This window comes from Osmerus eperlanus, chromosome 17, assembly GCF_963692335.1.
Source record: "Osmerus eperlanus chromosome 17, fOsmEpe2.1, whole genome shotgun sequence".
Classification (NCBI taxonomy): domain Eukaryota; kingdom Metazoa; phylum Chordata; class Actinopteri; order Osmeriformes; family Osmeridae; genus Osmerus; species Osmerus eperlanus.
The window spans coordinates 6,291,287-6,434,987 of record NC_085034.1 but is presented as its reverse complement, the minus strand read 5'-3'; the positions used below and the strand labels follow the sequence as shown (position 1 = coordinate 6,434,987).

Genomic DNA, 143,701 nt, shown 5'->3' with positions numbered 1-143,701 from the left:
ATCCTGGAGTGACGAGGCGAACCTCCACAAGCTGCCAAGTCATCACGCAGGGCCGGCCTATGAGCTCCTCCCTCCATCTTCCTGTCAGTCTGGGAACGTGTGGGAGATCAAAGGACTAACAGTGGAGGGTGTTGCCATGACAGACTGTGGAGCCGAGGGGCTGTGTCCCTGTGTGTGACAACACAGGCCTCCTGGGCCAACGTCAAGGCCCCACTATTAAACTCACAGGAGCTGTCAGCCAGCAGATGACAAGCCCACAAGGGACCTGTGTGTGTGTGTGTGTGTGTGTGTGTGTGTGTGTGTGTGTGTGTGTGTGTGTGTGTGTGTGTGTGTGAGAGAGCACAAGCAATAAGGCAAGAGATCATGCAGATATGCACGAGTGAGTCTGTTTCTGAGTGAGTGTGTATATTCAAACGCAAGCCTCTATTTACCAATGTGTGGTTAAGAGCCAGAGTGGGAGGGAGGGAGAGTCAGACGGCACAGGAGAAACCTGACCCCAGGCATGGCATCCCAAGCAGCCAGGGCTAAGTAAACAGTTAGTGTGATGGCAGCTTGGTGGGAGGAAGGGCCAGACCAGGCAGATGGGTCGCTAGCTGTCCTCCTCACATACACAGCCTGCTACTCTGGTGTCAATAATCATCTCACAGCTACCTTGAACCCAAGTCTTGTCCCGTTTGTGGGCATTAACCCAAGTCTAATGAAAGGTGGGTATTAACTAGGGGTGGAACAATATATCATGGAACAATATATGGCAATACAACATTTTTACAATATGTATCGTCGAGTTATGGCAATATAGAAACTCAAATTCTGAGTGGAGCTTGTTTAATTCTGCAAGAGACCAGACTGAAAACAGAGGTGTCTCCTTCGGCTCTACTACCTAACCCTTCCTCTAGAGACTACCTCCACATCGCAGCTGCATAGTGTTGCCTGGAGGCTCCTGGGCAACTGGTGCAGACAGTGCCTACCCCAAGGGGATTCAACTACATTTACTCAGCATGTAAAACACTCCAAGTACACTAGCCATCTGGTCACGCGTTATAGTTGTAGCCAGTGCAGTGTTCACACTGTTCCACATACGAGCAATTTACATGTCCTAGAAAGTGTGGCTGCAACAGGGGGATCAGCAGTTATGATGAGCAAGCCCAACTACCAATAGAAAGCGTGGGTGGTGTCAGACAATTCTATAGGATGACAGGGTAGAGCCAAAACCAGGATAGTTTGCTAAAAACACTTTAGCAAAATGGACACTTAAGCAACAAGGCTCTGTGTTGCACAGTAGCAAATCGAGTGCAGAAGAACTTACTTGTCAATGTCTGCCATTGTAGCCGAGTCTTGAGTGATGCTGTGGAGAAAGGAGGGAGAACGTTTGAGTGCATGGTTAAACAAAGTGGTTTAATTCAAGGGAAAAGGCAAGAAGAAGGAAAGTTTGGGAAAAGTTAACACTTTTGATAGTTAACTTATGCCATTTCAAGATACAAAATTGTCAGATGTGTCAGCTGATTTCATCACAGTAGCATAGAAGAAAGCTTTTCCAAAACTCAGAGTATTAACTGAAGTGCGGTTTAAAATCTGATTCTCATCACTCAGTTTACCAACATCAAAATGGCCTCTTGACTGTAATCCTACCCCTGACTGTTGAACATGCAGAGCAAGCAGGTTTGGCACCATGTCAAAACTAAAATCACTCCAAAAGAACTGAAATACAAAGTTCACAGATGGCCATTTTCGCAGAAGTTAAAACGGAAAGTTTTTCCTTATGAGCCATCTGCTCATTCAGCTCTCAGATCTGCCACCATCTTCTCTGGCCTATTACAGTTACCACACACGCGTCCACACTGATGTGTGCTCGGAGCCCCAGGCTACAGCTTTGGTTGCTGGTGAGATGACGTGATGGGTCACTGCACCTGACGACCCCACAGGACGACCCACAGGGGCCCGGGGAGTCTTTTACAGCACTGACTAAGACTCGGGTAGGGACTGGGGCTGGTGGTGGGGATAGGGGTGGACAGGGTCGACAGTGGCTGGGGATGAAGGGGACTGATGACCAGACTGGCTTCTCACAGCGCTGAGCACAAGCAATCATAAGGCAAACGTCCCAGCCACAACTGTGACCAATGCTTGGAAGCTTATATGGCAGTTCTAGTTATTGCACTTAATCTTTTACATTTAGTCATTTTTAATATTAACTATTAAAAACAGGCCTTGTGTAGATGTCCAGGACAGGTGCCAACATAGGCAACCTATAGTCTGGTCCTCCAATGATAAGACAGGTGAGGAAGCCCCACCATCACATCATCCATCTGTTCCTCACATGTCTCGTCCTGCTCTCATCCATCACCCAGCTAGCCGGCCACTCCCACACAGCCGCATTTGCATTCACAATGTTGTGAACCTGTGTAGCTCACCTGTGATTTCATCCACCGCTAGTAGAAAAGAAACGCAACCAAAATGAAACCAAATCGTTCGAGAAACACAAGGTGACAAATTGTCTGGGCCAGGTAATTCCAGCTGGAGGGATTTTTGACAAAGCAAGCACTCAAAATCCATGTACCTTTTCTTATTTGGCCAACTACCACCCCTGAACTTCAATCTTCATCCAACCTGAGGGAGAGAGAGAGGACCTTCCCTGCCCAGCAAAGAAGAGGAAGGTGATATGTGCCAGAGCACATAGCATTAAAAAAAGGTTCCAAAATTTGGGCCTCATTATTGGAGTAAGGAACACACAAAAAGGGCACCGGTCAAGCAATTTATAATACAGCGTCAGGTCAAGAAACTTACCTGCCGAGTATACTCTTTGCTATACCAAATTATTCATGCCAGAGGCTGAGCACAAGGCTGTAAAAAGCCCTTCCCAGCACAACGATTCTGAAAACCAAAAGAACCAACCTAAAAACAAAACACCAGCAAGTCATCTAAAGCCTGGGACAATATCCTAGCTTCAACTTGGCCAAGGCACCAGGGCTAGACATCAGTAGTGCTATGCCCAGTTGTCATTCGTTAAGTTCCTGACATGCCTGTAAACTCGCATGTCAAAGCATTTCCACACCAATGCTTTAATGAGCGTTTGAGCCTACTCAATTCATAGCGAACATAGCTTGCATAGGCTAGGATTGTTCTGCAATGTATGCTTTGATCAACCACTAAAACTGATGAAACCAGTGAAACTACGTTTTATGAAAACGAATACTTCAAATGTATGGTCCCACACCACACCAAAACATTCAATTGGCACGTGGAAATGCCTATGGATTGACTGATCTCAGAAACGCGCCCTTTACTAGTCGTCTGGGACCACGTGTTGAATGCACCGCTCATGCCAATGGTTGACAAAGAAATGGTGGATGGCTGGCTAGCAAGCTAGCTGCAAGTCAAGCATGCACGGCCTAGCGAACTCTTAAAGAACTGTCAGAATGTGCATCAGGCACGTACTTGGGCTGCCTGATCAGCAGCCATGTGACATAAAACAATGTTCCGGGTGATGTTAATAAGCTAGCTGATGCTAGTGAGACACTTGTTTTTGTCCCCTCTCCATTACTCAACCCTAGTGTACATGCTTAATTGGTTGACCATCACTTGCTTGTGTTGCGAGCTACGCACTTGGCCGCTGCGTTGACAGGTATATGACAGGTCATGCCTCAACAGTAAACTGGGAGCAGTCTTTGGTAGAAGTACATTTAGTTGGGAACGACACAATAAGCCAGCTTTAGCATGTCTCTTCTCTCGCTCGCGCTGCGATTAGACACCAAAAAACTTGGGGCACCCACATCTCCCTCCCTCCACATGCCCCCCTCCCTGAAGGCTTATCGAGAAATAAGGTCAAGTCTAACTGAAAAGACAATAGCAAACAAAATCATAATGGTTAAACACTTCTGGAACCACGACTCAAATTTCAATTTATTTCAAGGAACGCTTCATAGCCGGGCTGAACATGAAGGATTTCATCGTGCATGGATCACATCATGGTGGAAGCCTTGTGTCTCAATGGCTGCTGCTGCTGTCTGATTTGGCGAGCTAACACGTTAGCTAGCTGGTAAGCTACAGCTCCATTTTACATCACTGTCTGCCTAAATAATTCAACGGATACAACTTTAACACATCCATATCGAAAGCTGCCAAAGAGCGAAAATGGGAAACACTGTTGGTGTAGATAAAGTCCGCAGATAGAAATGTTCATGTCATTCGCTTACCTTTCGCTGGCGGCTTGACTAGGTTGTGCTGCGCAGTGAAGCGGTCCCAGAGAAAAAGACTCCGCTCTGATGGCGGTAAAAGGGAGAGAGATCCCGCCGCTTGCGCTCATATACATCCAGCGTCATCACGTAAACCGGGTTGTCACCGGGACAACGTTGTACCAATGGGAGGGGCAGGACTTTGGAAATGTTGGAGAACGTGCCTCCTCGTTATCCCCATGTTGATGGTTTGTTCCAACAATATCAAACACTGTTACCGTTACACAGCAAAAACATGGGTCAATAGTGAACGTTTACATCTTAGACCAGATCAAACTGACGCTGTGCGGATGATTTCTTCTGTTCTATAATTAAGAAATATAGACTTCATTATAGTTGCTCGGAGATCTGTGCTGCATGATCAATGAAACCCTGTATCCCATTACTGTAATTACAGCTCATAACAACTTTTGTGTGATAACAGGCAGACCGTGAGAGCTGTAAACAAACGCGCTGGCTCATCTGCCCCTGACTTAGACTCTTGCTGTGGGCAGAAATGGGAGGATGAAAGTATGAATCATTGCCTATATCAACCAGCAGACTTGACTGTTTGCCTGTTCCACATGTAAGCACCAGATACCGACTCCAGACTGAGCAATCGTTTTGGGCACGGGGCCAAGGTTAGTGTGATACAAACCTTCAAGTACGTTTCCCAAGCATGTGTGGGTGAGATTACATCACTTTCCGATTTTAGTCTAAACAGGGAAGCGAACCTTTTAAAAAAAAGTTATTAAATGCAATAGGCAGTATGCATAAATAAAAACAAAAGATAGTTTTGAACAAAGTTATCATGTATTGCTGCTTGGTCCTAGAGCAGGTGTTTCTAAGTAGTTTAGGTTAGTATAAATAGAGAATCAAGCATTTTTATGCTTTGTGTTTCGAAAATACAATATGCAGCATTGTACTAAAAACCTTATATATTACAAAGTTGTCCTGAATTGCTGCTTGCTCTTGGTGTAGGAGTCAGATGGCTGAGTGGTGAGGGAGTCGGGCTAGTAATCTGAAGGTTGCTAGTTCGATTCCCAGCCGTGCCAAATGACGTTGTGTCCTTGGGCAAGGCACTTCACCCTACTTGCTTCGGGGGAAATGTCCCTGCACTTACTGTAAGTCGCTCTGGATAAGAGCGTCTGCTAAATGATTAAATGTAAATGTGTAGGTGTTTCAACCCACAGAAAGCCACTTCACTGTAACAATGTCATTTGTATGTTGAAAGGGCGGTATTGTCAAGTGAGGCTTCTTTCTGTCACAAAGACCACAGCTCACCACAGAGTATTTATAGAACTCACCTCAGATCCGACTTTGTACTCAGATGTTTATTTTTAATGTTGATCCCACTTGGTGGCATGACTCATTAGAAACGCTTTGTTTAAAGCCCCTGGCAAGATACACGCACACCCAACACATGACAAGTGATGATGCAAATCTTTGTTGATACAATTCTGCCAGCAACAATGAGGAAAGAGCTGTTAATATGCTGTGGCAACCGGGAATCATTAAATGTATTATAGACAACTTGTCAATTATTTTGTATGTTTAATGAGTGTAGTAGTATTAATGCATGTTGTAATGTAGTGAACTACCTTTGCGTCTGTTAATAGAGACAAGGACGAGTGTTCTATTAGTGGGCCTCTGTTCCTGCCTGTAATCTGGGAGTCTTTAAACAGGCTAGAAGGAAATTAGGTACAAGCCTGCCATTTAAACAGCAGGACACAACAATCCCTCAAAATGTCAAGGTGAGTTTGTGTTTGAGGTTGGCTGAAGTTTCAGCCAGTAATCTCACTTCTTTCATGCATTTGATATAATTTATCATGGTTTTTTTCAACATTGCCTGAACTGATTTACTCCCCTGGCCAACTGTGGACTATAAATACGTTAGTCAAGTGTCACATTTTGTATTCTCTCCTTCAAAGCTTTAATAATAATGTTTGTAGAGTAAATGACAAAATAGATGTTTTAAACGTTGCAATATGCATCTTAAAATCTCAGAGCATGCAGATGAGATCCATGGAGCTTTATTGCTGCAATGTTCTCAACAAAGGGCTTTGCAGACAAAATAAACAGGAGATGAAAGGGAAGTCATGTGCATCCAGGAACCAATTGTTTTCAAGCAATTAGAAAACAAATTCAGATTCTGTCGACGGAGCGAACGTTGCTCTCACACATATCAATGAGGCAAGTATTCCAAATGTTATCCTAAATGTCACTGCCGTCTAAGCTTAGCTTAGTATTTCAGCCAACACATCCATACAAGCACTGTCCTGAAGTAGCATACATGGATATAACACCAGCTATCAAGTTTGAAGTGTAAATAGTCTGTCTTTGTTCTCCACACTGCAACAGTGACCTGGATGGGAGGGTTAGGAAACACACACCAGATAGTTGGCTCAGAAGCATTCAATTTGAAAATTAAAGTTTCACCAAGGCTATGCATTATTAACAAAGGAGGCACACAAGTCTCGAGAGATAAGCCTGCAAGTTTTTTTTTGCAACCGATGATGTATTTCCTCGGATAACAGCCCCCCACACCTGTATTACGGAAAAACACCTGCGTAGTTGACAACGTGATTTGCATACTTCTGGTGTAAATGTGTCGGTTTACCTAAATTCACTCATTCATTTGTTTCTCAACATTTATAGAAAGGCAGTGTTCAGCTAAATAGGGTGACCTGTGACATAACCTGTGAACTTCGGTGAGCTTTTGGTGAACTTTTACTCAAGCCCTGACAACGGTCATTGTTGGTCACCTATACGCTGTAGGAAATGGTGACCTGTAAAGAAATGAGTGAACGCTTGATTGACCTCCGCGCCTCACCTTGGAGAATGGGGAGCTCTAACAAGGTGGCCCACATATGAAGGTGACAAGCTCTCTTTATTTTGGGTAACAACTCCCCTCTCACTGCCAAGGTTCTAGAATCACCTGAGGTATGCAGTGTTGCATATGCTTAGGAAAGCAGAATACGTTCTTGAGCCTTGATTATTCCTGATTTAGAGGATGATGGTGATGGCAAGCCTGATTAGAGGACATGAGATGGATTAGAGGATGTAATTAGTAGGCTCAAACACACTGTATATTTGAAGAAGAGATATCCCCACTTAATTCCCCCCGAAATAATTCCTACATCAGTCTACATTTTCTTTATTGCTTATAGTTTATAAAAATATTAGCTCACATAAGATAGGATTAGGATAATATATGTAAAAATGAAGATGTAAGACCATACTGGATTTAGGTTAGACACTTGGGAAACAGTTGAGAGGTGCTCTGTTGACCAAGAATTCCAATGTACCTGTACAAAAATTTCTCCCTGGCCCTTTCCTAAGGTATGTCAGCTCTAATCAGAAGTGACATAGGTGAGCACCCCCCACCCCCCTACAAAAGAGTACTCAGAATATTCCACCAGGAGGGACGTGCCTCTAGACTGGAGACAGGCCTTGAGGACAACTGGCTGCACTTGCACTGTGCGGGGGACAGCCCTGACAGCTATCAGATGGAAAATAGGTGTACAGAGTTTCACAGACTCGACTTATTACTGACTCACCTTAATGGGACCCTTAAACATGACAATAATATGGAAATGAGGTAGGGCTTCAGATTAGTTGGCTCTGAGGCATCTGAGTCAGAGTCAAGAAATTATTCTAGAAGCGAGACTCAGCTTTTAAAAAAGGAAAACTGCTTTAAAAATTGATATAAAAATATAATTTGGGCTCTCAAATGACCTCCCGAGAGAGAAGCAAAGGGTGATATTATTGCTCATGTTTAATCACCTGCATTAACAGTGCTGACAGATGCTACCCTCATGGCAACAAGGTCCCTTGCCATCCAGATATTAGCCAATAAGAGCTCTTCGGCGGAGCACCAGAAGAGACTCGTTCACTGGTGCAGTCGAGTAAAATGATCATTTTCACTTTTCAGCTGCCAGCTGTCTCTGTCGTCAGCCAGAATAAAGCCAAATTGAGACAGACTCATAAGTTAAACTTTCTTTACAATATGGGGAATAATTCAAGAGCAGCTTCAATTGACTGATCTAGACAAGACTGGCACGACCAAAGCATTTGCAATAGACCTGTACTGTATACGGAAGGTTGCGCTATCTGTGGTGTTGCATGAGACAATGCCTGTGCCTTGACAGTACAAAAGTCCCTGTGAGCCGGGGTGGGAACACACTTACATATACGCATAGATTGGTCTCCGACAAGCCACAATCTGTACCACTAAATAGATCCCTGCCGCTCTGCTTCGGTGGTCTGCTGTTACTATACCCACACCACCCTCAGCTGAAGAGACCTCAAACTCATGACTGAACAACGTACAGACGGCAGTAAGAAGAGATGACATATAGACAGAGGAAAGGCTTAAATATTGATGACAGCCAGAAGCTCCTCTTAACCCTTTGCAGGTGCTCCTGCATTCTACTTTCCCTCAGCTCCCCTCGGCTGAGGGGCGAGTGTGATGACACGTCTCTTTGTCGGGTGAGCGAGCACAGCAAGAGGAACGGGAGGAAGGAGAGAGGCGAGGGATCTGATTGGGTTTCATCGCCTGCAAACTGCATTAGCTCTGGAGGTTACACCGTCAATTCAACAGACACAGAGAAGAGAGGACAGAAAGATAGTGTTTTGTGCTTTTTATCTCCCTGGTAACACAAGAGCAGGGAATTTGTTGTTGTTTTGTTTTATTTCAGAAAAGAATCTGCTTAATATTTCATTGTAATGTATAATTAACAGTTTGGCACAAGATTACACACAGACCCTTTCTTTCCTTTATCAATTACATAAAATGATCTCCCATAAACGTTAAACCTTATAATTGTTTGGACTTAATAGGGATTCTTATGACATTAGAGTACATCTGAAGGACAAAAATAGCAAAAATAACAACAATAGTCTGTAGTACAACAACATAGATTGAGTTGTGTAGTTGAATGCTGTTGTCTCTGTTGCGACATGGCTTTGTTGACAATCTGTGAAGAACATAATCCAGGGCTCACAGAGGATTTGAGGCATGTGTTTTTTTATTTGCTGTGCTTGGCAGAGATATGAAGGAGAATTGGTCACTTTACAATGTGGCATATAAACACACTTCCCAAATCTGACCACCAAAGTACAGTATTTGAATCCACGTTTCCGGTCCTTGAACGTCTGTTGTACTTTCTATGTGGACAGTTAGTACATTGCTTTGGATAAAAGCAACTGCTTGATGAACAAAATGTTAATGCAATTGTATGTCACACGAGCCTATGTGTATGGGAGACTGCTATCTGTTATGGAATCTAATATGTCACAGTTAACAGACACCAAGACAAGTAATCGGTTTGTTTTTATAATCTCCCCATATGGCCACTCCTTCTTGTTCCTTCTGTGGGGGAGCTGGGTACCGGGGAAAGCTGCAAAGAACGTTTTAGTGGGGTACTGTACCAGTTAGCTCAGAACGTTCTTAGAACCATCACAGCGGACAGCCTTTCATTCAGGTGAGACACAAATACACACATACACAAACACACACACATAAAAACCCACACAGACATCCATACAAAAGTAATGGGACTTGCACACAGCAGTCACATAGTGTGTGTCTGTCCAGGGGAGAGACCGCTGTGCTGGCAGAATGGGTCGTGACATCTGGGTATAATGTGCATGCAGACATGTACTGGAAGAAGAACAAAGGGAGGCTTGAAAGAGGAGAGGAGGAGAGAATAGGTGAGGAGAGAAGAGGAGAGGAGGAGGGGAGGCGAGGAGTGGAGAGGAGAGAAGAGGAGGGGAGGGAAGAGAGAACAGAAGAAGAGAGGAGGAGAGGGGAGGTGAGGAGAGAAGAGGAGAGGGGAGGGGAGGAGAAGAGAGAACAGAAGAGAAGAGGAGAGGAGGAGAGGGGAGGTGAGGAGAGAAGAGGAGGGGAGGGGAGGAGAGTCCTGAGTAGAAGAAACTGGCATCATGGAGCCTGTTCTTCCCTGCTTTGAAAGGCTTGATAAATACTTAACTAGGCTGCAGCACATGACTTAAACCCATTACATAAGCCTATGTGGAAAAGGGTTTGGGAAGGCAGACATGCTTGTGACATGAGGATCTGGAGGGGACACAGAGGGGAGCAGATGTGGAGGAATATTGATACACGCACACATACACAATTACATCATCCCCGAAAACACAGATTGTAATGTTCCATCTGGTAACAGAATAGCTCACCAAGATTCCCTCCGCAGCTTATCTGCTTTTGACTGAGAGATCAGAAGACAGATAAAGAGGAAGATAGTGGAAGAAACAGAGACACAGAAAGATAGAGACAGAAAGAGAGACAGACAGAGAGAGACGCGAGACAGAAAGAGAGAGACAGAGAGACAGAAAAAGAGAGAAAGCGACAGTGTAATCTTAGTAAGAATAGGACATCCTCGACATTAAAAGTAATCCTCTGCCAGTTTTGACAGCTTTTTAAAATAGAAACGTAACAGCTGCTGATGAAAAAGGTTGCTGTTCTATAGTTCCTTTTATAGTGACAGTTCTGGCATGATGCTTCATGCTGTGAAAAGAAATAGACATGTTTGTCCACTCCCCGGTGTCAACCCACAAACCAGCTTCAAATCCAATTAAATGAAACCACAAAACAGAAACTTAAAAGAATAATCTTTTTTAGATGAAACGTACAACATGTCAAAAAAAAGCAGAGGCAAATGATGCATGGCTGCCCAGCTGGATGACGATTTCTGGTAAAGTCTACTGAATGAGATGCATCCATCTGGAACCTTCTGCAGGGTGTGCTCTCTCTTCTCCTCTCATCTCCCTTCCTCTCCTTCTACCCTCCCCCCCACCCCCACCCCAGACACTCAGCCTCATCCATCACACCTCTGCCCGCTTCCTGTCAGAACACCTATGGTTCACTATTAACCATACTGGATACATGCCTGAGCTGTGTCGATGTGTTGCCATGTACAGGGATCCTCTCCTGGCTCCTTATCTTGGGGTTCCCTTGCTGATATGGTGGAACAACCAGAAACACACACACAGTATGCTAAGATGGGATAAGATGCTTAAGAGAGAGCACATGCAGCATAACAAAAACGTCATGTAATACGAATGTAAAATGAAACAGTGAGATTGATTTAGATGAGAAGATAATTAGAGGCTTCAAACATACAGTTAGGTCCATAAATATTTGGACATTGACACAATTTTCATCATTTTGGCTCTGTATACCACCACAATGGATTTGAAATGAAACAATCAAGATATGCTTTAAGTGCAGACTTTCAGCTTTAATTTCAGGGTATTTACATCCAAATCAGGTGAACGGTGTAGGAATTACAACACATTTTATATGTGGCCCCCCCCTTTTTAAGGGACCAAAAATAATTGGACAAACTAACATAATCATAAATCTAATTGTCACTTTTAATACTTGGTTGCAAATCCTTTGCAGTCAATGACAGCCTGAAGTCTGGAACCCATAGACATCACCAGACGCTGGGTTTCGTCCCTGGTGATGCTCTGCCAGGCCTCTACTGCAACTGTCTTCAGTTCCTGCTTGTTCTTGGGGCATTTTCCCTTCAGTTTTGTCTTTAGCAAGTGAAATGCATGCTCAATTGGATTTAGGTCAGGTGATTGACTTGGCCATTGCAGAACATTCCACTTCTTTGCCTTAACCCTCGTGCTGCCTTCGGGTCACATGACCCAAAGGTTCATAACGAACCATCATTGTGTTTACCCAATTTTACCCAATACAAAACCAAATAAAAATACTTTTCTTTTAACCTTCGCAATGTGGGGGGTCTGAGACAGCCCGACGGTTAAAAGAAAATGCTTCACTTTGTTTTTGTATGCGGTAAAGTTGTCGCAATACGACGGTGGGTCACAATGACTGATGGGTCAGAACGACCCGAGGAGAACACAAGGGTTAAAAAACTCTTTGGTCGCTTTCGCAGTATGCTTCGGGTCATTGTCCATCTGCACTGTGAAGCGCCGTCCTATGATTTCTTAAGCATTTGGCTGAATCTGAGCAGATAATATTGCCAGAAACACTTCAGAATTCATCCTACTGCTTTTGTCAGCAGTCACATCATCGATAAATACAAGGGAACCAGTTCCATTGGCAGCCATACATGCCCACGCCATAACACTACCTCCACCATGCTTCACTGATGAGGTGGTATGCTTTGGATCATGAGCAGTTCCTTCCCTTCTCCATACTCTTCTCTTCCCATCATTCTGGTACAAGTTGATCTTGGTCTCATCTGTCCATAGGATGTTGTTCCAGAACTGTACAGGGTCTTTTAGATGTTTTTTGGCAAACTCTAATCTGGTCTTCCTGTTTTTGAGACTCACCAATGGTTCACATCTTGTGGTGAACCCTCTGTATTTACTCTGGTGAAGTCTTCTCTTAATTTTTGACTTTGACACAGATACGCCTACCTCCTGGAGAGTGTTCTTGATCTGGCCAACTGTTGTGAAGGGGTTTTTCTTCACCAGGGAAAGAATTCTTCTGTCATCCACCACAGTTGTTTTCCGTGGTCTTCCGGGTCTTTTGGTGTTGCTGAGCTCACCAGTGCGTTCTTTCTTTTTAAGAATGTACCAAACAGTTGATTTGGCCACACCTAATGTTTTTGCTATCTCTCTGATAGGTTTGTTTTGATTTTTCAGCCTAACGATGGCTTGCTTCACTGATGGTGACAGCTCTTTGGACTTCATATTGAGAGTTGACAGCAACATATTCCAAACACAAATACCATACTTGAAATGAACTCTAGACCTTTTATCTGCTCCTTGTCAATGAAATAACGAACTCCCATGAGGGAATAACATACACCTGGCCATGGAACAGCTGAGCAGCCAATTGTCCAATTACTTTTGGTCCCTTAAAAAGGGGGGGGCCACATATAAAATGTATTGTAATTCCTACACCGTTCACCTGATTTGGATGTAAATACCCTGAAATTAAAGCTGAAAGTCTACACTTAAAGCACATCTTGATTGTTTCATTTCAAATCCATTGTGGTGGTATACAGAGCCAAAATGATGAAAATTGTGTCAATGTCCTAATATTTATGATTGATTGTTTCATTTCAAATCCATTGTGGTGGTATACAGAGCCAAAATGATGAAAATTGTGTCTATGTCCAAATATTTATGGACCTAACTGTATGTAGCCTCTCTACACATCAGCACATCAAGATACAGTCACCGAATACAATTATGAGAGCTCTTTGTATTCTCAGTATGGCTGAGAATACATTTAAATTCAGAAGCAATAGAAGCTTTTTAAGGACTGAAAAGAAAAGCAATCAAGATCATTAGAGATGAACACAGATTGGAGTCTCTAAGTGGTAATGAACTCAAATGTCCTTTTAATGAGTCATGTAAGATAATAGATTACCCTTCTCTGGTGTTTCTACTCAGGGGACAAGTTAGAGAGGAGGAAGAGGAGAGGTGGAGGAGGAAAGGAGGAGAAGAGAGGAGGAGGAGAAGTACTGTACAGAGAGGAGAGGAGGAGGAGGAGGAGTACTGTAGAGAGAGGAGAGGAGGAGGAGGAGAAGGAGAGGAAGAGGGGAGAAGGAGAAGGAAGGGGGAAAGAATAAATGCTAACATGCTAGATAATCTGAGGGGTTGAATAAAAAACAGCCACATTGAAGTGGAGGCTGAGCGAGGTCACTGAAGTATGCCAGCCACAGACAGGGAGACACACTACTGACCATACAGCATGCCTCCAAGTGTGTGTTGCTTCAGTATACGTGTGAAATATAACCGTTGTTGTGTCATCTTGTGCAACTGCATACTGTTTCCCAGTACCTATTATTGACCTAACATAGTTGCTGATCTTAAAACCCATTCGAAAGGGAAGTTCCCTTTTTTTAAATTTATTGAGATGACCAGAAAACAGAAAACAGGTTGTGGAGAATAAATGTCAGCCCTGCTCTGAAGGCCACTGTTGTTAAGCTGTCATCAGTGTGTCAGTCTGAGCCACCAGCCCTCGAAGGCAGAGAAGCATCTAGAGAATTCTGCTTCTGTACTGAGCTACTCTAGTGAAACACTGCAGCATAGTGAAGAGCTGCAGTATAGAGCTACTCTTGTGAAGAGCTGCAGTATAGAGCCACTCTAGTTAAGAGCTGCAGTATAGAGCTACTCTAGTGAAGAGCTGCATAGAAGACTGAGCAAGAAAAAGATAGGTTGAGAGACAGAGAAAGACTGAGAGAGAGAGATACATGTAGAGGAAATCCGTGAAACGTGAAAGCTGGGGTTATCGCTGCATCACCAGGTGGGTGATAGATTATCTCGTCACATGTTGCCAGTTAACCTTTCAGGACCTGAGGGACACACCAGATCGATGGTGGAGGGGGGGACCAGGCTGGGGGGAGACTGTCACAGAGTGGGGATGGTCAGGAAATCAATGGCTGGATCAAACCATGCACAGAGTCAGTGAAGTTGAACCTTCAGTGATCTTAGGTCAATTTCAGGTTTGTAAATAGGATTTGAGGAGACTAAGATGTGTTAAATCTTCAACTGAAGGTCGATTTAGAATGGAATATTTATTCCTTTCATTGTGTGTGCGACACAAAGCTAGAATAAAAATATTTCACCCGGGGCGATCACACGGCCTTGTGAATCCATCTTACCCCAGAATGAGAACTCGCCGAGATGTGCTGCAGTGGCAGAAACCGATCCGCCATTCTGGATCTATTGATTTTCCTGGACTCTCACACTCGCACCATCTCCCTCACTCTTGGTTGTGTTTGTAGAGATGAGCTAGTACATGATAGAACCTGAGGATGGACACCAAAGTCTAGTAACATGATAATAAATGCTTGCATGGTTTAATATTGGGAACAAATGCTCGTCTTGCCTTGATAAAGATTATTAGCATTGCATAATAAACATTGTTCAAGCACAGTTGCAGACCTGAAACTGACAGTTAGCTGTCCAGTATTCCATTTGTATCAGTTCCCGTAACTGACATAGAGGAGAGGAGTGTGTGAGAGATGGAGAGTGCAAGTGAGGGAGAGATGGAGAGAGCAGGTGAGGGAGAGATGGAGAGAATGAGTGAGGGAGAGATGGAGAGAATGAGTGAGGGAGAGATGGAGAGAATGAGCGAGGGAGAGATGGAGAGAATGAGCGAGGGAGAGATGGAGAGAATGAGTGAGGGAGAGAGGAACTGCCGGGAAGAGCCGAAGGGGTATCCACCGGTCTTCCCCCAAAGCCATGCTAAAAATAGCAGAACCCAGCTTTTTAATTAAGCTCTGACAAAACGTGCCAGCCTCCAGACGAGGAATTACTCCCAAAACTGTAGACAGAGAAGGATGGAGGCAAATGAAAGGAAGAGGTAGAGAAACAGAAAGACAGACGAAGAAAGAGAAAAGTAGAGAGAGAGACAGACAGACATAGTCAGAGAGAAAAAGGAGAAGGAGATTCACTGATTTGTCAGAGCCAGATGTTGTAGGGCCCAAAAGGTATAGAGGAAAGAAACAAGAGAGTGATGGAGCCAGAATGGGATATATGAAGAAATGCAGTGACTGTATAGTGATTGTGTAGACGGCCCCAGCCTCAGCTCCAACATCAGCCTCACCCTCAGCCCCAGCCCCAGCCCTAACCCCCTAGCCCCATCCCCAGCCTCAGTCCTAGCCCCACCCCAAGCCCCAACACCTCAGAGACTTGGCCTCGTCCCCTGGTCCGGTGCATTGAGTGCTCGGTGCATGTGTGTGAGTGGTGAGCAGGACGAGGCAGGGCAGAGAGAATAGGAGGGTAATGCCCTGCTAATCCTGCTCTGAATGAGAGCCTTGCTGCAGCAATTCTTTTATGCGCCGGTGATTCCACAGGGGGATAAATACACTGCTGAGCCAGCTCCCTCCTCCCCCCTCCACCCAACCCCTCCACACCTCCGACACCAGCACTACCACGCTAGCTGCAAACGCTGCGGATTACCCCACTGTTTTATGTTGGCTAAGGGCATTCCTCTGTCCCCCTCGCTCCCCTCCATCCGGGGGAGGGAGACACCCCTCCCGTCAAATGAGCATTTTTTCGGGATCAGATAAAAGGCGAAGCCCGTGTGAGGGGGAAAATGGGGGTGCGCTGTCATTTGACCGATAGCATTTTCAAATCAGATAAAGAAAGGGGGTCTGTGTGTGTATGCTGTATATATCTGTGTGTGTGTGTGTGTGTGTGTGTGTGTGTGTGTGAGACAGCGATGCCGCATGCCAATGTGCAGTCCTAGAACACAGCACTGTCTCATGCTCCCTTCTGTTGAAAAGCAAGCATTCGCTGATGCCCACATCTGGAAGGGCACAGAGCGAGGCATCTGCGCGAGGCACAGAGCGAGGCAGGGCACAGAGCGAGGCATCAGAGCGAGGCAGGGCACAGAGCGAGGCATCAGAGCGAGGCAGGGCACAGAGTGAGGCATCAGAGCGAGGCAGGGCACAGAGTGAGGCATCAGAGCGAGGCAGGGCACAGAGTGAGGCATCAGAGCGAGGCAGGGCACAGAGTGAGGCATCAGAGCCAGGCAGGGCACAGAGTGAGGCATCAGAGCGAGGCAGGGCACAGAGTGAGGCATCAGAGCGAGGCAGGGCACAGAGTGAGGCATCAGAGCGAGGCAGGGCACAGAGTGAGGCATCAGCTGCGGCTGCCTGCAGAGAGCCAGGATGCTGGCGAGGAGGGTGTGATGCTGAGAACAGGAGGAGGGAGGAGGAGAGGAGAGGGGGATGGAGGGAGGGAGGGAGAGGATGGGGAGAGAGGAGGAGAGGAGAGGGAGAGGGAGAGAGAGAAGATGGGGAGAGAGGAGGAGAGGGGGAGGGGGAAAGAGAGAAGATGTGGAGGGAGGAGGGGAGAAGAGGGGTGTGGAAAAAAAGAGATGAGGGGGGAGGAAGAGACAAGAGGGGCGGGAGGGAGGAGCGAAGGAGAACAGAGTATATTACATAATAAGCATGGCATCACAAGGTGTTTCCCTTATCCTTCACATGCTCTACTTTGCTCATGCTGCCCCCTATTCCTTCATCCTTCCCTTCCCCTGTGTTTCTACACTCCATGTAGTTCAAATGGAAAAAGCCGGCACCCATTACATCTGTAATGTATTGCATGTGGGGTAAGGAGTATGGCATTGTAATAAGAAGACAGACAGACCGACAGGCAAGCAAAGACACAGAAAGACAGACAGACAACCAGGCAAACAGACAGGCAAGCAGATAAACACAGGCAGACAGACAGACAGGCAGACAGGCAGGCAGGCAGGCAGGCAGGCAGGCAGGCAGGCAGGCAGGCAGGCAGGGATGGGTAGCTTAGCAACAGTGACAGGGCTGGCCAGGACAGAGACGATATCCCTAATATGGACATTTGGATGGTGAAGGCGGAAGAGGAGAGCTGATAATGAATCAACATCTACCCACTGATGTGTTGGGACAAAGGGGATGCTGAGACAATGAGAAAGCTTGTTCTATCATGCAAAACCTCCAGTATGTGGCACAGACAGTTTGGGAACCTTAGAGTGCACCATCTTTAGCACTGTGGCTACAACAACATATGAAATATCGATTTGCTTAGTCAGAGTTCTGTTTACAAACCAATGACTGAGAATGAAGACTTAGGTTAGCATTATTTAAATTAAAAGAACAGGTACAGCCTTTTAAAGTTTCAGATTCTATTCCATTCCATTCTATTCTATCCTACTCTTTATGCATGACACAAGCTCAGCTACACCACTTTTTGAATCCTGATCACACTTTCCATAGTGTCTCCCAGGGGAAGGAGGTAGAGTAAGAGCAGACAATTAAAATGCCTTCTTGTCTTCTTTCATCTTGGGTCTGGGGGAGACGAAGGGGACGGTTGAGGGTGGGAGGCTGGTGTGTGTGTGTGTGTGTGTGTGGGGGGGGGGGGGGGAGTTCACACAAGCCCAGCTCTGGATCAAAGACAGAGAGATTGTAACCCACATGATTATTCACACTTTACATCTTGATCATCATAATGGGATTGGAACTGTCAGCTTTGAGTCTTTGATATAGCTGTATGCTTATAAGACTCAATACACTGACTACTGAAACTTGTTTGGTTTTAAACTTGTAACGAACCAAAGAACCTGTGATGAGATGCAGAATCCTCTGAGCCACAGTAAAGGTATATGGTAGTATTTGTACTGTGACATCACTTCCTGTGATGTAATTTGGTGGTCACTTTTGAACCCAAACAGGACGTCTTGATGAGCTGATGAGGCACGTCGCATAGCCCTGAGCAGTCTGTTGTCAGGTGACTGTTGCCTTGGTGACTAACAGGTTGAGGCTGACAGCTGAGTCTCTGTGGGGTTCCATGAGAGGAAGGAAAGGAGAAAGGGAGGGTGCTCCAAACTCTAAGTATTGTAATACCACTCCATTTGTCTTCTCCGCTTGTGCATGGAAGACTGTGTATGTGTGTGTGTGTGAGCGACAGGTGGCAGAGAAGAGTGCTGAGCCCTCCGGAGTGAGGGGTGCTGCCGTCCCAGCATGCACCAGCAGACAGAAGGATTAAGTCATAATAAACAACTCCAGCTGTTCTGTACTCAGCAAAAACACCACATCATCACCACCACGGACAGACGGGCAGTCTGAACCAGCCAGCCAGCCAGCTATCCAGCCAGACATCCTACTAGCCTTCAGCCAGCCAGCCAGGCATCCTACCAGCTAGCCAGCCAGCCAACCAGGCATCCTACCAGCCAGCCAGCCAGACAGACATCCTACCAGCCAGCCAGACAGACATCCTACCAGCCAGCCAGCCAGACAGACATCCTACCAGCCAGCCAGCCAGCTATCCAGACAGACATCCTACCAGCCAGCCAGCCAGCTATTCAGCCAGACATCCTATCAGCCAGCAAGCCAGCCATACAATCATCCAGCCAGCCAGCACGCCAGTGTACCAGTCTTCATCTCAGCCTCTCCCCTTTGCTCTCACAGTCAGCCTACATAATAACAATCAAGAAATTCTCCCAAAGCATTTGTGACTGCATACAGCACGAATGTGAAAATGTTTCTGTGCGATTGAGATTCAATAACACAGTCTGAACGTAGTGTGATACACAGTGTTAATCTTGGCGTTCCCATACCAGCGACTACGTCAAACGGGGCAGCATAAGAGCTGAGCCACTGTGATTGGAGCGTGGTGCAGCTGCTCTGAGTGGCAGCATGGGGCTGCCAGCATGGGGCTGCCTCACAGTCCTCACATCCCCACATCTGGCCCATCCGGCACGTCCTCCACTGTCCGGGTTCCAGAACAAAGCATCAGCCTAGCAGCCAATCATGTAAAAGCCAAGATAGAGTGTGTCTTTGTTTATGTAAATAATCTATTTACAGTACTATCCAACACCCATGCATGATAACCCCCACCCCCTCCCAAAAGATAAACAGAGACAAAGGCCATTGTGTCTTACATGGAAAATGATGGCCTTAGCATTTACATGAATGACCGCAGCAGTGTGGTAGAGATGTGAACGAGGTCAAATGGCTACACTCCCCACTTCAGACACATTCAGCAGGGAGGGTTGAACTAATAACAGACCCTGCTGTTTAGGAAGGCCGTGGTAGAAGGCACTCTACACTTTCACCAGAAAGCTGCCTTTACACAGCCTGGCACAGCCCAGCTTCTCCTAACATAGGAGTTCTAGCCAGAATGAATTAACCATCCAGTATACACTTTATGGCCTAATGTATGTGGACACCCTCCACTAAGGAGAAGGCCCTTTTCCTGTCCCAGCATGACTGTGCCCCTGTGCACAAAGCGGGGTTGATGTGGAGGAATGTAAGAGGCCTGCACAGAGCCCTGACCTCAACCCCACTTAACACCTTTGGGATGGATCAGAACGACATTTGCAAGCCAAGCCTTCCCATCAAACACCAGTGCCTGACATCACAAACGCTCTTAAGGTTGAATAGCCACCGATTCCCACAGACACACCCCAACAGGACAGCCATCACAGAAGATAGATACTTCCCCACAGGAAGTATCTATATGGGGAAACATCACAGTCACCAAAACATCCGCTTCCCTGTCACACCTTGCGACAGAGTAGGTGGGCCAGACCAGCTGGACATCCTGTTGAGTATTATTTGCATTACTTGTTTAATAATGTAATGCCTTGTGGGACAAATTAAAATATTGATCTATTTTTAGTGAATGGACGGGAGGTAATAATGTCGCCCAGATGGCAGCATTTCAAATGAAGAGACCAGGGAGGGGCTCCTGTCACCCACAGTGTTGTTTGCCTTATTCATCATTCTGTCTCTGGGCATGCATTCCATGCTTGGTACCGTAATCCTAAACAGTTTTCTGGCTGTTATCGTTCTTCTATAAACAGTTTGCTGGCTGTTGTTACCGTTCTTCTATAAACAGTTTGCTGGCTGTTACCGTTCTTCTATAAACAGTTTGCTGGCTGTTACCGTTCTTCTATAAACAGTTTGCTAGCTGTTGTTATCGTTCTTCTATAAACAGTTTGCTGGCTGTTACCGTTCTTCTATAAACAGTTTGCTGGCTGTTGTTATCGTTCTTCTATAAACAGTTTGCTGGCTGTTGTTACCGTTCTTCTATAAACAGTTTGCTGGCTGTTGTTTCCGTTCTTCTATAAACAGTTTGCTGGCTGTTGTTACCGTTCTTCTATAAACTGTTTGCTGGCTGTTATCGTTTTTGAACCATCTTTTTTTGTACCTCTGTAGCATTTGGAACAAACCGATGATGCCGGAGGTCAAACGACCTTCGATAAAAACATCTTAAAGCATTTAAAGAATGAGAGTGGTGCCTGTCATGTCCAACAAGCTCACGTAGGTGCGCTGGTCAGCTGTCCACATACTTTCGGTCATGAAGTGTAGTCATATTGCAGCACTGAGATGTGGGTTATCAAGGCTGCGACACCTGTAACGATTAGTGGAAGACGAGCTAACCCCCCACCCCAGTCACCTCACCCCGCATCGACCGGCTGCTTCAGAGGCATCAGGGCCGGGTTTCAGCCGTTCGAATCCGTGGGTGCATTTTCCAACTTAGCCTGCAACAGTCTACGTTGGCCCTGTCACTTTACAGTTTGCACTACTGTTGTTAGATGGCCGCCACACACACACACACACATCCCTGAGAAAGCTCACAGATGACCAACACTGATTCGGAGGGAGTGTAAAGTCCTCCGTGTCAATACGAAAGACAAAGGATTGCAGAGCGAGCAGAGGATTTGATATCAGGGGCTTTTGTGTCATATGAGAGGGACTGGATCGTTCTGTTCCGTGTCCTTGACCCGACTCCCTGCCTCCTCCCCCCTAAGTGCCCTTGGCCATGTAAAAGGAGCCAGCGGACGGGTTCCAACAGTGTTGGTTTGCCTTCTATCCTTGTCACCTTTTATAGGCCGAGGTAAAAGGCTAAATCAACATCGTGATGACATGAATACACCTCTCTGGTCGCGATGGACAGAAGATGAGAGACGGGAAAGAAGACAATGTAGTCAGAGGTTACAGACCACGTCCACTAACCGAGGACAGGCTTTCCCTTCACCACACATTAGAGGTCACATGGTCGTGACAGACAGGTGTGTGTGCCTCAGGGCCTTGATGACAATCCTGGATAATGATGGTTTCAGGAAGTCAGAATGATGGTTCAATAATACAGTGCTGCAACTCTCCTATTTAGAGATGCTAGTCAATGCTGGTCTATGGAAAGGTTGCATGGCCCATGAGAGCCCTCTGGTGAGGACAGAGGCATAGTACAAGTCTGACTGCATGACTGAGGCAGAGCTGCCAACTCTCACGGTTTCGCCGTGTGATACACGCATTTCAACCATTTCTCACTCTCTCACGCCACACATTGTATATCTCACGCTGAAAAAGTAACGCCAAACAAGTAGCCAAGCTAACGTTGTAAACAGTAACGGACAAGGCGCAGGTTAACGGAGTGAAGCATCATTGATGCGCAAACAGCCGTGTAAACTCGCCTGGGGGAGCGAAGCTCGCGATAGCTGGCCCGGGGGGGGGGGAACCAAATCTCACGCCAAGGATTTGGGAAAAGTTGGCAGCCCTGCTGAGGTGAAATGTAAAGATAGTCATAGGCCAACACAGAGCCAGCAAAAGTATACCTGCTGCAGTTTCCTATGGTCCTCCAGGAGTTTAAAACACTTTCAATAATTAGATCTCCCAGACATGACAAGAGGGAATGTAATTTGTTTTATTTGGTGATATGTTACATGTAACAACAAAACTTCCATCGGGAAGTCATTTTCTGTCATACAAATAAATACCTGCGGTACAAGAAGAGTGAGAAGGGAGTTTGATATGAAAACCAGGTCAAGGAAAATCCTTCCTGTGCAACCGCAATAACAACAGGGAACAGAATTGCTACAGCATAATAATCTGTGTGTATCTGTATTGAAAAAAAAAAGGAAAACAACAAAAAAAACGAAACAATGAGTTATTCTAGAAGCAAAATTGTGCCACATAGAAAACATAAAATACAATTAATTTTCTGTATATTACAGCAACATGACGACAATAAGCGGATACACGGGTTGTTCCCTTGGTTTTAGTGCCTCGGTGAAGAGAGTGAGAGAGAGGAAGTGAGAAAGAGAACAGAGTGAGAGAAAGAGAAAGAAAGAGAAGGATGAATCGGAGGGAGAGAGAAAAGAAAGCCTCCTCTCTCTCCTCAGTGGCAGGAGTCAGCTTCCGGAAAACTTGCAGCGACAACGCTCACGGGGGGAGGGGCCGGGGAGGGTGGGGAGGGGAGCCAATCAGGACACTTCTCTAAGGCGTCATATGGCACGTCCACTCCAAACACTGATTATGCCCCCTCTCCCCCCCTCCCCTTACACACCTACCCCATCCCACCAACCCCCCCCCCCCCCCCCCCCACCCAGCAACGCCCCCGCTCCAACCCTAGACCCCCCCCCCAGCCCCACTCAGAAAGGCACTGTTGTATTTCATGACCACATTCTAACGTCTGTCTTTTTTATTTTCTGCTAAGATGAGAGTGACGAGGCGGTGATGATGATGCACACGTACGCACGCTCTCACGTACGCACGCTCTCACGCACTCACGCAGCCGACATACAGAAGACACACAGGTCAATGGGTGTTTGAGACTGGCTAGCACGCACAGCAGTGTAAGTGTGTGGGTGTCTCGTGGAATAAGACACAACTTCTAGCAGTGAAACAGTCCCATTGCTATTTACACTGGGCAAGGACTGCCGTTCTACTCTACACACCGTGTTTGGCCGGCCTAACTTCTGGATGTCTAACTAATATTCTGCATTGTCGACAATGGTGAGAATAGCAACTATAAAAGTACATGTCCTCCTCACTCCCACCATACTACTAAGTGTTCGACTAGTTTTCATAATAACGTTAAGACAGCAGAGGGTAATAGTCAACAGAACGTTCCTTGTACCTTACATGCTAATCAGAGATATACTTCATGTCAAGCATCTATGTTTTTACATTGTCCTTGTATGCAAAATGAGAGGAATATTTCCTTTGATTTGAACAGCAAATTAAGAATGAAGAATTCAGGAAATTATTCTCTTAACCTTCTTTTTTTTGTTACAGTTTGCCTTCCTTTATTTTTTTCCGGTCTCGTTTTGCCGTCAAATTGAGAAATTCGAGCCATTTTGAAAATAATTCAGAAAAGTCACATATATTTGGACCACTTCAACGTGTTTTTTCCCCTGCTCCCTTTTTCCAAGTCAAAGCCTACTCACAAAAAGGACACACCAAACAAAAGGGGAAAAGAAAAACATCTTAAAAAATGATAATAAAATAAAACATGTTTTTCATGACTTCTCATGACTTCGGTGTAAATCATTCCCTGTGTGTGGGGAGCTGTCGGAGGCCGGGGGAGAACAGCCTTCTCAAAAGGTGAAATACCGGTCTGTTCTCAAATTGAAATGGCCTCCACCACACCAGCGCTCACGCCCAAGCTTTTCATATTCCATAGGATGGGAAAAAGTTTAAGACGATATGCCACACTCTCCCCTTTCAAGCCATGACCACCTCGCCCCAGTCTCCTTTGTGAAAAATATGGATCTTACAGTTGTCCGTGGTAACAGCGAGCAAGTAAAAAATAAATAGACTTTAAAAACAGTGTTCATGTGTCGTGTCTTCCTCAGGAGGGCTTGTGTTCCGGACGTGTGTGGTTGCGGCCCTTCGTTTAGGATGTTTATAAGAGAAGAGAGAGTTTTCAGGGGCGAGGGAGGGTCGGGGGTCATGTTTGGGGTTTTGGAGGCAGGTCAAGTCCCTGTTACTCCTTGGTCTGTAGACCCCCTGTAGAGTCCTGGAGTTGGACGAGCGTGTGTGTGTGTGACTCTCCATCTCTCTCCCTCTCCGAGGGCTATGGCTGCTGCTGCTACTTGAAGAGGAGGTTGATGAAGACCTGAACGAAGATGAGGAAGATGATGATGGCGTAGTCTCTCTGCTGGAGGAAGCCTCCCTCGGACGCCGTCTGCCCCGCAGCTCGGCTACGCAGCACACTGATACTCCTGAGGAAGGACACACACACACGGTTATTTAGTTCATTAACATTAATGTCATACACACACACACACACACGCTCCCACCCACCTGTTAATATCCTCCTGTGTTTTTTTGATAGAATCAATGGCACTTTGAAGTTCACTGAGGTCGGTTCCTTTCTTCCTTAAGCGGCTGGTGTGCTTGCTCTTATGTCCTGAAACGCAGGAGCAGCACCGGGTCAGCAGAGGCAGGACGTGTTGACCTCCCCACGCTCCTCACCTCTGAACCAGCCCAACACTGGCACACGCTAACACACGCTAACACACGCTAGCGGGGGGAGAGATTCTGCCTGCCTCGAGGTTGGTGTGCGGCTATATGATGTGAGCTAAGGAAGTGTACTACTGAAGTGTGTGTGTGAGATTGGTTACAATGCTGGGACCACTTTTGGCCATGGTGCTGATGCTGAGAAGTTTGCTAAAATGTAGACTGTGTGTGTGTGTCTGTATGTATGGATGTGTGTACTACCTATGCATAGTATGTATGTGTGTGTAAGTGTGTGTGTGTCTCACGTTCGCTGCCAGAGGAGTCTTGGCGGTCGGGCTCAGGAGAGGAGCAGCCGCTCTCAGGACTCTTCGGCTTGTCGCTCTGCTTGTGCTTTCTCTTTGGCCCCGTCACCTAGGCAACCAGACACACACACACACACGCACGCACGCATGAAGACGGAGCCAAAGACACCAGACACCAAATCAATGTGACACACACACACACACACACTATCATCACTCCATCTGGTGGAAAACTAATACGGCTTTAACAGAAATGACTTAATGTGTACATTTTAAAATCAGGTATGCTAACAAGTAAATTACAAAAAAATTAACACTTAAATCTAACTAACAAAGGCTGACAAAAATTTACACACACACACACACTATACAACATGCTAATCACTAATGCATTTGGTAGTGGTCAGCTGTGATGCCAAAGTGCTAATTGACCACATTCAGGTGGAACTTTCTAACACACCTTCATAAATGGTCATGTGTACACACACACACACACACACACACACACACACACAAACTGACATTGTGCAACTGAATACTGTACAGTTTATAGCATATAGAGCGCAGAGCAACTGAAAGACAAAATAGCCTTTATATATGAGGGAAAAACCAGCAACAAAAACATGACAAAGTGGTCCATGTGACCAGGCCGGAGAAACAGACGACATGGAGGGTGCAGCGGGGCGGCGCCCACACGGAAGCAGCCAATCACAGGCGATGGCGGTGTGTGTACTGTTTTGGTGAATGGTGGGAGCGCAGGCAGCAAACGGACGGGCAGTGATAAGAACTGAAGAAGCGGCAACGGGGAGAAAACCAAAAACGAAAAAAAAAGACAAAAAAAAGAACAGAAAAAGGTCTTTGGCGAACAGGGCCGTAGGCGTGAGGGTGAGGACGGGTCAGGTGGTCGACCTACCTGGCACTTGCAATTGTCCCTCCGCGGCCCCTGGTTACTGAGACTAATAACACTGGCAGAACGTACCATAGGGGTGCGGTGGCGAACCTTAGTCTGGATCCAGCCGTCTTTCTCAAACTGAATCATATCGTTCAGAGGATCCCACGGACGGGTGCTGCAAGATGGGGGGGGGGGGATGAAAAGAGAGAGGGGAGGGATGGAGAGAAATGGAAAGAGAGAGAGACAGAAAAAGAGATGGGGAATCAGGACACCAGTGGGTGATGTTGTGACCAAGTCCATCCACTAGAGGTCACAAGGCTCCAGTAGGCCATGCCGAGCTGCTGCACACAAGGCCAGGGGATGTCCACATTGGAACAGATGAAGTTCAGACACTCAGTTTGACCTGTCAACCCCAACCACCCAACACCCATCATCCACCCACACCTCACCCACACCCAGCAACATCTAACCCAGCCCCAGCCCTGGCCCAGGGCCCAGCCCCCAGCCCAGGGCCCATCCCCGGTCCATGGCCCAGCCCCAGCCCCGGTCCAGGGCCCAGCCTCAGCCCTGGTCCAGGGCCCAGCCCCAGCCCTGGTCCAGCCCCAGCATGCGACCCATAGAGGCCTCCAGAAGGGGACGACTCACTCGGCATAGCGGTAATGCCACTCCCCAGTGACGGAGTCCTGCTCGAACAGAGAGGGGACCCACTCCTCACACTTGGCCTTGCGCTCTCGGGCAGACTTCCTCTGGGCCTCCTCTAGGATGAACTTCTCGTTGGTGGCCTCGGTCTGGTCCTTGTTGTTGATGGCTCGAGTCACATGCTGCCACAGCCTGGCAGAGAGGGGGAGGAGGGGGGCAATCAGCCAACAGAAGTGACACTAAGGGACACAGTGGATGAACGGTACAAAATAACATGTTAAAGACAGAAAGAAGAGGTTGTTGTGAAAGAGGATGTTCATGAGCAGAATGACAGAGGCTGGTAGGTCTACAAGTGTAGAGAGCAGCAGATAGATATAGATATCTCTATGTACATGTGTGGTATCTCTCTGTAGACGTGTGGTATCTCTATTTAGACGTGTGGTGTCTCTGTAGACATGTGATATCTCTGTGGACGTGTGGTGTCTCTGTAGACGTGTGGTATCTCTATTTAGACGTGTGGTGTCTCTGTAGACATGTGATATCTCTGTAGACGTGTGGTGTCTCTGTAGACATGTGGTATCTCTATTTAGACGTGTGGTGTCTCTGTAGACATGTGATATCTCTGTAGACGTGTGGGGTGTGGTACCTCTCAGACTCGTACTCGCCCTGCTCCTCCGGGGGCACGGTGCAGCGAGTCAGCCGGCTCTGCCTCAGGTCAGGGGTGGGGTTCCAGAACGTGTCCACCACCCCTGTCTTCTTATCGTTGATGAAGATCTCACTGTCCTGGAAGCACACACCACTGTCGTTAGGCAGGGTACCACACACACAGAGACACACACACACAGGCAACACACAGCATTCTAATCAGTTTAGACTAAGGCCAAATCTTCCCTCTTCCAAACACATATCCACTAACTTAACACACCAATTTGTCAAGTCATTGTTCAGGTATTGAACAGGCAGTGCAGAACTGACAGCAAATGAGTAAAAGAGCTGTATCAGTATTGACCGGTCCAGGGATGCGGGCCTACACACACACACACACACCCACACAGACACACACACACACACACACACACACACACACACACACACACAGATTGTGATTCTGGTCACAGACCCCCAGAACCAAGCACATCCAGACTGAGAGGTAATTACCCAGAAGACCCTGGGATGGTATGAGACAGAATAATAATCCAGGAGATTGTTATGTGAGACACATACACACAAGAACACACACACAATTTAACACCGACACACACACACACAGTGTGCAGTGAGGCTTGGCTCGTGCTGGGAGAGAGGACACAGTGATAGCCGCACACTGCCAGACCCAAAATGAAACCCTGACACACTGTACCCACAGTCTGATCAAACCCCGGCAGACCTGGCCCGACCTCGTCCACGTAGACTCCTCAGTCCCACAGCTCGCCAGCCCACATCGACACAGCCTCGCCACGCAGAGGCTCGCCCCCAAAACCACATTCGACACGACCGACGAGACGCCGTCGACGGACGCCGCGCCCCGTGTGACCGGGCCCGCGAGGGCGTGTGTGTTCATGGGCGTGCGGTGGCCCTCTCTGCTCCCTGCGCTAACTCACCCAGTGTCCCTCCAGCGTGGCCAGGACTTCCTTCCCCAGTTTGATCTTCCCGGAGATCTGGTTCACGCTGTCACTGCTGCCCAGGAACGGCTGGAGGAGGTCAGCCAAACAGGTCGTGGGTGAGAGGAGGAACCAGCTCATGTAAGCAGCTCAATACAGGAAGGATACAGGGCGGGAAAACAACACTGACGGTAATGGAACAGCGACTGGCGGCTGCGGGCTGGATGTACCTTCAGTTTAAACTCCAGCTGGGCGCTGTAGCCTGTCTTCTCACAGGCGATGGTCACCTGACCTGCCAGCTCCAGGGTCATGGTGCCATACAGGATACCTGAGAGAGGGATGGAGGGAGGGAGGGAGGTAGGGAGAGGGAGGAGAAGGAGGGAGAGGAAAAAGGGAGAAGAAGGAACGGAGGGAGGGAGATAAGAGAAAGCTATCACTGTCTGGACCGCCAGCAGAACAGAGACAAGACCATCCCTCCAGCTCCAAACCACCCGAGCTGGATATCACACAGAGGAACACTACTGTTCTAGAACACCCACGCGGCCGCGTGGTGTAGCTCCCCCCAGCAGAAGAGCGCAGCAGGACAGCGGGGGGAGGGGAGGTGAGAGGGCGTACCTTTACAGTGGGCGTAGGGCATGTTCATCACGTAGTCCTCGCCCCTGTTGAGGAAGGACAGACGAGCCTCTCCGTCCAGTATGGCCGACAGGGAGTTCCCTGCAGACGCACACACACACACACACACGCGCACGAGGCACGCCTGTCAACATCCCCGACCTGGACACGTGAACAATCGGCTGAGCAGATCCCAGTGCTGCACCCGTGAAAGCACAGCGTGTTTACACACTGTGGGCCTGCGATGCCGTCATCACTAGAGAGACATGGTCCTGGTAAGGTAGCGTGAGGCTCTGTCCTGTGTGTGCGGGTGTGCGGCGCACCGTAGAACTTGGACTTGGCCAGGATGCTGCCGCTGAGACAGAAGCCGTCCTTCCTGTTGCTGACGTAGAAGGCCGACACCGGGGGGTGATGGGACACCTGGGTGGAGACGGCGACGGGAAGTCAGGAGACAGGAAGTCAGGTGACCGGAAGTCAGGAAGTCAGGTGACAGGAAGTCAGGTGACAGGAACAGGAAGTCAAGAGACATCCACCCATAGGTCCTGCAGAGGGCGTCGTCCCCGGGCGGCTCACCTGTTCAGAGATGTAGAAGGTCTTGCTGTTGGTCTTACTGTGGAGCCACATGCAGCGGAAAGTCTCGCCGATGATGGGGTTGTACGGCTTCTTTAGTCCCTGTGTTTGGGAGCAGGGAGAGGAAGTGTTCAGTGTTCCGGTTTACTGAGGGAGTGACACACTCACGCGTTTCACTCACAGACTCTCACGCCCTCTCATACAAACCCTCACCCACACACACACTCACACTAACAGCCTGGCCAAGTGTTCAGACATCTCTACTGAAGGAACAGACATGTTGTGGTGTTCCTGTTCACCTTTGGCTTTTTGTAGAACCCAGAGATGTACCACTTCACCACCTTCTTCATCCTGTTGTAGGCGTTCTCCTCAACTGCAGACCTGGAGAACAAAAAAAACACCCAGCGTAAGCAGCTGTGTCTTCGAACTACTCTTCATTTCATTTATTTGATGCGCAAATCCACAAGCTGTTCTGTCCTGTGATTGTACTGTCCTGGTAGCCGGTGCTGTACTCAGAGCCTATTCAGAGAGGAAATCAGCATAGAGCGTCACCAGGCAGGAAGTCCATACGTACTCTGACAGGAAGTCTGCGTGGAAGTAGTAGTCGGAGAGCTTGTCGAGGAAGGAGCGGGGCTCCAGGATGAAGGTGGGCAGCACCACCTTGGACAGGTCCATACCCGGTCGCACCTGCTTCAGCAGGGTCCAGATCAGAGACTTGTTCTCCTCCGACACCGTCTCCGTCTGGGACGCCTCGCCAGCCTGGGACACGCGCGCGCGCACACACACACACGCACGCGCACCTTTAGCCTCCACTACAAAACGAGCATCTCAATTCAGTCTATCTGAAAGTCTATCTTCTGTCGCCCCATCAGGTGATGATCTCGTTCAACGCGTCCTGACCTCAGGGAGTGAGGAAGTTAAATAAAGACATGCCAGACTGACACCATCTCACTCCGGCTCCAACACCCTACACCTCCGGAAAGCTCTCTGACACTGGGCCCTACCACGGCTATTTCTGGAGCCGGCAGAAAACGGTTCAATATTTCATGCAGATGAGTACATTATACAAGACCCTTTTTTGAAACCTCGGCCACTTCTAAACTACATGCATCTTAAACGTGTTCTCTTGCCGGCTTTCACGCTTGTGTTCACCCAGCGAGAGGATGTTCGACTTCGCAGTCGCATCTCCACTGCAGTGAGAATCCTGTCAAGGGCGAGCTAAGCAGTATGTGTGTGTGTGTGTGTGTGTGTGTGCGTGTGGAGACAGTTGTTGTTATGAAGCCGGGCTGGGTGGGGGCTGGGAGGGGAGGTATGCTCCGTCTTTGTGGATGTTGGGGTTGCGATGCTGCCTGAGGAGGGTGTGTGTGTGTGTGTGGAGGAGCTGTGTTGTGGGGATGAAAGAGGGGCTGTCAGAGGCTTCATTCTAATGGATGCTGCACATGGACTTGGGGAGTCACGAATACACCTCTCACACACACGCATGCATGCGCAGGCACACAAACACCTCTAACCCCCGACATTTCGATTCGAGATAATCCGATGCCCTTCACTTTTTCCAACTCGATTAAAACAAAGGTTCGCCTGGTATTTATACCGAGTGAGTTTGACCCATTCTCGTTCGATTATTCTACTCGTCACACGAGCCAATCAGAGCGGGCCTCTCCACGCCTCGCCCAAAGCTCCTCCTTCTAGCACAAAGCAGCCAATAGCAATCGCCGACACACGCAGCCTAGTGCTGTGAGCCAATCAGGGCGTGTCTCTCACCTCTCCCAGCTCCTCGTGAGACTGCTCCAGGTAGGGGGTCTCCCGCAGCGCCTCGTCCAGGTCGATGTACGAGTCGTCCTGGCGTTCCGACGTGTCGCTGTCGCTCTCCTCGCTCTTCTCCAGGCCCTCCGGGTCCGACTCCTCGTGGTCCGGCTCGTTCTCCCGGTCGGACTTGTCTGAGTACAGGTCCGGGTCTTTGAACTGGTCGCTGTCGTTGAACCTGGGGAGGGAGGAGGGCTCGGTGTTTACAGCCTGGCACTCGCACCAGGACCACATCACTGGGTAGTACACTACTGTGTATGGTACTTGTCTTTTCACTTTTCACTTGTCTTGGGAGTCACTTAGGTACAATTTGTGTATAACTTTTTTGATACACGGCTGTAATGCAGCAAATTATTTGAGGGGAAAGTACCTGTCAATCAATTCTAATTATCCATCTACCAATACTACCCATCTAGCTAAATCTACATCCCAGTAACACAGCATGACATCCAAACAGTACAGTACAACATGCAGGCATTAATCAGATCTGCAGTTGCCCCAGCCAGTCAATAACACCGGATCTCCTGGGTTATCTCCCCAGGACATAGTGGTAGAAGCAGCCTGAGAGCTCTCTGAGTGCCTGTACCCCAGAGCATCGCTCATCCACAACTCTCTCAACAAGTTCAAAGCCTAGAGAAGAAAGCCTGTTCTTATTCCACGAGGAGGGAGAACGTCCACACTCGACCAGTTACACTCTGCTACTCTGTATTCTCCTCACGCAGGCTGAGTACAGGAGGGGGGAGGCAGAGCTGAGGGGGGGAGGCAGACAGATGATGGGGTTGGTGGTGGGGGGGCAGACTCCACGGGGGGTGGGTTGGGGTGCCACTGACGGAGAGAGCAGGGGGTCAGGACTCACTGGAAGCCCTGCATGTTGTGGGCTCTCAGCAGGCTGTAGAAGTTGATGTGGGAGTGTTCCCCAGAGCTGGCCAGCTCCTCCTTGCCCTCCCGGATCATGGTCCGCTTCAGCAGGCTGGAGCACTTCAGAGCCAGCTCCAGAGCATCCATCCAGCACCGCCCTGGAACACAGGACACCACCTTAGACTTTCACTGATATGGATCATGAGATCCACGCACGCACGCACGCACACACACACACACACACACACACACACACACACACACACACACACACACACACACACACACACACACACACACACACACACACACACACACACACACACACACACACACACACACAGGGACAGGTGAGACACACACACCAGGAGACACACAGGGACATTCACACAGACACACAAACAAGGACACACAAGGACAAGCAGAAACAGAGGCTTCTACACCAGGGGAAGTTAAATGAGAACCCAGGAGAAGCTGCTTTAACGTTGTCTCTCACCGTCAGACTCGGAGGCAGCTCGGAAGATGAGGTGGCTGCTGGGTAATGGCTGCGTGATGGAGCCCACCGCTTCCCCTTTGGGACCCTGGTTACACACACACACACAGAGGTCAGACCACTCTCACTGATATGCAATATAGCATCAAGACAAGATAGTTCACCGCCAGGCCTGTACCTGAGGGAAAGGAGTGTGTGTGTGTGTGTGTGTTAACAAAGGTCAACACAGAGACAGAAAGAGTCGGATTAAAAGGAAGCTGCCAAACACAAACTTAAAGGTGAACAATTACAACCGGGGTTTATTCATGAGATGATCTTTACTCGTCCTCCATCAACACATTGCCACTAATACGAGTCTGTTCCTGTGTTGTCCCTCCCAGCTGTGAAGAGGCCCTTAGAGGAGAGGCTACAGCACAGGACACAAGCTGTAAAGAGGCCCTTAGAACCCTTTAAGACCCCTGGTTGTAAAATTACAACGTCACTTTTAGCTCTCTAATTGCTTATTTCTTTTTTTTGATCACATTTATCCAATGCCATTGCAAGGCAAGACAATAGGACCCATTGGTTATGTAAATGTGGTCTTTCCCCTCAAAATGTTTTGCTAATGTGTTTTTTGGAGAGCTAAAAGTGACGTAAAAGTGAATCACCTCCTCCTTATTGAAAATCCATGGAATGGATGGTTCTCAACCCTGTCCTCAGGGACCCCCTGTCCTGCATGTTTTAGATGTTTCCCTGCTCCAACACACCTGATTCAAATAAATGGCTTGTTATCTAGCTCTGTAGAAGCCTGGTAACGAACATGCATTTGAATCAGGTGTGTTGGAGCCAAGACATCTAAAACATGCAGGACAGGGGGGGTCCCTGAGGACCAGGGTTGAAGACCTCTGCATTAACCCATCACTTCCCCCCTCTTCATAGCTTCCCTCCCCGGTATAAAACCCCGTCAGGGAGGCCCGAGCGTAGCGGCCTTGCCGTCCTGTACCTTGACAGCCCAGATGGACTGCTCCAGGGGGTGGAAGAGCTTGAAGCAGAAGCCGTCCTTCTTGGAGGGCCTCTCGATGAGCTCGCAGGCGTTCAGCAGCACGGTGCCCACCCATTGGCCGTTCTTGTGGGTCTTGTAGATGAGGAGCACGCCGGGCTTCAGCACGCACCACAACTTGGTCCAGCTCTTCAGCGTGCCCCGGATCTACACGCACACACACACACACACATGTTGAAGTAACTGGTTTTATCTAATCGTCAAATCCCCTCACTGGAAGCGTCTCCAGACTAGCGAGGCGTGTTCTGAGTACAGGGGGACTTCCCCTGTTTGGATCTCCATGCTTCAGAACAAAACATGCCATCCAGGAACCCTAGCACCAAGCAGTTGTTGTCAAACTGACCTTGAGCCAGTCGGCCATGACGATGACGGAGGGGTCAGTGATGGTGCTGAGCAGCTCCTTGGTGGCTCTCTTCTTCTCCTCCCTGTAGTTCTTCTTCTGCACCTGTGGGCAGCGCACAGCTATGACGTTAGCTACTGTACCGTACCACTCACAACCTCCATCTCACTAAGAACCAAGACCCTGGTGGACAACCTATTTCCTTTACCTCACCAGACATCTTCCAGAACGTCAATGCCCGATGAACACACCATTATTTTAAAGATGACTTTAATATTGGATTTGGAACTTTTGTCACGCCGCAGGGCAGTTAACTGTAAGTCAGAGACCATATCTAAATGGGGAGGTGTTGAAAACGTCTCCCCAGCGGGGTGTGAGACGGAGCCTAACAAGCACATGGAGCAGGGCCTCCTCAGTACTCAGAGCAGGGCACCTAAGGATAGACCAGGCCACACAGCATTACACACGGCTGACTTTAAACAGGAACCATGGGCCAGAACACTAATTCTATTTGCTGTTCATTTCAGTCGCCATCTCTGAGTGTTGCGGCTAGCCATTTAGCAGTCGTGACTTTCCGGTTGATACATTGGATTGGTTATATTGATCGGGAGGAAACCTTCTCGGTTTAATGGAAAGGCATGATTTCCTTGGGCGGTCATCACAGCTGCTACTGTGAACTTTACAAATTGCCTTTGAAAATCCAATTGAAGTTGGAGAAACGGGTTGATTTGGTGTACCGTATTGTCTAGCTTCAAGACCTCGCGTTTGAAAAGCAAACAGAAGTTTGAAAGCAGTTGGATGGGTGTGTGCGGTCAGTACCTTGAGAGACTCCTTCTTGGTGAGCTTGCTCCCGGAAGCTGACACGTCCTTGTCAGAGCCATTGTACAGCTTGGTCTCCGACTGGGAGGACAGAGGAGAGAGACCTTCAGCATAACAATGACCACCTGATAACCAGGTACAGGACTCAAGCTAGACTGCTGGGAAACAGTAGAGGGGAAGGACCAGGAACTTACACCTACCAGTACTTTGTTTTTCAAACGGCAAGAAAACTTGAACATAAGTTTCATATAGTCATGTACAGCGTACGTGCTCTTTGAGAGTGAGATGTTCATCATCCCTCGGAGGACACAGCCACTGTAGAGGCCTAGGCTGTTAGTCTCATTGTCTGTGCTCCACATCCAACCCCTTCCATTATGACTTGTTCTAACCCATGACTCCTCGAGTCGGCGCCAGGGCTGAAGGTTCTCTTTCAGAGAGGCGTTGCAGACAGGAGCGTGAGCCCCAGGATGGAGGGCAGGTTAGGGGCTGGATCTCACCGGGGGAGGGACCAGAGCTCCAGAAGGAGAAGCTGGTATATCCACTAGCTAATGCAGAGAAAACAACCTCCATCCCTGTTTCCCTGTCCTTCACTGTGTGTGTGTGTGTGTGTGTGTGAATTGTGTGTGTGTGGGGGAGAGGCGTCAGTGACATTGCACTTCCTGTTTGAGATTGGTGCATTGATTTGGGAGGAGTGAAGGGAGGGCTGCGTGCCCATAGACAGTGGCAGTTGTTCAATGCCGTCAACTGCTTGTGGTGAAGACAGCTTTGCCTTCCCATTACCGAAACGTAAGCAGGGATATTTTAAAGTTATTTAAAAGCTCTTTGAGACGTCACTCAAAAGTTTGTAATGAAAATGTTTAAAGAAGACGTGTTTCTTTTTTCTTACCAAGGACAGTTTGAATATAGGGATTTAAAACGTATGCCGTTTGCCTCGATTTGTGTGATTCAAGTCTCTTTGAAGTAGGGACCTTTGAAATGTGGTGGTCGTCATCTTCTGCTCATCCAGACTGATTAAACATGGTGCTTGTGGAGCACGGGGGCGAATCAAAACCTCGACCCTCCCACTAACTCCACACGGTGTCAGCGGTGATGAAGGGAGGAAGGAAGGTTAGAGAGAGGAGGATGGCTCCGAGTGCGTCTGTTCCAATGACAAACTCTTAACGAGGATGCAATCAAAGTCCTGTCGGACTCAACCCACTTCAGCACGACTCGGAAGACCGCTCATGTCCATGTGAGCGGTCTTCCGAGTCGTGCAGGCTGGCTTAACAAGCTTCATGTAGGATTAAAAAGCCTGAGGGCATCTTTCATGTACTGCAGGCTGCTGCCGCAGTGAGAATTGAAGGGGTTCGCTACGCAGCTTGTGTTTATCTGAGAAATACATCTGTTCAATATGGATTTGTTGAGACGTGAACACCGCGTTTGCGGTAATTCCCCCGTGGTCTCATCAGAACCAGCTTCCACACGCTCGCATAAACACACACTCGGTTACAAAAGCACGGTGCCCTTTCGCCTCAGACCTCGCCTGCTTCTTCCTAATCAGTGACTGTGGTGAACCGTTAATGGGAGGCGATTACTAACACAGGGGGAGGGGTGATGTTCGTTTCAAACGTATTGATTGGTTTCTACTTCGGGGAGGACAGGGGAGTGCGATCCGTGAGGAGACGGGGTCTAGAAAAAGGAAGAGGGGAGGCTGGGCGGAGAAGTGGAAGCTTCCGGCGTGTTTGAAGACAGTACCTTGCTCTTCGATATAGAGTGGGATGAATCTTCTTTCAGCGGCAAGGGCAGGTCTTCTTTCCCCCTGTCGAAACCTGCAAAAAGCACACAGAAGGATCGGCACAGGGTCTGCAACACACACACACACACACACACACACACAAACGTGGAGCGTACGCCAACCCCCCCCCCACCACCACCCCCCCACCTCCCCGAAAAGCGATCAGACCGTCCAGAAGCTTCACCTGATGCTGGAGTGCTGGAGAGAGGAATGTCCAACAAGAGTGTGGAAACATGGAGGACAACCAACGTCGGCTCTTTAAACCACCCAGCGAGAAGACATAGCTTTGAATATTTCATGGCTGTTCACGAGCCATATTTAATGAGCTCTAATGAGTGATTGAAAGTGCAGATGGTTCATTCGCCTCTCTGCGAAAGAACAAGTCACACAGCTTAACAAGATTGACTGACGTTTGAAAAGAACACACTGTCGGTTTTGAAAGACGTCCCATCACACTGTTCGTCTGGCAGATTCAGACCTGCCGTCACCCCCACCAGCACAACTCATCCGTCACTGTCCCATCGCCACCCGAATCACATTTCCACACAATGTCTCATTAGCATCCAAGCAAAATGTGCATCGATATATCTTCAGCAAAACGAGGTTTGTTCTGTACTTTGGTACCTGGCACATCTCGCCGGTTATAGTGAGCCCAGTGTAGAGCGTGGCAGCGAGGCAGTGTGGTGAATTCTACATGACACATTTGAGATGGGTTGAGATGGACAACAGCACAGAGAATATGAACACCAGTTGGCGCCTGGTCTGAAGCTACACTGAAACTTCAGTCTGACGCAGAGGGAAAGCAGAATACCAGAGGACAGAAACACTACGAAGACAAGCGTGGTTGATTACTTCAAACAAAGAAAACGCTGATTTCACAAACAGCAGCAGCCTGAGAAAACATTTCCAGAGATCGTTTCACCAGGCCATTTCTTTGATACACTTCCGTGCCATATTTATTCGGAGGCAGCTTCAAGGTAACACTGCTGAAATAACACTTACGCAGAATAAATCAATATCAACCCCAGGCCGGATATTAACAGATTCTGACAGCTATAAACAGGGGTTTACAGCAGGGTCCTCCTGGTGCTAGACAGAGCAAGATAACTGGTTTATGAAGCACTCGGGGAGTGCTTGCTAAGTCGAAATATGTCCATTAGCGGGTGCTTTGGCTCTTAAAAACCACACTCCCTCATCAGTTCACACAGACAAGGATGGAAGGGCTCGGTATTGAGAAATGTAATGGTGGCTGAGAGCCTTCAAAAGCCAGGGTTAGCCAAATAAATCAGCCTGGTCCTAAATTACTCTACATTCAATTATTCAGACCGTAACGTTTACCATCAAACACAGCTATAAAACAAACATGACTCATCTATATCTATCCAGAATCCACTGGCTGTCTGATGCCAAATGTTCTGAATCGGACATTAATACTGCTTGACAATTGATGTAATAGAGAAAAGGATTATTCATAGTCATCCTATTAGTTGATGGAACAACATGACTTGTCAGGACATGGTTGGAATAGTCTAATGCATCGTCTGAAAAGCAGACTGCAATCATCTGCAACCCTTCCAATGGCATCTTTCAAGACTCACACACACACACACACACACACACACACACACAGCCGGATCAAGACCACCTCACTTATAAACACCAGACTGGAACTCATCTCAACATACATCCTTATCAGTAATCAGTAGAGAGAGATGGAAGGGAGATGAAATAAAGAAAGGGCTGGGCATGTCTTAAAACCCAGGGTGCTGACGGCAGCTTGTACATGAAGAGGACATGTGATGCAGTGAGCTAGTGACCCACAGGAAGAGCCAGGGAGGGAGTGTGACGCTAGGCCCAGGTGAGAGGCACCGGCCTGTCAGTCCATTGGCTGGACTGACATCAAACTGCCCTCAAATATGTTCAGATAAAGGCCTCGTCGTCCTAATCCTATTTATCACAACACAGACCTAAAAACAGACAGACATCTCCAGTATTTTATGTTGAGAAGCTGCACAGTCGGAACCGAATCCTCGCCGAATTATTGTATTGTATTATAATAATAATATATAATAATATTCATTAGAAGCCGCTCCACCGTGGTGGCCAGGAGAGGTCTTGTTCCTGGCTCTGAGTCGCTGGAGGCAGAATGTGGCCTTCAGCTCCGAGCAGGTCTGGACCAACGCACGCAGATGGTCTGGTCCATGTCCGTCCGTCCCCCCCCCTCTCCAAAATGTCACGGCAGCCCTGCTGCCACACGCCCGGCCGAGCTCCGTGAGGTCAGAACCCAGCATGGAGAGGGATTCATCATACAAGCGTCCAGAGCCTGTCATCTCCCACTCCGTCGTGACAATGCCATAGGTGGCTCTGTGGCTTCCTTCCCCCCCGAGGGGAGCGCAAAAGGAATTCAGCCGGCAGGTCGGTATTGTCAGTTGGATTTCTTTGAAAAGGTTAACGATGACTCATGTGGTGATTGGCTGACTGACTCAGTGACTTCCTCCTTTGCTTTAATACAAGGTGTCGTAATGAAACAGTCACAGATATTCACTGTCACGTTTTTGTAAAGGAAGCACCTGTGTGACATCTGTAGAAAAACGAGCACGGTCACACACACATGCACAAATGTGCACACACGCACACGCGCGCGCGCGCACACACACACACACACACACACACACACACACACACACACACACACACACACACACACACACACACACACACACACACACACACACACACACACACACACACACACACACACACACACACACACACACACAGGGACAGGTGAGACACACACACCAGGAGACACACAGGGACATTCACACAGACACACAAACAAGGACACACAAGGACAAGCAGAAACAGAGGCTTCTACACCAGGGGAAACACCTCAAGACAAGTTAAATGAGAACCCAGGAGACACACACACACACACACACACAAACAAGGACACACAAGGACAAGCAGAAACAGAGGCTTCTACACCAGGGGAAACACCTCAAGACAAGTTAAATGAGAACCCAGGAGACACACACACACACACACACAAACACACACACACACACACACACAAGCACCCAGGCAAAACTCAAAACCCAGGGAGCTGTTGCTCACAGACAGGTCGAAAGATAGGATTAAAAAGAGAACTGGAGAGAGAGATTATAAATGGACAAGGGGAAATATGAGGAGGGAGAGAAGAGGAGGAGGAGGGAGAGAAGAGGAGGAGGAGGGAGAGAAGAGGAGGAGGGAGAAAGTCTCAAATGAGCTAAACCTCCTAAATGAGGCTGTCAGGGACAACCGTCTTGGCTAGGCGTCGTGTCCGAATCATGACTTGTGAAAACAGGAAATGCTGACAGAAAAGGCTTCTTATTAAGCTCCTACAGCAGAGCTCTCTGACTCTCTGGCTGCAATCCACCAAGATACACTGCACTGGGCTAGAGTTGGATGACTGAAACGATATCGAGTTGCAGACTTGGGTGTGTGTGTGTGTGTCTGGGAGTGTGTGTGTGAGCATGCACGTGTCCTCTGTGAAAGAGACAGGCATGACAGCAGCAACAGTCAATCAGTCTGCACAGGCCCAGCTATGCGACAAAACACCAGGGAACGGGGGGCGGAAGAGAGTGAGAGAATGATGGACAGAGAAGTGAGGGAAGAGAAGAGAGCAAGGACCGTGCCCGCCGTGTGGATGGCTCCCAGCTGAGCAGTGTCAGACGAGTTCTGAGGAGACGTCATTTCTCCAGCTCTCATTGGGTCCTCTTCATCTGCCATCGTCACGGCTCTGTTCTCCAGGATTAAGAAGAAACGAGGAGGAGATCAATCCTTTTCTGAACCGGGTATAAGGACAGTCAACTCGAATAGAATCTGTTTTTTTTACTGTTTGTTTTCAAGGTATCGCTCACATTCAAATGTATCCTTAGCCCACACAACTACTAACATTAGAGTTTTTTCCCGCTCTGTGAAACTTAATATTAGGATTTGATATTAATTGAAAGCAGGATTACTTGACTAGAATAAACACCAAGCAAGCTGATGAAAAAGCACAGTTTCCATGGAGAATTGAGTCCACGTCCTCTTTTCCTCGGGAACTCGAAAACGACCATCTCAGAGAACGATGACGCAGCCAAGCATTTCGGTGAGAGGAGATGATGCCATGGCAACCACCGGCATGACAATGACAAAATGTGGGGGTCGTTGTCAGCAAAGCTCACTCGACTGAAACATGAGTGTGCGCACGTGTTTGTGTGAGGGTGTGCGTGCGTGTGTGTCAGAGGGAGGCTGGGAGCAGAGTGCAGATACCTGGCGCTGATGATGGTAGGGGCTGAACAAGAGCAGGTGCTTTTCCAGTTACTGAGGTACAGTGAGAAGGAACATGAACACCCAGCCTTCAGACAGCCTCTCTCTCTCTCTCTCTCTCTCTCTCTCTCTTATTCACACCGTCTGTTCCCATCCTATCCATGTCCCATCCTTCAACTCCACCACGTCCTTCTGTCTCTACATCAGAGTCTAAAAGGCTTGAATGCTCGCTCGAGTCTCATACACTCATATCTTATACTGTGTCGTAGTAGCATGGCCAATTTGGAAAGATGCCCTACTTTTCTCAACGTAAAAAAGCCCATACTGTGAGTGATACAGCCCCACAATCAAACATCTTTTGATTATTGAACAGCTGTGTAATCACATGCTGCCATGGTAACAGTGACCTGGAGGCCACACCACATCCATCCAACAGTTGAAGATCCTTCCCCCTCAGTTGAAATCGGCCTCTATTCATTCACAAGCCCCGAAAAACCCACCCTCTGACAGCCAGCCAGGAACCAGGCAAGCGTCCACAATCAAACCACAACAAAGGAGTTGTCGGAAAACTAGACCTGTTGAACCCGATCCTCTTTCCGCGCCGACTCCCGGAGGAAGACGGCGCTTAATCTTTCAGGGGGGGGGGGGGGGTCGTGTCCCAGTCAGGCGGCTGTGTGCGGCTGTGTGCGGCTGTGTGCGGCTGTATGCGGCTGTGTGCGGCTGTCTGCGGGAGGTCCCAGGCATTAGGGACGCTGATAGGAGCCATGCCGTGGTCTGGAGCATGCAGGGCTATTTAAAGAAAGGTGCCCATGTTAAGCTGCCAAGTCACTGGCCCTTCAACAGCCCTTCCTGGGCAGAGCGAGCACCCAGTAACCTTGAGAGATGAGTGGGGAGGTGTGTGTGTGTGTGTGTGTGTGTGTGTGTGGAAGAGGGCAGAGCAGAAGTCCAAGCTTGATGTGTCAAAGTAAATGGCAATATTAATTAACAGTGTTTCCTCTATGTTGATTTTGCCGTGGCGGCCTGCCAGCTAATTGCACGTGGCTGTTGATTCGATAGCGATTGCTGAACGCCCTTGCTCACGTTTGTATTTTAGGTTCATTATTATGCTGAAGTAGTTACACTGCATTAACAAAATTTAATTAATAGTGGGTTTATTGTTATTATCTGCTAAAGAATGCTTAGCCTATATGTCAAAATCAAATTAAGCAGACAGTCTACACATGCTTTCGAGTGGCCTACCTTAATCGATAGGCTAGGCTACTGACCATTTACAATAAGTTACGTCAATTATTAATTGCCATTTAGAACATACTTTATGAGCGGAGTAGCCTAACTTTATTGCTTTGGGGGAAATAGGACGAAAATATGTGCAATATCACATTAGCTATTAGACAGTAGACTATAACATTAACCTGCTCTGAAATATAGTGAACTTCGTTTTGGCTGGGGGGGTGGGAGGGTATTTTTTCTGAGTGAAAATATGGAAGTCACTGTAGCTCTTCAAAGTGTGACTTGGAAAACCTCAGACCTGACTGGCACACACCCATGCAGAGTGGGAACACTATCACAACATCTCACTCAGAGCTCGAGAGAATGACAGGAGGAAGTTCCTCCGTAAGAAACCAAGCGATAGGGTGAGATAGAGAGAGTGAGAGAGAGTTACAGACCGTGTGAAAGCTAGAGAATGGAGGGAGGCTGCCAGTCACAGAAGCCAGAGCATGTGGATTTAGAGAGTGAAAGAAAGAAGGACAGGTTCAAAGCTGGAGGGAGAGAGGGAGGGAGGGAGAGAGAGGGGGAGGGCGGGCGGTCACCATCGGCAGTCCTTCTAACAGCTGTCAGCTCTTGGCCGAGAGCGTTCTGAGCTGCCTCAAATCAAGATGAATGGAGACGAGGCCTGGGAGCTGACAGCTAGGAGAACCTGATGGTGCTCACGCTCTCTCTCCCTCTCTCTCCCTCTCTCCCTCTCTATCTCACGCTCTCTCTCCCTCTCTCCCTCTCTATCTCACTCTCTCTCTCACTCTCTCTCACTCTCTCTCACCATTGCTCTCACTCTCTTACTCTCTCTCACTCTCTCTCATTCTCTCTCACCCTCTCTCACCATTGCTCTCACTCTCTCACACTCTCACACTCTCTCTCAATCTCTCCCTCAGTTTGAAATCAGCTCAAAGCAGCCACAGTTACACAGATGGCTCGCAATCTGAAAGCTTGGAAATACAAGAACACAGCAATAATAACTACAACAGCTTCAGACGATATGTCCTGCAACACCGTTACCGACACTCCACAGAAACACTTCTACAAGAGAACTACAAAGTTTGCTCCCAGAAAACCCCCACAGAACACGATCCAGGGTCGGGATTCTACTGCTCCAGGGAAGCTATCGAACGGTGCACGACTAGCTACAGTGCTGAGGTTCTAGTCAGCTACCAGGTCCTATACACAGGTACTAGCACCACACCAGGCTTCTGTCCCGACGTGGTGGGGGGGGGGGGGGGGGGGGGGGGCGCTAGCGGAAGGGGGGGGCAGCACACACCAACCTGGCAGGGAGATGGGCGACAGGTCGTTATAGCCTCCGAAGGAGGCGTTGCGGATCAGCTTGCGTCCGTCGGGGTGGGGGGGGCGCACGGACGAGGTCCCGCCGCACGTGGAGAAGCGTCGGCGGCAGAGCACTCCCTCCTCCTTCATCATGGGGCCGCCGGGGGCCAGGAGGCCCGCCGAGGGGCGCCGGGACGAAGTGGGGGTGGCGGGGGCGGAGGGCGCGAGCCACGAAATGCTCCGGTCTGCTGTCCGCGCCGCAAGTCAGCCAGCGAGTCAATCGACCAGACAGACAGACAAGTCAGTCAGACAGCCGGCCACACTCACAAACCCCCCCCCCCACACACACACACACAGCAGTACGGCAGCTCGGTCTCTAGGCACTGGAGCGACGAGGCAACGCTTCAGTTCCCTTCTCTGTCCTCTGTCCTCGCTCTCTCTCTCTCTCTGTCTCTGTCTCGTCTGTGGGCTGGGATGAAGTGCGAGGGAGCAGGCAGTACTACACTGACGCATCAGGGAAGCCCCGCCCCCTCCTCCTGTACAGGGTGGAAGAGTGTCATCGTATCTTCCTCCTGCACAGCTTCTACACCGCGGTCCCCTCTCCTCCTGCACAGCCTTTCAGAACAAACTCCTCTCAGCTCATAGATTTTCTTTCGGTACTAATAATGGTAGTGTTTAAAAAAAAATATATATATATATTTATATGTCACTGACATCCTTTATTCGCCACTCCTATTTCTTTCTCCTGCATTCTCACTCTCTCAGTGAGTATTCACTGGTTCCGTATTTTCCCTTTTGTGTACCGTTTTTTCTATATCTGTTGATACGGCTCCACCTTAATGTACCCCTCCCTCAGTGCTGCTCTTCTAAATGCACAGACACACAGATACTCTTCGGGTTCTACCCCCCTTCTCAGTCTACCAACGCAGTATCACAAATCAAACACACCCTTATAGCAATACACACACTATCTATCGTCTCTGCCTATGAGGATAGAATGAAGCCTCTCTTGGACAAAACACTAAGACCAAGCCAAGATCTGACCAACCACACACACCGATTCCGTCGGCAGAAAGGATGTATTTAAGTCCCATGGGAGGACACTCACCCTGCCACAGATATTCACGTGACCATTCACAAAAACAAACAACCTTTTACGAGGAAAGAAGCACAAGAGGACAAACTGACAAACCTGAAACAGATTTTCCGATAAAGAAACCAACAGCATCCTACACTCTAAATTGTGACCTCTGAGGCAAATTGTAAAGTGATATTAAGGCACAGGGATATCCAGTCACAAGACTGGATGCACGGTGAGGAAACAGCTGGGAGCAGATCGATGCTGACGCTCCCTCGGGATACTGCGGGTCTAACACCGCAATCTGGAGGAGGACCAATCAGACGAGTCGGAAGCAGAAAAGGAGATTGGAGGAGATTGGGCTTCTTTGAAGGACAGACACCATCCTGTGAGAGCACTTTGGGTCCACAAGGAAAGAATGTGACAAAGAAGATGCTAGTGCGTTCTCAAACCGACTGCTCGAGTCACTCTGGTGAAAGTGAGTCTCACAGGGCACTGGTGGTTATCTCTGCGGAAGGGAGACGGCCTGACGTCCTTATCAGTGAAACCCCATCTCCTGGCTGCCAAGTCCTTCAGCATCCCTGTATCCCTTTCAGCTGACCTGCCCTGCTTACGAGCTAGCGTCTCGGCTTGGCCGGCCACCGCCCGCCACATTTACACTGGTTTGTTCTGTCAACAATGCCACTCGAGTGGCATCCGCCCAAGCAGGGTTTGCTATCACCTGTCAGGGACATGGCGTGGCACCATCCGTGGCTGTGTGCTTAGGCAGAACACGTAACCCTCTTGATAGCAACTACTTGGTGGTTTGGTGTCATGGCGTTGCTTGGCAACCCATTCAAAAACGCCTTACAGTGCAAACAGATAAATCTGTGCCAATGGCTGCCAGAATCGAATGAACTAATTAGCACGGGTAATTATAGTTGGATGTTCTGGCGCATGATTAATTCAAATCCCGGGCCTAATTAACTTGCTACCTCAGCAAAAGAAAGTTCAGGTGGGTCATGTCTGACTGAACGGCCTTCGACCACAGAACACAAATTCAACTTGAAAGAAGAAAAAAAAAAAAACTGTCAAGAGTTGAGCTAAAGTCACAAATGTGATTATTTTGTTCATCTCATTGCCCATGAGGTTTACTCGGTTTTCTAGGTGAGAGAAGCCAGGAAAGGTCAAAAGACAGCTTGCAATGTACTCTCATTTGAGGACAGTGTTTGTTAAGACTAATTAAAGAACCCAAGCCTGGGGTGTTTGCATTCAAACATTGTGTAACCACACAACAGAGTCAAAAAACTACCTACAATAAAGAGCAGCCAGACAACACATAGCGCTAGCATCTCTTGGACAATGTCATATAAACATGACGTATTGCTCTATGGTGAGAGCGGGAATGCTCCCCTGCATTCTCTGTGAATGTATTCACTGTGGGATGCAGCTGAAACATGAGCAGTGTCCATTGTGTATACACAGATGCTATCCTACCACCTGAGTAACACTACCCCTAATGCATGGTCCAGTGCTATGGAGATACGGGCTGGACACCAGTAGCTGGGTTAGTAACATACGGGAATAAAAGTCAACTTAATTCTGATTTCACTGATCCTGGTATGTTGCAGCCAATTGTGTCATTGAGGAGGTTTCCTGTTCAAGCAGGCCTGATGCTAGCTAGACAGAACAATGCCACAGAAGGCTAATTTGGCTAAATATTAGAGAGGATGAACACTACAACCTTGTGCTTTATCAACTCTAAACCATGTTGACATAAGGCAAACTATTAAAGGTTATAATATCCCCACGAAAAATGTATCTGGTGCATTGCTGCTAGCCACGGTTAAATTGCAAATGAATGTAACAGAATCAGGTCCAGATAGCATGAGAACAGACAAGGGAAAAGCTGAGTTTCCATCTTGTTGAAGTAAAACTGTTTTGCTCAGTAGCACAGTAATCCCTTGTGGTTAATCTGTGAGGTCAAATAGGGTTTGCTATGGGTTCGTGACCAGAGTAGATGGTTTGACCATGCAAAGAACCTCAGATGACCAATGTAAACCTATTGTATCCAGTGGGCAACAGGCCGTTAACCCCCAAGGTCGATAGGGCACTGAGTCTGCAGGTCATGCATGTTCAGCTCTACTCTCTGAACATTTACCCACCAGACTAGGCTCGACTTTGTAAGAAATTGGAATTGTCCATTTGATAATTTTAGAGGTAATAATGATGGTCTATCGGACAAACCATCTGAACTTTAAGAGCAAGGTCAACAAAGCAAACGCCAGTTTGTCGGCATGTATGTTGATGTTAGATAGTCTACCTTTTCCCTGACTGAATCTCAACTATGTGGCCCAGTTGAGAGGATGATTCACCCATGTGATCTCTCTGCTCCAGTAGCTGTCGCTCATATCAGGTGTTGGAACCATGCTGCTGATACAGCCAGTCACATGACTGCTCTCCTCCACTAAGCATCAATGGCTGCTCTCTATACCAGTAACCTGACACAGGAGTGTTGCTCATTCCTGGAGTGCCTGGCTGGTTTCTGCTTCTCACCCGGTGAACTGTTGAAGTAAGACACCTACGACTTGTGACGTCTATCTTGTGTCGTCCATTTTTACTGATCAAATAACACAACAATGTTGGATGTCATACACTAAACCCTAAAGACCGATATGATAAACCTACAGTATGTCAGACACAGTCCAAACTCATGTAGTGTCTCTCCAGCTCTCTTTATCTCATTGTTACTGATACAAACCCCAGAAACCTTCCCTACACTAGCAGTGCCAACAGGCTTCTTAGCTTCAATCACCTTTACACCACAAGCTCACAGACGCCCCACAGGACTATAGATAGAAAATGTCAATATCTGGACTCTGCAGTGGGCTGGATACTGTACCAGCCAAAATGATGTGGGAGAGCATGTCAAGCTAGCCCACGGATGGTGTCTGGATGTGCTGGACTTCATCTTATCTAAACGGCCTGAGACCCTGTAAGCCAGGGATTAGCCTTGGGACAAAGAGGCTTTCTGCGGAGGCATGGAGAGGGACCTTCCTAAGGGTGTCCTCTACTTTGGTTGAATACAGTGGGGGGGTTATCGTGAAGTTAACGCCAAGATTCGTGTTGCTACGGCTAAACTTAAGCAGTGGTTGGCTGGTCTTTGCTTTGCTTTCATTCTATCCTCATAATGACACAATGGTTTAGCTACACACACACACACACTAACACACACACACACACGTATACTTCCTAAAGCACAGCACAGTGTGTGGGGGATTCTCAACTTGATTTCATCCGACAAACAAGCTATAAACTTAAACACAGTGCTGACGTTGATTTTTTTTTTACTGCTAAATAATGGATATTCTCATTAGCACGAGCGCTGACGGCCAATACAGATTGCATTCACAACCCCAACAGTACCTTCCTTGAAGTTAGCCAGGATGAGACAATTTGCGACAACCCGCAAAACAGAAGCTTTATCGGTGAACCGGCAAATCTATACATCCATATTACGTCCGTGTGTGCGTCCGGCTGCAGCGCAGGTCTAGCGGACGGACATTAGCGCACAGGCCAAGGCCCGAGGCCCCCAGATCCTCCATCATGTCCTCCAACCTGAGCCTCTACCCCCCCGCCCCCACAGCCTCTCCAGGTCCCGCTCCCGGCCCTCCCATTGGTGGACGGCCAGGAAGGAAGCAGCAGTGCTGCGCTGTGATTGGTGAAGGAAGGATGGACCGTTCATGTCGTTAACCCTGGCTGACAGGGCGTAATCCCCGAGGCTGAGCCTAAATCCATGCTGGCCCCACCTGCTCTCCCTCTCTCTCTCTCTCTCTCTCTCCCCCTCCCTCTCTCTCTCCCCCCTGCCTCCCTTGTTCTTCCACCCTCGGCCTCTACCTGCAGTGTCTGTACAAGGCGTTTAAAGACAGCGTGTGGACGATAGGCGTGGCCGAGTCTGGGGTCAGCAGGGTCAGGTAGAAGAGCGTCAGCAGGCCTGCCCCCTGCTGCGGAAGAACGCTGCCTACCGCTGCAGGAGACTGACATGACTAAACACAACCAGCTTCATCTATAACAAGAAACCAGGTACAACACAGCACGTCAATTAATCAGGATTGAAGGTGAGCTACGCTACCACATGACTACTGTATGCATGCCGTACAATCACAGGGAAACAACAAGGTCTTCACAATAGACAGGCTTAAGTCCATTCATGACAACCAACGTTAAATTGCAGTGTCACAACATCCTATTTCTCTCACTGTCCTTCATGCAGGAAACAAGGAGGGCTACTGAGGGTTACCATGGAGACCCAACTCAAGGCAGCATAGAGTGCATGCGAGCTGAATAAGTGGATTCTAGTGACATGTTTGTTGATGCTTTCAATGAAACTGTGTTCTGGAGGGTGGGTGGTTGGGTGGAGTCTGACATGTAGGTGGTGTGAAAGAAATTTTGGGCCTATGTACAATGAATGTGTTTTAGGATAAGTTTACAGTTGGTTAAGAAGCTTGATACAATGTATGTTGATTAAACTCCATTTGGTAGAGATGCCACCTGTAGTTGTATGACACCTAGCTAGGAGACGTGAAGTCTAAGAGACGGGAAGTCTGGGTGACCTGAGAGAGTTCTCACCTGGGGGGAAGAGACAGTTGGTCTGAAGACAATGTGGATTCAACTGTTTTGTTCTAAGGATTTAACCAATGACAGAAGAGATTTGGTATAGCTGCATGTCTGTAGGATGGACCAATGGCTTTTGAGAACTGTCGTATCTATAAAATGGTCTGTTGAAGAATGTTCTGGGGGGTTCAGGGCCATCAGCTGGGTAGTGCTGGTGGGCTGGATTCTCCCGGTTCCATTTTAGAATGCTGGATGGAGCTGTATAGAATTGTCTTTGTGTTATTGTCTTATGTTTGTGTGTCGATGATGTTATGTTGATAACGTTATTATGTTCAAATCTACGTCAAATAAACATTAACTCTGTACTTCACCCGACTTCAGCTTAAACGATTGATTCTCTCAAAAACTTCCACGACAGTTTTGGAGGGGGCATCCGGATGTTCATTGAGATCCGACCTGGACTCGTGAGTGGCAAGAACGGGATTCTTCCTCAGGGTCAGGTGATTCGATGCAGCATTTTGAACAGGGGAAAGTGGTGAGTTACTGAGATCGATTACTTTGAGCGAAGTTATGGTGAGGTTAAAGTTATTGTTGAATTTGATGGGGTTTTGTTTGAATGGTACAATTTTAGTCCGATAAATAGATGTGCAATTCTATCTGTGATATTGCTACATTCCTACTGTAAATCCTCTGTGTTTAGTCTTTGAGTAGTTCAAAGATGCAGTTGTGGTCTGTGTTTAGTCTTTGTGTAGTTCAAAGATGCAGATGGCCAGTTTATTTGTTGCTGCGCCAGTTGTCATATGCATAGTGCATATGGTTGTCCATCCATGGGTGTGTGGATGAGTGTATGGGTAATGTGGAATGTTCTCGAAACTCACAGTGGATCCTGATCTGTAAATGGATTGGTTGAAATTGTCATATCTAGTTACCGATTTTTTTTCTTTCTCACAAATACATGTTATTGCGATATTTTGGAATTGTATGAGCTATCTATTGAAGTCATGTAATTACTAAGTATACTAATACATGTTAAAGGGTTCGAGGCCCGTTGCGTTGAAGTCGTACAAAGGATCTTGAGTCCCATTAGGGGTTACGAGTTCTGCATGAGTTTATTGCTACTGAGATGTGTGTGTTATGATTAATTCTAAGTCTGGTGGTAGACAAATACATGGCAAACATTTGTTAATAAATCCTAACCAAATGGGCGAGTTGCAGATTGCCGACCAGGATTTGGATGTATGTGTAAACGGCTAATTTGATGTGGAGTTTTCTATGTAGAATTTGAATCCCGACTTCTCTTTTATGTGAGGAAAGAGAAGTTAAAGAAAAAGTGAGGAAATTGTATAAGTTTGTCTTTTGTGTTAAATGTTTGTTTGAAACAACGAGGAGTATAAGATAAGAAAAGAACTAATCCATAAAAATACACATAATTTTTTCTCCCGAATGTGCTAGTCCGCCGTCTGTTGAATAATGTCTGCAAAAATTGCCAGAAAGACAGCGCTTGGATCGGAAAGATCAAGGCTGTGGTTTTGTGAGTGTCCTGAAAAACAGGAAGAATGGCAACGGCATTTGTCACAGTTTACAGACAGAATCAGCAGCGACGGTGGCGGGTATGTGCAAGCGAAGGAATTGCAGTTTCAAAATTGATACAACGGAAGGGTAATTGCCTAACACATGCGCACACGCAACAAGAGACGACTACTACACTATGACATTTTGTATCCTGATTAGGAATTGTATTGAAGCTAGATTTTTTTTGTTTTTAAAGAACTGTTTACTACTGTTGGTTGACATTAATTGTACAAAAAGAAAAAGTGTGGGAATGTGAAAGAAATTTTGGGCCTATGTACAATGAATGTGTTTTAGGATAAGTTTACAGTTGGTTAAGAAGCTTGATACAATGTATGTTGATTAAACTCCATTTGGTAGAGATGCCACCTGTAGTTGTATGACACCTAGCTAGGAGACGTGAAGTCTAAGAGACGGGAAGTCTGGGTGACCTGAGAGAGTTCTCACCTGGGGGGAAGAGACAGTTGGTCTGAAGACAATGTGGATTCAACTGTATTGTTCTAAGGATTTTACCAATGACAGAAGAGATTTGGTATAGCTGCATGTCTGTAGGATGGACCAATGGCTTTTGAGAACTGTCGTATCTATAAAATGGTCTGTTGAAGAATGTTCTGGGGGGTTCAGGGCCATCAGCTGGGTAGTGCTGGTGGGCTGGATTCTCCCGGTTCCATTTTAGAATGCTGGATGGAGCTGTATAGAATTGTCTTTGTGTTATTGTCTTATGTTTGTGTGTCGATGATGTTATGTTGATAACGTTATTATGTTCAAATCTACGTCAAATAAACATTAACTCTGTACTTCACCCGACTTCAGCTTAAACGATTGATTCTCTCAAAAACTTCCACGACAGTGGGCATTGAAGAACCGCTCAAAAACTGTAGGGAGAGTGGACAGGAGAGGTGAGGTGAGGGTGAGGTGAGGGTGAGGGTGAGGGTGAGGTGAGGGAGGGAGAGGTGAGGAGAGGAGAAAGGAAAATATTTAAAAAAAATAGAAAAAGAGGGGACAGGAGAGCACAGGAGGAGAAGCGAGGATGTTGTTGTTGGAAGGAGATCAACAGTAGCCTTGACAACAGCCTTGAGTATGACCCTCCACAGTATGAAGCACTCCTTGTACTTTTCAGAATAGAGATGCACAATGCTGGGAGATGTGCTGTGTTGTTATGACAAATCTGGCACTGACATTGACCTGGAAACATCTAAACGTCGCCTGTTCAGAATGTGATACTAACAACAGCCGTGCTGTTTTGAGCCTGACGTAAACAGATCTCGATCAAAGTGCTCATCAAGGCTTTTACCTTCACTGTGAAACTAAAGATTCTGTGTCTATATTGGAGCCATAAGAATGCCCAAAAAATGAAAAACATTTATTTCCTTTATATTTTTGCTCCCTCTAGTGGAAGTTATTAGACTTATTTTGGAAATTGCAAATAAACCTATTTTTTATATTATTATTATCACTGACAATAAGCTAACTTTATATATGTATACACACACACATGTATTATGTTTTGGGGGAAATGTCATATTTCATATGTTTTTTAATTAAATTGACTGAACACCAACCAAATTCACTGAGCTTTTACAATGTGCCAAATAACCAACATAAGTTGCTCTGAAAGATTTACAGTTTTTAATTCATAAGTGAACTGGAAGCTTAAACAAAGCCTCCACCAATACTGAGCCAAGACCTTTAAAACTCAAAACACCCAAAAATAATTCTACCACCCAAAATACCCGACATGTATGTAAAAGTGAATCCGCCACGAACAGGCCCTAATCTCACAGATGACCTCTGTACTCAAAGTAAGGACAACCTATGCAGTCTCATATGGGGGTTACTACTGTATTTTTGACACAAGATGGACCGAAGACAGGCGAGCCTACTGACCTCAAGAGGGTGCTGTGAGATAAGCATCACCACAGAGCTCCGGAATAAACCTGTTCTCTCAGAGAGCACTGATGCTGCTCCACATAGGACTGACATCAGGTCAGCTTTCTCTTCACAAAGTAAGGACTTAAAGGATGGTCTGCAGGGAGGAGCCCAGGTGAGGGTTGACCAACCCTACTCCTGGATATCTACCCTCCTATTGGTTCATACATTGGTTTGCTGGATAAGGGTTGAAATGAGGAGGTGGAGCAGAGGTGGAGTGTAAACCTCCAAGGAACAGCTCTCCAGGAGCAGGGCTGGAGTGTAAACCTACAGGAGGGGAGCTCTCTGCCCAGGTTTAGAGTATTAGACTGAAGCTGATATAGGACAAGGTGTGTGAGGGGAGCTGATCTAGGAGGAGGTGTGTGAGGGGAGCTGATCTAGGAGGAGGTGTGTGAGGGGAGCCGATCTAAGAGTGGTCTTACCGTGGCTGTAGCTGACCCCGGGGCTGAGGGATGAGGGGCTGGCGAGAAGCTCTCTGCTGGGGGTCTGCAGCCCCGCCTCCTTCTCCTTCTCCCGCTCTTTCCCCTGGCGCTGGCTCATCCTCCCTGGGGTCAAAAGGACAGCTTCATCACCGGGGACTACGGCAGCTGGAGAGAAAAAAGAGACGGAAAAACACAGAGCGACAGAGAGAGAGCAAGAGAGAGGTAAAGACAGAGAGACAGAGAGAAAGAGAGATGAAGACACAGGGAGACAGGCAAAGGCGGGGGTGTGATTATTTCCGTTTTTTAAGCTTCTGAACAGAGGTGGTCCTTTGAAACCACATAGGAGCCCTCTAGTGGTAAACACCTGCAGTGCAAGATTTCATGGTGTATATCCTTTCAGTCACACAAACACTACTGCTCAAGGATGAGGACACCACATCCCTACACACAACCCTTTTTAAAGGCCGACCCACATCAATCCAGACACACTTGAGAGTAAAGATCATAATCCAGAATGTAATTCAGACAAGACAGCGTCCAATCTAGAGGGACACAGGCAAGCCAAAGTTTGTGTTCAGTGTGTGCGTGTGCGCGTTTGAGAAAGAGGACGATAAATAAAGAGAGACAGACATGGAGAGCAAGAAACAGAAACAGTTTTCTAAAAAGAGATGTTATCGTACATGTCATGTTCTTCAGCTACTTATAAAACGCCATCACATGGCGGGCTAAAACAAGCGTCCCCCAGACTGCCGTCGACTCCATGTGTGAGAACGCTCTGAGGGCCAGAGAGCAAACTCATACCTGGCACCATGTCATTGTCGCACTGTGTCTGCTAAAAAATACACACCGTTCCTTGGCTCGCTGAAATACTGTTCGAACCGTGCACTCCGGGTCCTTGATTACTTACGACGCGGTACGAAAGCTTCTGCAGAGTGGCTAAAATGCACGTGAAACAAATGTAACCTCGGACACAAGCAAAACGCCAAGCAGACTTTTATTCCCCAAATGGAGGGAGGAGACAATGGCAACATGAATGAGTGGAAACAGAACAGAGAGGAGAGAGGAAGTCATTATCAGCCCTCTCTCTGCTGACTTCTACAAAACACCCGTCCTGGAGAGCAGCTCTGAAACAGACAGACAGACACAGAGAAACAGACAGAGATACAGACAGACAGACACACACACACACACACACACACACAGACACTCCCCGCTACTCTCATGGTGTTCGGGAGATGACAGATATCCGATGACTCAATTCAATAAGTCATTCCAGTCGTATATCACACTGACTGAAGGTGGAGGTCGGCGTGGCGAGCCAGTGACTCAGCCCGGGCCTGGCATGTGACCGCTCAGGGGAGGGTGGAGGTGGGGGCCTGTTAGCCCGGGAGTGGTGGAGGCATGGATGGAGACTCGTGGGACGTGGTCATGCTTGTCCAATCACGTCTGACTGAGACGAGCCGATCAGCAGGCCTCTAGTCAGCCAGCAGAGCAAGCACGACACCCCAATACAAAGACTGTCATACAATGCAGTACATATATCACCCTGCCAGAGATCCTATGATGCTTCTAGGTTGGGTCTAGTCTTGTGTGCTCATCTGTAGTGAGGTGAGTCTTCCTGGTTGCGACCTAGTGGAGGGCCTGAGAGATTGCTCTTAACAGCAATCATAGGGAGTCAGGTGGCTGAGCGGTGAGGGAATCGGGCTAGTAATCCGAAGGTTGCCAGTTCGATTCCCGGTCATGCCAACTGACGTTGTGTCCTTGGGCAAGGCACTTCACCCTACTTGCCTCGGGGGAATGTCCCTGTACTTACTGTAAGTCGCTCTGGATAAGAGCGTCTGCTAAATGACTAAATGTAAATGTAACAGAGTCCGAGATGTTCCAGTCCCACTAGTCTCTCTAAGGTCACCTTTAAAGGTCGACCAGGGCACCAAGAGACACGTACACAGGACAACAGTATGGGGGGACAATCAGATCAATAAGCGGCATTACGACAAATGCTACCAATGGAAACACAAACGTGTCTCATCTGTCATACCCAAGCCGTTCTATACTTCCCCTCTCTCTCGCCTCTTTACCCTCCTCTTTTCCCCAAACGCCCACCCCTGCACCATCCATCTTTCATTCCGCCCTCCTCCTCCCCCACCCCTGTGAAAGGTCGCTAGCTTACCTGATGTGCCGGGTTGTTCTCTGATCTCTGCATGATGCTGGCAGGGGGAGCAGGATGGGAGAGGGCAGGGAGGGAGGGAGAGACGGAGGTGGAAATGGAGGAGAGAGACCGTAAACGGGTGAGAGAGATAGAGCAAAAGAAAAGAGAACAATTGAAAGAAAAGGCAGTGCCAGACGGAGAATGAGAGAAAGGAGAAAAATGGGAGGAAGAGAGGGTAATATAGAAAGAGACGAGAGTTTCACCGAGAGCAAGAGAGGGATGAGAGTGAGATGAGGGAGCAACAGAGAGAGAGAGAGAGAGAGAGAGAGAGAGAGAGAGAGAGAGAGAGAGAGAGAGAGAGAGAGAGAGCAACAGAGAGAGAGAGAGAGCAGGGGTGGATGTGTGAGGGTCCAGGCAGGTGGCAGGTCGGTGTGATGTTGGTCACATGTTGAGGTGAGCGGCGGGAGGGCGGTGATGGACACGGCGGCGGAAGCCACAGAGGATGACATAAAAAAGAAAGAGGGAGACAAAAGACAAAAAAAAGAAAACACGGACGTTAGCTCACTGCGAAAGAAATGAAAGGCAGGATACCACCACAACAACAACAACAACAACAACCACAACCGCCAGCAGGGCTGATGACACGGCCAGCAAATGGGAGGACGAGTATGACTACTGCTGCGATATGACCACAAAAAAAGGGCGGGAAGTCACACACACGGTGTCTACAAAGGTAACCACGCAGCGACAGGGTGGTGTGGATTACCAGAGATTACTGTTGTTGTTCTGAATGCGGACCATCCTTCCCTAGACAGCACACAGCACTGGGCCGGCACTGGGGTGGATAAGCCCGTCTGACGACCCCACAGTCCACATCAGACAGGCTTCCCAACCACGCTGATAAACAAAATCGAGAGCCCCATTGGTTAAGGCCCGGGAGGTGGACCTCCACGGGGCCGCATGATAGGTTGAGAGCTCGGACTACAGACAGTTCTAAAGCTTATGACAACAAGGAAAACTGATTTGAGCGGGGTCGCTGGAGGTCAGCGTTTGATTAATGAACCTTTGGAGACCGCCTAGATTGGCTTTTTTAATTCAATCGAAGCTGACTGAAGCCATTGTCTCCCAGTATCTGCAACTCAATGGCTTCAGTCGATCACATCATTACACCGTCTCGTGATAAACCATCTCTCTACGGAAGGGATGGAGAGATTTGTGAAGGACTCCCAGTACAAGGGAAGCCTTTGAGCCTCAATGGATCACAGGTTTGATAAACGGAGAGGTTGATGATATTCAACGACAACTTGTAAAATGCTAACTGACTTTAACACCGTTCTCTCGAAGCAGCTCTGTGTCGTGTGTAATCCGTCAGCAACAGGAAGAACGCAATGTACACCCGAACACTACGACGCGTGTCTGTCTCCTTAAAGGCACAGGAAGCATCCCGCCCTAAATCTAGGGGGGTCATGAGGTCAGCAGCATCAGGGGTCAAAGGTTAAATGACCCCCGCGGGGTCAGGGAACACCATGAGCGCAGCCCAGGCCGGACTCGGAGAAACAAAACAATGCTTCAGAGAAGAAGCTGAGGCCACCCAGCCTGAACCACGGACAGAGGGCCAGTGTCCTCGTGGGAGAGCTCTGACTCTGTAAACCCTCTGGTCTCGCCCCGACACGAGGCTCTGCCAACACCCGATCCCATCCCCTCGGCGGTAATTGCACTCGTTTCATGAATCAATCGAGTCTATTCGTTTATTATACGTGTGCTGAATACTGTGTGTTGTTTACTGTATTGCTTCAAGTTATGCCTGCCCTGTTGAGGAAGCACGTCAAATCGAGCTTTGCATTGGGAATGACTCTCGACTGGTAATGTGCGTACGACAATAACCTTGAAGATGCATGTTTGATCGGTGTGGAGGAGCGGGAGGAGGAGAGAGGAGGAGGAGCGGGAGGAGGAGCGGGAGGAGGAGAGAGGAGGAGGAGCGGGAGGAGGAGAGAGGAGGAGGAGCGGGAGGAGGAGAGAGGAGGAGGAGCGGGAGGAGGAGGAGCGGGAGGAGGAGGAGCGGGAGGAGGAGCGGGAGGAGGAGCGGGAGGAGGAGCGGGAGGAGGAGCGGGAGGAGGAGGAGCGGGAGGAGGAGCGGGAGGAGGAGCGGGAGGAGGAGAGAGGAGGAGGAGAGAGGAGGAGGAGCGGGAGGAGAGAGGAGGAGGAGCGGGAGGAGGAGCGGGAGGAGGAGAGAGGAGGAGGAGCGGGAGGAGGAGCGGGAGGAGGAGCGGGCATACTAATGGCGCCCGCTCCTCTCCTCGATGGCATCAGCAGTGGCATGGCGAGACGCTCGAAGAGCCCCTCCCCCAGAGGTGCTCTCTACAAACAGGCAGCAGCCCTCATGCCTAATTATGCAGAGGGGAGAGGACGAGTGTGTGGGTGGGTGTGTGTGCACTGTACAATTACACAAGTGTGTGTGCGGGTTTGTTTGGGCGTGTGGGTGTGTTTGGGATCACGTTGTAACTGGATAAGGATAAGTGAACATGGCGACAGAGCCGAGATCAGTTTCCGCCCTCAAGGGGATTCTCACGTCAAGGACTTTATACCATTCACTCAGTAGAAGCACCCTGATAAAGCCTGCTGTGTGGGCTACAGCAGTGGACTGAGGTTACTAGGTTACCACACAGCTAGCGGAACGACAGCAACAGACTTCATCCATCATCGTGTTCCTCCAGTTGGCTAAATAAATACGGACTTTGTTTCCGCCGTTTCGATTTGAACCCGTTGGCCTTCTGTGTTTTGATCCCACGGCCCCTTCACCCCCCCTTCCCGAGCGACTCCAAGTCCTGATCGTTCCGCTTCTTTGCTAAATGGCGGAATTTCGACTTGTTTTGCCTCGACGTGTCACGCGTACAGAAACATCGAAACGGAAAGGTCAGGCTTTATATCTTGTGTTGACGGAAGCATCTTAGATTGATCTGCCTGTTCCAGACCATATCTGGACGCTCGCGGTGGTCCAGCCAGGCCCACACGCACGGTCTGCCCAGGGTCTCTCAGCCACATCTGCAGGGGCCAGCGTGGACTACAGTCTGACATCATCAGGTCACATGACCCAGATTCAGACAGACACCAAAACAGCACAGCAGTAAAGTAAACGGATGATGTCACCAGTGTGTGCGTCGCAGAGAGACCGCGCTGACGTGACAGCCACAAACGAAGGTAACCTGCTGGACTTACTGGGTTTGCAGATAATACTTCCACAAACCGTGAGGTAATTCAAGGTGTCCAGTTGCACGATCAACAAACTGTGTAACATTACCCATTCAACATGAATGGGTAATGGGTCCCTCCCTCCCTCCCTGTGTTATTGTAGGTCTGGTTAGAGTTTAAGAGCATTTCCCCTCGATAGGAGAAGACATGAAAGGTGTATTTTTAGACATGGTGCCATTTCTCTGTCTGGCTTTTTGGGCTTTCATCTGAAGCGTGCCGGTTTCTCCCACTAGCCCGAGTCTGGACCTGGGGGAGGTCGGGGGTGGGGAGGGCCAGACTGGTGGCCAGAGAAGTGTCATATTGTCTTTGTCCCCAGGCACAACATAACAGCCTTGGAAGGCAGAGAGGTGACAGACTGGGGGGTGCAGGTAAGTCTCTCCACTACCTTACCCACTCTTCTTCCAAGATTGGATACAGTATTTACTGAAATGCATCAAATCACTACATTTCTATGGATCTTTTCAAACACATTTTTGTAAATGTGCTCAAAATTGACAATAGGTACTGTGGCATTTTCCCAAGCACAGAAAACGGTGTTTTAAGGGCTTCATCTTAAATTGCTGCCACACCACATACAGCAAGGGCTATGGCCTCTTTCTTCTGAAACAAACAAAAAGCTCTTACAAGAGACAGAATGCCATGCCATATTACGTAACGTTTCAACAGAACTCGCAGCGCAATGTTGACCCATTTTCTATCGGCGGTGAGTGGGGGCGGGGCATTGGCTGTGAGCCTTGATCAGTGTCTTATAAAGCGGCGATGGGGACCTTTCGGTTCACCCTAGCTAGCGCGTTAGCTGACTACACCTCCTACCCCTAGCAATCAGAGACTGGAAAACACATCTCGGAACGACCAGTTAGCGTCTACCAGTGTCAGAGGAAGAAGAAGTTAGAGAGAGAGAGAGTGAGAGAGAGAAATACTAAGAAATGGAGACAGCAGCCAATCTCTGGAGAAAGAGTGTAATGGGCCGTTGAGAAGCTCTGAATGAGAAGACAGGCAGGGTGAATACAGCGGCAGACTGGAGCCATCAGCACCTCTCTGGCCTCCATAGGGAGTGGTTAATCTGCAACCTCCAAGGACCTGAGCTCCAGATAATGACTGTGAGGCCTCTGGGAAGGAGGGGGGGGGGGGGTGAGAGAAAGGGAGTGGAAGAAGAGGGAGAGAGAGAGAAGACGTAAAAGGGAGACTGAGCTCTAAAAACCCCCAGTGCCCTTGGCAAGGTGAAGAGTAAAGAGCACAGTCCTTGAGGCTCTTCAAAAACAATGAGTCACACAACGCCTTTGCACATTGAAAAGCGAGCAGTATCAAATCGGCCAAATAGTCATGTTCTCGTATCGAAACTGCCGGCAAAGACTCGAGTCTTGTTTATCATGCCGCTGAACAACATGTCTAGCGAGGCAAGATAGATCGTGTTCTGCGTTCTTTCTATGGGAGTGACTAAGCAGTAATGAACTTTCTCCAAACGGTCCCGCAGAGGTGCCAGCATGGGCCGTCATATTTTATCCGAGCGCCACTCAGGGGAATGAACTGCATTTCACATGAACAGGAGGGTCTCCTGCAGGGTTGTTTTGATAGCGACATCTCCGACAGAACCATGTTAACCTGGATGCTAAACGCCAGTGGCGGAGGTGTAAGTAGCTCATTACTGTGGAGATATGTGTCGGTGTCTGACCTTGTCCTCGACATAAACAGTGTGAGGGGGAGTCAAACGGGCACCGTGTGTGTACGTGTTGTATTTGTGTGTGTGTGTCATTCTGTGTTGGCGAGCCTGTATTTGTAGAGTGAAAGTCTGTTTGTTTGTTTGTATGTGTTTTAAGGGACGGAGCTAAGCTAGCTGCCGGGTGAGAGAGTGTATTTATCCCAGCTCCTCGACCACCCCCTTCTGCCGGCTCCCACTTCCACAGCCCTTACTGAGCGCCGCTGAGGCGAGGACAGGGGCTTATCGATCCCCATCCATCCCCATAATGCCTTGCTGTTGACCGCTTCCTACACCACTTCCTGGAGAGAGCTTCCTGGAGAGAGCTTCCTGTAGCTTTGCAATCAGCTCAGGCATGATGGAATGCTGCCTGGCCGAGCTTGAGTGCACAAGCCTGGTCGGAGAGTTGTCATACTGCTCTACATCAACCATGACATGCTTCAAAACACTCCATTACTCTGGTCATGGTGTATTCTTGGTTCTCAACATGGTACTTCATTTCAAGCCTTACCATATGCATAATGTATCATTACCGTTAAAATACAAATTGCTAATTAAACACAGGACTTTGGGTTAGGGTTAACTAACCTAAATACAGGATATGAAAGACTTTTTACGATTTATAACAGAAGTAAAACAGAAGTTCTGATTCTTCGATTTGCTTCAGCCCTGCTTCCTTATTACTGTAAAACCCGGCAGCCCATCTAAGCTACTCTAGACATGCCTAATGGAACGTTTAGTGCTGCAGTGAGGCACTAAAGAGGCAAGGCAAACAAATCCCAGGACGGCGAGCGGTGGCTGACAGTGCAACGCCACAAAAGGCCCCTCCCCTCGGCGTGTTCAGGTGGTTTCCAGCGCTCGCCCGCGCTCTCGCCCCGCTGAAAGGACACTCAAGAAGCTTCTCTGTCAGACATTAGACAAATGGATGCACGCAGGTCAGCACAAGTCAACACTACGGTCAGTTAACCAGGGCAGAGAGGGTTTTCCTGCCTGGTCAGCATGACTGCACTGAACATTTACACTAACAAGTTCCGAAGAGTAAACTGATGAAGTAGAAGTGGGTGAGCAGAGAGAAAGAGAGAGATAGAGGGAGAGAGAGAGAGAGAGAGAGAGAGAGAGAGAGAGAGAGAGGGGAGAAGGAGGGAGGGAGGGGGGGGGGGAAGAATGAGTGAGTGAGAGCTGGAGAGAGACAGAGAGAATGGGTGAGTGAGGGAGAGAACAATGTAATGGGTATGAAAGAACGAGAAAGAGAGATCCTGAAAAATGGAGAGGGAGAATGACTAAGTGAGGGAAGGAGAGAGGACGTCCAGGGCATTAGTCAGGGATGAGTTTTTCTCCGTAGCTGAGCTGAGATGTCCTACTGGAGGAGAGGAGAGCTAGGAGGCCGCCTCACAGGGGAGGTCGTGGGGGCGTTAATTTACAGCTATCGCAGAAACACGACAGGCCTCGTAAATATAATCTCTCCACACACTGGAAGAAACATACCTGCAGTGCCGACACGCTAGACAAGAGACTGCTTACAGCATGGCCTGGGCTGAGCCAGCCAGCCAGCCCACACACACACACACACACACACACACACACACTGCTGTGTAGGCCTACACACAGGATGTTTAGGCAGTGTGTGAGAGACAAAAAGGAGAGAGCGAGAAAGACAGAGCTAAAGATCGAAACAGAAAAGTGGGAAGTGGGCCATGAGAGGGGACAGATACTCTGGCAGTGTGCCTTCAGGTGTTGGTTGGGTGATGTGGGTCTGTCTCTAGGCAGGTGGTCAATCTAACACGTCAAGCCAGGGAAGGCGCTACCCCGCTGGGTGATCTGGAGCAGAGCCCCAGGTGTGGGAACTACCTCAGCACCCCTCCTGGGAGAGAGGAGAGGGAGGGAGGAGAGCGACAGGGTCAACACAGGAAGCACACGAAACTGATAACTGTGAAGGCCAGAGGAACTGTGTGTCCCACGCAGAGCCCCCCCCCCCCCCCCCCCAGCTCTCTCTCCTCGCAGGCCTCTGGTGGATCCTTCGACAGGGGGCGGTGGGATACGTCGGCTCTCGGGTTCAGCTCAGCTTGGGGGCCCCGAGGCTCGATGTCCGAGGAGAAGGCAGGTGACAGCCACTCGCGCTCTGGGAGGGAGAGGGTAACAGGAGAGCCTGTCTCTGGGACAGGAGGAGGAGGAGGATGTGACAGCAGAGCCTGTCTGGGTGGGGGGAAAAGAGGATGGGGAACAGGAGAAGCCTGTCTTGGGGGGGGGGGGGGGGGCAACTCCGTCTCTGAGGAAGACGAGGATGACCTGAAGAGGCAGCGGCCACGACACAAAGACTGGCCAGGCCACATCATGACTGCAATTTATCCTACAGAGTTTCACATGGGAAAGCCAAACCAGACCGTAGTCTTTTGTGAAGAGCGGTACTGCACCTTGAAAATGAGAACTTGATAGGCCGTCCGTTTTGTCAAAGATCAGTGTTCTGAAGAACTTCCTTGAAAGCGGATTCTTTCTTTTTTCCTCCTTCAAAGAGAGTGGAGTTCTGGTCTGGAGAGCTGGTTTCACATGTTTAGTAAGTAGTCTCCTTAGGCCGCATACAAATTGATTTCTTATTCTTCCAACGAGGATACTCTCGTAATTCAATCAGAGTCCATTTGGGGCATCAGACCAGGCTTTGCAGACACGTGAGAGTTCAGAACCAGCGCCAGCATCACACACTCCAGAGATGACCAGGTCTCCAAATCCAAATCATGCTCCATAATCTGATTTGTCTTGATGCTAACAATCTGATTGGGTGCAGCTATTCCCAGTAGCTCATTGGTTCAGCCACAGCCCAAAGTTATAGCATACAGCTGAACACCCATTCATGGGATCCCACTGCCAAACTGCATTCTGGGATACCAATGTAACAAGGATACCGCTGACACACTGAATTTTGTACCAAGGACAACTAGCCCTTACAGGTCTGCTTTAAGAGTAACCATCACCATCACATGGGCCTAAATGTTTCCTTCAGAGCTAAACTGAAGAAGGACCAGCGATCGAAACTGCAGAAAGACTGACCACCAAGGTTCTTCAGTTTGACGTGGAAGCAGACTCCACCCTCAGGATCTCTGCCCAGCTGCAGTGACTGGTAAACACACACAAAAAGCCACAGGGAATCCTAGTCTCTGATTGGATCAGAAAGGATCCATGCCTTGGCAACCGTTCCCCATTCAGACAGACATGCTAGGACCACAGCTGCCTTGCCTCTCTCGGTGCCAGGCCATAGGGCTTACTGGGCATCTCAGTGGTAGCCCCAGATGTTAGGACACACAGGCAGCCTGTGTGTCCTAACACACACGTTCCAAGTGAAGACTGGACCCTTTATCCAGACGGTCAGTCAACAAAAACAGCCCCAGTCAAACGGCAAACATTCCTGAGTGAATAAAGACTAAAAACAAGCTTAACTGACTAAACAGCTTTAGTCGTGTACTCGTGTACCGCGCCGACACAAATGACACCGTTTCTGTCCGGACAGAAGCACAAAGAGCTCCAGCTCTGAAAGACGAGAACAAAAACGTAACAATGTCGAAATCCAGACGGGCTCAGCTAGCGCCAGCGTGTGCTCGGCTGCAGCCGCCCTCCGCCCCACTCCTCCTCACCATGGTGAAGTCTGCTGAGAGGAAACAGAGAGGCTCACCGTGTGTCAGCTGGCCGTGACGCCCTGCTCGCTGCTGCTGCTGCCGGGGACGGGACTGAGCCGCGAGACGACCGACGGAGCCGAGCTCACACACGCGCGCAAACACACAGACACACACACACACAGACACGGGGGCCTGTGAAGGAGGGAGCAAGAGAGAAGACGACAGGAGAGCGTGCCGGGTCCCTCCCTCTTTCACATGCTGTCCTGGGGAGCTCTCTCTCCCTCTCTCCCTCTCTCTCCCTCTATCTCCCTCCCTCTATCTCCCTCCCTCTATCTCTCTCCCTCTCCTTAGCTGTCTCTCTCTCCACCTCTCTCTCTTCTTGCTTCCTTCTCTTTTTCACTCTCGCCCCTCTCGTTCGCTCTCCCCATTCCTCTCTCTCCGAGTCTCTCTCTCTCCACTCATTTGCCCTCCTCTTTACCGCTCACCCTCTCCAGCACTCTCCCTTTCATAAACACACAGTCCTCCCCTCCTTCTCTCCCTATCCTCCTCTATATTTAATTCATTTTCCTTTCTTTTCCCCTCCTCTCATCTCCGTGTGACATGTAAGCCCTCTCTGCCTTTGTCAATAGGTCTTCCACTTTCACAGGAGGTCCTAATCTCTCTGATCCTCGCTCCGTCTTAACGTTTCGCCTGTGTCTGTGTTTTTTTGCGTGCGCACACGCACGTCATTCAATAACGGAACAAGCCTCGTCCTCTCCCCTCTGTGTCACTAACCATGATGTGTGCTCTGTCATTCCGGTCCTTCTACATACATCAACTGGCCATCTCATTTCCCCAGCCAGCGCCTAGGAAACAAACAAGCTGCCAGACAATAAAGAGGAGATAGAGACACGCGCACGCACGCACACACATCAGCCCAACCATGCAGGCATCTTATTATGGTCTGGCAGGGTAGTCAGCCTTGGCGTGTCATTAATGGAGTTTTTGCTCTTGTTCTTTCTCCATTAACCTACTTAACCGTTCACCCTCGCTCACAACAGTCTCTCCTCTGGGCCTGACAGCCTGGCCTATTGCCTGACAGACTGGGACATAGACTGTGAGGTTGTGAAGGCCACAGCTCAAATGGTTTTCAGAAAGTAATAATAGTTCTGGAGTCGCACAGATGCCTGATGTCAAGTGAAAGAAGTGATATGGTCATTTTGACGATCGTAATCACGGTGTGAAATGTGAGAAAGCAGAAATGGGCAAAACCGAGCATGACTACTGTTCCACTTTTTAAAATAAACACATCAAATGGACATGTTTTGATATCTGGATGCAGGCGAGATTACAGCACCTGCAAATACCTATCTGCTTTTCATCATGCATGGTTGACTAAACACCCTTCTGACTGGTCTGGCAAAATGCAGGCTAGTCAATCAGTAACATTGCAATGATGTTTGCACAGTTGACAAGGAGTTGCACATTTCTTGTCTGGAATCTGGCTATTGTTCAAGGTTTCAAGTCTTGGTTTGTTGTTGGCAAACAACTCCTCTACCGACAGTGAAATGCCTGAGAAATCATTTTAAGATAACACATGGTTTGATGAGTTTAAGACTGAACTTCACATCTGAGGGTATTCTCTCTTCTATCTGACAGCGCAACATTTAACAGTTATTCAAGCCTCCAAGGGAGAGGGGACCTCTTTATTTGTAGGCTAGCGACATTCTGCTGAAGAAAAAACAACTATTCATGAAACGGACTAATGGCTACGTTCTCTTTCACCGACCTGACAAAGAGACAATTGTGGTGGTACAGTTTAAATCAAGGCGCTAGACAGAGGCTATGATTGTCGATGCTCAGGCCCACAGGCCTAGAGGGAGAAGGTCATTTGCATCCTGACAAAATAAGGCTCTGTTTCTCACACCCCTCGGAGGACGAGGAGAGGGCCAGCTAACAAGGAGCTTCTTCCAGTCTCCTCGACTCAAGACAAACAAATCAACAGACCACCGTCTTGCGTTAATCACACTAAGTGATCCAAGCTCATTTGCAATATAATCCCGGCCCCACTTTAATTAGAGGAGCGAATTACGGGCCATTGAACACTCCCGCAGAGAGGAGCTCAAAGCTATAACCATGTTTTCTAAAGTCAGAAGGGCCCAACAAAGCAACAATGTGTGGACCTTTTAGTGACATAAAAACCCTGGCCTGGCCATGCACACAACCCTGAGATGATTGTACGACCACTCACCAGGAAATGAAAGACTCTACAACTTTAAAAACAGTTAAAAACCTCTCGTGAACCAGGTTCATCAAAGATGAGGCTCCCCGTTTCACTGTCCTTCTCATCTGTCTTCTGAGTTTCTAATGTGACCTGAGGTGACATCATTTTAGACGACCCCACCAGCCATGCACTAGTCCACAGTGACAGAGAAGTCTGCTGAAAGGACACATCATCATCATCACTCTTATGGTGTCACTGACTCTCTGGTGGCCACGGTAACAGGATACGACGCAGGGAGCCTGAGTGTGAACGTGCACGCTCTTTAACCTTCTCGCAAAACACGTTACGCAACACCACGTGCCTGGAGCCATGTACATAAACACAATCCGTATAATTCTATTCAATACACTTCATGAATACCAGAGGAAATTCAAATCCTCTCAAGACATCCAGACAGAACACACACACTGAACCGCCCGCCCGCCCGCAGCCCACACACACACCCCAGCCCCCCTCAGACAGCCAACATCCATCAGTGTTCAGTGTCAATATCCAGATACGCTACTGAACGATCGACTCCTACCTCTCCTAATGGGCTAAAAATATACTGTCAGGAGAAGAACACTACAGACAACCTAGCATGACAATTAGGCATATGTCACGCCTGCACTATTACAAACATGTCGGCCTATCCACAGGAAATGAGGAGTGACTCATGTGGCTGTAAGATCTGAAAATTAGCTTCAGAAAATGATTGAGTAATTGTTCGATTTTCAGATGCGATGGTGTTGGAAAACATCTTCCGGCATTGTGTGAATTTGCCGTTCCCGTCGCCGTGTCAGAGTCGGCACGCTCTCAGAAGTGTCGGGTTCGAGCACAGGAAGAGACAAAGAGAGGATGTTTACTTCCTGTGGCGGAGAAGCTGCGAGGGCATGGCGGTGACAGACCTCAGCTAACTTTAGCGGCTGCGACACTGTGGATACCCGTCGTGTTTCGCATGTACATATCCTATGGCCTACCTGTTCATTTGACGATCAAAAGTCACACAAAATAGCAGAATAGCCACACAGAATAGTCACACACAGGAGATCGAAGCTGCCAAAAAAAATGCAGGACTGTGTTACGACAAAGGAATCACGATGAGATTGGATTTCTGCCCGGGATTGGAAATGATCTAGGGGAATACACTGTCGGAAGTATTTAACCCATCTAGTATCTCTCTCAGACCAACACCAAGCATGTGAGAACATTCCGCATTTATTTCTTGCGGTTGAGGGATTGAGGCCAGTTGTGTATTACGGGCCCCTGAAAAAAAGAAAAGAAAGAGAAGGATAGATGGGATTTAAGAAGGGGGGTTTTCATCTTACTGCCACAGTCAAACTCGACAGACGGCAGAGGGGGAAATGCAGCAAAAAGTCTCCCCGATCCTTCTCACAGCCCACTTTTTCTGCTATGATTTTTCTGATGATTCAGAAGACTGGGGTTGGTGTTGTGGGGATGGTGTTGTGAGTTAATGCTCCATAGAGGATGGAAATCTCCCTCGAGCCGTGCGTGGGGACAAGGGTAATATCTTTTGTCGATTCCTATTTTGAAAGCAATCTGCTGCCTCATAGTCAATCAATTGAGGTGTTATTGCGCAATAAATAACAAGAGATTTGGACCAGCTGTCAAGGAAAACTAGTCACGTCAACAAGGAATATTCACAAACAGAAACTTTTGAACCAACACAAAAAGGTGAGAAAAATCCTATTTTCAATCCTATGAAAAGTCCATAATGAGAAAAGAATCCAAAGTAAGGAGTAAAGTGTTGGACTGTGCAGTGTGGAGTCTGTCCTATGGGCAGGAAACCGTCAAGCATGCTGGGCTGGTCCTTATTGTGAGCATAGTGAGGAGAGCAGACTGGCTGCAGTATCTTGGAGGCCTTCCCAGGCACCATAATCTGTGTTATAGTCCTGGGTGCCATGATCACTCAATGGATCTTTCACTGTGAACAGAATGAAACCACATCCACACAATATGTCCTCTTTGGGTCCTCGACCAGTTTGGCCGACTTGGGAATTCAAGATGTTGCCTTAAAGTTCTCCGCAAAGACATTTTTCGACATAATCTCTGCGATGCCATAGTAACCACACAGGAAAGGCAGCCGCCACTGTGTGTGTGCCTGTATGTGTGTGTGTGTGTGTCTATGTGCTTTCGTGTGTTTCCTGTGTTGCCGTTCACAGATAAGAGCAAGGAGAGAGAAGGCTCTGTGACCTCTCCCTGTGTGCTGGTGCTGGCCTGTGCCGTCCTGTGATGCTGCGGGAATCAGGCCAAGTGAGGCAGCTTCGTGAGGCGACCTTGTGACCACTGTCCAGCCCCTGTCCAGCCCCTGTCCAGCCCCTGTCTAGGCCCTGTCTAGGCCCTGTCCAGCCCCTGTCCAGCCCCTGTCCAGCCCCTGTCCAGCCCCTGTCCAGGCCCTGTCCAGCCCCTGTCCAGCCCCTGTCCAGCCCCTGTCCAGCCCCTGTCCAGCCCCTGTCCAGGCCCTGTCCAGCCCCTGTCCAGCCCCTGTCCAGCCCCTGTCCAGCCCCTGTCCAGGCCCTGTCCAGCACCTGTCCAGCCCCTGTCCAGGCCCTGTCCAGCACCTGGCAGCTTAGCAGGCCAACTCTGATCATTAGCAGGAAGCACTGGACATGGCCCTTAGTCATCGATGCTAATAGGGACATTACACCTCTGCCTCCTTCGCCTTACTGCCACTGAGATGGTAATGGGACAGGGTCACCAATTAAGGTGACATTTTGGGAGGGATTTTGAAAGTGAGAGTGCTGTTGATGTGGTGGCACTTTGTCTGGCTTTTCTAAAACACGGAGAGTGAGAACGTGTCGTTTCTCTGTGACCTTTCTCCTGTCTGGTGAAACGGTTCCGCCAGGTCTTGGTTCTACTTACCAGAGTTCTCTCAGGTTCCCCCTGGGACTCGGAACAAGACGACTCCATGGTTCCCCAGAGTCTGGCCTGATGTTAGTGGAGCTCAGAAGCTTGCATGTCTGTCAGGAGAGAGAGAGGCAGGGAACGTCACACACACAGGTACACAACATATTCATCTACTGAACAAACACCTAAGAATGACTCACAGACAGTATGCCAGGAACATGATACAGCTCAACATTCTGCTCGCTCAGACACACACACACACACACACACACACACACACACACACACACACACACACACACACACACACACACACACACACAACTAAAGAATGAGGGAACAGGAATATGTGCCAAAAGGTCCGCTGGACACTAACGCTCCTTCCTTCAGGAGTTAGAGTCAACACAGTAGGATACTGTACCATCTCTCCTCACTCCCCTCCTCCCTAAACACTCTCCAAAGCTAGGCTGGACTTGGAGAGACACACCACCAGCTGTGACGCATGTTTCCCATCAGTAAACCTCCATTTGTCTCCCCTCATCGACCCTAAACGGGTCTCTGCCTTCAGCAGCATGTCGGAAAATCTCCAAATGATAGAGCCATAAACATCTCTCCCTACTTCTCTCTCGCTCCATCGCCATCTCCTGCAGCGAGAGAGGATTGTGCCAGAGAGAGAAGATAGGGGGGAGGAAGAAAAAGTGGAAGCTACAAAGAGAGAGAAAGAGAGAGCGAGAGAGATAAAGAGGAGGGGGGGGAGAGAAAGACTGAGCGAGATAGAGAAAGAACAGGACAGAGAGCGTAGAGAGGGAGGGAGCGAGCTCTCGGTGTCCTCCTCAGATCCTCACAGCAGTCAGGTTCTCCCTGCTAGGTAATAAGCTGGGCCTCCTCCGCCGATAAACACAACAGCTGACATCAGTCTCCCACAGCAGCTCGCCCGCTCTCCAAACCCTTCAGGGCCAATCAATCCTGGACGTCTGAAAGACGCCTCTCAAATGCTTCCCACCTGGCAAACGCACTCTCCCACTGGTGCAGGAGGAGGGGAGTTAGAGGAGTCTGGGTTCCTGTGGAAACCTGCTGACTAACACAGGTGGCATCAGGTACTATCTACCGGGCTGAGAGGAGGATAGGTTGGGCTGCGTGTGTCTTCTCAGAAAGGGAGAAAGAGAGAGAACACTGGCAAATTCCTCCGTCCTCCATCAATGACTTTTGCTGCAGCTCCAAAACGCTCCCTTTTCCCCTCGCGATATGAGAAACTGCCACAGAGCAGAGACATCGACTAGACGGGCCGCGAGACACAGGAACGCAGAAGAAACACCACGCTGGTTTCTGTGTTTCAGTGTGCCGGCCACAATCCCGTGCGGCTGGTTAGTGTTGCGGTGTTACCCCACAGCTAGCGTGAACTCACACTGGCAGTGATAGAACCTACTCCTTAAACATGGTGAGATGAAATAGTAGTGAGAAAAGATGACAGATTAAAAGGTATGAGATTTCAGCACAGCATTATCACCTTCACACCTTCTGGTTACACACTCACGCGGGCGGGCACACACGCGCTCACACACACGCACACACACTTACACAATGCAATAATTCTTCCTGAGCATTATACACAGAAAAAGAGAGGGAGAGAGATGGAGGGAGAGAAAGGGAGGGAAAGAGAGGATGGTAAGTATGCTGTTGACCTTGGCTTATTAGACATAGGGCTAACTAGACTGTAAATTAATATGAACATATTCAGACACAGGGCTTGTTGTTTTTCTAAGAAGTCATTTAATGTCCACTTAGTGTCAAACTGGTTTTGTTTCACACTGTACTGTTCTGAACAATTTGTACGATGATTCTGCTGCTATGATAAAACTGTATGTACAGCAGCTTTGTCCTATTGTTGAAGTTATATGCAGCTGAACAACAGAGAAGTCATCGGTTTTCATAACAGTAGACTTTTTCAGGTGGACAATGACAGTTCCCAAATCTCTGGACATTTACAAATTCTTCTCTTTCTGTATCCAGAAACATCTCAGGCTGATTGGTGGTGTGTGAGGAAAGATCGTAAAGGAGGGAGAAGGTGCCCAAGCAAAAAAACATTATACTGAAAGTATGGTTAGTTACGAGGTATAAGTACAAACATACAATGAGTTTTAGTTGTACATTTTAAGTATACTTGTGTGTAAAAGAAGATTAGAAGGAAAATGTCATAAACTCTCATTTAATACATTTAAATTAGATTTAAGTAGAATATCCTTTTTTCCGATTGGGTTATCAATGTATGTCCAGCTAGCAGAGACTATTGAACAGTTGACAAAAGGTCTATTCAATCAGGAGATTAAATTTGCACAGATCAGAATGATAATGCTATAGTACTCAAAGAAATGGGAGGAGTTGAGTGAAGCCATTTTAACCCTTGTGTTATCTTCGGGTCATTCTGACCCATCAGTCATTGTGACCGACCGTCGTATTGCGACAACTTTACCGCATACAAAAACAAAGTGAAGCATTTTCTTTTAACCGTCGGGCTGTCTCAGACCCCCCACATTGCGAAGGTTAAAAGAAAATAATTTTTATATTGGGTAAAATTGGGTAAACACAACGATGGTTCGTTCTGAACCTTTGGGTCATGTGACCCGAAGGCAGCACAAGGGTTAAGAAAGGCTGACTGCTAAAGGATTTCTTATACCGAATGAAAAGTAGGTGTCAAATTGAAACAAATGAAAAGCTAGACTCCATGCTGGCTTTACTGAAAGTAATTTTTGCTGAGGCACAATGGAGGGGTTGAAAGACTAGCAGGCAAACATTTAACACTGATACAGGTGTTCAAACACTGACAACCTGTACACACACACACACAACCCATTTCCCATGAGCTCTACTCCAGTCTGTTGTTGTGCTGACAGGCCAGGCCCAACCTCGACACATGACAATTAACCTACAACAGATGCATCATACACTTCCTCAAAACAACCAGCTTGGCTGCTATTAACGCTAAGCAAAATGACTCAGCATTTCAGCAGGACCCTGTTGAAGGGAGGGCCCACAAGAACGTTTTGTCCTGTTGTTGTGATGCCATGAGGGTGGGTCAGAGACAACGGGCTTAGACACTAAGGAGGCTTGTTGTTCCAGAGCAATAAACTTAAAAGGGAAATTAAGTATTTGAATTAATTGCCCCAAAAATGTGTTGATTAAGATGAATGCTCTCCTCCACTCCTTTCCCACGCTTGCCCCCTCCCTCTCCCTCAGTCCAGCACTGCGGCGTGTCTGAGGCATGATCCACCTTCCTGTAGCTGTCTCTTCCCAACCGTCCAGGCTGGGCATTGCAGCATCACTGTCGGTACACTACCACGTTCTCCAGTTTCAGCGACATCGTTCTTTCTCATTCCAGTCGCTCAGAAACGGTGCGTGCGTGTGCGGACCTTGAGTGATCGTGTCCCACCTGATGGCAAAAACATGTCTCTAAAGAGGTTGGCACAGGCTGGCCTCTCCACATCCATCTCTTTCTTCCCCTCTCCCCCCCTCTGCCGTCCCCCCCAGCGTCCTGCCAGCTAATACCTATTCACTAGTGCCAAAGACGCAGGGAAGGGACAGGGAACCCCAAAATAGTAGCTTGGCAGTGTGGCAGCAGGAGAGCCAGAGGCAGTCGTGGGGATTACTGTCCAGGTTGGGGGCAGGTGCCCCTGTACGTGTAGCCCCCTGGGCTGTGACTTGATCCTGACGGCAGGTTTGGGATGACGCACACAGGAGGGTTGACGCCAGGCCAGGACAGACACCGTTACATGCATCAAAGGAAAATTCTGCCTGTTGAATTGGAATTGCCTTTAAGATTGTGCCCTCGACCTTGATTCATACTACACCCCAGGCTGTTATGTATTCCGGTTTAATAATTAATGGCCGGGGCAGAGGTCATACATCTGCGTGTTTATATGACGTGATTACGCAGGGACGGGAGAACAGCCTTTTTTGGCGTGCTACTTGGCCCTTATCCGGTTATAATAACAATAAAGGCTGAATGACCATAATACAACCTTCACTGTCTTTCGTCTATGAAGGGCAGACAGACATCAAACAGAATTTCCTCATCTAGGTCAGAGTGTAGGGAAATATTAATCATCCGTGTAAACATAGGATGGATGAAGAGTAGGTTGAGACTGGGGGGAATTCAACAGCTTTTTCAGGCGTTCGTTCACATTGACTTGAATGGAGCAAGTCCAAACCCTCATGCAGAGTGCACAGTTCTCTTACAGTTCACAGGATGTCACATGACCTAGATGGCTCGAAGAGGCATCTAGAAGGGTGGTGCAAAGGGTGAAAAGAAGGGTGGTGCAAAACATGTGAAAGGACATTAACAGAGATGCTCTGATATGACATAAGCCAAGGCATTTCCTACTTTGCACCGACCGATCAGACCTAATGCAAAGCTGCTGCTGTTTGTTTTTTTTTTAGGTCAATTTTCAACTCATTTATAGTCTCAGAGTTTCCCCACGCAGCCTCCAGAACATCTTACAATATAGCTTCATCAGAGACCATTTCATCTAGCTGTCATTCAAGAGAAGACGAGGGGCTGATATCCCTGACTCTGCTGCCACCCACCTCTCTCCATCACATTCTCCTCCTCACAGGGGGCTTCTGGGACAGAATACTGATAAGGGCTGCTCTGGCTTGCCTGGTGTCAAGGTGACTGTGCTGACCCCGACGCTTCTCATCCAATCCCTGGCAACGGCAGCCCACCCCCCTCCACTGACAGCTGGAAAGAGCTGGTGCAGTACACTTGACTGGTTAGAGAGCCCAGCTAGCTGGAGAGAGCCTTACCAGCAAGCTACGGAGCTAGCTCTGTTAGCTAGATAAAGCTATCCCTGCTACATAATCAAAGCTAGCCCTGCTAGCTACAAAAAGCTAGCCCTGCTTTATAATTAAAGCTAGTGCTGCTAGCTAAATAAAGCTAGCCCAGCTAGCTAGATAAAGCTAGCCTGGTGAACTACACTAGCATGGGTAGGCTAGATAAAGTAAACCTGGCTGACTAGAAACTAACCCAGCTAGCTTAAGAGTTCTATTCTGGTTAGCTTTAAATAGACATCACAGCAAGCAATAGCAGAGAGAGCTATCCTAATTGGCTGGCCTAGCTAACTACAGCTAAGACAAATGGACTCAAAAGAGAGCTTCTAGACAGTTCCGCCATGACACAGAATGCTCCAGCTACACTTCAAGCAGGAGCTGGTCAAAAAGCACACCACAGAGAGAGCAGAGCAGAGAGACAATACACCGGGGCTGGACAATGCATGACAGTCCATGTGATGCAGCATGTGGCGGCTCCTTTCACAGGAAACGTTGAAAAGGATGAGAAGGTGAAAGCCTATTTGCATATTCAGGATGTGTGCACTTCCAAGTCCTCAGATGTAATACTCACTCATGTTTTCCCATTCCAGATCCAGGCTGAGACAGGAGAGGACAGGAGGGGACACGAGGAGATACGAGAGGACAGGGGAGGACTGGAGGAGATAGGAGGAGATACGAGAGGACAGGGGAGGACTGGAGGAGACAGGAGGAGATATGAGAGGACAAGAGGAGACAGGAGAGGACAGGGGAGGACTGGAGGAGACAGGAGGAGACAGGAAGGGACAGGGGAGGACTGGAGGAGACAGGAGAGGACAGGGGAGGACTGGAGGAGACAGGAGAGGACAGGGGAGGACTGGAGGAGACTGGAGAGGACAGGGGAGGACTGGGGGAGACAGGAGAGGACAGGGGAGGACTGGGGGAGACAGGAGAGGACAGGGGAGGACTGGAGGAGACAGGAGAAGACATGAGGAGAAAGGAGGGGACAGGCGGAGGAAGGAGAGGACAGGAGGGGAAAGGCAGCACCCTACAGCTTGATGTAAGACACTCACTCTGAGAGGCAGTCTGGCAGTGACAGGCATGAGTGCTCTCTCATCATGATTAGACATTGTATCTGATAGCTTATGTGTCCGTGTAAGCACATTAGCATGCTAACATAACCTAGCCCTCCTAAACTGTACTGCCAGAGAGCTGGAATGCTGTACGAAATGACACACACACACAATATAGGCTATGCCGTAAGCGTTCAGCCCGAGCCCTGATGAGCACACACTGTCACACATCACACACAACAGCTATACACACACCAGTTTACCAGTCAGTGGTAACACAGACAAGCAGTGACAAATATAGGACCTACCTCACGAGGACCGCGCAGCAAAAAGCAGTCTCTCACGGCAACACCACCGCCAGCCTGATGGAGAGAGAGAGAGAGAGAGACAGAGAACGGGGGGAGAGAGCGAGAGAGAGAGATGACATCACAATGTTACTCCCCTCCCCTTATAATATGAGCCCACCAGAGGGCTGCTTATGTACAGTGTTCAGACAGACAATAATGTATGTATGTGTGTGTGCACGAGAGAGAGAGAGGTTTTATGAGTGAATGGGGCAGCTTTAATCTGTTCCGTGCCAGTGGGTTTGATGAGGCGTATCCTTTGGGTTGCCTCTCAAACAAATTCCTTGATCCTGGCTGGATGAAGATTATTAGTCAGCTGGCCAATTAGCACATCCGTCCGGCGGCCACTATGGCCCCCTGGGGTGTGCTGCTGGTCATGGCGGGGGGGGGGGGGGGGGGGTACCCTGTATGTATGACTAAATACTATCAGACTAATAGCTGACTTTTCTGGAGAGTTCTCTGAATGGAAACACAAGACATTCACCAAACAGCTATGTTTCCATGCTTACTAGGCCATAGCCCCAGGCACTATCTATGGATGATGTACACGCTGTGGCTGGAGATTCAGGAGAGCAGAGGGGGAAGAGAGACAGGATGTTGTTGCTTCTTTCTGCTGATCATATGACCAAGACTCTGACTCCAGCCTTCCTCCTGCGGTCTGTTCGCTTCACTAGCTGCCTCTGTGATTTGATGAATATTATCCGAGTGTGTGTGTGTGTATTTGGATGTGCGTACGGTTGTGTGTGTGTGTGTGTGTGGTGGGAGTCCGTGCGCGTGTCTGCTTAGGTGTGCGTGTGTGTGTGTGCGTGTGTGTGCAGCTGTCTAAAGGGCCAGGCTGATAAAGGCATCCAGCAGTGAGAGGGTATAGCTCTGGGGAGGTGCACACAGGTCCCAGCTGGGACCGCGTGTCACAGGAGATGGAGAAGGACAGCCGTGGCACAACACACTCCTGAGATACTGCAGAGAAAGCACTGACCGGGCACCCTCAGGTCGTCTATTCTCCCCCATGACACACACACACACACACAGCAGTACAAACAGGGGCAGCTTTGATAGCATAACATCTGAGGGAATCGCCCGCTTCATCAAAAATACCCAAGTACCGACAGGTAGCAGTCAACAGCAGTGGAACCAAATTACGTAACTCGCATATGGCCAAGATGAGGACAAAACGTCATCTCTGTAGCCATCCAGTCTAAATATAGTCCAGGGTGAGAGAGAATGGGAGATGGCAAGACGTCTACCTCCTCCCCCCTCTACCTTTCAATTCCACCCTCCACTGACTGGCCTAATTGTGTTACACACTCCCCCTGAGCACAGGGTCTCCAGTGGTCTGGGCTTACACTAGACCAGGTGGCAGCTGCAGATAGGCACAGACCAGGGGCTGGGGGCCGGGGGACAGGGGCCAGAGGTCAGGGGCCGGAGGCCAGGGGCCGGGGGCCAGGGTCCGGGGGCCAGGGACCAGGGGCCGGTGAAGGACATCCATAGGAAAAGCCTGACACCAGGCTGGACATCCGGTCTGGGGAGCCAGAGTTGTAGTTTTTTTAACGGGTGTAAAATGTTCATTGTTGTGATGAAACTCAGCCTTATGGAAACAGGAGTGGGTGTGGGTAATTGGTCCTTTAGCAAGGTTTATAAACACCAAAGACACCAGGATACTCCTGCTCTGTTCTCTATCACACAGGCTGTTGGCATCCATCTTTTTTATCTCGCAAAGCAATGAGCTCTGATCCAAAGACTCGATAAGGATAATAACATGAGTCTTGGACCCTTCACTCATTTCATCACCACAGTTTAACACCTACAGCACTGAATGATGTAAGCCCTCAGTTTTCAGTACCGGTGAATGGCTTTTTCCTTCCACTAAAACTAGAGCATCGGGCCAACTATTAAGATATAACCTTGAAGAAAGGACCATTTTAAAATCCCTTTCAAATCATGCCAAACAGTTAGATAACAGTCAACCAGTTGCTGTCTTCCCACAGAATCGACAAAGGAATCACTTGTTTATACACTGGCTATGAATGCGCTCAAGTTTTGCCTGAAGAAAACAGTGGCCTACAAACGCACATTACTATCAAGTTGGACACTAATGAGTAACATTTACTCTTATTTTTTTTTCTCTTTATCAGACATTTTAATATGAGTCATGAAGGTACTGTTAATGTGCCCTTGGGGAATGCAAAACTACTTCCTCTGTATCAATCGAAAAGTGAACGGAAAGACCAAATAGGTTAGGCTAAATGTCACTTTGCAGGCCTAACTGGCATTCACACAAAACCAGCATTCACTTTATTGATAGACTTACTTGTCTATTCTGTTTACAATTCCCTAACCTTCACCTGACCAAATTCATTACAAATGTCAGTTCCATTATCTGTAAAATACTAAACTGGAAAGGGTTGTGGAATTGTGGCATGTACATGCCAAGCTAAAATCAAAGAAATGTGAAATAGATGTAACAGCCCAGTAGAAAAGCAGTGCATAATCATTTCAATCACCCTAAACAAAAATAAGCATCAAATAGGCCAGGTCTAAATGTATACTTCTTCCCCACAATCGGTTGGGTTTTGTCATGGAAAGCTGCCTGCCTCGGTTGTGTCAGAAGAGTCAACAGCAAAACAGAATGGAACTGGTCTGACCTTGTTAATCTGTGTGGTTGAGCCCAGCCCAGGTAAAAAGAATAAATCCTTCACTCACACAATGTTTTGACACTTGATCCCTTTAAGACTAGCTGCTGTGGTAATACATCAAACTGTATAAGCTACATGTAGCTGTGTGTTTTTCATTGTTATTTAGATAAATACATTTGCTTCAAGTGTTTTGTATTCTCTTCCCAATCTTAATTTAACAGCAAGCTTGGCTTTCATTGATAAAATATCTTAAAGTATTCATTGAATAGGCCTAATTCGGGTAAGTCAAATCCTCTTTGTCTTGCCTTCTCTTTCTCCCTGCAGTCCAGTAAGCCATTCTACAATACTGGGTGTGTTGCCTGAGGTACACCCTTGTGTTCACACCCTGTTTTGAGCTATATTTATCTTCACATTGACATGTATGGCTGTGAATGTGAATTCCCACAGTAATGCTTCTGGCTGGACAGGGAACCCTGCCAGACAGATTGCTGGGAGTGACGTCCATGCAGCAAGACGTGATTATTCTGAGGTGAGACGAGGCAAGGTCCTATTGGCCTGCCTTGGACACAAGTCCTGTGAAGCCATACACACCATCCTCCACTAACTGCACTGAAAATATCACTTACACATTAGGGTAATGTGTTTATAACCATGATATTGAAAGTCAATGGCCGGACATCTCTGCAAGTTGATTGAATCTTTTACATTGGTGTACTGTTATAGTAACTTGTGTAGTCGAATTAGTCTATGTAGTAAAATAACATAAAACTCTTGTTCATTATTGTCTCAAGCTCATTCTTGCTTGGGGAACCCTTGTCAGACTATGCTGGCTCAGCTGTCCTGGTTGGGGAGAAGAGGTTTTTCCCATCTGAGCAAATGTATTATTCATAGCTAATATGGAGTCTCTGTCCAACTAATCACTTAATTCGAAATGCATTAGCAAGCAAGTACTACTTGATTTTGAGTGGTGTGACTATGAATGAAACTATTATATGTGGCCACTGGATCCATTGTAGACTAAAACATTCCCATTGGGAAAATACCCTACGAGAACCGGCATGTATGAATAATCGCATTTGATTGAATCATGAGGCGTGTGCTAAATGGTCACGTCTCTACAATCTCCAGAACCAGAAGAGGCATTCAGCTGTACGACACGAAAGTATGAAAATGGCTGAGTAACAATACTCTTGAATGTCAAAACGTGTACTGCAGCTAGTCCCTGTGAGCTCGCAGATACCAGCAGGTAACAAGAGATGCCGGGAGGGAAAACTAAATATAAAATCAGCTGGCGTAGTGTTGCTTTCATTTCCTGAAATCTCTAGAGAGAGAGATCTCTAGAGAGAGATTTCTACATCTCTAGTGTCCTAAAACCCACCCAGCTCAAATCAAACCAGACAGGAACAGTTGTATTACTTGATCCCCCATTCTACAAATTCGGTCCTTACTGACATTTAGCTCAAGGTCAAGGTCTTCCTTGAGTGTTTGTCACTCCCTGAAGCTATAGGATCATTACAGGAACACGCTGATGTACTGCCTGGCTCTTGAGGAGTAAGGATGTGAACATTAACACATTTCACAATTTGAATATATATTATTGACTATTTTACAATTGAATAGGCCTATTGGTGGCCATCTCTTCTGAGGAGTTTGGGTGTGCACACCTAACTAGATTGCTCCATATTGAGAGCTGTGCTCTGGAGGCAATGACGAGGGGCTGCTCTGAAGATAATTGGCCTGGTCTGGAGCTCTCGTTAATCTACGAGGATTTTCAAGTGCCTCTTTAGCTACGATGGCTTCGGGAAACGGCCCGTACAACTAAGATCCATCGTACGATGGACTCTACGATCAATTTAGGCTTACGATGCTTTCGGGAAACGCAGCCCTGGTACTTCTGTCTTAAGGCTAGGAGAACCTCTATCCCCCCATAATGAATCATTTTCTGCACAGAACCCATTGTGCACCTGGTTGTATCTTGAAATACATTTTGAAAAGGTGGCCCTTCCAAGAGTCAGGTGTTAATTAAAGTTGAGTCCTTTGCCTTTGTTTAAGCAAATTGGAATCCCTTTGAAAGGGCTTTTGTGAAGTGACTTATCTTTAACAGTCCTACTGTGAGAAAAGATACAATTATTCTACTTCACGTGCCACTTTTTAAGTTTGAGTTCCATTTTAGACTGTAGCAAAGTCATAACTCCGTGCACCATCATTGCACAGCACAAAAAAAGAAACACGGAAACTGTAAATCTCAATCTAACTTTAAGTATATATTTTTTCTAATTGGTGGACTACACAAAAGCAAGATATTGCAACATCCCAGTGAGTCAGCTCCGATGACCAGTATCACAGCAGGGTGATCCCCCTCCCACCTTTTCACCTGTCAATCAAAGCCTGAGAGATCTGTTACAAGGGTTTGGTTTCAACCCTGGCAGGAAAAAATATGAACAAAGTGCACGAGGAGCTGCAGGTTTTAATTTACCGTGCATTTAGTGTCTTATGTAACATCATTATAATTAATTTAAGATCATTAAAAACACTGAGGGTAAGATTGAAAGTGGAGTAAAAGGGTGTTATTGAATATGGAGACAATCTGGGGTATTTTAATTAGAATAATATTCCATATTACTGTTCAAATAGGAAATTGTTGCTGTCACGTAGGGGAAATGGGTAAATAGTTAAGGAACTATTATATATGGATAGCTTCAAACACACTAAGTTGACCCAATCTTATTTAATCGCTGTGAAGATCATGAGTAAGGAGTTATGATCTGTGACATGACACAAAATCTAAATCTGGCGTTTCAATAAGCATTATGAATGTCCCTTATCCTAAATGCTTTGTTGACATAGTTCCAATAGCTTAATTAGTGATCAAGGAGAATAAGTAGGCTAACTAAAGACTTTTAATATAGCCTAACTAGCATCCATTACATTATTGTCTTTGAATGAAATGCCAATACTACTTCCTTGTAACTGAGCTAGTTGTCTGTTGACGGCATGATCACATCCATCTGTAGCTTGGAGCAAGCCCCATGCTGCCTGGCATTAAGAATTGATTTCATTAACCTGGCTGACACCCTCATATTGTCAGAGCGAAGGTAATTGCACTCCCTAATGTGATTGTGCTGTCTGGAGATCTGCTCTGTGTCCAAATGTGTCCACAGAAAGAAAAAAAAAAAATAGAAAAAACGATGCATTAACATGACCAGACACTACATAATGACTTTTAACACACAACATGGAGGGTCATCTAGAGCTACGAGCCAGCCATACGCAGCCACCCAAGGGTACTGGAAAAAGGTGGGTGACAGGACATAGAGATCCCGTACATTGGTATATCGCCTACTTTTATTCAAATGCAAAATGGTGCCATAGCACCAAGCAGTTCAACCCCACAGGTTGTCGCTTGGGAAGGAATGGAAACTAAATTTGACAGGCAAATGACATGCATTGTTCAGAAGACCTGAGCATATCACAAAAAGGGTATCCTGGGCCTTTCTCACCATGTGAAACGTTGCCTCACTGGGGAAAGGCTAGCATCACACGTAATTGAAATGCAAATCAACAGAATGGAAACATGGAAATATGCAGTCCTCACAAAACAGGAATGGTCAAGTTGAACAGGCAGGAGTAGGAAACTAATTAACTTAGTGCTTTGGGAGAAATTATAGGTCTGGGTGGCCTGGATAACATGCTCCTCCATCGTTCACATAAGCTACAGTAAAGTACTGCATATGTGAGACGGGTCAAATACTGATGAACTCAATACCGATGAGTCAACTATTTACAATAAATTACAATAGGTAATGTGAAAAATGTTTTATCAGAATCACTTCAACATATGTAGTCTACTGTGCCAGTAACCTATTGAAAGAACTGTTTATCTGCACCAGTGAGAACCACAAGTGTACACAAACATAATGCCCATTATGAAGAGGCAACGGCATATCACTGTATAGCCTAACTGTGTCTTGTGGTAGTGTTATGTTGCAGGGCCCTTCCCTCTAGGAGAAAGCTGTAACTTGGTACCAAGGCCAAGGCTGCTGACACATGATAGCCTCGGACATGTAATAGCCTACTTGTACAGAATCAATTTGTTAACTAAAGCCATACAAGTATTTCTCAATGGTGTAAATACACTGACATGAACCTGATTAGATTTATAGAGAATGTAAACAAAATTTTAAATGGTTATAATAATAATAGCCAATTAGGATGCCAATAAATCAATTACTAATGATCTTCTTCAAGGGCAGGACGTTTCGTTGAATTACTTTCCCTGAAATGGATTTGCCTTGCACATCGTTTTGGCTCAATTACAATTGGGATTTGGTTACGTTTCAATATGGTGTTAGATGCTATGACACAGATGTATGATGTCTCCGCTGACAATGTAAATCTGAATGCAACAGACCTGCATGAATACGACAAGCTCGTTATATAAGCTGGTCGGATGTCTTAGTGATGTCAGTATGCTAGCTAGCATCTTGGTTGAAGGATGTCAGTTTAAGATTAGTGCAGCTAGTAGGTAGGCAGTCTGACATTGAATCTGTCTGTATTCGACAACCAAATCTAGTCTCAGTCAGTGCCACCGAATAATGTAGTAGCTAGCTATTTAAATATGAAATGTGGCTACGTTACCACACCACCACCAATTTGGTATATTGGCATTGGACAGCTTCTGTTCATAAACGTTAAACACATGCAATACACATACCTTAAAATTAATTTAATTGTCTCTATTCCACCGACTGTAAAAACAGAGAAGCAGCAACGGTTAGTTAGCTAGCTGGCTAACTTGCTCAATCGTCACAGCATCAGACTGACACAGGGTTTGTTTTAGTAGCCACTACATCCACAAGGTTCAACAGCAGCAGCTCACCTGAAGTTCGTTTTATCCCCCAAGAATATAGCCAAAAAGGTTAATACAGTGTGTTCCTCAGAATATAGCTGGCTTTTCTCGAGCGATTTAAACTAGATTAGTAGTTACTGGTAAACTAGCTATTCCCTCACTAGCACTCCTCCTTTAGTGTCTTCCTGCGCATCTTCTCTCGATTATCGACTGTAACGCCTGATGTGGGCTTCGCTGGATCAGCATTCGATTTTTGTAACAGAATTCGGCTGAGGCTTAATGCGTTATTGAAACTAATGAAATAATCGTAAATCAACTGCTTTCATCAATATGAAGTGTTATATATTATAACATATTATCATTATAAAATAAATAGTATTGTTGGTCGCAGATTAGATCAGGACGGGTTAAGTGTGACATCTAGTGACAAAAACAAAGTAATACAGCTCAATCATCTTTTGTATGACTCCAGTTGTAAAGGCTTATACAATATATTCTTGTACATACAATGATGTTGGTGATTGAGTTCTTGACAATTAATTTATTCTCCATCACTCATTTGTAATCAAGCCCAAGAGTGGTCTAGAAAAATTGTAAACAGTATAATATAATATTAATTTCTGATCAATAAACGAATACATGCAAGATGAGGATACAGTATACTGAGTACATAACTCTAACCCTTTATCACTGTAGTAAACCCTTTCTCACTAAAAAGTAACAGCTCTGCACATCAAAATGATGTGACACAATGACGTAATGCAACAGTACAGTAGCATAAAAATCTCACGACAAGCTTCGGGCATCCTTTTGACAGAGCAACCCCTCCTCTTGTTTGTTTCCACAGAGCATTACCCATAATGCTTGGTGAGATTGACCACCAAGATGGCTGACGTTATGGATGAATATGAGAAAGAAGCTGGCTGTGTCCCTATTCTCCATCCAGAGGTAGGATGCTCGACCTCCATGTTAGTGCATGGGGTAATGTGCAATGATGCAAATTGTGCTAGTTGAAGTTACCGCAGATTATAAATCCATCGTGTATTTGGACAACCACGATCCTCGGGAAGGCGGGTGGCAGGCTCCAATGTAGCTTGCAATTATTAGCCCCTGCTGCGTAAAAGAGCTTGCTAGCTGCTTACGTTAGCCAGCTAGCTAACTAGCTAAATGGGCTTAGATTTGGGTTTTTGACGTCGGTTGCAGACTACCAAAGCAAGAGTGCCTTAAAATTCGTATTATTCTTTGTTATTTAACAGTGCAACTTTAAATTGATGTACACGTGCTTACTAATATAGGCTTAGTTAATGCGCGTGCTGCTGCTGAATGGCAGGTAGCATACGTAGCTAGCTTGCTGCTGCTTTAGTAGCTATAGCTGTCAAGCTGGCCTTGGTCGATTTGTTGAGATCGGTCCATTCTTTTTAACACTGTGATAGCTCACGATATTGTTATTGCAGTGCAATATGCACACTTGGCGTTTACGAATGTAGGTTCAGGTCGTTTGATTAATTCGTAATTGAAATAATAAGCAACATGACGCACTGTAAACACACAATGTACCATCATGGCTTGGATTGTTCCCAGTCCAAGGCCAGTGTAGGCTAGTCTGAGCCTTCCCATGCCCCAGCTCCGAAAATATATCTGGAACATTTATACAATATTTGCCAAATGTGGGGGAATTTAGCTTACTCAAACAACGTATATTATATGTTGGGGTCATTGCCTGGAGTTATTACCTAGCTAGCAACCAGAAGATTCAAAGGGCTCTATTATTAACTTCCCTAGCTACATTGTATTTATACTGTATGTTTCAAAGGCTCCTGTAATGTGAGCAGCCGAACGCACCCAGTTTAAGTAGAGTTATTCCCTCCTAGTCTCTGGGATATTGTCTGATTCTTACGTTATGTTGAATACCCTCTTAGGCAAGATACCTTTCAGAGGAACCACCCATTGTAAATTGTTAATGGTTTACCTCCGTGTGTCACAAATTTTATTTAGCCAACTAGTGCAAAGAAATGATATGCTGCTTTAACTCTCAGTACACATGAGGGTCTGCGCAGTTTCCCACAGAAAGACGTTTAGTCCTAGAGATTATGTGAGACCATCGTCTTGAGACATCAGATAGTGCTGTCGAGACTTTAATAAATCAACTCACACGCAATCTCCTTGACTGAGTGAATTGCTGCAATCTCAGTGCCTTATTGTCTTTGGAAGGAGGAAGTAATTCACCTTGATTCATACTGATGGGGAAGCCTATAAGTCATCGTTTTAAATCAACATCATGCAGGATTTTACCTCCATTTCAATAAGCTACGCATGTGAATTATTGTGTCTAATATTGGCAATTTAAGCCTACTCACTCATTTTCTCATTGGCATTAAATAATCAATAATCATTCCGTCTGAAGTAGACTTCATGATGTGACTCCATGAAAGCTTACTGGTCCCTCAATATCCGTAGAGCACCATCTTGTCATTGTTCTCTTGGCACATGGCAGCTTAGAATTGCTGGTTTTGAGTGATTATTTTTGCTCTCCAAAACAGTACTTAGTTATCATGGGTAATTGGAGAGAGCAGTCAGCACTTTTAGATGTTGTTAGACGCAGCCAGGTTTGACCAGATTGGTGTGACAGGGGGAGCTGGGGCCTGATCCCCAGGGCATAACTGTCTAACCTATGTCAAGGAGGTGTTACTAAAACACAGAGGGTGAGCTTGGTCTAATCCCTGGATGGTTGTGCACAAACTACAGTAACAGTAGAAGAGTCCCCATTGTTATTCCTGAGATGGAGCTTAGATGTGACCCGGTGGTTGAAATGTTCCTCTGTTCATGCTGGTCTTTAGATTCAAGGCTTGTCAGGTGGCTGGCGAGTCACAGCGATGTGTGGAATTGTAGACGACAGACCACGCTCAACAACTGCATTTCTGAAGTGTTGACTAGTCCCTCCCTGCCCTTGTCGCCTGGTACAGCTGACAGTGTTCATTCATATTTTGGATGGATGTATGTAATCCTTTAACAAATTGTAAATGGTTAGATCTATCTTCATTTTCATTGAAGGTTGTCTACGATTTGGTGCTAAAGGGAAAATGGAGGGTGTCTGCCCTGTCCCAAGGGAGCTCCCTGTGTGGGGAACAGACACCCATGGAAGTCGGAGTGATATGCAAGTTTATGTTATTTGTCGTGCTCGTCTCTCAGAAAGCCCCATTGAACACGTAACTTTATGAAAATTCCATCCTTCCTTTGGGAACTTCTCTGGTCGTTTGTTGTTTTGTCAAAGGAAAAAAAAAAGGACTAGGCTCCTGACCTGATTTGGAAATGCAAATGTACTGTTTTTGCATAACTGCAGATGCTTGCTACAAAGAAACAGAAGCTGAGGTCTGTGTGGAGAGCCAGGTTTCTTATTCTTCATTCACTAGCAAGGCAGATTCTCCAAACACTTTCTAATTTACTCAAATTTGAGCTTGAATATTGGATTAGTTTCACAGAATGGCCCTCATTTGAGATGGTATGTTAGATTGGGACAGACCTATCCTGCTGCAGAATCTTTATTGGCTTTGAATAGGCCAGCCAACCAGCCAGCCATAGCACAGTGTAGGGAAAGTGTAGTTGGCATACTGAAAGGACTTGATAAGGGAGTCACATTCAACCTGTATGTAATAAGGAGCATTAGGAAAAGGTGCCCAGAACCAGACCAGCCTATTATGGAGGCTGCATGCCTGTCTGTCTGCCTACAGTGTGTCAGCCTGTGTCTGTGCTGTGAAGTAGGGATGAACGTACAAATAATTGTTTTGTTTCACACAAAACATTGCATTTTTGGACCTAGGCGAGTTCACAGTATAATTACCCCACTGGGTGTTGTTATTATTCTCATTTATAAGACAACCAGTAAAATATTATTGTTTTTCTAAGGGTGGGTCACATGACATCATTCCCTGGGGAGAGCGTGCCATATGTCCTATTGACAACCTGGTTCACTAGCTCTCCAAGCAGAGGATCTCTCCTTCAGGGCCTGAGAGAAAGCGCATTATAATAAATGGGATTCAGAGTTAAGAAACGTCTTCGATACCCGTCACTGGGTTATCCTTTCACTGTTAAAAGACCAGCGATCTATTTGGCTGTGGCAAAAACCTTGATTTCAACAAACCTAGATCTCCACAACATGATCGACACGTATCCAACACTCATCTATTGCGACGCAGGTGAAATAAAATGTGCGAACGAGCATTAAAACCAAGTTGTGCCGCAAATCATTACACATTCTACCTCGGCGGACACGATAACCTTCAGTCCAATTTCCCCACACATGATATGGTTCTCCAGTAGGCTGCAGATACAACCACGCTACAGTGTCTGTGTAGTCAACATTGCGCTGCCCTCCAGGCCTGAGCAGAGCTCCCCAGGTGTGCAGTCCTGCTGTAACTGGCTGTCATGATGTAAGCAGTGCTGCCTCAGCATTTCACTCTGCTCTGTAGGAGGGGGGGGAGGCTGGGGAGATGCTGCAAGGCAGGATGGGACTTGAACTGTTCCGTTTACACTTAAACGGCCAACTGGACAACCTTGAGCATCCCCCCTAGACCCATTCTGTCTCTGCAACTCTGTCTTCAAATCCCACTGTCTCCTTTTCTGTGAGGCTGTCTTTCATGGATCTGTCGCATATTCTTTTGCTGCGACTAGCAGCTCCAGCTCGGTGGGTCCACAGACATGGGCCGCACGTTACGTGGTCGCTGCTTGTCCGTCATGCTTTGCTCTTTGCTCATTTGCAACAGAGACAAAATGGACGAAACCTCAGCCGGCCGAGTTTTGACCGTTCCCCCTTTTTCTTTTCTTTTTTTTCTCTGAGGGTGTTTTTATTGTAAACATCCTCAATCTTTTAGATCGTCGGATCACAAGCTAAGAGATTCCTGTTTGTGGAACTTCCTGAAGGGATATTTGAACCTGTTTTTCTTACTTTCAGGCCTACCACTCATAACAACAAACTGTAAATGAAAACCTTTCTGTTGAAATGGTTGCTTTCTGTTGAAATGGTCCCTTTCCATTCTGCAAAGTGGTATTTTGAACAAACAGCTCACCACCAAGCCTCTGTATTTACCCTGGGTGAGTGACTAACCACAGCTGAAGACCTGACCCTGCTCCTAGCTTGTAGAATCAGCCCTGCAGACCAAGGCCCAGAGTTGGGACTGGAGGTTTGCCAGCCCTGTTCTCCCCCTCCCCCCAGCCCTCTCCTTCTCCAGCCTTCTCTGTCTCTCTTTCTGCCAAGCTCCCTTTCCACCCTTCATCCCTTTTTCCCTTATCCATCTCCCCTCCATCTCATTCTTCCTCTCTCCTCTCCTTTCCCCTAATCCACCCTCGCCATCCCCTTCCTCACCTCCTCCCCCCCTCCATCGCCCTTTCTTCCCTCATCCTCTGGTCATCCTCCCTCCATCCCCCTTCAGGCCCCAGTGACATCATCATAGCAGTATAGTCTCTGGATTAACTCTCATATTACATGGAATCCACATTTCGTAATAATCTCCATATTCACCATATTCATAGTCCATTTGCTCTGTTTCAAAATTATTAATCTGCGACTCCAACCCACCCTGGTACGAATATCCACAAAGCATTATATTATCGTATTGAGTGACATGATTGGTGTGCTTATGTAAGGCTTGGCATTGGGTTTGGTTTGATCATCTGTAGCTTGCTGGCATTGCCATCGGCAAACATATCTCCCGGAGTTCTCTCGGAAAGCATCAGTGTGTTGTTGCCCGTCAGTAGCCCTCCTCAGTGATCTAGACCAGACACAATGTGGGAAGCAGGCTAGGTGCTGCTGTTGAATATGACTCAATGTAAAAGCCATACTGCAATAAATATCCCCCCCCCCCTCCTCTCCTATGACATAATACACCTATGAGGCCTGTGAAAGCCCAGTGGGACCAGTGGGTAGAGTTTCTAAACCCCCTTTACACTCCTCTGTCTCCCCCTCCCAGGAAATCAAGCCCCAGAGTCACTACAACCATGGCTACACCGAGAACGTGGCCCGCAAAAGCCACGTGGATGACTACAGCACCTGGGACATCGTCAAAGCCACACAGTGAGTACTCAAACGCGGGGGGGGGGGGGGGCGGCCTCAGGGGCTGGCCTGAGGACGAGGACCCCCCATCTAGTGTGTCTGCATAGTGATGCTAGCAATGCCAGGGATTTGATTTCCTGTGGGATTTAGCATTAGCCTCCCTGTAGCCTTGCCATGTCAAGACCAGGTATATCAGGCTGCTCCACATGGAGTCCAAGGGATTGTGGTTTTGAGCCGTGTGGTGTTCGCTGTGCAGGTACGGCATCTTTGAGCGCTGCAGGGAGCTGGTGGAGGCGGGCTACGACGTGCGACAGCCCGACAAAGAGAACGTCACTCTCCTGCACTGGGCAGCCATCAACAATAGAATAGACCTTGTCAAGTAAGTGCTTTCTTTCGTTCTCCAGCTCGTTTGTTTTCCTCCTCCTCCATTTCCCTCTATTCATCTGTCCGTGTCTGTCTGTGTGTCTGTCACTCACACGAGCACACCTCTCTCGCTTTCTTTCTCTCTTTCGTTCTCTCTTTCGTTCTCTCTTTCGTTCTCTCGCTCTCGTTCGCTTTCGTTCTCTCTTTCGTTCTCGCTCTCTTTCTCGCTCTCTTTCTCGCTCTCTTTCTCTCTTTGGTTCTCTCTCTCTTTCTCTCTTTGGTTATCTCTCTCTTTCTCTCTCTTTCATTCACACGATTACACACACATCCCTCACTCTGCCTCTTTCCCTCACACGCCGACACACTCTGCTCAGCCAAGGACAGAGTGTGCCCTTGACCCACTGTTGTACAGTCACATGAATGATTGATGTGTTCCAGTCCAGTTGTAAGGGGATGCTGCTCCAGAGAGCTGGCTGAAGCCCTGGACTACCAGGGCTCCAGCCAGCTTTCTGGAGATAAACCACAACTGTGCGCTGGCCTGTCCTTCTGGGCGGATGGAGAGATTGCATCTTCGTTCACTCCAGACCCAACCAGGAGGGGTGGAAATTACCCCCATGCTCCCTCCTGATAGTGGGAGGGAGGGGGAGAGGGAGGAAGAGAGAGAGAGAGAGAGAGAGAGGGAGAGGGAGGGAGGGAGGGAGAGAGAGGGAGATATGGGGGGGGGTTGTGGAGAGCGTGCCTATACACATTTACCCATCTTCCGTTCCTTATTAACTGGATCAGCCTCTGCAAATATTCCCCAGCCCTCATCTCATGGCCCCTCCCAGCCCTCATCCCACTGACTCATTTAGGAACTTGGACTTTGAAATTGTCCAAGCATTATGTCAGCAGAGTAGAACACCTTCTTGCTCGGTGGCCTTTAAAAGATTGTTTAATAATCATTAACCTTGCGAAGGCTTGAAATGCCCTCTTTAATGCATATTATACCTGTCCAGTCCAAAATAAAGATGCACTTTCATCTTTTCTTTAATCTCCTTATTATGTGGTGGACAGCCACCAATCCTCTTTTTAACAATCAGTAGCATGGCTAAGGAGGGTGTGTGCATGTGTGCACTTGTTGGTGTGTGTGTACATGTGGATATGTTGTCTTCTCTGATTGCGTGTCTCTCCTCAGGTACTACATATCGAAGGGGGCGATAGTGGACCAGCTAGGAGGGGATCTGAACTCCACACCACTGCACTGGGCCACCAGGTCAGGCTCACACAAACACACACACACACACACACCAGAAGGATCGACAATGTGTTGAAAAGGCGCTGTCAATCAAAGCGACGTACAGCGGGGTGGGGGGGGGGGGGGGGGGGTTTGAACTTGCGACCTCTTGATGCAGTGCAAGTGCTCTGCTGCTGAGCTGTACCTATACGATGCTCTGCAGGATTCCCCTGGGTCTGCTGGTGAATGGGATCTACCCCGGGTCCTCCCTCTGTTTATAGAGCTGGTCGAGAGATCTGGAGACAACCAGGGAAACTGTCGAGGGAGAGTGGGGGGGTGTTATTTAATACTTGTCATCCAGCTTGAGCTGAGCCCAGGTTTTCAGCTTTCCACAAAATGTTCCTCAAGAGGTTTTCTGTTTTCATTGAGAGGGGGGGGGGGGGAACAAGGACAACATAGTTTTAGGCAACCTTCTCTCTCCCACGGCGGTGGTTCCAGGGACCAGGGTAGAGAGGCTCTGTCTCTCCTGTCTGCCCCACACACCTGCCTCCACCCCCCCCCCCCCCCCCCTGAGAGAGCTCAGCTGCATTATTGATGGTTCTGACAGGAGGGCGTCAACACCTGCTCGGTTACAGTCCCCTGGACTCGCCTCTGTCAGATCTCCCCCCCCCCTTGCTTGTGACCTTTCGGGCTGTAGGGGAGAGCGCTTTATCGGGGATTTAAAGACGGATGCAGCAGGTTGGGTTGTGGTTTATGTGGTCGATGGTCAGAATGTTCCCCGTGTCTCCTGAGGGAGGCGGTAATCAAATATCGGCTTCACGGTGTAGGAAGAGATGTCACTGTGATGTGTAATCCATCTGTTGCCTCTGTCAAACAGATCAGGTCTTTTTGGGAGGCTTCAACTCCACCACTCACTGACAGACTCTGAAAGAACCTTTTAATGAAACTGCAAAATACGTTTATTCACAGTTTAATGTGCGTAAAGGTCAATTGTATTTGTAAACAGCACGAATAGTGTCATTCACACATGGGCATTGTGTGTGTGTGTGTTGCGCTTGTGTGTGTGTGTGTGTGTGTGTCCAGGCAGGGCCACCTGTCCATGGTGGTGCAGCTGTTGAAGTATGGCTCCGACCCCTCGCTGATCGACGGCGAGGGCTGCAGCTGCGTCCACCTGGCCGCCCAGTTCGGACACACTTCCATCGTGGCGTACCTCATCGCCAAGGGCCAGGTAAGCAGGGCTCCCCCCGAGCAGGCCAGGCCCTCCTCTGACCGCCAGGGGGGAGTGTGGCGTGGTTTTCACAGCTGCCATCCTCGTTCGGAACGCTGCCAAGTTCTTCCCTCCTGCTTCCAGTGACACTCTTTTAATTCTCTCTCTCTCTCCATCTTGCTCTTCCTCTGTCTCTCTCCCTCTCTTCCTCTGTCGCTCTCCCTCTCTTCCTCTGTCGCTCTCCCTCTCTTCCTCTGTCGCTCTCCCTCTCTTCCTCTGTCGCGCTCCCTCTCTTCCTCTGTCTCTCTCCCTCTCTTCCTCTGTCTCTCTCCCTCTCTTCCTCTGTCTCTCTCCCTCTCTTCCTCTGTCTCTCTCCCTCTCTTCCTCTGTCTCTCTTCCTCTGTCTCTCTCCCTCTCTTCCTCTGTCTCTCTCCCTCTCTTCCTCTGTCTCTCTCCCTCTCTTCCTCTGTCTCTCTTCCTCTGTCGCTCTCCCTCTGTCTCTCTTCCTCTGTCTCTCTCCCTCTCTTCCTCTGTCTCTCTTCCTCTGTCTCTCTTCCTCTGTCTCTCTCTGTCTATCTCTGGCAGGATGTGGACATGATGGATCAGAACGGCATGACTCCTTTGATGTGGGCTGCTTACAGGACACACAGGTGTGTGTGTGTGTGTGTACCTATATATTCCACCCCTACAAGGTCACATGACCCAGAGGCTTCCGTGTCAACGTCAACCTTTGAGTTCTCTGGCTTAGCAGCCAAGTAAAGATCTGCTTTCTGAAAGGATGGTTAAATAAGGCATCCCAAACACACAGTGTTGTACTGCAGAATCAGGATGCTGTCACACACGCAGGAAGTAGATTCTGCTGACTGGAGCTCCTGCAACCTTCTAACATCTAAATCAGGACTGTCAGCAGGGGAACGGTCTGAGCAGTCTGTGGCCATTAATGTTCTTCCTCATCCGTTCAGCTTTGGACCAGGTTATAGTGTATAATACACTCTAGTGGGTTCTAATGCTAGTGGGTTATATTGTACAGGGGAGAGGTGCACAGTACAGGGTTGGATACTAGCAGGCTGATGTTGATTCATACTTATTGCTACACAAAAACATGTATACCTACCTCTATTACACCCCACCCTCACCGTCATACATCCCCTCCCCCAGTGTGGACCCCACCCGGCTCCTCCTGACCTTCAACGTGTCGGTCAACTTGGGGGACAAGTACCACAAGAACACGGCCCTGCACTGGGCCGTGCTGGCTGGAAACACCACCGTCATCAGCCTGCTGCTGGATGCCAACTCCAACGTAGACGCCCAGAACATCAAGGTGTGTGTGTGTCTGTCTAGTCCGTTTGGTCCAGCCTGGCCCCAGCCGTGTGTGTGTGTGTGCTGATGTGTCCTGTGGGGTGTGGTTGCCAGGGAGAGACTCCGCTGGACCTGGCCAAGCAGAGGAAGAACGTCTGGATGATCAACCACCTGCAGGAGGCCCGGCAGGCCAAGGGCTACGACAGCCCCTCCTACCTGAAGAGACTCAAGATGGACAAGGTAGCACACACACACCAACGGTCCTCACACACACACACTCACTGTTCTCTCTCACACACACACGCTGTCCTCTCTCACACACACACACACACACACAAATAAAGACCCTTATAAAAGGAAGCAGCAGTTTTGTAGGGTATGAGTGTTGTAACACACAAGGTTTTACAGCAACTCTCGAGGTTATACCACTTGAAAGTCATGGAACTTTTCAACATGCGTGGAAAAACCAGACACGTTCACTTTCATGGTCCATCTGAGACCTCGGTCTGGAGATCCAGACTCTGTAAAAGTCACAAAAGATCACACTTTGGTCCAGGTTAGGCTTAATAAGGAAACGCACACACAATTACCCAGGGAACAGTGCCTGTCCTTGTCTGTGTCTGAAAGGCTCTCTCCCAGTGGAGCCTGGGATTCTCTGAGAAAAACACCTTGAAAGGAAATTGCTGCTTTCTTGTTGACGAGAAACGAGCTAACCCCCAATCTAGCTGCCCTGGAACTGGGAGCGATGCGTGAGAGGTGGTGTTTATCGCTGGGCCGAACCCTGCTCCGTGTCACGTCAGTGTCTGGAGCCCTGTGTGTTAGAACGCTGATCAGCTTGGCCCTCTGTCCCCACGACACCCTGCAACTAGCTGCGTTCAGGCCTGAGCGGAACACGGCTGTCAGCAGACAGCCACACTCCCCCTGCTAGCGTCTTCTGTTTGTCGTTTGTTGACATTTGCCTGCATCTCACCATGTTGTCTTTTTATTCAACCGCTGGACAATCTTAGGTGATCAAGGTACATCCCTGTAGATATGGTAGATGCATCCACAGTAGATCCTACTCAGTTGAAGCACTGCTCAGTACGTGACCGTTGTAGAATATAGATATAGTTCAGGAGAGCATTATTCTAATGATTATCATCGTTTTTGATTATGCTTCGTAGTTGCTCGTTTAAACTCTGTCAGTGCAAATTTCAACCTATTTTGGGATCCCCTTTAAAAATGTTTGTGTGTTTTTGGTATGGTGTGTGTGTGTGTGTGTGTTTGGTGTGGTGTGTGTGCAGGAGTTCAGACAGAAGGTGATGCTGGCGACCCCCTTCCTGGTCATCTGGCTCGTGGGCTTCATCGCTGACCTGGATATCGACTCCTGGCTCGCCAAGAGCCTCATGTACGCTGGAGTGTGGGTCACTGTGCAGTTCCTCTCCAAGTACGTGCCCTGGATACACGCGCGCTCACACACTTACTGGATATTTTGTGTGCTATATACACTTTCTTGTACACACACACACACACACACAGTACCCCCTACTGTCAGTCCATTAGCTCCACCATCTGCTCCTGCAGTAGCTGGTGGTGTACTCTCAGCCGGTATCCACCAGCACAGCGGTGGGCCTGCTATGTGCACACTGGCATTCAAACAAATGCTTGGCATTCTTTCTCTGTGGAAATGTAGTTTTGATAGTTGTTGTTGTTGTTGTTGTTGTTTAATTCGATTGTAGACATGTCCGCAAGCTATGGTTTAGTTTGTTTTCCTTTGTCTGGGTGACTTGATCTCAAAGGGATTGCATTCTTGTGTTTTTGTTGCGTGTCCTCTTCAATGTAGGCCTGACCCCTGCAGTGTCACAGAAATGAGTGGAATAGACATTTACGACAGCAGAATTTTCACTCCAACGCCCCTCTCTGTTTCCATCCCGTTACCACCCTTTCTCCCCTTTCACTCTCCCCCCTCTCTTAACCCATTTCCATTCTCTCTCTCCCATTCCCTCCTCACGCAGGTCGTTCTTCGACCACTCCATGCACAGCGCTCTTCCTCTGGGGATCTATCTGGCTACCAAGTTCTGGATGTACATCACCTGGTTCTACTGGTTCTGGAATGATATCCTTTACACCTCGCCCTCTTGGGAGCCGTTTATCCATCCACCCATCAGAGCGGTGCTGCCCTGGCTGTGAAAACAGCCTTGTGTGTGCGCGTTTGCATGTATGTGTACGTCCAATTCTTCCTATTGCTGTGTACCGTATCCTTGGGTTTGACTTCAGAGCTTTGAGACTCCTGTGTTTTGTCATGGTGGCCATGTTTCCCCAAAGCTCACAAGTCATTTCTTGTTTTTCGTGGGAAGATTGATCGGCAGCTGAAGTAGGAGTGCAGACATTCCCACCTCCACACCGGTTATTTCATGTATTTCGAGTCTCTTGGGAGGCCGGAGTGGGGGCAGTGGAGTCTCATTGTCCTCCTCAAACCTGAAGTGGAAATTAGAGCGTGTCGTGGGTGGAGTTGGTGCTTTTCAAAGGAGCCTGTATTTACAGCGGGATTGCGGGAGAGTTTCTTGTGAAAGTAGTTACAAGTGGACCGTTTCCACCACAACTCCATTCTGGGCTGAAACGGTCCGGAAGAGAGCTAGGGCTAACTTTGAACCCAACTGAACTCCAAGCTAGGCTCAGAGAATGTCTTGCTGTTTGTGAGCGACACATTTTCCAAGACCGATCCTACGTCTTCCTTGACCTCTTGGCACATCTCCCATTCGCCACTGTGCACCTCCCCTTCCTGCTCAACAGCGTGGCTCTGTTCTACAACTTCGGCAAGTCCTGGAAGTCCGACCCCGGCATCATCAAAGCCTCAGAGGAGCAGAAGAAGAAGGTAAACAAGCCACTTCCTGCTCCGCCCACAGTCATCCCACCTGCTTCCTGAGGGGACGGGCCAGGTGTGAGGCATGAAGGGGGTTGACCACACAGCCAGTGCAGCTTCGAAGCACCATCAATACTCTAACTGTCCCACACAACTTTTGTTCGACACTCTGATCCAAACTGATCAGATCCGCTTCTTCTCTGAGTAGTTCATCAAGATGTATAGTGTAGCTATTTATTTTCAGACAAACATGGTTCCATAACCAGTCCTTACCAAGCATTTCACTGGGTTGTCTGCGCTGTGGAACCCTTGGCCCTCAGCCAGCCCCCCCTCCCCCCTCCCCTAGTGTCTGAGTGTCCCTCATTAGCACACACTGATGGAGCAGATCGGGGCCTCCACTGCTCACAGTCCCAGCTTCCCCATTATGTGATTGATGACGGGGCTAAATATAGCCCAGCAGGGCCCAGTCTGGTACTGGAGGTAGGACAGCACGGAGGCCTCCAGGCCCTTCACACATCTAGGTCTCTGTGCCCTGCTCTGGGGACAGAGGAATTCCTCTTCACCTCTAGTCCTCTCAAGGCTCCTCGACATATGGAGCTCTGGCTGTAGAGTACCTACATTTCCCATGATGCAACCTGGGACTGATCAGGTTCCATTCCAAGTTATCTTTGCCGCAACAGTAGCAATCATTAACCCCTCAAATCTCGTGAAGTCTCATTAATTCTAGTTTTGAAATTGTCATTGTTACTTATCTTGTTCTTCTTTCTCTCTCACACTCTTTCTGTCTCTCCCTCTCTTCCAGACTATAGTTGAATTGGCAGAAACAGGCAGCCTGGATCTCAGCATATTCTGCAGTACTTGTTTGGTAAAGACAAACATCTTAAAAAGTTTACTTTGAAAGTCTCAAATGTGGTTGAGCTTTGTAATAGTTAAATGGACTCACTGAATGTCACTTCCATGTTGTCTTTTGCCACCCCCACCAGATACGGAAGCCTATAAGGTCCAAACACTGTGCCGTGTGCAACCGCTGCATTGCCAAGTTTGACCACCACTGCCCTTGGGTGGGAAACTGTGTCGGTAAAGTAAAAGCGCGCACACTAGCCACCGTACTAACAGGATTAGATTAACAGCGAGCACGCTACCTAGCCTATAAACAGGATTAAAGTAGAACAACACGTTCCCTCGGCTGCGGCTCATTTTCTGCTTGCAAAATTAGAACATTTCTTTTTTTATTCGTCTCAAGTCTTCCCCCCCCCCCCCATAAGAAGCAGCGCATGGTGTTGTTGAAAGGGGCCCTCCGTGTGAGTTAATTAGCTGTTCTGACTGGTGGGTAGTGAGACCATCAAAGGGGAGCTGCAGAGCTGGCACGCTGGTCTCTCCGGGTGTCTGAACGCTGGCCAGGTCTGTTCGCTGGGAGGCAGCACCTGCAGGTGACTGCTCAGCCCTCTGATGGCTCCGCCTCCAAACAGACATCTGGAGGGAGGCTGGCATCCAGGCCTGTATCCTGGGGGGGGGGGGGGGGGGGAGGAGGAGGAGGGGGAGACTATCATTTGGGGAAGGAAGAGGGGGAGACTGAGGATTGAAGTGTCCTATGGTCCTATGACCTGTGTGCAGTCTCTTCTAAACCAGAATGAACAGGATGGGCCAGATGTTGATAGACAATGGCACAGACCTGCCTGCCAGCCCTTACTTCCCAGGGGGGCTCTGTCCTGTTTAGCCAGGTGTGAGGGGAACAGGGGAATGCAGAGGGTCAGGATATGTTAGGGGGGGCGGGATGACATCAGGGAAACCACTCCTCTCCAGCTCCTCATTAGCAAGCTAACACAACACTCAGCTCTCCTAGTTCTGAAGCTTGGACCGAGTTTAAAGGACACAGCTGCACTTTATCCCAGTCACTGTGTGTATAGCTCAGTGGTAGAGCACAAAAATTTCAGTCACGGGTTCAAATCCCCTCCTCTACGTCACCTTGAATAAAAGCGTCTGCGAAATGAACACATTATTGATGGAATGACTTTCTTTTCCTGTGTGCAGGAAGTGGAAACCACCGCTACTTCATGGGCTACCTGTTCTTCCTGCTCTGCATGATCTGCTGGATGATGTACGGCTGCACCTGCTGTGAGTGGAAAAACACCCCGTCAACTCTCCTTGTCATGTGAACCCACCCCCCCCCACCACCACCACCTGTCCTCTTGACTTCATCCTGACCTCTGTCCTCCAGACTGGAGGATCCACTGTGCCACCAGCTACGCCAAGGACGGCCTGTGGTTCTACTTGAGCCAGATCGCCTCCTGCTCCCCCTGGATGTTCTGGATGTTCATCAACAGTGTCTTCCACTTCATGTGGGTCGCTGTGCTCATCATGTGCCAGCTGTACCAGGTGAGAGAGAGACAGGGAGTGAGAGGGAGCGAGCAAGACGGGGAGAGAGAGAGACACAGACCTTCTGTTTTCATGTCACTGTTGTTTGTTCATCAGTCATAAGTCATTGCAAACAGTTTTCTTTTGATGGAATGTCAATACTGACCTTGGCATGATTCCAGCCTGAAAATAATGCTTGCTAAACAGAGAGTGGTTTGCCAGATTTATTTGTCTTGGACTACAGACTACGTCCTGTCCTTTATGGCATTGCTAAGTGACATTGCTAAGTGACATTGTGTGTGCGTGCTCCTCTCCAGATTGCTGGTCTGGGAATCACCACCAACGAAAGGATGAACGCCAGGAGATACAAGCACTTTAAAGTAACAGCCACGTCCATCGAGAGCCCCTTCAAGTGAGTATACCTGGCTAGTAATATACCTGGGTCGTTTTCATGGGTAGTAAACACGATGAGTCTTCCTGGTCTGTTTGTTGGTTCAGCCACCATGTGACATTCTGTAACTGACACTGAATGAAGGTCCGTCTGATTTCCTAACTTGTACTGTATCTTTTCCCCACATTCTCTCCTTCTCTCTCTCCCTAACTCTCCAGTCATGGGTGTATACGGAACCTCATAGACTTCTTTGAGATCCGGTGCTGCGGTCTCCTTCGGCCTTTGGCGATAGACTGGACCACACAGTACACAATAGAGTACGACCAGACCACCGGGTCGGGGTACCAGCTGGTGTAGAGCAGGAAGGAGGGAGGAGTAGGGAGAAGGACTGGAGGAACAGCCGTGTTATTGGAGGAAGAGAAAGAAAGCCCCCCCCCCCCCCCTCCCCCAACCAGAGTTCATATCGGGGCTGTTTTCCGGGAGCGTTTGCCTTCGGACCATCTCTCCCTCCCTCACTGATCTGACTGAATCTCAGCCTGGACTAGCATGCTGTTAGGGGGCAACGCTACACCGATACCACCCCCTCCCCCCACCACCACCACTGGCCCACTACCCACTGCTGTTACCCTAGATGAAGCCTCACCACTCCATCTCCTGGACCCCATGGGCCGTCTCCTCTGCAGAGCTCCCCCTCGTCTCCTCTCCCCCTGAACAGTGCACCACTGCCTGACGCGCGGGGGGAGAGGCAGAGGGAGGAGAACGACTTCTTCTAAACATAAAAAGGGATCTTTATTTGTACTTTTTTCTTTTTTTTTTCAGCCATGCTGGAGTCATGACTGCAACACGTGCAGTATGTTAACGGCAGTGTTTGCTTTTTTTCTTTTTTTCTTCAGTGTTCTCCTTTTTTTGATATTAGAAAAGTTTGGTGTTTTTTTTTTTTGTCCTCCCATTTTGTGTTTCCTTCGACTTTTCCATTCTTTAGTTCCCCAACTCTGCTGTTCCTTTTTAAAACGGTGGTTGCCAGGGAGATGAAGGAAAGGCTTGTGTATGGAAGTTAGGTCTAAAGCCGGATTTCTTCGGCGAGGGTTTCAACGTTTTGGTTAAGCACCTTCATTCAAGCCTTTGTTTCAGGTTATTCCAGGAAAGCCCTAGAATTGCCAATATTGATTAACACCTAGCACAGACTAGTCAGTGTGTCATAAGATGGCACCTGTTGTAGAGTGGGCTCTTGGCTGATTGGTCATATTCAAGGTTTAGGAAAAGGCGCAACTAGGAGCGATATCCTATAAATAATGTGATGCAGCATATTTATTTTTAAGCTATTTATAGATGAACTTGTGTCCTGGCGTTTATTTCACAGTTGATGCCGTTTATGTTGTGTGTTTTATATCAAGAGAACAGTAGGGAAGAATTCAAGGTGGTTTGACATGGTGCCCCTATGAATAATACTCTACACAGTCACACATGCATACAAATATATTTATTAATATAAGAGTAGTAATAAGATAATAATACTAGTTTTAGAAAGATCCATTTGAAGCAGAGAAACAAAAGGCCCTTTCATCTGTGACTTTGATAGAATGGTTTTTATAAGTTTACAAGAAAGCTTCATTCCACATGTTCTCTTTTGACTTCTGAAGTCGAGATGATTAGTTTATCTCCCCCCCCCCCACACGCACACACTTGTTGTGTGTCTGCCTATTACAATGCACTGATCACCATTTATTGTTTTCTGCTCTCGCTGTTACTGAAGACAAAGGTAAACCCACACCGCTTCCCAACAAACTCTTCCATGTTTACAGAGAGATGAGGGTCCTGTCCGATGCGGTATTTCCCCCCCCCTCCCCCTCTCCAGACCCTCCTCCTCAGCGTTGTCATCTCTTTGCTTTTGAGATTCATCCTCCAGTGGACTCAGCAGCGACAGGACAGACTGAAATGTAAAGAATGTGCATCTGTACATAATGATCTAGACTTTTCTTCTTTTTTTTTTTTTTTCGTGAGTGACTTCGTTTTGTTCTGTTTTTGTTTTTTTGGGGTCAGTGTTAGTTGAAGCAGCTCCTGAAGAAAAGAAAAAAACACTTTGATTTCATCCAACCAAAAGGAAAGAAGATAAACCGAATATAATCCAAGTGTATGACTGTAGCTTTTAGTGATGTCCGACACTGCTGTCTATAGGCATTTTAATCCCTTGCAATTTAAAAACTCCAGTGCATGTGTGATGCTTGGACAATGGGCTGTCGCCATAACAATGATCACCTGTCGCCATCCCAGAGGCCCAGAGAGCCATGTGTCTGTATATAGTGAATGTTCAGTATTTGCAAGTACTTTCTGCGTTATGTTATTATAATTTTTTTTATCCAGTGTGTGTGTGTGTGTGTGTATCTTTTAGTGCAAGTCCTTCTTGGTCTGCGGGTGTGCAAGGTCTGAAGGATCTGGCCAACTGCTGAAGTGTAATATATTTGAATGTTCCATGCTGGTGAATCATAGTCAAACAAGAGGGTTTTTTCTAAGTCATATTTGCTGGGATTGTTATACCACTGGATGTACAAATTGTGAAGGCACCAGAGAACTAAAGACAAACACAGATCTTGTTTATCTTAAAGATGAATCATTAGGTGTTGTCTCATCAGGCAATATAGTTTAGAGTGGTTTAAGAGGTCTCCTAGCTTGTGAGAGTACATCAGCATCATCTGCTGGAAGCTCGGTATTTAACTTCCCTCTGCTGACTGTCTAGAAGGTGCACGGATAACCAGTCATCAGGACCAAGCCCATAAATCTACTCATGTAGGCCCGGGTTAACATGCCATGTTTCAGAAAACGTCTCACGTAAAACCTGCTTAACGAGCCGTGTTTCAGAGGCACGTCTACACTGGTTTTGTCCCCTGCTGTCCCGCCATATTGAAAGCACATGACCATCTCCAGTGCCTCTCCACCTCCTTCAGGACGTCACCGTAACTCCGCTTCAGATGTAAACATATTGGGCATGGATCAATTTTAATGGCTTTAATTAAAAAAATACAGTCAAATGTGAAAATATTCATTTGTGGCCTCGTGTTTGAAATTCGGTTGAATAATTTGGCTATGTTCATATTTTTATTTAATTTTTTCAGGTTGTCACCATATTGAGACATACTGAAATACATTTGTAATATCTATTGTGTAATTGGCAAGGATTTCTGTAAATGGATCTGTAAATATTCTGTTTATTATTGGTGCACACATCCCATGCAAAAAAACTAAGGCATGAATACTCAGATTTTCACATTAGACTGAATGGCACAAAGGCATGGTAGGCGTAGTTCCTGTTGAGAAGCAGTCATCATTGGGCGTGGACCAAAGCCCCTGCCCCTTGGCCATAACCAAATCCTTTGGGTCCAAAGTTCTTGGCATAGCATGCTGGAGAAGCAAAGAAAAACAAGTCTAAACAAACAAAATGTTTAGCAAACAGTTCAATATGTCTGTTTAATCAGCATGCTTCTCTGTTTAAAGTCAGACCTTTGTCTGAAGGATAAAGTGTTTATCGTCTTGGAAGAGTAGTAAACAGCCTTGTTAGATGATTGGCCCTTCGTGAGGTGAGCGAACTAAGAACTAACTGTACGAGCTCTGACTGGCATGCTGTGCTTGGTGAGGTGTTTGGATAAAGATATGTGCTGCCATGTTTTACTCATCAGACCAAGGTTCCATGACAGTACAACATGTATCCACCAATGAGCAGGCGGAGCAGGGGTAGTGTTGGCATATATTGTGAAGGAATTTAAAGAATCCGCATTAATGTTCAAATCAAGTCCAACCTCTTTGGACATAAAGATCCATATACCCATCTTAAGCCTCAGAATATGTGTATGTATCTTTAAATCTCTTGTTTTGCTGGAACATTCCAACACCATCATGTGAGTGATATCTTTTGTTTAGGAAGTTTTAGGGGCAACATTACAACATGGACAAAATACATTGAAGTTGACAGAACGTTAACAAAATACCAACCTAACAAGATATGGGCAAAACAGGATGAGGCTTGTTATTCAGGTTCAGTCTTTGATTCTAAACAGGCTTGACCAGTCTGGTGTCCTCTGACACATTGATAAACACTCATTAGCCCCTCTATTGTAATAGTGCACTGGTGTGGTGTCGAATTACATAACAGCTGGTACATCCAATACCGTCACTGTTGTTATGATCACGTAATGATAATCTGTGTGTTTGGCCGAAACAATGGCATGTTTGTACAGTACATCCCACAGTGCTGGTGTCCAGGATTAGGGGAGATGTTGGGAGTTTTGGAGTGTCACCTTTGCAGTAGATCTCGCCGTCTTTCTCTGTCTGAGTGGTGGACTCCAGGCTCTTCCCACACTTGGCACAGCGGAAACAGTTTTTGTGCCACGGCTGCAGAAGATAGGGATGGGAAAGAGATGACCGACTGTCTGAACAATGGGGAAAATAGTTTCTATTCATTCTTAACCCTCGTGCTGCCTTCGGGTCACATGACCCAAAGGTTCATAACGAACCATCGTTGTGTTTACCCAATTTTACCCCATACAAAAACAAATACAAATAATTTTCTTTTAACCATTCCAATGTGGGGGGTCTGAGACAGCCCGACAGTTAAAAGAAAATGCTTCACTTTGTTTTTGTATGAGGTCAATTTGTCACAATACGACGGTGGGTCACAATGACTGATGGGTCAGAATGACCCGAAGATAACACAAGGGTTAAACAGTATCATACTTATGTGAGCAAATTACACATCATATTCTGGAGCCATAGAGCTGTGTATGCTTCCTTAATGAATATACCACACGTACACATCTGCTAGAGAAGGAGAGACCATAGGCTGCTTTAGAGCCAAAGAACCTCTGCCTGTATTTGTGTGTGTGTGTCTTTTACGGCTTCTGCTTACAGTCCCAAAGTACATTTTATAGCCAGCTACTTAAAAAGCATCATTCAAATTCAGACTTCATGAAAAACCTTTTGCGAGAATAGTGGAATTTCTTTCATTAATATGAAAAAGGGAATCCGTCCAACTCTCCTCAGAACTGTATGATACAGCCCCCCGGTTTCAATTGTTGTGGGGTTACTGTTCTGGATCCTGCTGAGCCTTAACCCCCAATCCTTGCTCCTTTCCCCTGTTCCAGCTCTCAGACGCTGGGACACTGACTCACCTTGCCTGCCCCTACGACCTTCTCCGCTGCATAAACAGAATCCCCACATCGCGCACACTTCTCTGAGCCCCCAAACTTCTGGGCAAATTTCGAGGGGTTGGGGTTGGTGGTGGGTCTGTGGGTCTGGGTCCTGGAGAAACGCACCACAACAATAGCAAACAAATGACACAGCTGTAATAAGACCGTTTTGAAGCTCCAGATTGGACAGAGGCCCCAGCCCTCACCTCTCTCTCCCCACTTAGTTGACACATAGGTGGGAAAGCTACAAACGCTGGGGCCCAGGGGTTGGAGCCCTGGAGCGGAGCCTAACCAAGGGGAATGGACCCTGAATGGATGTCTTTGTGTCCCGGGGGACAGCAGGGGAGAGATGAGGGTCAGCAGGGCTGCCCAGGAGCTATGGGTTACATAATGGAGCCTTTCATAACAACAATCACCTGACACAAGGCTATGCACTCTGCGAATGGGTGAACAGCCTTGTGTGTGTGTAGTCTTGGAGTACTGATTATTTGTGTGTGTGTGTGTGTGTGTGTACGGGCTAGTCATCATGGGGATGAAGTTACTGGTCACTTTAACTCTGAAACAACAGGAAGCTTGTCACTGTGTACAGTATGAGTACCTAATCAGGGTCCATTCCCAGGCCTCTTAGCCCTTCGTTGAGGGTGTAATGTAATATGATGGGTTTGATCCTTCAGTCTACAAAGTGTAGTCTATTAATCCATCAGACTTCCATTGCAAAGTGAATCAAGAAGCCTGATTTTCAACTCACTGTCTGAAGTGGACTCGAATACATCCTCCAATATACCCCTGTTGTCATCCCAGAAACCCCATAGACTAGCACGCAGCCAGAGCACACAGTACAGACGTGTCTCTGACTCAGCTCAGAGACACAGTGAGGTGACAAGACGTACTCCTCTGGTTTGATCCCCAGCCTCTCTCCTCGGTCCATGTTGAGTGTTCCGGCGCCCTGGCCGTAGCCGTAGCCTTTGGGCCCGTACTTCTTCCCGTAGCAGGACTTGCAGTAGATCTCCGTGTCGTGGATGGCCAGCGTGGTGCTGTCCAGTCCCTTCCTGCACACCACTGCGAAAAACCCAAGAGGACAGCGATCAGTGAACCACAATGGCCTTGTCTCCTCGAGGAACAGACGCTGCCTTGTGGGTTTGTGGACACTGTGGCCTCCCTGGCGTGGTCACTAACTCCTCAATTGTGAACTTAGTCTCCAAATAGGATATGTTGCTCCTCATTCCAGGAAGAGTTGACACTCATTTGAGACCATGTAAGGAAACAGTGCCTGTTTGTCTAGAGTTCTGGGACATTTCTTTTCAGATTAATGTTGTTAAATCCAATCAGATACCAGGTGAAATGTTCAATTGTTGGGCTGACTCCAAAGCAAGTGACCTACAGTGACTCACAGACTCATCTGCCCGCGCTGATCCCCATGACAAGACGTGGGTTCAAATCTACAGTATCTATAACTTAGCAAAAGTGATTAAACACACCTAGAAATGATTTGGCTCTCGTGCGGAAAATCAAAAAGGGAACGAAAGGGAGACAGGGACAGAAACGGATACACACACTTTCTCCACTCATTAGCTTTTCTCTGTCGTCTCCGAACAAAGCAGCGCTTGTAGGGACCCCAGAAAAAGAAACTCGTTTTTGTATGAGCCTCGTTGTTTGACCATTGGAAAGCAACTAAAACTAATTCAAAGCATGTGCATGGTGTGTGCTCCATTCAAGGTCTTTCAATGAAAACCTCTTTACTGACATTTTAATGAAGTTCAAGAGCAGGGCATACACACAACTAACTCATGGCAGGCAGAACTGTGCACAGAGTGACCAGTGGAATGAGATAAGCAAATACATCAGTGCAAGTATTCATGTGCTATGGTTGGCATGATGCCTATGATAAGTTTTATGATCATACAGTGAACTGGTTTTGACCCATCAGTAGGTTTACAGCTGAGAATGACGTCTATTTTGACCTGACTCTCCCGCGCCTCCATTCTGAGATGGGTACTCGCGTCATCTTGTCCTTTCGAAAGACTAGAACATTCTAGAACCTGCAGTGAAAGTTTGGGATATCCCGGCACAGAAGATCTTTGAGGAAGATGTCTTTAGGAATGAACATGCCAATGAAATGAGCCCAACAAACACAAGGTTTTACTCACTGCATAGGAAGCAGCATTTGTGGAAGCTCTTGCCATCACACTGCACCTCCTCAGCATGATACACCGTGCCCTGGCAAGCGCCACACTTGTTTCCACCTCCCCAGTTGGGCATTGTCGTTGTTGTGCTGCAAAAAAAAATAAAAAATTAACACATGAAACAGAGAATTCAGTAAGTTAGGAAAAAAGATGGGTCTCCAATGGTGGTGGAAGTGGAGGGGTCAGTCCTTCCTGTCTGTCTGAGTCAACGCAGCAGTGACGCACCTTCCCGAACCTATGAGATACAGTCAAAAACTAAACAATGGACACTGTGCAGCAGGAAGCACATACAGACCAAAACAAGCCATGGGGTTTAAATCGGACCACAACAATGGAGGACAGGAATGTATGATGCACTTCACAGTGGTTTTACAATGTCATAGAACAATGTGTTGTTTTAAGCCTATGGGATTTGAATTCCAATGGTCTTCAAACAATGCGTGAGTATAAATACTGATGTGGCCACACTGGAGACTAAAATTGAAGGCTGATCAAATTTGTACGATCATTGGTTATGGAGTCTGTCATTTGTTTGCCGTTGACAGTCTACTTCAAAAATGTTCGAGGAGACACATAAAACGTTTAATTAAAAAGCAAGTCTCTCATCTGTATTCCAAGAAAAGCGCAGACAAGACATGATGTCACCCGCGGAAGAAAAACGCGGTGTTTTTCATTTTCAATAGATAACTAAACCACGAGTTTAGAGCAAGTTATTAATCAAGTGAGACGATGGAACCTAATAGCGAGTTATGACAGACTGTGTGGCAATGACGAGCCCCAACATGAGAGATGATCGGTGGTTAGCGTTCAGGGGCCTCATCTGTCTGCATTCCGAGAACTGTGCCCAGTTCCCTAACCCCATGTAGATGATTGACACACAACAATGTTTTACTACCAATGTTGATGAATTTCTAATTATTGGAGTTATGGTTAAGATCATGTTAAATAGGATGTGTAGGCTACAGCAAATGCTGAGCTGAAATGTTGTCTTCAGTGTTGTTGATATGCAACAAGTATTGCACCTGTGAAAATAAAAGCATTTTGATCAGCAGAACCAGGATAGGTTATTAATTCTAATAAGGCCTGCGAAAGGTGTGACTACGTCACCAGTTTAGCTCAAGTAGCGCAGGTGTGTCGTTTTTTCTCAACTCGGCTCTAGATTCACCATGATGGTAAGCCCAAATTTGACTTTTGAGTTACAAAACGTTGAATTTTAATGTCATAAAGCAAAATTATCTTACCACTGCATTTCCTTCGATGGTGTGAATTGAAATGACATAAAATTACAACGACACATTTAGAGAAATAGAGACTACAATAAACATTAATCTAGGCTATCCATATGGACATATGTCTCTTGGACAAAATGTGTTTTAACTTTAGTGGGCTACATCTAACAGTTTCGTGAAACAATATTTTGCGCAAGTAAACACAAATCTGAAACTATACCTTTACAAATCCGTTTGAGTATCACCGCAATTAATTCCTTGTACGCGCCACACTGTTCAAATGGTGATATCCGTATGTTCACTTGAGTCCTGCGTATACTTACTCAGCAATAGCCGGACTCGGTATAGCAAGTCATATTTGAGCTGCTTCGGTAGGAGGGAGTGGTTTTTATCAGAGGTGGAGTTCTGTAATTACAAGGGCCTTCCTTTTTACGTTACTGTGTTGTTTGTAATCAGTGTCTTTTGAAATGTCAACCATTCTACAACACCCTATCCTACTATTAACAGAAATGTGGTTCTACGCGGACCATACGGGTGTCCATAATTTACCTTCTTTAACTCTTTCATTTCTAGACTTTCAAAAGTTCAATACTTGATGAAATTAGTGTGTTAACAATATTTAAACTGGGTTATTTGAACAGTTGGCTGATGACAGGTCTCTATAGGTTTTATGAGTCACACACCTAATCCACATTGAGATTTCAAAACACACTCTTAAGGTCCAATTTCAAACCTGTGTAGCCCTTCTGATCTTCCCGTTCAGTTACATGTGAGATGAGCCTTGTCCAACCCTGATTAAAAACAGACTGACACATGCACTGGCCAGAGGAAAACTCAAGGATATGACAGCAGATATCTTAGATAGTAGGCTTAACATTACACATTCCCGGGCACCACTTTGAAATGTAAACCATACTTTTGCAGATGCCCCCCCCCCCCACCCCCCTTCCTCTAAACAGAGAACTTAAACTGTCTGTGTAATAAGGCCGCAATAACCTTTCTGCCTCATTTTTACTTGTTAGTTGAATGGAAGTGACTGATATACTCAAAACCCTTCAGTACTCATTCAACTCAATTATAAAGTAAGCAAAGCACGTCTCAACCTGGGTTTCAAGTCTTTAGTGAATATTCTGCGTCAGGTCTGTGGATGGGTCATAATTCATTTATTTAAACATAAAATGGAACGCCTTTAATAACTTTAGTCAGGGACGGGACATTCATCACGTAGTTTTGCTCAGTGATGATAAATGTCTTACACACACGCACACAGCTCTCTGATCTCTCTCTGTCATCCCCATGTGTCAGGCATATTAGCAGGACGTGTACAGCGTGATACAAAGGGGCCTATCTGTCGCTTTGGATAAAGACATCTGCTAAATGAATTGAATGTACATGTATGTTGTTAGTGGGTGAAAGATTCCCTGTAGTCGGCCTCCCTCTGCTCTGGATGATGCGTCATGTGTGAGTCTGGGTTGAGCGGCGAGGGGAAAGGCATGGCCTGCATTGTCAAATAAAGGACAATTTACACAGTGTCATGTTCTGAGAGGTCAGACCTGGGACAGAGGAGGAAGTTAAGGAGACTGTTTGGGTGTTTTAGTCATATACAGTTTAACTCTTTGTCTGGCTCATGGTGTCACACCACGGTGTTAGAGAGGACAGTGAAGACTGTAAGGAGTGAAACGTGCCTCGTAAGCAAAACAGGGCTGTTTCTCTGGTCCTGTATGTGAGGATGGAAACAGTTGGACTGTCGGACAAGTGAGTTTTCTCAGCTGGAAGGCAAAAGGCAGAGACTTTGGACTGTGAGAGGATGGGACAAAATGCCGGCCAGTATGGATGTGTGTCAACAGGTTTCAGTGCGCTGTCTGAATACTGTTATGGAGATTAGATTTGAAGAGCTGCCTGTCAAGGTTTGCTCAGTCAAATTGCAACCGTGTGGTTGTTTGATAAATGGATTACACATTTTAATTTACAGTTACAGATAGACCACCAAATAGGGAGATATCCGCACACACGGTTGTCATGGCAAAGCACAAGCCAGAACTTGGCTGGTGGTGACCCACAGTGTAATGCATGACAACACACAGGGAGTGTAGCGACGTGGTTGAGCTGGACTCTTTAATGGAGGGTGGAACCCAGATAAATAGCTCTGAGGGGGTGGAGGCTTGATAGATGGCAGATTAAAGACTTCAATCTAAACAGATATCTGTGATTATGTTCCATTTAGTACCCCGCATGCTACAGCTAATTCATGACTTGTGTTTACGTTATACACATTTTATTTCTGTAGATAGCTTATGAACTTGGAATGATTTTGACGCCTCGCAGCATGGTAAGTGCCGATGTGTGTTCCGTTTCCAAATGCTCACATTTTTCATGAATTAGAGGCTAGATCGCACAGCTCACACACGTTTCTTAGCATTTTGCAAGGCTATAAACAGTGTTTTACTGGATAGATGGGTTCAAGAGGTCTGAAGTTCAAATGTCATAGTAATTGATTTTATAGTCAATCAACCAGTGCTCATAGTGCAACTATTCATTGGTCTCACTTCTAACATACTGGACCTGCACAGTCAAATCTGGCTTCCAGCTCAGGGTCTCTCAGCTGACCTACTTATCTATGTCTGTATTTAGATAGTATGTGAGCAGGCTTTGGGCTATGACACGGAACCCAAACATGAAGCAATTTCATAAGATAATATCTGCACATTTAGGATCACCAGAGAGATGAAGTTACATCGGCACAAACCGAGACTCCACTCTTGACAGTTGGCTTTGTCCCTGTGCCCCACAGCAAGGAGGTTGTAGATAGAATTCTCATAGTAAGAAATGTCATTCAAAAGAATTTTGGGAAAATGAGGAGGAGGACAGAAAAAACGTAAGTAAAATGGATGAAAAACAGATGGGTCAGGTAACATGGCCTCTTCTCTCTTGTATAGTCAAGAAGCCCTGAAACTGTAAACCTGAGATTGAGTCCCCAAAACCACACGATCCACACTAGTGAACATTCAACTGTAATGCTGTATATTCATCACAACTATGTTGTTGTTTATGCGGCTGCTAAAAATGTTTCCTGTCCACAACTCATAGAAAGATCTCCAGTCCTCCAAGAAAACAATGTCATAGTTGGCTTATGTTGTTGAACACTTCCTTGCAATACTAAATAAAGTCTCCCTTGTCTTGTTTGTATTTAGTCCTGATAGTTGCATGTTTCCTTCAGAAAATAGATACCAACGTCAATCTGTATTTCAGCTCCAAAGTATTTGCTTGATGTAACAAGTTTCCTTTCAATCACCTGGGTCAAATCCCTGAGGTCTAGCCATGAAGGATTTTGTTTTCAAGAAATGTAGCCTTCTAGGAAAACAAACCTCTCACCGTTTCTCATCCTTCATAATCACTCTGGGATCTACGCACAACAATGAAACCTGTTCTCATTGTCCAAGTATTGAGATTTGTTTTCATAAAATAAACAACTCTGCACATTTTCCAACCACATACATACTCCCCTCACAATCCTAGGGATTGTTTTTCCATCTTAGAAGTTTACTGTCAGGGATAACTTAAGTCGTCTAACACTGTGTGAAAATCTGCCCCAGATTTATCCTGACCTAAACACACTTATTCTGGTGGTTGTTTTTCACAAAACCAAGCACTTCATTAATGGCCTTGGGCCTTCAGGAAACAGCCGTAGGCAATTTTCACTGTAAAGATTTACAGCGCACGTATATGACTAATGTCTGTATTTGAAGCGTGTCCCAACAGTAACTATACATAATATTGGTATTCATAAAGTATGCAGAGGTCCATTGAGTGCTGTTTCTCATTTACTGGGGCCTGGAAGCCATACATTAGATTTCTGGAGAACGGAACAGCAGTGTTTGAATTTGAGAAACTGTTAAAAAGTCATACATTGTTGTGATTATGCCAATGCTGTAGGGCAGGGACATATTTTAATTAACAGGCTCTCTTTGGCTGTAATGAGCCTCAGATTGTTGGTCCAACCATGTCAATTTGTCCATCTGCAGTTTACGATGTCATTAACGCAAATGACCAAACAACATTGTATTGGCAGCAACTCATGCCAGGTTTATTACATAGGATATAAAATACCTGGTAGACAGAGGCCCTGACAAGAAGTGCTCATGAAGCCTGCCTCCTCTTCTGTCATTTGATATGCTTGGATTATGAGCAAGAAGTGTTCTGATGTCGAATTCCAGAATAACATGCCGCCCTCTCGTGGTCAGAACAATGTCAGTGCACATGGCATTAATCTTCAGGATGATAAATACATTTGCGAACACTCAAACAAAATGAAATGCATTTAGATTTTTTATTTATTACAAAAGTTTCAGATGCATACAGAACGTGTTTTTTGGCCCCATAACATACACAGTAGTGCAGCTAGTTAGCCCAGTTAATCACAGTTCAAGTATTGTAATATCAGAAAAGTTCATTTTTTTGTTGAGAAGCATACATTTAACTATTGTAACTAGCATTGTAATTATTATTTAAAAATACAGAAAGCAGCATTAAATTAACATCCTGCATTTCAATGGAAGTAATGATTATGACAAATACTTGAATACAATATACAAAAGTAATGGTAAAAAAAAAAGCTTGTACATGAACTACACATCCACGTTTCAGTTGGATGATCTGCACCAGTTGATGTAGCTCAATTATCCTCAATTTGCATGTGTAGTTTCATGCATTTACAGTACTGAGAGTTCCCTTGGCCACAGCGAATGGGACACACAAGTCCTTCAAGTATGGAGGAGCTTCATAAAGTCATTTTCACATTTTCACTCTGCCCTTGTTTTCATAAGCTCATGCACACCAGTCAAAGAAAGGCATGCCAACATTTGGTCTTTGTCACATTCAACGATTTTCAAACCTGCATATTGCTCTTAAAGTGAACCTGTTCATTAGCCTTCATAGCCAACAGCCAGCCAGCGCTACTATAGAAGAGCACAGGTGAGTTTGGTCATTTAATTCAGATTTAATAATGACTAAATCATAACCATCTATGAAATGTGACGAGAGGGACATTCAACTCCCTGTGACCTATAATCAACTGTTACGTTTACTCACAGATACAGTTTGGATTCCCGAAGGGGGTCAGATAAAAGAGGCATGGCTCTAGAATCAGATGTACATTCTTTAAATACTTAGTGCTAAAAAAATAAGTCACTTCGTAATGTGTTGCATTACAGCCGTGATACATATATATTAACTAATTTATAAATAACGTTGGGATATCATACGTTTCGTGGAATTAGGTAGCTCAATTATGTGTACGGGGGTGTGGGAGGTAAGGCTGAAACTCCAAAATCAAGTTCGACTCAGGGATGCCTCCCACCACAGGAGGGCGACATAACACAGTCTCTCTGAGTCCTCAGACAGCATTCATACAGTCTAATAGTTAGGCACTTTAAACAGGTACCGTACAGACCAGCATTCAAATACCAGAACTAACAAAGCACCAGTGGTTTTCGAACCCCAAACAAAGGTATTAGAAGTGTTTCTTCCTCGTTGGTGCATACTCCAGTTCCCATGGCTCTCTTAGCAGCACTGTTAGAAGGAGGCATGCTCAGTTATGACCTCACCATGTGGACATGGTTCAAAATGACCCTGAAGCTCAGAGGCAGGTGGCTCCTCCCTTTTTCAGACACCTCCCAGGGCTCTAATTAGCCGGTTGGTGACCGATGTCCAGCCTCCTCTGAGCGGATGCTCTTCGGCGGCCGCCGGAGGCCATGACTACATTTCCCAGAGTTCCCGGCGTCTGGAAGAAGGATCCTCTGGCGACAGCCTCCTTGGGAGTCTGAGGGGTCTGGAGGGGGGAGAGGGGAGAGGTTTAACCACAGAGCTAGAGCAGTACATCTGCTCTGTATTCTCCCCCTACAACAATAATCACCACTGACAGCCAGATATCAGTTAGACAGTATTTAACACCCCCCCCCCCCCCCCGCCATCCCACAATCCCCTGTCCCAAATACCAGGCTTACGAAATAACACACATTCTTCAGCACAGGATCAGTTTCATCTACATAAGGACTAAACTTTGGATGCAAAAGCAGAAAGCCCTTATTAGAAGACGCAGACTGTGTGTGGACCTAGGTCTAGGGTTATAGACCAACTGGGCCGATGTTTGAAGAGCTGGGAGGAGATTTAAGGAAGAGAGAAGGGGCTCGTGGACAACTCTGATCTGGGCCTCGCAACGATGTACACACGGCCATTAATAAGCCCCCCCTCCTCCCGCCCCAGGTCTAGGGAGAGTGAGAGGTATTCTCAGAGGCGTGGCAACGTCATAGGAGCTATGTTGGGATGACACACCAGGGCTGGTAATTGCCTTTTAATGATCTCAAGATAAATGAACCTCTGCAGAGCAGGGAAATGGCTACGTTTTCATTTCTGGGTTGTTAATGGGACTGGGGGAAAAGGCGTGAGAACACAATCGCTGAGCCGGCATGAGGATATTCTGCTGGGATGATGAACGCTTTTGGTTGTCATCAGTTTTGCTTGTGGCATTTTGAGGCTGTCCAAAACCCAAAAGATGATCCATCACAATGCCGGCTTTAATCAGTACAGCCCATTTACCGACTGAATCCTAATTGGACGAGTAGTTTGTTTGTGTGAATATGCATGTGTGTGTGTGTTTGTGTATCTCACCAGTGGTTCTGTCAGGGGCATGCTAACAGCCTTCCTGGTCTCCAGGGGAGAGTGAGGATGTCCTGCTGCCGGCCCGTACGCCATCCTCTGCTCTGGGCTGGCAGGAGAGGGCGCCGACCCTCCGCACTCTGGAGCTCCCGGCACAGCGTAGTGCCCGGCACCCACCATGAAGTGGGCGGGGGAGACCACGGCCGGCACACTGAAGCTGGGGCTGGCGTGGCCGTCAGCGGCCGTGGCCTGGAGGCCGCCGGCCATGACGGGGTAGTGTGGGAGGGCGGAGGGCACCAGGAGGTAGGCCATGGTGGGCACACTGCCAGGGGGCAGGGCCAGGCTGCTGGGGGTCTGGCCAGAGGACAACAGGAAGTTGAGACCTGGAGGACGACAGAGCAGTAGGATTAACCAGACAGCTGTACAACATGTCCGGTTAGGGTCACACTTCTATCATCCATATTATATATTGAAGTATACAATACTATTATCCATACTAGTATAGATATGACCATACTAGTATATACTACTGTACTATTAACCTTTGAGGGTTAACGGCTACTCTGGTAGTCTACATAGAGGGTAAGGATGATAGTCGTGTATTCTAGTGTGGTCACATCTATACGAGTGCACTAAGCAAGAGTCCTGCCAGGTAAACTGAACATTTGTATTTTTCTTGCATCCAAAGCGATGTCCAGTGTTTGAACCTGCGGTGTCCTGATCGAATGCTCTCCCCCCTGGGTTGATCGGGCAGGGTGGACGTACCTGCAGAGTGGGGGACGTAGAGGTAGTGTGAGGGCTGGCCCAGCTCGCTGGGGCTGTGTTGGCCCACCTCCCCGTCTCTGGCTGCCCAGGAGGAGGACGTGTCTCTGGGCTCAGCGGGCTGTCTGGGTGGGGGTCTGGGGCTGGTCAGCGGTGAGCCTCCAGCCTCCTGGCTCCACCTCGCCTCTCTCCTCTGTGAAACAGGGTTCAGAACACAGGGTAGCCCGCCGTCAGGAAAGACAGCATGGAAAGAAGAAGGCAGCTCGGATGGAGGGAGAGTTAAATCAAATAAACACTCTTCCAACCAGCCAATTCCAGCCTTGCCCCCCCCCCACAGCACTGAGGCTCCCGTGTGGAATTGCCTTGCAGCAATCTGATCCAAAGTCATTTCTAAACACAGCCTTCTCAATTCAAGGTCTAATACTCCCAGTTTGGTTTCAACCCTGACTTCACACTTTATTTTACAGTATTCTGAACTTTAGAACCAACTTCACCTTCAATAGTACTCCCATTTTATTTTCAATAAATGTTAGAGGGATGGTTTTGGCTTTTGGAATTAAACATATCCTATACATCATCAAAATTGATATTGCCATCTAGTTTAATTACAACTGACATTTCTTCTACTTAAGCATGCAGCACTTCATAATTTAATTTAATGGTCTGCTTTCGGGAACCATTAACAGGATTTACCCAAACGTCGAGACAAAATTAAACTGAAGGATAGATGGCTCCTGTGGTAAATTCTATCATAACACTGCCCTTTGGTACAAAAACAAAATTTCCTATAAATCAATACATCTCAGTTTCATAATCTGATCCATAACATCCCTCCAGTCTTGAGGAACAGCAACTGAACATATTTATCACAAAACATAAATGGATCCGTCCCCCGAGTTACGACTTTCACCTTCACATGTACTGAACTGCTAAAACTCATTGATGAAAATTAAACACACACACACACACACACATACTCCTCAGAAGTTGGAGCCCAGTGCAGCCCAAGTTCCTTCATAGGATCGTTTCCCCTCAATCTAATTTGGAGCGGATGTTTGCTGGTGCAAAGTCAGCTGTGTTCCTGGCAGAGGACACAGGCCGTCTCCAGCACGCGTGACTCACTGCTGGTGACTAACAACCACGCTGGGAAGCGTCGCTCTGAAGGAGCTCGTGACCGGCGACGCACACAATGCCCGGTCACCGTGGCAACCAAGCCTGGGCGCAGCGACAAACGCCGGGCAGCGTCGCTCCACCCCGTCCCCTTGACAGCTTGTGTTGTGGTCCGGTCACCATGGCTGCTCCACACACGGGACCTGGCCTGGCTCACACACCGACACACACACAGCTGAAGAGGCTGAACACCTGGCCCCCTCATGCAAACTCACCTCCTCACTATCCTCAGCCCGGCTCGACTCGACCTTGTCTTTCTTCGCCGACCCCTCCCCCTCCTCCTCCTCCCTCTGCCTCTTCCCCAGGAGGCTCTCCGGTGACCTCTGACCCTCGGGGATCCTGGGGCGGGTGTCCTGCGGGGCGGGCCCCCCGTACAGCATGACCACGGAGGGCTGGGAGAGGCTGGTCAGGTAGGCCAGGCGGTGGTGCGGAGGGAGGGAGGCGGCGGGGGGCAGCGGGCCGAAGGGGCCCTCCGTGTGGAGGGATACGGCTAGGGGGGCCAGGGGGGGGGAGTGGAGCTGCGGGCTGGGGGTCCTCAGTCCTGGGGTGGTCTGAGGGCTGAGAGAGGGGACAGAGAGACATCAGAGATCTTACTCTCTCTCTCGCAAGGGGAGGATGTTCACATCATATTCTATATACAGTGTATGTTCATCAAGACCAGACGTCTGTAGTAAAATATTCCCTCCCTGCAATTTGGAAGCGGCCTCCCCCCCTCTCTCAACTCCCCCTACCCTCTATCCCTCCTTCCACCCCCCCCCCCCCTCCCCTCTTCTCAAACCCCTCAGCACATTTGGCCTTCAGACTCCTGTGGCTTGGCCACCAGAGTGGCCCGCTACTGCAGACACTGCAGAACCCAGCCGTCTATAGTAGCAACACCATAAACCATCAGCCTTGGAAAATCCTCTCTTCAACTCACACAGAACGCCTTGCCTAAAGGCTGGCACCGGAGCCAACACACACAACTCTTAAGAGAAAATGTAAAGTTAGATGCTAAGAAATGAGCCTCTCTGGATTCAATGACTGGGGAAGTTGGTCAAGTGATTTTCAATTTGTGTGGGTTTCAGAGAGCCTCAGGGAGCCTATTAAAAGCCTTGTCTGGAGCCTGGGGGGCTGGACCTCTGGACGCATCACTTCCTGTTTCTAATGTTCTGCTGTGTTGACTCAAAGACAAGCATCATTAAAACTCTAGATCCTATAGAATATCAGGCTCATTTTATGGAACACATTAGCTATGGCTTCTAGTTTCTATATCCCAAGCTACAGTAAAGAACAGACTGCTGTGTTTCAACAATATGTGTGTAAACATCCCTGACTACCAATGTTGTACCCTCAAGTATGCTTGCAGTTCCTAGAAATGCATACGACTATCAGCATTTGTATCGCTCTTATCAGTATTTTGTATGTATTTTTGATAACGCCGCCTCTGTAAAAGATCCATTTCCTCCCAGTCACCAACAATGTGCTCGACAAAGAATACTCTATTGTACTCTACTTCATTGTGTCCAGACGGGAGTTCTGACTGTCAGTGTGTGCATGAGGGCTCACTCACTCCGCGGCGTTTCCAAACTGCAGGCGGCACACAGCGCCGCTGCTCGCCGTCTTTCTGGAATAATCCACAGGCTGGGACGGGAGTCCTGGCAGGGTCAGAGGGTGACACGCGGGTGAGGACAGATAGTCTGACACTGAACCGTACTGAGGTGGGAGTGAGGGGACTGCGTGTGCTCACCTGGGGCCTCCCTGCGCGGGCTGCAGGGGGCGGAGTTGACGCGGCGCCGGGCGGACGAGGAGGCGGACGCGACGGTGAAGGAGGCGTGGCGCGTCATCCTGGGCTGCCGGACGCCCTGCGGCGGCCGTGTGTCTGCGTGAGACGCCGGCAGAGTAATGCCCGCCGCGGCCTCAGAGTCACCTGGGAGGGGTCAGAGGTCAGAGCCGGTACACACGGGAGGGGGGATGTGCTCATGCTCCGTTCTGCATACAGAGCTTAGTGGACCAACTCAATGGAGCCGATGCCTGCAGTGTACAGTAGGGATAAGTAGATGCAGCTCAGTGGTTAGAGCATTTGACGGCACATCAAGAGGTCCCAAGCAGGGACTTTTATCACTTTGGATAAAGTGACAGTGTCAGCTATACAATAAATTGCATTGTTATGTCATCCAAAGGAATTTGAGTTTGCAGTTCAAATGCTCTGACCACTGAGCTGTACCCATCCCTGCCATACACCCAGCTGACGGTGGTCTGGGCTCGGAGACGAGCGATCATCTCACCATCGCTGGTCTGGAAGTGGGTGGGTCCGATCCACCTGAAGGCCGGCTTCCTCCCTCTCTCCTCCCTCACGTGCACCTTCTTGATCAGGTCCAGGCTGGTCAGCACGTTGGCAATGTCATACAAGCGCCGCACCTTGGCTGAGGGCGGCACAGTTCGCCGGTCACACATCTTCAAGTCGCAAGGTTATTGTCATATGAATGTTAGTTATTGGCAATGAAACACTGGATTTTCTTGGGTTCCACCAACAGTGCAAACACAGTCGCTTACTCTTGTACTTGCTGTGGCTGGCTGTGTCCTGGCTCTCCTCGATCAGGATCTTGGCCGCCACGTCCAGGGTGACAGTCTGCGTGCTGGACACCAGGAAGAGCATGACGAACTTCTGACTCATGATGCGAAGGGATTTGTCCTTCCTCTTGCTGGCGGTAGCTACACACACACACACACACACACAACTCATATTACAATTCCATTTGAAGTCTTTTTAATCTCAGTCGTAGATATAACGTGCAACTGAAACTTTAGGCCGGCTATTTGGTTTCCGCCTTTTTCCATGTTTTTCAAGAGTAGGCTCAAGCCCCCAGTCCTTGTGTTCTGGGTTGTTTCAGGACATACAGGTGTGGTTGGTCAAACAGGCTCTCCTTCAGAGGCCAGATCACATCCTGATTGTGAAGCCTCTCCCAGAGTGAGGGTGCAGAGGGACGGTTAGCCCCAGGAGCTGGGAAACCACCCATTGTTCTGACAGGAAGGGAGGGGGCAGACCTAGCTAGCTCTTAGCTGGGGCTAACCCTGTAAGACCCTGTGTCACAGGGATGAGTAGAGCTCAGAGGTAGAGTATTAGACTGCAGATACAGGGTCGCAGATCCTTCAAATCCCCCTCGCCGTACAATGCTTTGGATGAAATGGTCTGCTAAATGAATACATGACTATTACAGCAACTATTAAAGGGGAAGAGTAGCTCTGGACTCAAGCTAACGACTGGCAAACTGCTACCTCAGGCCCAGCCACGGTCTATAAAGGCTTCGTAATGTAATCACCTCCCCAGAAGAGGCTCTTGGCTCTCTCTGGTGTGAGGCTGACCCATTCTCCCCTGACAGAAACAAAAACGATTGTCAATTACACTTAACCGCGCCGTTCATCGACGCGGGGCAAGGCGCGGGGGAGTCTAGTTTTAGCCGTCATCGTTTTAATTACTCCACGCAGCGAGGCCGGCAGGAGCTAATGGCCCAGACCATTAGAACCCAGTGTTCATTCAACAACTTGTAGTCCAGGAACGCTTTCCGTCAGCCTTTAAGCCCAAGTAAATGAGAGCATTCCTTGTAGTCATAGCGATGCCAGAAAATGGACCCCTCTCTCTCCTGGTCGTTTTTTCCATTACTGGGGTTATTTGCGCTGAGGTGTGGCTATCGACATTGGGCCCCTGGTCAACGTACAGATCAATAACAGGTCTCCTAACTTGGTGAAAGGGAGATGAGGGGGCCTTGGGAACTAATGTACATATTAACTAACTATCTGCAAACAAACACTGATGTTCAACTGTTAATAACGACACTGGAGCTAAGTGATGTATTAGCCCGGGAATACAGATGCTCACCCTTCATTTGGCATTTACTTACTTAGACACACACACACACATACACACACACACACACACACATACGTCAACTAGAGTGAGATCAACATAAATCCCATCCCCAAAGACATCGAGGCGCGACCTACGCAAACATTCTCATCGACCAAACAAAGCCTCTTGCAGTCCCATCACCTTCCCCCCCACTCCTCCTCCCCTCCCCCTCTCACCATAGCCAGAGTCGGCGTTGCCCCCGTCCTCGGGGGACAGTGTGGCGGCGCTGGTCTCCCTGCCCTCCCTGGGGTGCTCCATGTGGAGGTGGTATCTCTGCTTCCGGCCCAGCGCCTGCAGCTCGGCCAGGGTGGAGGCCAGGCGCTGGCGGCCGTTCCACACGTACCAGTTCTTGGCCATGCGGCCCACGATCAGCAGCGACTCCAACACGTTGACGATGTCGTAGATGCGCCGGCGCTCCACGCCTGTCGAAACAAGGGACAGGCCGGGGCGACACATGAGGTCACATTCACCTTCAGTTACTGCTGGTCCCTGGGGGGATTCCAACCGGCAACCTCTTAATATACAGCCAACCGCTCTACTACTGAGCTACATCCATCCCCGGGGAATTTTTTTATATCAAGAAAAGATAGCAGCCATAAGAAACCATCTCTACAAATTCAGATACCAATAAAACCTAACACAGCTCATTACCTATTATAGCACCTACACTAGGAGTTTGTCATTTATATTGTTGTTTCCCCCCCTGTGCAGTTCCTCCAGTTAAAGAAGTGACAGTGGGGAAAGTGAGTCACGGAGCCAGGAGAAGCTGCCCCTGCCCTGCCCTCTTACCCAGGCTGGTGGCCACCTCGTCCAGGGAGATGTTGATTTCCTCGGATGACGCTGGGTAGTCGGGGTAGAGGGCCAGGAACTTCTGGCACAGCAGCCCCAGGCTCTTCTGCTTGCGGCTGGGCTTCCTCTCCCCGTCCTCCTCCACCTCGTCCTCCACCACCTCAAACTGAGCACACGGGGAGGAGCCCGGACAAGCGTGGTGAGACAATGACACACGACTACTGCACGAGATAGGAATTCACAATGCTCTAACAGTGCATCTCATAGATTTGAGGGATTATTCGCTTTCAGAAGCAGGGCCACAAGTTTGTCTAACCCGTAATATAGTATATGTCATATAACCATACATAATCAATCCATAACATATGGTATGCAAGGATAGATAACCATACATAACATCTGTTTTGTAGCTATATGACCAGCTATCTCCAAAACCATACCAAGCTCTCCCTCAAGGGGTGAACTCTGTCAGTATTAGGGTCCAGTGATGAGTCTGTGGCTACCTGACATGGCTCCTCTGCATCCCCCTCCATCTCCTCCACCTGTGGCTCGGCCATCTTGTCCCCCTCATTCTCTATGGGCCTGAATAGCGTCTTCTTCATCTCCCGGTCCCGGATGTCCGGGCTAGCGGCGCTGATTAGCATCTTGAGGTTAGCCGTGGGTGTCCAGGGCTCCGGGGCGGGGTGGGCCCGGTCAGGGTGCTTTATGGGGGTGATGTGGACCAGGTCTGGGATAGGAGCCCTCCTGCCATAAAGCAACATGGCTGCCGCAGGCTCACTCTTCAGCGGAGTGCCTCGTCTCCTCTCCACACATATGTTCTCCTTAGAATAGATGGGAATTGTGCATTTCCAAATTATTTAGGTGTAAATGTGCATTGAGGTAGGACTTACAAACGTGGTATTAACTCTAGAAAGCATTAATTAACTTTGTTGACAGTTTTTACTTATTATCAGACTATGTCAGTGTATTCTGTTACAAATGTATGTATATACAGTATATACAATGTATTTACCTTGTGCTCATGTTCACCTCCTGTTCCATCCAGGTCGACTTTGATATGCTTTGGACTTATGAGGTCTTTCAAACTTAGACATTCAATTTCCATCTGCAAAAAAAGTCACAGAAGCTATAACTATCGCATGAATACTGCACTCTCTATTATCCTACAAGCATGATATAATGTAATTACATTTTGTTTAATAGCTGGCCAGACCATTTACAAAGTCATAAGATCAGTCAGTGGACTGACGATTTTGGCGCAAATAACTTTTGCCCACCTAGCAAGTTGGTTAGCGTGCTAGCCACTTTACACACAGACCAGCTAATCTGGCAATACTGTGTCTTTGTGATATTGCAAGTTGTCTACACTACTGAAAAAATGATGTGATTAGCCACAAACCTAGAGGTATCTTTACTTGAAACATCTTAACTTGTCATATAGCTAGCGCTGTATGAGGATGCAATTTCTACCTATGTTCATTTCTGGTCAAATTCAGAGCCTTTGAAAACTGTATATGGCCAGCAGCAACTCAGTTTACCTGCTGTCTTGAAATAATTTGTTACTCAGTAATGGCTATTGCAGATCTACAGCTCAAAAACCTAAGAACATTTTAATATGTGACTACTCACCCTCACTGATATACAGTTCGATGTTAAAATCCCCAAATGTATTTCCAACCTTAGAGCTTCTATTGTCGTTTCGTGCAGTTATTTCGTTAAATCAACATAGCTAGCCAACTAGCTAATTTCCCTCTCTAAATTAAGCGGGCAGTCCTCAAATATCCCTCTGTAACAGACACTACAACCCTGCCGCTAGTGCTGGAATTGCATACTGATCAGGAACACAGGGACTGCATGCAAGATCACCCGCTAAAGCTTGTTTTCTGGCGCTCTCGGGGACCACACTGACTCCAGCCAATCAGCATCTACGCATTTTGCTGCGTTATTATTTCATCCAATGGTCACGGGGAAACAGACACGCCCACAGAGTCGTGTTGGCGGGGCTCTCGGCGCGGTCGGTCTCCTGCCTGCCTCTGTTTAAGAGCTTGGTAAAAGCTGTCAACTGTCCGGGAAATGTTAGAACGCCGTAATGAGCACCTTAGAAAGCCACATCAATGTCGCTAATCACACAGGCTTTGTTGGCGTTGTGAGCAGGAGTCAAGACCCTCTGTGGTTCTATCTAATTAGCTTGTGTGGCTCTAGTAACAGATGGAGCAAGAGGAGTGGCGCTTATACTACCTGACACACCCCGCGAAAACTGGAAATTCAAGGCGAATCCCGCCCTAGACTTTTACCCTGGTCTCAGAGTGCTGGCCCACACTGATACATAATAGTAGGCTACCGAATAACAATGCCGCCAAATATTGAACAGATTAATATGCAAACAGTTTCGATGATCAATAGTGTTGAAAATAACAGATGGCAAGGGCAACAGTGGCATTCCTTGTAGAAACCAATAAACTGTATAATATTTTCAAATAGTGTTTAACAGGTTTCTCCAAATCAGTCCCAAAGTCAGTCAATTCCATTCCATTGACCTCTCATATCTGAACTGCTGTTCTCCATATTTGCCCCTCAGTTTTTTCCATTATAATCAGAAACAGATGAACACACAAGGAATTTGGTTCCAGTCATTGGTGTCTCAAGCAATACAGACAATAAACATATTAATGACAAACAATAGACAATATACACGCAATATACAGATTATGTAGAAGACATAGTAAACATACTGTAAAGTGCACGTGTATGTTATAGTACAAATGTGTGTGTGTGTGACAGTTCATGGGCTGTGAGAAAAAGATTCCTTAACCACAATACTAAATGCATTGTGCAGCAGTAATGAGATGCGAACATCAGTTTGCATACTGATGAGGCTCTGATCCAATAGGGACGGCCTGACCAAACATCTCTGCGGTACCAGATACCCTCTCCATGTCACTATCAATTAGAGTCTACAATGGTGGAGACATTAATAATGTTGTTGTGGTATTGTTTCTGAGCACAGCACCAGAAGTTTGTTTGTGTAGTTTAGTCAGTAGTTTGTGTGTGAATATTTGTTCCCAACATCAAGACCACTTAGTGCAGGTGGGTGTTGTGTCCTGACGATAACTCAAACAAGAATAACATGGACGTAGTTAAACTGACAGCAGGCCACCAGTGTCCCCTTTTGTGACCTTCAGGTCACACTGTGTGGTTTTTTGGTTTCCTTAGCAACGCAGGCGGTGCAACCATCCATGAGGGCCTCAATGGAGCCTTAGCTGCTGTCTGAGACAGGATGTGAAACACAAACACTTTTCTTCAAGGGGCGGGCTATAAACACGTCGGCCAACTGTTATTGGTTGAGGGAATTACTTCCTCTATCTTTAACCTATGTCTAGCCTACTGTACTTCAGTTTTGAGACTGAGACAGATATGTGAGGCACTGTGTCGCATTCACATACTGCACACAAATGTTGGCTGATACGGCTTATCTCATGGACTTGATGTAGTAGGTCATATTTTTCTCATATAGCTCTTTGACTGTCATTCATAAATGTTTACATTCACTAGAGCAACTCAGAGAAGCATCCTGACATGGGGAGGGAAGACAAATCAAATCCCATTAGAGCCATTCACGATAAACAATCTCGTATTGAACCCCTCTCTCCACATTAACTTAGTCAGCCAACTTCGCTAAAAGCCCAGTGGCCTTACTAGATCAGTCCTAATTGAAAGAGACAACATTTCATAAGACTCAGCATTAGCGAGATGGTAGAAGTAAGTTGAGTCACTGTACACTCTGTTTAGCTTTCTGATATGAATTCAAAGTAGGTCTGCTGAGAAATAATAACATAAAATCATTTCTAATCATCTTTATTTTTGGCTACACATTTTAAGAACCATAAATCACTGTAAGCTGGAAAAAAAAGTGTAAATCCTTGTCTTGGAAACAAACACGATCATCTGTTTCTATGAGGCAGACCTTGGGTTTATCCAGTGGGAGTTAGCCAGCTAAGACTTTGCCTTGAGCATGGCCTCTGAATCACTCAGTCAGAGTGAACTGGCGGGCTGTCTATTGTCTTGAGAGTTGAGGGAGAGCCAGCTTAAACACACCCCAGCTTGACAGGACCTTGTTGTTCCCAGGGACAAGTTGAGACCTGCCCCTGTGGCCCTCTGCAGACACCACACAGGTTGACAGGGACTCAGCTGGGTGGTTTTGTTTGGGTCTGACCTGAACAGCGGATTGGTTTTTCACATTGTTCGCGGGTCAAGCCATAGGGTGGCAACAGGGTGTGGAGGCATGTAGAGACTAGGTTATGTAGGTTATAGGTCAATACAGTTATGTAGCAGTGAGGGGAAGATAACCCAAAACTGGCCAAGTGCAGAGTACCTCACAGACTCCATGGAGACCAAAAGATCAGCTCCTATCATCAGATGTGAGGCAGGTGTTGTTCTCAACAACGATTGACACAGCGTGTACAGTGTGTTGAATAGAGAGTAGTTGGGAGGTTACACTGCTGATTAGTGAGTGTGCATCTTATGGACTCATGGGACAACAGGAAAGGACCTGTTTTTCTCACAGCTGAATCTGGGAATCAACCTGGATGAGCTATCCAGATCCCGAGTGTTCACGAGTAATGTCAATTTGTTCAATTTCCCACCTAACAGGAATAACCATCTGTGAACAAAATCTTTAATAGAAACCGGTGTATGTAGACATCCTCCTTGGCAGCTCTGTCGGTGTTGTTTGGACACTAAAGGCAACCCTCAGGTGTAGATGTGGCCAGTCTCTAGACAGACAGATGGTGTGCAGACTGCAGTCACAGAGTAAAGGAGGGAGGGGAGAGCCGGGTAGAAGAGGGGGGAGTCTTTAATCACAGGCCCTGACGCTGGGATCATTTCCCAGTTGATATTAGCATGCTTACATAACACACCTGGCTCCCTCATCCCCCATGCGTCATATCAGAGCTTGCTGCTTACAGGCTCCCACCACAAATAATCCCAATGATTTAATCATTGAAGAGAGAGGGAAGATGCGCGCTATATTTCACCGTGCTTGCCATTCAGAGATAAGGGAGGTGTTCTTTGTTTGAGGGCAGCTGTTTTGGGACATGGAGTTGTCAGGTGAAGGAGTGTCCTTGGGGCGTTTACGATGCCTTTGATCAGTGTTTCAGAAGACGTATTCCCAGTGCTCGGCTCCTCCATTGATAAACGGCACGCTTAATTGTTTGACTCCCTGCCCTTCTCTCTTTCTCTTCCTCTCACCACCTATCTCTCTCTCTCACTCACTCACCCTCACTCTCTCTAGGGCTCTTTGACCAGATGAAAGATCAATAACTCCTAGGGATTTTGATGGTGTTTTGATATCCCCTCATCTAGATTACATCACCAGGAACATCTATCTCTTCCATACCTCTCTCTTTCTATAGCTCAGTCTCACTTTCTCTCTCTCTCTCTTACGCTCTTGCTAGCTCTCTCTCTTTCTTTCTCGCTCTACCCCTCCTTCTGTTTCTTTCAAAACAAACAGCCAATAAATTATGGATATGTAATGGGCAGCTCTATCTAATTTGGCTCAGGGCTTTAAAAGATAGAAAAAGTGAGTGTCTGGTTCTAGCAGTACACCCCCCCCCCCCCCCCCAATTGCATTTATGATAAAATAGTATTGATCGGGACCTTGCAGCATGGACTTCCTCTACCGGCTAATTTGATGAAATCTCCCAAATGAGTTCAATCCACCAGCCTTCACCCTTGGAATAGGCCATCAACATCTTTGTGAATGGGAGTGTTCAGTCTGAACAAACATTGACTTATGTTTGGTCCTTAATGGGGAGAGGGCTATTTGCAGATATGGAGCCCATGGGGTCATGCAGTTATTCTATGATGTAAATACCCTGGTTTGTGTGATGAAGGGAGTACAGTCTGGGGTAGAGAATGAGGTCGTTCTCCTGAAGGTGGAGCGTCTCGTCCAGCAGAGTGGCAAAGCTGAGCGCACGCTGCTCTGTCTCATATCCTCACATCCAAATAACTTGCTTACTTCACAACCAGGCAGCAAACATTTCTTGCATCTTTAAGCATGGATCAGTGTTGTTTACATGAATTTGCTAATGGAGCATTCTTTCATTGGGTTTCATGGAGAAAATAGAAGAGGAATACAAAGGAAAAGTGTAGAAAGTGGAAAGTGCACAGGAAGGCAAGAACAAAAGGAACGTTTATGAGTTGACAGAGAAAAGGAAGATGTCTTCCATGATGACTATGTTTCAGGACTGCCATTCAGCATTGTAGTTGGAACCTCGATGAAACAGGCTGTGTTTTTAGTGGCTGAGCCTGAATAATTTCAACTCTTTCACAGCCAATATGAACAGTTATTACCAACACAACACTGACTTGGCTGTGACCACAAGCAGTGGCCATTTCAGATAATGCCCTGGCAGCCTCTCGGATGACACAATGTTGGTCATTTTGTGTGTTTACCATAATGTGTCCTGTTTTCCTGTCAACACAGTCTTCTCTTTAAGTAGGTTGTTGTTTTCACTAATGCATTATGTTTACACAGGTATACCAAGGATTGGATGCATTTTTTTGGTTTTGTCAAGCACATGCTGAATCAAAAACAAGAAGGAAACATCGCGTTCAATTTGCTACTGGGTCCATGTAGTGCCTTTGTTAATTAAGGTATGTGATGTATTAGTGTTACAGTAATGGATGGTAAATGGTTCTTAAGACCAGGCCTCCATTTCACGACTGATTTACCCACCGCCAGAGTTTCTGTACTGAATTTCAAACACCTAGAGCCCCCACTGCATCTGTTGTTACCTCAACAGATGCAGCTGGGCTTATGTGTCCTCATGCTCTCCCCCCCCTCCCCTCTCTCTCTGTCTTTCTCTCCCTGTCACTCATTCTCTCTCTTCCTCTCTGTCTCTTCCTGTCTCTCTTTCTGTCTCGCTCTTGGCGTGGCTGCTTGTCTCCATCTGTCGCTCTCACTCTGTCTCTATTTCTTTTTCTGTGTCTGCCTCTCTCTCATATATGGCCGTCGTTCTGAATCCCTGTCTCTCTCTCTGTCTTTCTCTCTCTCTCTGTCTTTCTCCTTGCCGGTCTCACTGTCTCATGCGCATCTCTCTCTCCCTCCCCCCCCCCCCCTCTCTCTCTCTCTCTCTCTCTCTCTCTCTCTCTCTGAGGAGTCTGCTGGGAGGGTCTGTGTTTGAGAGATGTGTTTGTTACAGATGATGCAGCATCAGACAAGTACTCAAACTCACATGACAAGTATGCAGGCAAAACTCACGATCCTTCACCCATGGCAAATGACCATAGCTCTATCTCACATCATCCAATAGATGTGTGTTTGTGTGTGTGTGTTTGCATGCAAATGAGTGTCCTGCTGTTCAGGCACAGGTCTGTATGATGAGAAGGTTAATTAAAAAACTGTGACCTCACTTTTGATGTGTTGATTTGGAAATCGGTTGTGTCAGATGAATGACTCAGACCCACCAAGTTAACAGCTGGAGTGGTAGATGTGTCCCTCTCCTGTTTCATGCTGAGGGTGTGTGCATGTGCAGGCTGGCATGTGTGTATTTGTAGGTAGTGTGTGTTGTGCATGTGTGTGTGTGTGTCTGTGTGTGCGTTTGTGTGTGTGTTTGTGTGTGTGTGTGTATATAAATTTGTTTGCAGTCTAGGCTCAAAATAAACTTGTTTCGAGACATGGGGAATTGGGGTCTTGAATGCAAACAGAAAAAATTTGAAAGAAAATGAAATGAAGCACATAGAGTTTCACTGGCGGCCTTTTGGTTTTACTCAAACACTATTAATCACAAATCATAAATGTACTGTTGAGATTTAACTTCCTGGATCACATCAAGGAGGTTGTGTTTAAACCTGGTGTGTTGCTACACCTGTCCACCATCTTTGTACTAAGATAATTCTCTAAAAACATAATATTCTGTCATGAAACTCTGTCTCCACACAGAGACAGCATGAGCCATACAATCATGTATCATCTTCAACAGCATAACATCTACAACACCACGGTTTTCAGAATGACGCTTGCTACGGGGGGGGTGTGAAAGGTGGATGACATGACAGCGCTGCAGTTAAACGTGTTGTCTATGTTGACCACTAGGTGGCTCTCTCTTCCTCCGTCTGCATGAACACCATGCGCATGAAACTGAGGGCATGGCTTGTGGCGCAGTGCTTCGTGGTCAGGGTGGTGGTGACATGAGAGGGAAGACGTGACTCCTAAGACCTGAGTCTGAGCGCTGGACACCCCACACTGGGAAAGAAGTGTGACATTCCCTTCCGGAATCGATGATGTCGGAGGAGTTGATCTTGCCATGTTGATCTTGGTCGATGCATATTTACATGTTGAAAAGCCCTCGGGTGGTGTGCTAGATATCTATCCTTAAAGTTGGTCAGTGTTTTGCACGGAGAACATGACCTAATCATCTCCAGCCCTCTCCAATTATTTCCCTCCCCAAAATTCGCTCTCTTTTTTGGGGGAAACACAGCAGTCCGATACCGCCCTGGGAAATATTTTAAAGGTCGTCAACTAAACCCCCACAGATAAACTTTCCCTGTGTCTTTTTTTATACTTTTCCAGCAGAGCAGAGACAATGCCAAAGCTGCATGTCGGACTGCTGTCTCATCAGCTCTCCTCCATGGCTGCTGGTACTACCAGACTTCCCCTCCCCAAACATGAGTCAGCTCTATCCTCCATGATGGGTAGACCCCCCCCCTCCCCAACCATGAGTCAGCTCTATCCTCCATCATCATTAGTGGCACAGTGCAAACTTGACAGCCTGTGTAGGAAATAACGACAAACACAGCTCGTGAAGAGCCTGGCGGTGAGCATAGCTCGGGTCTCTCTCTCTCTGTTCTCCTGTCGCAGCTGGAATCCTAAGGTGAGAGAGATGAGGGTTGCGAGGGGAAGTGAAGCCCCTCCTGGCTGTGCTGATCTGGAGCTGAGGGAAGATGAGAGGGAAATGGAAACAGCAGCACTTTGAATCCCAAAGAGAGGGGAAATAGATGGGAAGATTGGAAGGGTTTGGCTTGCAATGAAATCCAAGAGCGATAAACTACGATCAGAGTAGAGAGACCTTAAACTAAAGGAACTAGTGGTGTATCTATCTTTCTCCTAGATTTATCGTTCTCTCTCTTTCTCTCTCCGTCTCTCCCACACAAAACACACACCTCTTAGACTATCACTTCACGCAAAGAGCTAGATGACGTCCGCCACAACTTGATAACCTCCTCTCGTTGCATTCCCACACGGCCTCCTTGAGGGAAGGAGAAACAGGCCCGGCAAGAGCAACCCGAAACCTCCCTAACACCCTCCTCTCATTTGCATGGCAACAGTGCATTCAGATCCCCCATCTCTGGGTACTCTGCATTCCGTACCTGCAGCTGGACAGGCATGACACTCTCTGCAACACTGTGATTAATCTACAGCGAGGGGAGGGCAGATAAAGAGAGAGAGGATGGAGAGCAAGGGGAATAGAGACCATTAAAAGATAATGCTGAGAGGAGAGGAGGGCTGGGTGCTGTGATTAGGAGCTATCACAAAGATTAGTCCTCCTTACTCCCCAACCGGTTGAACACAATAGTAGCCTCACTGACTCACGCTGGGAGAAGAGAACACATTGATACTCTGCTCAGGTCTGGGCTCGTCAAATTTCCAACTTTGTGCAACCTCGTTTTTTTGGCGCAAAGAAAACTCACACTTATAATGACTTTCTATTTGCACTATTTGTATGTTTTTTTTTTATGAAAGTGTCTGCTAAATTATTAAAATGAAAATTATTTGATGAATTGATCTCATAAGATCCACAGTCATAGTCATCTTCAAGTCAATCTTGTCCCCTGTAAATAGCCTATGCAAAGTATGATAAATAGTAAGCTGTAGGCTAGTGTACTACCATGTTATTCTTATGGGCCCTATGATGGACATACTGTAACCTCCCCTGATAGCCATGGACAGAAAAAAAAAGACCAAGGTCACCAGCTATTCTGAGCCAGCCAGGCCCCAGAGGGGGCCACTCTCCTGGGGCAGGGGAGATGGGCGGAGAGCCCACCACCTGGAGGTTGTTCCACAGCATCGACCCAAGCGTCTTGGTTAGGTCAAGCAGAAGCTGAGCTGTGGGTCTCTCTGTGATATCAGTTCAGCCTCCACCCATAGTCTCTCCCTTGGGTGGTCTCTTCTAACGCACACATCTACCTCATTCTATGCACACATACAGTTCACAGTTTGAGTCTCTTCATATCAGCGCAAGGCAATTTAGCCCAGAAGATATATGAGAAGCAGGTGATTCACATTGTGTCTGTTGAACCTCCTGACTAATGTACAGTGCTATAAAAGGGTCTGCAATGAATTTGTTATTAAGGCCCAATGACTAATGGACGCTTGTGCCCTAGTTGTTCTCACAGCACAAACTGTTAATATGGCGAGCTGTGTGTGTGTGTGTGTGTGTGTTCGTATACATGTATGTGAGTAAGTGTGTGCGTGTCTATGCGTGTGTGTGTGTGTGGGAAGGTCTGGTAGACTGATGTCTTCTTGATGCCCCAGCGTTAGGCTGCCAAACGAGGGGGCGGTGGACTGCTGCATGCTGTCTCTCCAGCGAGCAAGGCCCACACACAGTATTAAATAGCAATACAACCGACTAGGTGCCACCCCCCTCTCTCGCACACACACACATACACACACAGACGTCTACACACTGAAACTTTCTCACACGCACACAAAGTTTCATGTTACAAGGCTGATGTGATATAATACTGAATTATGATGACATTTAAATGTCAGAAGGAATCGACTTTCTTCCACTGAAGAGAAGCCAGAGAGAAGTGGCAGGACCTGTGACTCAGGAAGCAGATTCACACTGATGCCCAAAGTCATTGTAACACAACGCAAAGTCTACAAAATACTTTTTAATATGTAGATTTGGATGCTTTACTAATTTGGACCAAAAAAACTGGAAGCTACTCTTTAATGGAACCTTGTTGGATGTACGAACCATGAAGTTATCATGATGAAATAATTTACATTTAGACAGTACAGAAGAGGACCAAGTTGAAAGTTCACAAGATTTCAGTTTCAAGGAACAATTTGTGTTCACTAGCTACATCGCTTCAGCTATCAGACACGGTGAACAAAAAGAATACCGTAGAGCAACAATGACTCAATCTCAATGACTTAACTGCAGTGCAATGTAAAGAGCCATCTTGAATGCTTTGCCAGGTTAGAGTTCTGTTGAGGTAGATATCAATGGGAGTCACCCGGTTGACTATAGTATGATGATGTCAGATAACCCACGCTCCAAGAACGAGATACTCTGGACCTGAGGGGCCATAACCGCTCTGCTGACGTCTCTGTCTTGGTGTTGTTTATGAACCTTGAGCAATGTGAAACAGACTCTTCACAATGAAACCATGTATTTTTTAGTGAAAATTCTAATTTATGTCATGCATGTTGAAGTGATTGATTTTCAAATACTAAGTCCAGATGGCATGAAGCCACATATGAGATTATCAAAGCATTGCTAGATGACATCAGGCTAACATATAGAAACATTATTCAACATACAGCATTACAGTATTTTTCCATGTTGAATATGAAAGGCGTACATGGATGATCTATCTCTCATCCTCATCATCTCCTCCTTCGCCCAGAAGAGCCTTTTCAAAAAGGAAGGAGAGCTTCGAATATTTAAGAGAACTCAGGAGTGGGGAATTGGACCCACGATTCCAGTGCAGATACGGAAAGTGGTAGTGATTACCTCAGAACCTGCTAGCGGCCCAGAACCGGTTAGGAAGGTGGACAGTCTGCTGGAGAAACCAACGGGAGATATTGAGTTGAACTAAATCGATGCGCTACCGCCGAGGAGCTCCGACAGAGTGTCTGGAGCCCCAGAAGGAGGATCATTCGTGGTGTACAGGGGACAGGGGGGTGTACAGGGGGAGTCAGACGGCTGAGCGGTGAGGGAGTCGGGCCAGTAATCTGAAGGTTGCCAGTTCGATTCCCGGCCGTGCCAAATGACGTTGTGTCCTTGGGCAAGGCACTTCACCCTACTTGCTTCGGGGGGAATGTCCCTGTACTTACTGTAAGTTGCTCTGGATAAGAGCGTCTGCTAAATGACTAAATGTAAATGTAAATGTGTACTAATGCGTGAGTATACCAGAAGACCGATGAATGATCTCAGGCGAGTCAGGAAGTAAAGGGGCGTGGGGGAGGTGCCACAGGTGACCATGTCTGGACGGGCTGTCTCAGTCTTCGGCACTAGGGTGGCATCGTGGGCACCTACAGTGCAGACCATGGGTGCTCTTGCAGACAGGGTGCTTTCAGTTCTGAGAAAAAGCTTATTCTGAGTCAAATAAAGTTTTGTGTTATTGGCTTCTACTGCTATAGCAAGAGAGAACGACGAAGTTAACAATAACATGTATCAACTGGCTGACACGAGTTGATAGTCCCTCAGGTTGTTGTGAAAATAAAATAAAAGCTTGAACTGGGCTGTGGAATAAGGTTTCGATCTGACAGGAAACCCAATCCAATTTCGGGTTGTTTATCTGCCCTTCATTAAAAGGGGTTGTGTTGCAGTGTATGAATGTGACCTTCAGTGTGGGTTGTTCAGCTGCCATGTGGTGTAACTGTCCCTTTAATGATGCAGAAGCTGTGAATGGCTCACAGCTGGAGTACCAAACTAATGTGCCATACTCCAATCCACGTCTCACCAGAGCATAGCTCGGCGAGCAAGCTCTCATTTCTATATCCATCCTAGGGAACCCTCTTGAGGAGATTTAAGCAGGATTAAAGCAGATGCTTTAACTTGTGTGCTCAGAACACACACAGCTTTTTCCAGTTTTTAGTATTTAGTCTCTATTCAGATGTGTCCACTCAAATTACAAAGACAATACAAATCAACATCACAACTGTTCAGATATAGTTAAAGGTGTTTTCTAGTGTGTAACTCAAATCCAGAAATGCTTATACGTCCCCTTACACCAGTTCAACAGTACTAGAAATATATAATTTAGGCTCCACTTATTCCTCATGTGGTCTCTTCAACTTCCACTGACAAGTGGAAGTCTACATACAGTGCAACTGGAGGTCTAGCCCAATCCCAGAATGCATCGGGACAGACGAACAGCAGGCTGACTGCATTACCTTGAGTGAATGTCACAGAGGAGCAAGGATGCTGGAGACCAGACATAATGAGCTTGACAATTAATGCCTCGAGGGTGTAATTGGAGTCAATGGGCTGATTGGTAATGCAGACATATTGAAAAGTGATCTGAATCCCCCCCTCTTGTCTGATAGAGTTTCAGTTATAATGTTGAATGAACAGAGCGTGGTCAACCATAGCAGAGGAAGGCATGATAACCTTGGGGAATGACTCCTGGAAAGGAGATAGTGGAGTGAAAAAGAAAATGTAGAGGACTCACACTGCATTAGAACAGGGGTAGGCTGCTCTCTTCCCACTGAGATAGAATACTGTACTGAAGGTTCTCACTCCAAGCCTTTTTTAAACACACTCGATTCAAATAATTAGCTGGTACGTTGAATCTGGTTAGTTACAACTTGGGTTAAAGTGAAAACCTACAGGTAGGCTCTCCTGCAACAGGGTTGGAAAATAGTGCCATAGAGACAGTTGCTGACTGGAAGACTATCAACAATGATCAATACTTGCAGCTGGGATGGCAGCGTATTGATAAAATGTAAAAACCGTTGACACCCTGCTTGTATTCCTGGCTGGCTAAGTCAAACTCATAGTTTCCTTTGAGTAAAAGTTCCTGTTTCCATTTAATTTCCTATGAGCGAAAAGTCAAATTTGAATGGAAAGCAATATAGGAATATGAATAACTTAGCAAAATCCATCCATTGGCTGATTAAAAAACACAGCCCTTAATGATTGGATGCCACAGTAGTCATCTGGTAGAGATGACAGGGACAGTTGCCAGGCATCAATCGTGTTCCAATGCATTGAAATAACACATGCCGTAGATGGGAACATACTAATTACTGCAGCAGAATGTGCACACCTATTATCACCCCTGAATTAGCCCCATCATTGATGTTTGAGGAGGCAAAAAATAATTAGCAGCTTTTTTTTTTTTGCTAGCTCGTCTCTGTAAACTGCCATGGCGATGGCACAAAGGCACCGGCGTAAGGGAGTGTGTGTTTGCACTGATCAATTCTAATTAAGGGCTGAGTGATGGAGTATACATAAAACATAATTGTGTTTTATCATGTGTGATCTCGGTGTGGAGTGGGAGGGATGCTGTGGCACAGAGGTGCCATGCTGTAATGCCCAGACCAGTATCACGGATCAGGGCAACCAGCTAAATATTGTGTTTACATTGCTATATCAATTGTTTTTTTTAGGATTCCTCCGCCATTGCTGCTTGCAGCTATATTTGTACATCTTGTAAGTAAGTCCACATTGTCTGCACTGCTGGAGAAGCCTGGAAATCCAACATGTTATTGACAATATCAATGCACATATTGAACAAACTACATTAGTGCTGTCTATATGAGTGTAGAATGGGAGAACGAGAAATAGAGAAAAAACATCCATGCTTACAGTAAGGAACATGGGGGGATGGATAGTGTGTTGGATGGTCTTCACCTAAGTCAAGTCTCTCAGACCTCTTTGTAAACCAAACAAATGCTCATATCTGTCAGGTTTGTTTCCATGGATACTTAGCAACACACAAACATGAATATTTAATTATATAGTTCTTTAAAGGATATTGAAAATCACGACCTAGAGAAACGTAGAGGAACTGAAAAGACAAATGTGCCAGTTCTCACTTAGTAGCCTACACAAGAGCTTGATTAAATCCCATGAAGACAATTCAATTAAACTTATTAACAAATGCATTATTTCTGACATTGTGTGGTGTTCCACACAACTCGCCTTATGCAAAATAATAGCCTAAATTCGGTCGACACTAGCCTACCAAAACGTTGTCTTTAAATTGTTTAAGCGACCAACACATTTAAATAAGCAAATAGGCCTACGCATTTATTTTTTTCGCAAGCTGGGCAATAGGCTATTTTACTTTAGGCTCTTCATTGGATTCATCTCTAGTACGTCTGTCGGTTTTACGTCCAAGCCAAATGATTTCGTGGAATGCTACAGCGCCACCCTGTGTCCGGTTTGACAGCTGCAAGTTACAACAATTCACTTTGCGCTCTGACTCTCGGGCTTGGTTGGCACACTGAGATGCGAGGTTCTAAACCAGCTTGTGAGGAGCGCTTATCCTTTTAGGAACCAGGATTGACAACCCACCATCATCCCGTTATCTAGGAGCTTCTATCCGCCTGGAAAAACTCCCGTCTTGCGATTCACCAGGTCTATTCACAAACCGTTTTTATTTATTATAGGGTGTAGAAGAGACTCTCCACCTTCCTACCAGAGCTGATAGCAGGTAAGATATTTTATCTATTCCCAGTTACCTACACTAAGGCGTTGTTGGTGATTTTCTTTCGGAAAAGCAGAGTGGAAACGTACACGGGGGTTGCCAACTGCACCTGCACAAATCACAGCCTGCAGCAAGTGTCGCGGTTGGTGAGCACATGCATTCTTTCTAATCCAATTGTGCAGAAGAGTGATAAAAAAAAATCATATACAAGTCGTATCGTTTGGCGTTTATTTACGACATCCCACGTTGTTTTAAACTGGGCTGGTTTCGTTTTGTTTGCCCAAACAAATATTGTGTCGTCTTTTCCAGTGTGAGCATCAGTGTAGCTTTCGTTAATCATGTCCGAGCAGGTGAGAAGAAAATGTATGCTTTATGCGTCAACTTAAAGACAAAAAACTACTGGAGAAGTACAATAAGGTTAATTTCATTTCAAATGATTGCAGAGAAACACTATAGTTTTGTCCGTTCATCTACGAACAACCAAGCAATCCTTGTGTATGGATTCATGGAACACGTCTGATAGGCTAGTGGAATTGGACCTCGCACCTGGAGATAAATGCATCGCACTTGAGTGACGTTGGTGTTAGTTGGAGTCTTGCACGTTATCGCAACGGTTCGGACGTATTAAATAATGCATGATCACCGGTGTTTGCATTGATTTTCTCTCCGCCGGGGGCGAGCCCATACGCTGTCACATAGGCTCAATTTGGAATAGATAACATCCGCCCAAATGCAAATTTCCCCGAATTACACACTCCGATCCTAATTTCCTATGCACAGTTCTTAAGCCCTCATGATTTCACGGGCTTTAAGAAAATGCGCTTTTTATGATCTTATTTGTTCGAGCTGAAGCTAACATTAGTCCCCAGAATATAGAGGAATAGGCCTACTTAATTATCTAATTCAATTACACGCATAAACAAAAGGCAGATTTAGGAATTATGGTCATGTTAGTGTAACAAGTGATGTTTTCGCCTCGTGCGTGTTCACTCTCTCCCTCGGGACCTGCTCATCACAGTCTTAACCCCTTACACACCTCTTCACTACCAAAATGGCTAATATTGGTTTCCCGTGCAACGGGATACTTTTATTTAATTTTTATTTTTACAGTCAACAAGATAGTTGTGTGTCATTCAAGGTAAGGTAAAAACGAAGGAGTCTTCTGTAGGAGGAGAAGGGAAAAAGAATTAGATTTCATGGCACTGTCGGTGTTTGGCAGAGTGGACTAATCAGCCTGGAGGACCACTGAACCCTGAAGGGCTCAACCCTCATTTCATCCAGCCCTGGCTGTTTGACTGACCGCTGTCCTAACATTTGACCCTGCTCGTCAGATTGTCCTACCAGGGGTTACTGCTTGTGCACACAGCAAGGTTAGGGTTAGCCCCATAGCCTAGTGCTTGGAAAATCTGATAAGGGAGGACAAATCGACAGAAGACCGGAACACCATTCATCTCTCTCTCTTCCTGTCTTCATCTGTCTCCTTATTTCTCTCTCTTTGTCTCTCTGCCTTTCTCTTTCCTGTTGTCTCTCTAGACTCTCTCTCTCTCTTCCCCCTGTGTCTTCTCTTTCTCTCTAAAGCAGGAGTTTCTTCTCTGTGCTCGGTCCTTGTGTGCTATGACGTTGTGTCATGAGGCCGTGTTTCCGTGAGAAGCAGTGAAGATACATCATCAGACATGTCACGTCCAGTCACATTGGTCCCCACGCAGACAGGGTTTACCACGTTGACAGGAAGAGAGGAGCACTCACTCTTTTCAACATCAATTAGCTCCATTGTCATTTGGGGGGGGGGGGGGGGAATGCTTTGATTAATTGCTCCTCTTTGAGTGTCACCTGGAAGGAATCCATCCTCGGTTCCAGTGCATTAGCCCCGTCCAGCTCCGGGATTGTTTCCTTCCGGGGTCTACAGAGACCGGTAACTGTAGGATTGTGCTCGTCTCCTTCATTATACTGACGACATACACCACTGAGAGGAAGAGGAGTAAAGAGAATGAAAGTGTCTGAAAAGAAAGAGAGTGAGAAAGAGAAAGGGAGAGACAAACGGAGAGACAAACAGCAAGACAGAGACTGAGTGAGAAAGAGAGAAAGAGAGAGCGGTAAGAGAGCGATAGAGGGAGAGAAGCAGAGGGAGAGGGAGCGTGTAAGAGAGTGATAGAGGGAGAGAAGCAGAGAGAGGGAGCGTGTAAGAGAGCGATAGAGGGAGAGAAGCAGAGAGAGAGAGAGAGAGTGCTCGGAACAGAGAATGAGAGGTGAGAGACGGTAAGTGGGCGAACGAGGGGTGGGAGCAGATTTGTCACCAGCGAGCGAGGAAGCTAGGGAGCGCCCTGACACTGAAGGCTTGAAGCTATACCCTCAGATGATGGTGAAATACGTTGTCATGATAGATACTGTCTCACAGTTGTCTGTGACTGTGGCCAACAACAGATTGGGCAGAGAAGAGAGAAAACCATGATTCGGCTCAGTGGTAGAGGAATTGACTAAAAGGTCTCAGGTTCGAATCTCCCCTGTACGTTGCTTTGGATAAAATCGTCCGCTAAATGACCACACATGAACACACTGTCGAACCCCCATGTGTGTGTCATCCTGATGAATGCAACAGCATCCTTGCTTTGGTGACATACTGTCGGTAGGGATGGGACAATTGGTATAAAGGACTAATTACTGAACAGTGAAGCAGGAACAGGAGCTTGTTTGTCACAGTCTGCAGCCCGTTAGTGTCTCCACCCGCCTCAGTCATGTGTCTCGTTGATGTGTGAGTTATAGTCCTGTTTTCTCTCCCCTGGCCCCCTATCCACAGAGGAAGCCAGGGCGTGTTTTTCCACTCATTTACATAAAAGTGTGTTTATAGAGAACTGCTGGCTGACGGAATGCGAGCTACCTTGGCCTGGATGCCACCGACCACTGACGGCTTCCGAGGAATAGATCGGCGAGAAGATGAATAATGGCCCAAGGTACCAAATGGGCTTTTTGAACAAGGTGTAAAGACCTGACTGGCACTAATGTAATAATACGGAACGCCGGGCTCACGCACGACTCCCGTAAATCGCGATGCCGAATGACGGGGCAATCTGCATATTTATGGCGTTGGGAGGAGAGCGTCAGGATGGAGGGAGGAGAGGGAAGGGAGAGGGTGTGGAGAGGTTTAAATCTTAGCTGCTGTTTGTACTTATTTACTCCAGGGCAGGTTGAAAATGAGTGGACTGGTGATCAACAAAATAAAAGCAAGCTAGGACACAATCTGCCTTTATCATCTCGTTTCTGCTATGGGGGGAGTCTGAGGGCCAGAGTTCTTGGATAATAAATGCCAGTGGTGCTGAATGAACTTGTGTCTACAAACGAGTGCTGAAGCAGGAACAATATGTCGAAGGACTCATGGAGTAGCCAGCTGCGTGCTGTGTAGAATGTTCCACACAAATGAAAAGGATGATCTTCAGTAGGGGGTGGGGGAGCGTAACAATGCTGGTGGGAGGGGCCTCAAGGAATCCCTCTCACATTGTAGAATCTCCCCATGCCCACACTTCATCCTTTCTTTTATGAGAGTTTACAGCGAGTGAAACCCTGTGCAAAAACACACGCACACACACACGCATACACACACGCCTACAAGGAATTCTGGGGTAAGAAATATATTTTTTTTAACCAGCAAATGCCACCCCAGTGTCTGTAAAGCCCATATTAGCACCAGAACCCTCCACCCTCTCACCCCACTATCAGACACCCCCTCAATGTTTGATCCAATTCTCTTCACTTATCCTCCAGGAGCGTTCACAATCTCATTTCAATTAGAGCCAAATCTTCATTTAGATCTTAAACTCGGGGTCGGTGGTGTTAAACAGGCTTGTGAATCCATTTCATTAACCAAGTGGCCTTTTCTTGCTACTTCTCGTCAGTGTTGAGACCTTACAAAACCATAATATACTCCCTTTCAGACTAGTGTGTGTGTGTGTTTTGTCTGAAGCAGAACATGGCAAGCCATTAAAATTGAATTAAGTCCTCCTTTTGCTTTGCTCAAGTAGTTTTGAGAACTCCAGTTGATTGTGGTCAGTTGTGCTTGTTGAAGTTGTATTGTGTGTGTACGAGTGTTTCTTTTGTGTGTGTGTCTTTAGGGAATTGGCCATGGGTCTGGCCAGGGAATGTTGCTGACACAAAGAGAAAACAACCACTTTTCTTCTCTTACAACAATCAGCATAGGATCAGTGAGTTCATCACGGAGTGGAGATGGAGGAGTGGGAGGAGCAGCGAGGAGGAGGAGGAGGGAGGAGGGAGGAGGGAGGAGGATGAGGAGGGAGGAGGATGAGGAGGGAGGAGGATGAGGAGGAGGAGGAGGGAGGAGGATGAGGAGGGAGGAGGAGAGAGGAGGGAGGAGAGAGGAGGGAGGAGAGAGGAGGGAGGAGGATGAGGAGGGAGGAGGAGAGAGGAGGGAGGAGGAGGAGGGAGGAGGAGGGAGGAGGAGAGAGGAGGGAGGAGGAGGAGGGAGGAGGAGAGAGGAGGGAGGAGAGAGGAGGGAGGAGGATGAGGAGGGAGGAGGAGAGAGGAGGGAGGAGAGAGGAGGGAGGAGAGAGGAGGGAGGAGGATGAGGAGGGAGGAGGAGAGAGGAGGGAGGAGGAGGAGGGAGGAGGAGGGAGGAGGAGGGAGGAGGAGGGAGGAGGAGAGAGGAGGGAGGAGGAGGAGGGAGGAGGAGAGAGGAGAGAGGAGGGAGGATGGACTAGCTAGGTTGCAGGGTTGCCTTCCCTCAGGTATGCGATCATGTTTCCCATCTACTTCTAGCATTTTAAAGCATTTTCCAGCAGTGTTACCTGTGCCATGTTGAGAAAGATTTGTTTTACTCCGGCTAATCTATGGTTTGTGTATATTGAGTTGCAGGCGTGATCCACTCAATGGATTATCATTGATCTGCTTTTCCTATATACGCCTATATCTAGGCGTATGGAGTTTTCTACTTTATGTAACATGGACATGAGTACATTGTCCGAAATACCATATTTTCAAATAATAGCATTATAGGGGTAATTATAAAAAAGGCAAACACAACCTAGAGTGAAATGTAGACTGTCACCCAAGGGAAACAGAGTTATGGGAAATAGCCCTATTTTTAGTGAGGCTACCTCTGAAAGTAGTTATATGGTCCAACAGTAGTTGGAGGCTGTGGTCTTCAATAACACTTAAAGCTTGATATAGATCTTTATAGGGTACAGGGTACCTTTTGAAGGTCAGACTACATTCAACAGGGGCAGCAAACTAGGATTTCATCAACGCCTTCATATTTTTATTTTCAGATATCCATTAGCTGTTTGAAAGTCTTATGTTACATTTGCATGTTTTCTTTAGGTGACGTATGTCATGAATAACTATCCCCCCCCCCCCCCCACACACACACACACACACCGTGCCTCTTTCCTATCCCCTATCCTGATGAAATGGCATTTTTTTCTCCCAACACGGGTCTAATCAGGATACGCTCAGAGTGCAATTAGCCTGCCTTTGCATTAGGGCTGGAACTGACAACCATGCGCCCAGTCACTCTGAAGACAGCAGACTGTGTGTTTACGGATGGGGAGCTGAGACTCATTATATCTTCTGATTATCGCCTTGGCGAAACTGTCTTGTCAACCTGTCGCAATCACTGTGGTACATTCAAAGAACATGAAATATGGGAAATATACATGAAATATGGTTCTTAATATGACACACCGAAAATGAAACTGTAGTTTGTTAATATCAGTGCTATTTGCTTTTTGTTGTTTATTTTCTTTTGGCACCTAGACTTTCTCTATATGTGCTATAGTTTTAACTTGTCTGGTGCAAATGTCTGCTGCTGCAAGATATGTTTTTGCTGCACTGAACTTTACTAGGTACTTCTGTAATCAAGACATAGTTTTTTGATGTACCTTTTATTGGACTTATTTCATTTGAAGTGGGATCGGAAAGGCAATGAGAGAGAGGGGAATACATGCAGCAAACAGTCAATGCCAGATTGAAACCCAGGCATCTGCAAAACCCAGGCCTCAGCCTACATGGTACACATACTTATCCAATGAGCCACCGGGGCACCCGTTAAAAAGATATTGCAAGAAAGGAATTGAGATGTTACTATTGCACTGTAGTATTATCTTTTTTTGTTCACCATACATAAACCAGCGAGCTACCGTAATTGAGATGTTATTGTTGCACTGTATTTCAAAATTGAGGGTTTTGTACTGTATTCTTTTTCTTCACTGCACCTGAGAAACTGCTGATTTATGATGTTGCCAGTAAAAAGAGACTGTTTCTCGATTCTGACCTCTAAGATACTGTAGAACTATACACTTCTGGCCCTTACTGTAGAACTATACACTTCTACTGTTGTACTTTCTATAGGCTATGCACTATTTGGAGGTCACTTTGGATAAAATCGTCTGCTAAATGAAGAAAATGTAGATGTCATTTCAATGACTCGTCGAGTGTGACTGCATGTCAGACATCTCAATCAATGCTGAGAGACACGTTTCCACCCACTTTGATGGGAATTTTTAAATTCCCAACACGAAGACTGCACGCCACCCTGGGTTTTCCCCCAGAAAGTGGTTGGATTGATTAATTTACTAATGACCTCTAACAAGGGATAATCAGGCCGTTATGAGCCGGATTTCCAAACCCTCAGGCTTCGCTGTGTGGTAGAAGCTTGGAATTTCTCCTATATTATCATGCCCAGATCATGCCTGTAAATGGCCACATTAGAGACTGCCATGACGGAAGACGCCACACAGGGAGCGAGAGAGCGAGATTAAAAGAGAGGGGGAGGCTGAGGGGAAGATAGGGCTGGTGCCAAGTGGGCACATGCCAGTGTATTAGGAGGAGCGTTCAAGATTCCCTGCCCTTTGAGGCTTTTAAACGGCAGTTGAGTTAATAAACATTGATGTAGATCTCCAACGTTGCTCCCTTTCTCTGAATCTCTAGTTCTCTCTTTCTCTCTGTGGCTTTCAGGCGCACACAACACGTCACTTGTTCGTGGCTCATCTCATATCCTCTGTTTCCCACCCGCCTGCAGTTCTTTACAGTGTTTTCTTCTGTTCGTAGGATGCCCCCTCCCTCTTTCTCTCGTAAAAAAAAAAAGAAGCAGGAATGGATAGTTTAGTGAGATCCTTTCCATTACAGTATATTTGTCACCACATGCAGCAACAATTTAGATTCTGGTCCGATTTTTCCCTTCTGTGTGAGACATACGAGCCCACCAGCCACCCTCAGGACCAAAACAAACAGCAACACGCACGAGACAACCATGTAGGCCGGACGCCCAACGGTTTCTCAACACACTGTCTTCCGGATGAAAGGCTGTCTGTGATTTAAGAATGAAAAACTGGACCTCGAGGCTCCCCTCATTTATTGGATGGATTGGATAATGGACAGAATTATAGGAATTCCGCTATTAACGCCATTTAGGTCACTGTAATTACTATGTTCTGTGGCTAAAATGTACTAACTGTGTAGCTGTGGCTGCCATGTACTCTGGCTCGGAGGCTAGTGTGGTTCTTGTGGGATTGCCACCGTGCCATCCATCCCCCATCATCCCCTAGACTCCCCCAAACACAGAAAATGGTCCTCATAGCAAACAAACCTCCAAATTGTCCCCTCCGGCATGCCCACCAAATAAAAAACATAAACTATGACACTCTTGAATCCTTCTCCTACCCACTCCCTTTCCCTCTCGCCTCTTCCAGCTCTGCAGAAAGTAATGAAAGTCATTTGCATGCTCTCACCAGGATGGCTACGATATTCATGAGAAGGTGTTGATTTATGCGCACACCCCGGGTGCTCAGATTATTGTGGAAAAAAGGGGGGGGGGGGATTCTAAAGAGGAAATGTTTCTGCGGTAGGGAAGGACGGCTAATCAAACAGCTCTGGCAGTAGGTTGCCGGAGTCTTCTTAGCCCCCGTAACAAGCTTCCTGTGGATGGAGGTTGTGACCTCTGACCCTCTAAGCTGTCTGAGTCGGGGCACTCATGTTTCCAGCCGTAGGTGTGGCGCTCAGCTGTTGGCGTTGTGGGAGGCGTCATTTATTGACGGCTGCTCCTTTGTAGAGTAGGCCCACCTAAGGCAGGCTTCGTTGTTCATGCGGAGGCCCAGACACCCACACACGTCCTCTGACTTCTGCTTGGCGTTGTTCTCTAGGCACTGCCCTAGGAGTGTGTGTTCGCTCACCAGG

At 47.2% G+C, this 143,701-nt stretch overlaps 5 protein-coding genes and 1 long non-coding RNA gene across 16 annotated transcripts in view; 2 read left to right on the top strand and 4 right to left on the bottom strand.

Moving 5' to 3' along the window:
• The window catches only part of nap1l1 (nucleosome assembly protein 1-like 1), a 15,351-nt gene extending 11,045 nt beyond the window's left edge, over window positions 1-4,306 (bottom strand). For all 3 annotated transcript variants that reach the window (XM_062482656.1, XM_062482653.1, XM_062482655.1), the window contains exons 1-2: window positions 4,191-4,306; window positions 1,307-1,345 (exon numbers count right to left, since the gene is read on the bottom strand). In XM_062482656.1, the coding sequence (XP_062338640.1) occupies window positions 1,307-1,345; window positions 4,191-4,306 (155 nt within the window). The remainder of the gene's footprint in view (window positions 1-1,306; window positions 1,346-4,190) is intronic.
• A 1-nt stretch (window position 4,307) lies between these two features.
• LOC134037406 (uncharacterized) lies at window positions 4,308-6,395 on the top strand. The gene is made up of 3 exons (XR_009932519.1): window positions 4,308-4,849; window positions 5,828-5,962; window positions 6,216-6,395. It is a non-coding gene; the product is annotated as an uncharacterized LOC134037406 (long non-coding RNA).
• A 17,180-nt stretch (window positions 6,396-23,575) lies between these two features.
• Window positions 23,576-82,770, bottom strand: osbpl8 (oxysterol binding protein-like 8). Of its 9 annotated transcripts, none has more exons than XM_062482716.1 (26): window positions 82,598-82,770; window positions 82,433-82,466; window positions 75,050-75,103; window positions 68,884-68,981; window positions 55,230-55,266; window positions 53,060-53,224; window positions 36,598-36,671; window positions 34,864-34,944; window positions 34,048-34,149; window positions 33,648-33,851; window positions 32,669-32,753; window positions 32,171-32,330; window positions 31,273-31,492; window positions 30,083-30,267; window positions 29,808-29,889; window positions 29,512-29,610; window positions 29,262-29,358; window positions 28,942-29,040; window positions 28,557-28,654; window positions 28,327-28,416; window positions 27,372-27,508; window positions 26,732-26,917; window positions 26,108-26,261; window positions 25,198-25,303; window positions 24,737-24,842; window positions 23,576-24,654 (listed from the first exon to the last, which is right to left on the bottom strand). In XM_062482716.1, the coding sequence occupies exons 4-26, from the start codon at window positions 68,929-68,931 to the stop codon at window positions 24,522-24,524; spliced, it is 2,748 nt and encodes a 915-aa protein (XP_062338700.1). In that variant the 5' UTR covers window positions 68,932-68,981; window positions 75,050-75,103; window positions 82,433-82,466; window positions 82,598-82,770; the 3' UTR covers window positions 23,576-24,521. The 9 variants fall into 9 exon arrangements, with proteins under 9 accessions (XP_062338700.1, XP_062338702.1, XP_062338707.1 ...); XM_062482718.1 differs by having other exon boundaries at window positions 26,174-26,261; XM_062482723.1 differs by lacking the exon at window positions 55,230-55,266.
• Window positions 82,771-83,452: 682 nt separating this feature from the next.
• On the top strand, window positions 83,453-100,644 carry zdhhc17 (zinc finger DHHC-type palmitoyltransferase 17). Its single transcript, XM_062482684.1, has 17 exons — window positions 83,453-83,515; window positions 88,531-88,634; window positions 88,870-88,992; window positions 90,151-90,228; window positions 91,273-91,417; window positions 91,982-92,046; window positions 92,555-92,717; window positions 92,810-92,935; window positions 93,979-94,121; window positions 94,690-94,790; window positions 95,425-95,549; window positions 96,340-96,402; window positions 96,521-96,614; window positions 97,569-97,652; window positions 97,756-97,913; window positions 98,210-98,304; window positions 98,502-100,644. The coding sequence occupies exons 1-17, from the start codon at window positions 83,453-83,455 to the stop codon at window positions 98,638-98,640; spliced, it is 1,869 nt and encodes a 622-aa protein (XP_062338668.1). The 3' UTR covers window positions 98,641-100,644.
• Window positions 100,645-101,466: 822 nt separating this feature from the next.
• On the bottom strand, window positions 101,467-107,245 carry csrp2 (cysteine and glycine-rich protein 2). Its single transcript, XM_062482683.1, has 6 exons — window positions 107,093-107,245; window positions 105,608-105,732; window positions 104,351-104,519; window positions 103,443-103,572; window positions 102,573-102,666; window positions 101,467-101,679 (listed from the first exon to the last, which is right to left on the bottom strand). Exons 2-6 carry the CDS (start codon window positions 105,717-105,719, stop codon window positions 101,603-101,605), a joined length of 582 nt encoding a protein of 193 aa, XP_062338667.1. The 5' UTR covers window positions 105,720-105,732; window positions 107,093-107,245; the 3' UTR covers window positions 101,467-101,602.
• Window positions 107,246-111,100: 3,855 nt separating this feature from the next.
• On the bottom strand, window positions 111,101-121,988 carry e2f7 (E2F transcription factor 7). Its single transcript, XM_062483571.1, has 13 exons — window positions 121,763-121,988; window positions 121,146-121,238; window positions 120,637-120,954; window positions 120,134-120,299; window positions 119,521-119,766; window positions 117,991-118,149; window positions 117,723-117,860; window positions 117,185-117,364; window positions 117,008-117,092; window positions 115,674-116,016; window positions 114,292-114,481; window positions 113,539-113,909; window positions 111,101-112,699 (listed from the first exon to the last, which is right to left on the bottom strand). Exons 2-13 carry the CDS (start codon window positions 121,236-121,238, stop codon window positions 112,553-112,555), a joined length of 2,436 nt encoding a protein of 811 aa, XP_062339555.1. The 5' UTR covers window positions 121,763-121,988; the 3' UTR covers window positions 111,101-112,552.
• Window positions 121,989-143,701: the final 21,713 nt, after the last annotated feature.

Coding starts and splice junctions, on each gene's coding strand:
- zdhhc17 (XM_062482684.1), top strand. CDS start 83,453: ATGGCTGACGTTATGGATGAATATGAGAAAGAAGCTGGCTGTGTCCCT. Junction 88,635..88,869: donor GACATCGTCAAAGCCACACA/GTGAGTACTCAA, acceptor TTCGCTGTGCAG/GTACGGCATCTTTGAGCGCT. Junction 91,418..91,981: donor ACCTCATCGCCAAGGGCCAG/GTAAGCAGGGCT, acceptor TATCTCTGGCAG/GATGTGGACATGATGGATCA.
- osbpl8 (XM_062482716.1), bottom strand. CDS start 68,931: ATGGAGTCGTCTTGTTCCGAGTCCCAGGGGGAACCTGAGAGAACTCTG. Junction 31,493..32,170: donor CACAACATGCAGGGCTTCCA/GTGAGTCCTGAC, acceptor CTCCCTCCCCAG/GTTCAACGACAGCGACCAGT. Junction 26,262..26,731: donor TGGCATTACCGCTATGCCGA/GTGAGTCGTCCC, acceptor CCCATCTTGCAG/CACCCGTCCGTGGGATCCTC.
- e2f7 (XM_062483571.1), bottom strand. CDS start 121,238: ATGGAAATTGAATGTCTAAGTTTGAAAGACCTCATAAGTCCAAAGCAT. Junction 120,300..120,636: donor ATGCAGAGGAGCCATGTCAG/GTAGCCACAGAC, acceptor CCGTGTGCTCAG/TTTGAGGTGGTGGAGGACGA. Junction 117,093..117,184: donor CCCGCGCAGGGAGGCCCCAG/GTGAGCACACGC, acceptor TGACCCTGCCAG/GACTCCCGTCCCAGCCTGTG.
- csrp2 (XM_062482683.1), bottom strand. CDS start 105,719: ATGCCCAACTGGGGAGGTGGAAACAAGTGTGGCGCTTGCCAGGGCACG. Junction 104,520..105,607: donor CAAATGCTGCTTCCTATGCA/GTGAGTAAAACC, acceptor GGTTTTTCGCAG/TGGTGTGCAGGAAGGGACTG. Junction 101,680..102,572: donor CGGCGAGATCTACTGCAAAG/GTGACACTCCAA, acceptor TTGCTTCTCCAG/CATGCTATGCCAAGAACTTT.